Source organism: Bos indicus, chromosome 7 (assembly GCF_029378745.1).
Source record: "Bos indicus isolate NIAB-ARS_2022 breed Sahiwal x Tharparkar chromosome 7, NIAB-ARS_B.indTharparkar_mat_pri_1.0, whole genome shotgun sequence".
NCBI classification, from domain to species: domain Eukaryota; kingdom Metazoa; phylum Chordata; class Mammalia; order Artiodactyla; family Bovidae; genus Bos; species Bos indicus.
In genome coordinates, this window is record NC_091766.1 from 68,296,749 (window position 1) to 68,440,927 (window position 144,179).

General features: G+C 40.0%; 2 protein-coding genes and 1 long non-coding RNA gene across 6 annotated transcripts; all 3 read right to left on the reverse strand.

Moving 5' to 3' along the window:
• Positions 1 to 1,330: 1,330 nt before the first annotated feature.
• On the reverse strand, positions 1,331 to 4,952 carry LOC139183918 (uncharacterized). The gene is made up of 3 exons (XR_011567417.1): positions 4,866 to 4,952; positions 3,959 to 3,995; positions 1,331 to 1,396 (listed from the first exon to the last, which is right to left on the reverse strand). It is a non-coding gene; the product is annotated as an uncharacterized lncRNA (long non-coding RNA).
• Positions 4,953 to 26,040: 21,088 nt separating this feature from the next.
• On the reverse strand, positions 26,041 to 45,190 carry LOC109561109 (hepatitis A virus cellular receptor 1-like). 3 transcript variants are annotated; one of them, XM_070793911.1, is made up of 9 exons: positions 45,045 to 45,185; positions 44,382 to 44,436; positions 42,033 to 42,365; positions 38,145 to 38,699; positions 37,005 to 37,100; positions 33,842 to 33,897; positions 30,710 to 30,824; positions 29,830 to 29,866; positions 26,041 to 27,173 (listed from the first exon to the last, which is right to left on the reverse strand). In XM_070793911.1, exons 2-9 carry the CDS (start codon positions 44,422 to 44,424, stop codon positions 27,071 to 27,073), a joined length of 1,338 nt encoding a protein of 445 aa, XP_070650012.1. In that variant the 5' UTR covers positions 44,425 to 44,436; positions 45,045 to 45,185; the 3' UTR covers positions 26,041 to 27,070. The 3 variants fall into 3 exon arrangements, with proteins under 3 accessions (XP_070650012.1, XP_070650013.1, XP_070650014.1); XM_070793912.1 differs by lacking the exon at positions 45,045 to 45,185 and adding an exon at positions 44,876 to 45,026; XM_070793913.1 differs by lacking the exons at positions 26,041 to 27,173; positions 29,830 to 29,866; positions 30,710 to 30,824; positions 33,842 to 33,897 and adding an exon at positions 35,358 to 35,524 and having other exon boundaries at positions 45,045 to 45,190.
• A 29,078-nt stretch (positions 45,191 to 74,268) lies between these two features.
• Positions 74,269 to 95,803, reverse strand: LOC139176055 (hepatitis A virus cellular receptor 2-like). Of its 2 annotated transcripts, none has more exons than XM_070793907.1 (7): positions 95,182 to 95,803; positions 93,851 to 94,189; positions 92,918 to 93,001; positions 86,886 to 86,926; positions 85,357 to 85,483; positions 77,029 to 77,065; positions 74,269 to 74,783 (listed from the first exon to the last, which is right to left on the reverse strand). In XM_070793907.1, the coding sequence occupies exons 1-7, from the start codon at positions 95,231 to 95,233 to the stop codon at positions 74,726 to 74,728; spliced, it is 738 nt and encodes a 245-aa protein (XP_070650008.1). In that variant the 5' UTR covers positions 95,234 to 95,803; the 3' UTR covers positions 74,269 to 74,725. The 2 variants fall into 2 exon arrangements, with proteins under 2 accessions (XP_070650008.1, XP_070650007.1); XM_070793906.1 differs by having other exon boundaries at positions 74,269 to 74,815; positions 95,182 to 95,793.
• Positions 95,804 to 144,179: the final 48,376 nt, after the last annotated feature.

A 144,179-nucleotide genomic window follows, 5' to 3' on the forward strand; every position in this document is an offset into this window, starting at 1 on the left:
AAATTTATATTTAAAAAAAAACATCCAGCCCTCATGGACCACTTTGGTGTGAGTAGCTCTGAATGTCCCCCAAATTACTCAAGCATGAGTTATTTCAGGGTTTACTCAAAGTGAAATTAATCTCCAGTCTTTTAACTGTTCATGTAGAAATGCTTCTAAATGATTAAAATTATCCTTACATTTAGCCTTTGTCTAATTCTTCTGGGAAAACCAAAATTTAATTAAGTTGTGAAAAAGAAATATAACACAGGTATTGATTCAATATGAAAAAGAATTTTTATCCTTCCAAAACAATTCTAAAATTTTTATCCTTCCAAAATAATTCTAAAAATCAAAGTGGTTTGAGGACAATTTAGCATTTTGTAGAAACTGGTAACACTCTCAAACAATACTATTATATTTGCAAACTCTAATTTCTAAAAAAAAAAAGCCTCTTTTGCTACTCCCTCCTTCTCTTTTTTCCTTGTATTTATTTCTGCCCTGACTCATTCTAAAATTCAGAGCCTTCCAGTTGTCAATATAAGTACCTAGAACTGTGGCACTGAGGTAGCAAAAATATCATAAATTATATGGCTATTAATTTTCTTCTGGTGCCTTCATAGTCTACTCAATACCATTGCTTCTTCTAACTGCTAAAATACCATCCTGCTCCCAAAGAAGGCATTTAATGCCCTGTATTTCCAGAACCCTGAGAAACCAAATTTGTCTATAATGGAAAAATCACATTCACCTCCATTTTTCTATTGGACAAATAGAAACCTGTACACACCATGATTTGAAACCTTGAGGACCCTACGCAATATCACGTTTGGAGTCACTTTATTTAAAAAAAAAAAAAGGCGGGGGGACAATCATGAAATGCTTCCATGTTAAGTCCTCTAAGTCCCAGATTAGATGTCCTAATTCTAAGTTGTTTTCAGGTATTCTTGACAGCCTTGGTAACTGAGGTAGAAGTGTTTTTTCTATCTTGCCAATGAGAATTCTTGATGGAAAACAGGATTCATGAGGTCTAAAGAGAATGTACAATTCTAAGAAGTATGTTTCATGTTTTGAAGAGACCTCTACAATGATCAGAAAGTTTGAACCAATTTAGTATAAAAAATTAGGACTCTGTGACAGAGGTTGACTTTACACAGTTGACCTAGTGTCACTCTACCCAGTGTCCCTGACTCAGAGGAATGCCTGGGAAACTGACTGAAAAATTCTGCAGCTGATTGACAGGACTCTTACATGGTATCTGGTCACTGTCTGCTATAGTCAAGGGCATAACACTTTAGAATCCGGATCCAGGACTCAGTGATAGTCATCAATAATGTAGACATAGTCTTCTGCTTGGATAGGCTTCAGAGCTGCATTTTTCAAAGCTCCAATACAAGTATCTTTCAATGGAATCACACTGTAGAAACAATAACATGAGTAAGAGAAAAGATCAATTCTCAGGTATGAGCAGCATATTTGTTTATATTCATTCAAGCCTGGGTATTTGCATTTCTCAGAGCCCCATTCAAACATCCTATGAAATGAATAGAAGCTTCCAGAATTGTGAATATGAAGTTACAGGAAATTATTTTTAATAAGGAGGTAGAAAGTCACACCTTTTGGTTTCAAAAATCTCACACTGGTCTCTTTCAAGACACTCGTGCAATAGAACACAAAAATTTATAATCTAAGAAGACAAATACCACACATCAAATTGAAGTATTAAACCAGGATACACAGTCTCAAAGATGGCCAGGAAATGGTTTGGCTGGTGTTTTTCTACCTGAGGACTATGACCCTTTAGTGAATGTTATTTAGTGGTATGTATCCTGTATTTAAGATAAATATATATATATAACAATACAAAATATCAGAGCATATCAGATGTAGTAAAATAGTATTGCTTCACCTAAGCATGTTCTAGATCCCAGAGTCAAAAATCACACCCTGCCTTAACAGTCAAAATTAGAAGGCCATGGGTTAGATGAGTTTTACAACATGAGTGCTCACACATCAAGTGTACACAAAGGTCATCTGTGGAGTTTTGATATCAAGGCTTTTTTAGAGGTTGTCTGTAGGCACTATTTTTATTGCCTAAGCCTGCTCAGAAAAGAAATGCACTGAATCAGAGCTGAGTGAGGAAATAACATCATGAGGAAATACACCTTTTTGTTTTGTTTTGTTTGCTTTTCTATATTATACAGCATCTTCTACAATAAATATTTTCTTTTCTATTTAGTTGATTAAAAACTGAAACTTTAAAAACGTAACATTGAAAAAACAAAAATAAAATAAAAGGATGTTATCATTCATGGTTTTCTGTCTGTAGGGAGTACTTTTTTTTTCCCCTCTTGGAAGACAGTCAAAAACACCTAAAAGTCTGGTTTTGGACTCTAAGAGACCTCTGTGTGATATGACCTTGGATGTCACTTAACATCTCTAAACCTGTTTTCTAATTAGTAAACTGAGAATAATACTACTGCCTGTCTCACAGGTTTATTGCTGTGAAGGGCATGTTTGCAATAATAAAATCCAGCATCTATGGAACACTTGCAATATGCTGGAGATTATTCAAGGCGTATTTTGTGGACTGGCTCATGTGATTAACTCAGATGTAGGAAAGACTGGCTACAAACATCCAATGAAAGAGAACTAAGAACAATGGATGGCAGTTAAAGAGGGACGAATTCGGAATCAAAGAAAGACTTGGCTTAAAGCCCAAGCTGGACCAGATGAAGCAGTTTATTTTGCTGGAAGTAGGTAGTGGTTTCCTACCTTTACAGAGGCTTTGGGAAATGACTGCAGGGATGCATACAAAGAAGACTTAATTTTTGACTGGGTGAAGGGGTAAACTTGCAAAACTGTAAATTGAAATGCCTGTGAGGCCAGACAACTAATGTAAATGAACAGAGCACTCTGGGTATGGAATAATAGGGGATGGTGGGAACTGTGGGGAGCTGGAGGCATGTCCCTACCCCCTGCCTTTGCGGGTCTTCAGCCTGGAGGTATCTTCCTGCAGATTTTTGCAGAGCTGCCTTCTGCTTCTTTGAGGCTCACTCACATAGCCTACTGCCCTGCTCCAGTATTCCCCATGGTATTTCTCTGGAAGTTCTATGCTGCTGCTGCTGCTAAGTCACTTCAGTAGTGTCCGACTGCATGCGACCCCATAGACAGCAGCCCACTAGACTCCTCTGTCCCTGGGATTCTCCAGGCAAGAATACTGGAGTGGGTTGCCATTTCCTTCTCCAATGCATGAAAGTGAAAAGTAAGGGAAGTCGCCCAGTCGTGCCCGACTCTTAGCGACCCCATGGACTGCAGCCCACCAGGGTTCTCTGTCCATGGGACTTTCCGGCAAGAGTACCAGAGTGGGGTGCCATTGCCTTCTCCAGGAAATTCTATAAGGCCCTGCTTATTCATTTATATGTTTTCTGTCTGTTCTGCTCATCTTTTCGGAAAATAATATTCAATACACATGCAATAAACAAAGCACTGAATGAAAATCAAATAAAAAACTAAACAACCCATTCAAATGACCCCTGAAACAATATCTGCAATTTAGTTCTCTTGCTCTAAGAGATAAGGTTTGAGGTGTTATTTCTGTAGCAGTTATGACACAATTCCAGGGAAATATAGAGGTGCTTGGAGAAGGAAATGGCAACCCACTCCAGTATTCTTGCCTGGAGAATCCCAGGGAAGGAGGAGCCTGGTGGGATGCCTTCTATGGGATCGCACAGAGTCGGACACAACGAAGCGACTTAGCAGCAGCAGCAGCAGCAGCAGCAGCAGCATAGAGATGCTAAAATCATCACTGGAAAGTTTAACAGCAATGGAGGTGCTCTATATACTAGATTTTTCAGGATCCAGAGTATAAAATGGAGAACTTGGAAGGAAAAGAGGAGAGGGACAGAGAAATTTTCCTTATGTTTACTAGATTAAGAACATCAAAAAGCATTATTAACACAAACCATTTCAAACTTACCGTAGTAGCTCCGCCTTGCTCCCCAGGCAAAAATATCCTAAATTGAGGGGGAAATGAAGAGAAAATTAAACATGCAAGCCAAAGAGTTCATGAGATTTTTTTTCTAAACCAGTATATTATTACGATTATTACTTTAATATGAGCAAAATCAGTACAGCTCTCAGAGTCTAAAAAAAAAATAATTTAGAAGAAAGAATATTTTTAAAAAGGAGAAAACAAAATTAATCTGACCCTAACCTGATAATTCCAGGTAACTTCTCTTGAATCTCTAAGGAGCCAAGTAAGCCCCTTGGTATAGAGTATTTTGTGATTCGTAGGTTTAGTGTATTGACCTACATGCCCTAGCTTACTTTAATGCCATTATATTTCACTGAAAAAAAACCCCTGAATATTGCACTTCTCCCATAGAAGACAGGTTTTACACACACAACTGGTGGAAGGAGACCACGAGGTGCTGGATGACTGTCATTGAAACCCTTTGTTCTTCTCCTAGCTCTGAAATCATGTACCCTCCTAATGTCTCTTGTGCTTCTTCTATTAAGTGGGTGTTAAACCATCAACAGTTTTACCCCTGATAGGGATAAAATATTGTTATTGAGGGAATGGGAAAAGAACAAAATGGGAGGGAACAAATGTTGTACATTACAATGGCTTTTGGCTTCCAAATCTCAACTTTACACAACCAGTGCTTATTTCTCCATATTTAATTTCTCCTATGGAGAATTTAAATATCATGTTTATGGAATGATAAATTTAAGATAAATAAAAAATTTAAAAAAGATCAAGGCAAGAACCAAGAAGTTAGGTGAAAATAATATATTGAATATACAGCCACATGTATTTGCCACAAGAATACTCCTGTGGGCTCAAGAATATTTCTGAATATTTCAGTCCTGAGGTGACTTACTTCTCCTAATCCAGAATACCACAAACATGACCAACAATGCCAAAATAGTAACCAAGATTCCAATGTAGACTCCCATGTTGGTGCTTATCCATGTTTCCTGTGCCAGCACCACAACCTACGGAAACATCAGCAGATCAAACACAAAACAGAAAAATAAAACAATCTTTTTAGAGTTATAGGCAGAAAACATTTCAGAAAATAATATACCCAGATAAATTATTGTTTATTGGCCCCTGGCTACTTCTGGATCATGAGGGGTAAGACAAAATGATGTACAGTTATAGCCTTATGATGAAATTCTAAGACAACTCAAAATTCAAAATGTATTTGGGGGTGGTGGAAATGTTTACATCTTACATGTGGTGGTATTTAGAGAAGGGTACAGATTTGTTAATACTCAAATGGTATGCTTCAAATGAGTGTGCTTTATTATTATAAATTATACATACTGTAAAAAAAAAATAAGCTCTTTTCATAAATAATTCTCTTCAGTTCAGTTCAGTCCCTCAGTCCTGTCTGACCCTTTGCGACCCCATGAATCACAGCACGCCAGGTCTCCCTGTCCATCACCAACTCCCGGAGTTCACTCAGATTCAAATCCATCGAGTCAGTGATGCCATCCAGCCATCTCATTCTCTGTCGTTCCCTTCTCCTCCTACCCCAATCCCTCCCAGCATCAGAGTCTTTTCCAATGACTCAACTCTTCGCATGAAGTGGCCAGAGTACTGGAGTTTCAGCTTTAGCATCATTCCTTCCAAAGAAATCCCAGGGCTGATCTCCTTCAGAATGGACTGATTGGATCTCCTTGCAGTCCAAGGGACTCTCAAGAGTCTTCTCCAACACCACAGCTCAGAAGCATCAATTCTTCGGTGCTCAGCTTTCTTCACAATCCAACTCTCACATCCTTACATGACCACAGGAAAAACCATAGCCTTGACTAGACGGACCTTTGTTGGCAAAGTAATGTCTCTGCTTTTGAATATGCTATCTAGGTTGGTCATAGCTTTCCTTCCAAGGAGTAAGCACCTTTTAATTTCATGGCTGCAATCATCATCTACAGTGATTTTAGAGCCCAGAAAAATAAAGTCTGACACTGTTTCCACTGTTTCCCCATCTATTTCCCATGAAGAGATGGGACCAGATGCCATGATCTTCGTATTCTGAATGTTGAGCTTTAAGCCAACTTTTTCATTCTACTCCTTCACTTTCATCAAGAGGCTTTTGAGTTCCTCTTCACTATCTGCCATAAGGGTGGTATCATCTGCATATCTGAGGTTAATTATATTTCTCCCTGCAAGCTTGATTCCAGCTTGTGCTTCTTCCAGCCCAGCATTTCTCATAATGTACTCTGCATAGAAGTTCAGTAAGTAGGGTGACAATATACAGCCTTGATGTACTCCTTTTCCTATTTGGAACCAGTCTGTTGTTCCATGTCCAGTTCTAACTATTGCTTCCTGATCTGCATATAGGTTTCACAAGAGGCAGGTCAGGTGATCTGGTATTCCCATCTCTTTCAAAATTTTCCACAGTTTATTGTGATCCACACAGTCAAAGGCTTTGGCATAGTCAATAAAGCAGAAATAGATGTTTTTCTGGAACTCTCTTCCTTTTTCCATGATCCAGCAGATGTTGGCAATTTGATCTCTGGTTCCTCTGCCTTTCGAAAATCAGCTTGAACATCTGGAAGTTCACGGTTCATGTACTGCTAAAGCCTGGCTTGCAGAATTTTCAGCATTACTTTAATAGTGTGTGAGATGCATGCCATTGTGCGGTAGTTTGAGCATTCAATGGCATTACCTTTCTTTGGGATTGGAATGAAAACAGAATTTTCCAGTCCTGTGGCCACTGCTGAGTTTTCCAAATTTGCTGGCATATTGAGTGAAGCACTTTCACAGCATCATCTTCCAAGATTTGAAATAGCTCAAATGGAATTCCATCACCTCCACTAGCTTTGTTCCTAATGATGCTTCCTATGGTCCGCTTGACTTCACATTCCAGGATGTCTGGCTCTAGATGAGTGATCATACCAAAATGATTATCTTGGTCATGAAGATCTTTTTTGTACAGTTCTTCTGTGTATTCTTGCCACCTCTTCTTAATATCTTCTGCTTCTGTTAGGTCCATACCATTTCTGTTCTTTATCGAGCCCATTTTGCTTGAAATATTCCCTTGGTATCTCTAATTTTCTTGAAGAGATCTCTAGTCTTTCCCATTCTGTTGTTTTCCTCTATTTCTTTGCATTGATTGCTGAGGAAGGCTTTCATATCTCTCCTTGCTATTCTTTGGAACTCTGAATTCAGATGTTTATATCTTTCCTTTTCTCCTTTGCTCTTCACTTCTCTTCTTTTCACAGCTATTTGTAAGACCTCCCCAGACAGCCATTTTGCTTTTTTGCATTTCTTTTCCCTGCGATGGTCTTGATCCCTGTCTCCTGTACAATGTCACAAACCTCATTCCATAGTTCATCAGGCACTCTATCTATCAGATCTAGGCCCTTAAATCTATTTCTCACTTCCACTGTATAATCATAAGGGATTTGATTTAGGTCATACCTGAATGGTCTAGTGGTTTTCCCTTTCTTCAATTTAAGTCTGAATTTGGCAATAAGGAGTTCATGATCTGAGCCACAGTCAGCTCCCAGTCTTGTTTTTGCTTACTGTATACAGCCTCTCCATCTTGGCTGCAAAGAATATAATCAATCTGATTTCATTGTTGACTATCTGGTGATGTTCACGTGTAGAGTCTTCTCTTGTGTTGCCTCCTTTACATAGCTTAATTTTAAATCTAAAGATGTCCCACCAGGTAGGTATTTTAATAGAAAGGAAGTGAAAATCAGAGAAAAAGATTAAGTCTCAAGTCTCCTCCTACATAAGATTTTAATCTCTGGAGTCAGAATCCCAGATTAACTTTTATTTAGTTGCTCTGTGACCCTAGCAAGTTATTTAGCCTCTCCAAACCTCTTTTTCTGTCAAATGAAGATTAAATAGGGTTCTTGGGAAAGGTACTTCAGGTACCTCCTGATAAACACTCTGAGGAATACAGAGGAGGGTGACCTAGCCTCTGACCTGTCCTTGCCTAAACGGAAAGCAGTCAGTACCTTGGGAGGGAAAAGCTGTGTTATCACCTTACTTGTGGGAGGGAAAGCAGTTAGAAGGAACACAGGGTTACAGGAAGCAGTCTTTGCTTGCTTTTTAAAAAATATTATGTTACATAAAAACTGGAAGTTCATTTTAGAGTGTGCAGCTCAGGATAAAGAAAGGAAAACAAAAATCAACCATAATTTCAACATCCAGAAATAGTTACTATTACCATTTTTCATTACATACTCTTTTAGAATTTTATCTTTCTAGTAGTTTTCTTAACAGACACAGTTACTGTATCCAATGTGTACTACAGTATATACATCATTTTACCTTGTATCTATAATCTATATATAATAAATATATATATTTTTTCATTTTTGGCAATGCTACATGGCTTGTGGGATCTTAGTTCCCTAATCAGCCATCAAACCTATACTTACTTCATTGGAGGCATGAAGTCTTAATCATTGGACTGTCAGGGAGGTCCCAATGCTATCTGAAAAGTTAGTTTTTTCATTTAACAATTGACACTGTCTTCTCATGGCAGTAAGTACACTGCAGTGACAACATTTTTAGTGGCAATAAATGGGCATGCTTAATTGATAAGTTATTAATCTCTTATTATTGAACATTTAGGTTGTTTATAACATTTTCATGATTATAAACAGCAGCAATGTATATCTTGTTTTATACATCTTTATATATATGTTCATTCTCCTCTTAAGATACAGCTCAAGAAGTTGACCTACTGGGTGGAAATATATGCTGCTTGGTTTCAAGATACCTGGGAGACACCTTGATATCTTCACGGTCAAGACACAAAAAGCCCACGATTGTGCTACCACCTATTGTGAACTTGCTTCTGTATTGCTTACATTATATAGGAGAGATTAATTGCTACTGAATATACCTGTCCTGCAGGTAACTGAGGTCAAAAACAATCTTCTCATTCAGAGTGTTTGTTTCTTTTTTTTAAACTATCACAAGTCTGACTGACATAACATTTACATGGTGGCAGTTCTGCTATTTAACAAACACAACAAATTCAGCTCATATCCATCAGATCAATCAGTACCCATATCATCAGAGTGATTAAAATCTTTCATATCATTCCTATGTGGTAGTGTTCTCATTGTCACTAAGTTATGCAACAGAAGGCCATTTGACGTCACATTAACCCCACTTTGCTTGAACTTGAATATCTCTTACAATGTCTATGCTGCAATTTCTCACTACTTGCAATCAAGATTACTCTCATACCTGAATCTGTTCATGTTTTTTTGCTTTTAAGAGTTATTTGCACATAGTGAAAGGAAAGTTGTTTCACCCAAAGGAGCCAAAAGTGAAAAATCTCACTGATAAATTCTTCTAACTTACACACAAAGATGAGGCTTTGATGTACATCATAAGACTATAATCCCTTGGATTTTTCCCAAGCTAACTGTGGGAAAAGTGCAAGAACAAATTAGATTACAAAGTTGTTAAAGACCTTAGGACCTTAATATGTCATCATATGGGGAGGATCATATATAGAAAGACTCAGCAGTGGCCTCAAAATTTCTCTATAAGAGGAAAATTGGATTGGAAAAGGATATTAGGGGGCCTATGTTTAAGGAACCACACTTTCACTGACATAATATTTTTGGTGGGGATGGCTCCCATTCCACTACATCAATTCAAGGCTTGTTATTTCTCTAACAATGATCTAAGTCTTTTTTGGTATGTAATGTTAAGTCACTATGCCTGAATAATTCACTCTTTTTTTCTTATTTTCTGGTCAGGGGAAATTCTGTCTTGGGTGTATATGTGTGTCTAGAGAAAAATATCACTTTTCAGGTATTTCTAACAAAGTAGTACATCTATATAGACTTTTTAAATTAATTAAAATATCCATGATATTAAAAGATGCTTACTCCTTGGACAAAAATTTATGACCAACCTAGATAGAATATTCAAAAGCAGAGACATTACTTTGCCAACAAAGTTCCGTCTAGTCAAGGCTATGGTTTTTCCAGTGGTCATGTATGGATTCGAGAGTTGGACTGTGAAGAAAGCTGAGCACCAAAGAATTGATGCTTTTGAACCTGTGGTGTTGGAGAAGACTCTTGAGAGTCCCTTGGACTGCAAAGAGATCCAATCAGTCCATTCTAAAGGAGATCAGCCCTGGGTGTTCTTTGGAAGGAATGATGCTTAAGCTGAAACTCCAGTACTTTGGCCACCTCATGCAAAAAGTTGACTCATTGGTAAAGACCCTGATGCTGGGAGGGATTGGGGGCAGGAAGAGAAGGGGACAGCAGGGGATGAGATGGCTGGATGGCATCATCGATTTGATGGACGTGAGTTTGAGTGAACTCCGGGAGTTGGTGATGGACAGGGAGGCCTGGCGTGCTGCGATTCATGGAGTCGCAAAGAGTCAGACACGACTGAGCGACTAATCTGATCTGATCTGACCCCTATTTAAGAGTCAAATTCTTTTCTTCCTTTATTTCTTAAATTAGAAAGAATCAATCTGTGGACTAGTCTGACAATAATAATCTCTAAATATAACTTGATTCCAGAAGAGACATATAAGTGAATCAGGCTAATAAAATAGGAAGGAATATGCTTAGCTTGATTGTTATGCCAGTGGGGATCTTGAGACGGTGTCACAGTGCCATTTCCATCTGCTCAACAAGAAAGAAAATTAATAAGAATTACAAAAAGATATTGAATTTTCCTGCAAGCACCAAATATATTCACACTGCCTTCTGGTAATGAAGGGAACATTGAATAATCATATGGCCTAATGCTGTAGGCATCCCAGGAATAATACCAAGTTAATAAAATTTATTACTTTAAGTAGTAAGGTTGTGTTTCTTAACCATTTTGTCATGGACCCTTTGAAAAGGAACCCTTTTTCTTTTCTCCCTATTGGGGAGAGGGAAATGCATGCTCACAGAAAATTTACTGACAATTTTAGACAAGTCAGAGTGACCCATTCTCAGAACTAGGTTAAAAATTACCACTTACAGATAAATAATCAATATTTTCATGGCAACTGAGAAACTTGCAATGAGTGCTCAGAGGTCATTACACATCCAAAGAGCAGAACCACTCTGTTCAAAATGAACATTACATTGATTTTACATTCAAAATGTGAATGAAATGCACTAAGATACCTCAAACAGGTGGCATCCAACTCCTACATTATATGCCAGTGTGCCCAGACACTGATCCAAACGTGCTTTAGAAAATATGTTACATCACTCCCAAGGCCAGTATACCTTATACTACCTAAACTCCCAATATAAAAGGATACTATGCCTTAAAGTTTTCAATGTCCAAATTTTAATAGTGTTTTGATATATCTCTTTTGTCCCACTGAACATATACTTTTGGCCCTTCTAAGCAACCATAGGTCAAATACAGGATTCTCTCTTTACTGAGTATCTATTACACACAAGCACTTTACATCCTTATACCCATTTTCTTAATCCGAAATTTTAGATGAGGTGCTGAAATGGTTGAAGTTTCCAACTCTACTGAAGGACAAGAGCCTCAGCTCATAACCACCGCACACACTATGTTCCCATCCAATGTAAATTCTGCAGGTCTCAGAGATTCCCGTCGTACTGACAGAGCTATAAAACCATCATTTTCTAATGGTAGTGAAAATGAAGTAACCATATTCCCCCCAAGTTTTCACACTTTACACTACTGTATCTACAATTTAAACATTCCAACACTACTTCTTCAAGAGACAAAGACAGTGTCTACAGTCTAGTCTCTGTGTACGATTTATGTTATAACCTTAAATCCTTAAGCTATAGAATGAGTGATGTTGTAAAAAAAAATAGCATGGACTTGAGTCTGATGAAACCTGACTTCAGTTCTGACATGTCACTTACCAATGTGACCTCGATCAATGTCCTTTACATACACATTACATATATATGCATGTAAATGTATGTATTTATATTTCTAGCTGGGGTAACCTTGAACTACAAGCTCTTGATAGCACCCGTCTCATAAAGTTATCACATTAGATGATGCATGTAAGGTGCTTAACACCATATTAAACAAATATCAGGTATCACAATTATGTTGCTATATAATAATAGGAGCAAAGGGGAAGGGACACCATGCAATGGGTTTTCCAAATAGCATGTCCATCATTCCTTACAAACATGTAGTGAGGAATGAAACAACTTGCCCATGGGCATGCAGCTTGAAACTCGGGCAGTTGAATTGGAAGCTGTTTGTCCAAAGTAGACAAATGTCCTCCTCAGTCTGGCAATGGCAAGAAATAAACCTGCCCTGAAAGAATTAAATGAGATAATGCACAACAATTTGCTGGCACATGCATCTGAAAAAGTAGGTGCAGACTCTATGAAAACCAAAATTCCTTCTGGACTAACATTCTTGGCTTTGTGAGGCTTTTACCCACTGAAATGTGACTCAGGCACTATGAGGATTTAGCTGAAGGGCCTCAGAGATGCTGCCAAGATGGCAGCAGTCACAGAAGTCGTGGGGACACAGCTGCTGCAATGTCTGTTCCATGCTGCCAAGTCTACTTGACCAGGTTTTAGTGACATATTTTAGAGAACAATTTCCCATTTTCTACTTTGATCTTCCTTTTAGCCTAAAAGTGTGGGGTGCAGTTGCCCCAACTGCTCTTACCTGTATTTTTATCTGCTTTCTCCTTGTTTCTGTGCCAAGAAACACTTCACACCAAGGATTCCACTTTCAAAACCAAATGTCACTATTAGCTAATTTCAAGTAAATTGGTCCCTCTCTGAGTCCCGCTGCATGTCCATTTTCAATTAAGAGCTTCCTTGAATGATTGACAAAGTAGGCCACTCTGGGTGTTTGCTACAGATTAGCAACTCCTGAGCATGATGAATCATAGGCACAAGTCTTAAAAAATCTGACCTTGTTTGGATGCTTTACAGGTACATGGACAAATAAGCCAGTTCTGCATTACAAAGGGGTTCACATGTGGCACTTTCCAAATTTACCACCATGGGTAACAGAGTTAGCTTGGAAAGATGACAATTCAATATCATGTTTCTCCATTATAGGAAAAACAAACTAATTTTACATCTCAAAAGAATATAGACTTTCCAAAATTAGGGAGAACTGGGAGACTTTTGGAGTGAAATAGCACAATCCTAGTCGGCCATGCCTCTTTGGCTCTGGTGTCCATGTCCTCAACCCAACTCAAAGTGTCCATGTGAAATGAAAGCTCGACAAGGCAGCAGGGGAGACTCCTGGCTGTGTGTAGTTTCTGGGGCTTAGAGGAAGCATAAACAGGCGACCAGTTCCATCTGGACCAGTTTGGATTTAATTGTTTTAAGGCTCTGTCCAGGGAAGTATGCCTAGAAATAAGTTTAAAGACAAGGCTGATTCATTTATTTAGAAAAGTGTGAATATGCATGTGGATGGCCCCAAATCATACTACCTGCCTATGTCACTCAAAATACATATTTCTGGACATTCTAAGTAACGGTCATAGTTGCCACTCTATCATTTATCTTGTAACTGTGTCACTAGATCTTTATCTCAAATAACGCTTGTAAGAATAAGTAGTATTTCCTCCATTTTCCAAAGGATAAAAACAGATTCAAAGAGGGTAATAAGACATTTGTTCAAGTTGCATAGCTGAGTGGAATAGCCATTGTTGGTATTCAAGTCATGCTTGTCTTATTTCAGAATATGTGCTCTGAACAATGTGCTAATATTTATCAAAATTTGAATGTTCCCAGATGTTCAGGAAAGAAACTGAAGTTACCTGTTGAACAAGAGTGCCATGGTGAGCTGGTTATGTTTGTTTGATACAGGGTAGTAGGCTGGCTTTCTGCTGTCTGAGTTGGAGAAGACAAAGAAGCTATAGGAATGACAAGAATGGAAAAGTGGTGTTCAATTAGTGGAGGAAAATTTACACCCGCAGCAGAAAGAACAAACAAAACTAAATCAGAAATTACCCTTTGACTCTTTCTTAGAAATGTATTAATATATGTCCTTGAGGTATTACCCTGATATGAAGGCATTTCATTATCATGAATAAATCTGGTCTAGATAATGATCTGAGAGCCTAACAACAGAATTATTTCACTTTTTATACTTCTTTTGTTGTTCAGTTGCTAAGTGGTGTCCTACTCTTTCCAGCCCCATAACTGCAGCATGCCATGCTTCCCTGTCCTTCTCTGTCTCCTGGAGTTTGCTCAAGCTCATGTCCATTGAGTCAGCAATACTGTCTACCCATCACATTCACTGCCACCCTCTTCTCCCTTTGCCTTCAATCTTTCCCGGCAGCAGGGTCTTTTCCAATGAGTCCGCTGTTTGCATAAGGTGGCCAAAGCTTTGGAGGTTCAGCTTTAGTATTAGTCCTGGGGTTGTCATAAGAATTAAGGGGCTTAATACGTATAAAGCAGTTAGCATGTTTCCTGACACAGGAAACAGAGTAAGCATTAACTTCACTGAAATCTTATCCTCAAGTTTTGGGTTAGGCTTCAAAATGGATTAAATGATCTCTGTTCAGATTTTTGTCATAATTCTATGTTAAACTGGGCCGAATGCACCATCCTTCTAAGATGTCCATGACCAGTGGTCTGGCTTTTTTTTTTTTTTTTTTTGCTATTAATGATTCCTTTGAGAATCCAATAAAAACCATAGGTCCCTCTCACTCTGAAAATTCTTACAGATACAACAGATGAATATAAGAGGGCACAAGTGGTTCACAGTTTCCAAACTGTGAAGCCAGGTTTGGAAACCTATTAAGAATCCCTACCCTAGATTGTACACCTGCCTTAACACAGTGTCCTGAATGGTGCATATCCTTACTTTACAAACTTCTGTGCTTAGAAGTACTTTTGCTTACCTGGCTGGAGGTCCTCTGTGGGTGCTGGCATTGGAAGAGCAGAAGTAGAGGACCTCACTGTCACTGGAGCAGTGGTGACTGTCATGGTTGGAGTAGTGGTATTGATTGTTGGCACAGCAGTGGTGGTGGTTGTTGGAGCAGTGGTGACCATTGTGGTTGAGTAGTGGTGGTAGTTGTCTTTCTTGTAGTGGTTCTTCTTGGAGTAGTATTAATGGTTGTCTTTCTCATAGTGGTGGTTGTTCTTGGAGTAGTGGAGGTGGTGGTGGTGGTTGTTGGAGTCGTGATGGTTGTTGCAGTCGTGGTGGTTATTGTTTTGGGAGTAGTAGTGGTGGTTGTTGGAGTAGTGGTAGTCATTCTTGGAGTAGTAGTAACAGTTGTCTTTGTTTTAGTGGTGGTTGTTCTTGGAGTAGTGCAGATGGTGGTGGTGGTTGTTGGAGTCACAGTGGTTGTTGTTTTGGGGGTAGTAGTGGTAGTTGTTAGAATAGTGGTAGTCATTCGTGGAGTAGTGGTAATGGTTGTCTTTCCTGTAGTGGTGGTTGTTCTTGGAGTAGTGGTGGTTGTAGTGGTTCTTGGAGTAGTAGTAATTGTTGTCTTTCTAGTAGTGGTGGTTGTTCTTGGAGTAGTGGAGGTGGTGGTAGTGGTTCTTGGAGTAGTGGTGGTAGTTGTCTTTTTTCTATTGGTTCTTCTTTGAGTAGTGGTGGTAGTTGTCTTTCTTCTATTGCTTCTTCTTCGAGTAGTGGTGGGAGTTGTCTTTCTTCTATTGCTTCTTCTTCGAGTAGTGATGGCAGTTGTCTTTCTTCTAGTGGTTCTTCTTGGAGTAGTGGTGGGAGTTGTCTTTCTTCTAGTGGTTCTTCTTCGAGTAGTGGTGGGAGTTGTCTTTCTTCTTTTGCTTCTTCTTCGAGTAGTGATGGCAGTTGTCTTTCTTCTAGTGGTTCTTCTGGGAGTAATGGTGGTAGTTGTCTTTCTTCTAGTGGTTCTTCTTGGAGTAGTGGTGGTAGTTGTCTTTCTTCTAGTGGTTCTTCTTGGAGTAGTGGTGGGAGTTGTCTTTCTTCTAGTGGTTCTTTTTTGAGTAGTGATGGCAGTTGTCTTTCTTCTAGTGGTTCTTCTGGGAGTAATGGTGGGAGTTGTCTTTCTTCTATTGCTTCTTTTTCGAGTAGTGGTGGGAGTTGTCTTTCTTCTAGTGGTTCTTCTTGGAGTACTGGTGGGAGTTGTCTTTCTTCTATTGCTTCTTCTTCGACTAGTGATGGCAGTTGTCTTTCTTCTAGTGGTTCTTCTGGGAGTAATGGTGGTAGTTGTCTTTCTTCTAGTGGTTCTTCTTGGAGTAGTGGTGGGAGTTGTCTTTCTTCTATTGCTTCTTCTTCGAGTACTGGTGGGAGTTGTCTTTCTTCTATTGCTTCTTCTTCGAGTAGTGATGGCAGTTGTCTGTCTTCTAGTGGTTCTTCTGGGAGTAATGGTGGTAGTTGTCTTTCTTCTAGTGGTTCTTCTTGAGTAGTGGTGGGAGTTGTCTTTCTTCTAGTGGTTCTTCTTGGAGTAGTGGTGGGAGTTGTCTTTCTTCTATTGCTTCTTCTTCGAGTAGTGGTGGCAGCTCTCTTTCTTCTATTGGTTCTTCTTGGAGTAGTGGTGGTAGTTGTCCTTCTTGTAGTGGTGGTTGTTCTTGGAGTAGTGGTGGTGGTTGTTGGAGTAGTGGTGGTAGGTGTTGTTGTAGTAGTAGTGGTGGTGGTCATTGTTGTTGTAGGTGGAGCTAGGAATCAACATGAAAGCAGGGATTCATCAAGCAGCAGGAAACAAGAGACTCATGCTGGGCCTGTGTACCAACACAACCAAGCAGACTGTCCCCAGGCAGAACTCAGGACTTATCTCCCATGAACTCCAAGTTATTGTCATGGGTCAACTAGAATATTTGACTGAGGAGGGAGTGAAGACATGGTCACAACAAGACAACAGCAGCATTTAAAGGATGATATTTCGGGAGATATTGCTATTCAAAAATGACACATGGGATTTGTGTTGAAGAACTTTGTAAAGTGCTTATTTAACTTATATGCAGAGTACATCATGAGAAATGCTGGACTGGAAGAAGCACAAGTTGGAATCAAAATTGCCGGGAGAAATAACAATAACCTCAGATATGCAGATGACACCAACCTTATGGCAGATAGTGAAGAGGAACTAAAAAGCCTCTTGATGAAGGTGAAAGAGGAGAGTGAAAAAGTTGGCTTAAAACTCAATATTCAGAAAACGAAGATCATGTCATCTGGTCCCATCACTTCATGGGAAATAGATGGGGAAACAGTGGAAACAGTGTCAGACTTTATTTTTGGGGGCTCCAAAATCACTACACATGGTGACTGCAGCCATGAAATTACTCCTTGGAAGGAAAGTTATGACCAACCTAGACAGCATATTCAAAAGCAGAGACATTACTTTGCCAACAAAGGTCCATCTAGTCAAGGATATGGTTTTTCCAGTGGTCATGTATGGATGTGAGAGTTGGTCTGTGAAGAACGCTGAGCACCGAAGAATTGATGCTTTTGAACTGTGGTGTTGAAGAAGATTCTTGAGAATCCCTTGGACTGCAAGAAGATCCAACCAGTCCATTCTGAAGGAGATCAGCCCTGGGATTTCTTTGGAAGGAATGATGCTAAAGCTGAAACTCCAGTACTTTGGCCACCTCATGTGAAGAGCTGACTCATTGGAAAAGACTCTGCTGCTGGGAGGGATTGGGGGCAGGAGGAGAAGGGGACAACAGAGGGTGAGATGGCTGGATGGCATCACTGACTGAATGGATGTGAGTCGGAGTGAACTCCAGGAGTTGGTGATGGACAGGGAGGCCTGGTGTGTTGCGATTCATGGGGTCACAAAGAGTCGGACACAACTGAGTGACTGAACTGAATTAAACTTAACTTTGTAAAGACTAGTCATACATATCAGATTTACATATCTTCATAAACATCTGTGAAGGAGGGAAAAGTGTCTAGAGCCTGAAGCTGTCTTTGTCCTCTTAGCAGTACATGACTAGAACCCAAATAGTAGTTTCCAAGAACCAGACTATTGACCAAATAATAGCATTTGCTTCTGTCAGTTCTAAGGGTACCCTCCCAACATATCTGCATCCTAAATGTGGATTAACTCACATCATTAACATACGCTGGATAACACAGATGCCATATGCCACCCGGGAAGCCCTGAAAACAGTCATAGTATATACATGAATGGATGGGGCTGTGTTCTAATAAACCTTTATTCATTTAAAAAAAAAAAAAAAAAAAACTGTTGGTGAGCTTATTTTATAATCTGATCTGGTCTTATGGCTACAGTTTGCTGACCTGGGTCTAACAGTGTAGTTAAAGATTTTGAAGAACAGTGCAGTCTCAATCCCCTCCCTTCAGTTTGAAACGAAACTTAAGAAAAAGAGGAAGCAAGTAAAACATCTGATCAAAGGAGTATAACAAGGAGGAAATTTAATCAGCTTGTTCCATTAATGTGTCTTGCTAAGGAGTAAATATTTCCTAAGAAACTAGGACACTAAGGCTAGGAAAAACTGCTGAGGAAGAGCCCTAAGAGAGGTTGAAAGTAAGCTCTTTCTGTGAAAGGTGCAAGAAAACTCAAATAAAGTATTGGGTTGGAGGCAGAGAGTCACTTTGGCTCAGTTATGAACCCGTTTCCCACTGGACAGAGCAGTGACTTTGCAAATACTCATCTATTAAAGAATTTATAAGCACTATAAATGTCCCCTATTAATTTCTTTCTTCCTCCAGACCAATCATATAATTTCACAACTCCAAAAATAATCTCTTCTCCACACACAGCCTCCTGCCACATGTGTATAGCACCAGCTTCTTTTGGCTTTCTTAAATTGTCTCCTAGATGTTTTCCCAGAGTCAGCTGTTTTCTGCATCAGAATTGACCTGATCTTACTTGCCTTCATCAAATAAGCCAAGTGTCTTTGATGAAGTTAGGAAAAGTTATGAAATTAAATATCAAGTTAATTTAAACTAAAAGAGACCTAGCTTATAAAGGCTCTGAATATTGGCTTCTGTTTTCATTCAAAAGTTTAGTGGGAGAATACTTACTATGAAAGAGCACCAGAAACCAGGAAATCCTTTAGAACCTGCTCCTTTCACCAAGTGGTAAGAAAAATTAAAATATCTACATCAAGATAGAAAAACATAACCTTCCCAGACTTTTGGATTTCACAAAATTCTTAAAAGCCAAAAGTGAACAGTTGTTGAGATGAAAATGTTCTCATATTGCAATAAGGTGATTTTAACTATTTTTTCTCTTTTTTGTTATAATTGTTCTATTTTATTGTTAGTTATTCTTAATCTCTTACTGTGCCTAATTTCTAAGTTAAAATTTATCGTTGGTATATAAGCAAAGAGTCGTACATGACTGAGCGACTGAACTGACTGACTGACTGTAGGCATATTCCATATTATAGTCATCAATTCTCTTAACAAGTTTACCTCCAACTCACTACTAATACAAAAAAGAAAAAAAAAAGTTGCAATAAAGAACCTCATACATGTCAAACATGGACTTTGAAAGTTTCTTAGGGGTAGGTATCCAGACAAGGTACTGTTAAACTATAGGCTAGTCACACACTTAACTTCAACAGGTTCTTAAGCTCTCTCCAGAACAACTGCACTGTTTTACTTCTATCTGCTGTGCTTCAGAGTTCTGTTTGCCCACAACCTTGCTAACAATATGATCCCTCTAGAATTTTTGCTATGCTGATATATGTAATGTGCTACTGTGTTCCCTTTGGATTTCTCTGACTTCTGTTGACTTTAATCATCTCTTCACTTATTGGTAACATAAGTGAACATATTAAACTTATGTTTTCCCTTCAGTGAATTGACTTATCTTTGCCCATTATTCTAATTGCTCCTTTTCTCTCTCTCAAAGTGTGTGTGTTATGTGATCTCTGAACATTAAAGTAATTCCTTTTGCTCTGTTATCTCTCTGCCAGCCTTGTCCATTGAATACTTCATTGAACTGAAATCCTTAATAATGATCTATTAAAACCTAGTGAACGTGATGGAATGCCAGTTGAGCTATTTCAAATTCTAAAAGATGATGCTGTGAAAGGACTGCACTCAATATGTCAGCAAATTTGGAGAACTCAGCAGTGGCCACAGGACTGGAAAAGGTCAGTTTTCATTCCAATCCCAAAGAAAGGCAATGCCAAAGAATGCTCAAACTACTACATAATTGCACTCATCTCACACACTAGTAAAGTAATGCTCAAAATTGTCCAAGCCAGCCTTCAGCAATATGTGAACCATGAACTTCCAGATGTTCAAGCTGGTTTTAGAAAAGGCAGAGAAACCAGAGATCAAATTGCCAGCATCTGCTGGATCATGGAAAAAGAAAGAGAGTTCCAGAAAAACATCTATTTCTGCTGTATTGACTATGCCAAAGCCTTTGACTGTGTTGATCACAATAAACTATGGAAAATTCTTAATGAGATGGAATTCCAGACCACCTGACCTGCTTCTTGAGAAACCTGTATGCAGGTCAGGAAACAACAGTTAGAACTGGACATAAAACAACAGACTGGTTCCAAATAGGAAAAGGAGTACATCAAGGCTGTATATTGTCACCCTGTTTATTTAACTTATATGCAGATAAATCATGAGAAGTGCTGGACTGGAGGAAGCACAAGCTGGAATCAAGATTGCCGGGAGAAATATCAATGACCTCAGATATGCAGACGACACCACCCTTAGGGCAGATAGTGAAGAGGAACTAAAGAGCCTCTCTTGAAAAAAGTGAAAGAGGAGAGTGAAAAAGTTGGCTTAAAGCTCAACATTCAGAAAACGAAGATCATGGCATCCGCTCCCATCACTTGATGGCAGATAGATGGGGAAACAGTGGAAACAGTGGCTGACTTTATTTTTGGAGCCTCCAAAATCACTGCAGATGGTGATTGCAGCCATGAAATTAAAAGATGCTTGCTCCGCGGAAGGAAAGTTATTACAAACCTAGATAGCATATTAAAAAGTAGAGACATTACTTGTCAACAAAGGTCCATCTAGTCAAGGCTATGGCTTTCCAGTAGTCATTTATGGATGTGAGAGTCGGAATATTGAGAAAGCTGAGCGCTGAAGAATTGATGATTTTGAACTGTGGTATTGGACAAGACTCTTGAGAGTCCCTTGGACTGCAAGGAGATCAAACCAGTCCATCCTAAAGGAGATCAGTCCTGAATATTCATTGGAAGGACTGATGCTGCAGCGGAAACTCCAGTACTTTGGCCACCTGATGCAAAGAGCTGACTCATTTGAAAAGACCTTGATGCTGGGAAAGATTGAAGGCAGGAGGGGAAGGGGACGACAGAGGATGAGATGGTTGGATGGCATCACCGACTCATTGGACATGCGTTTGTGTAAACTCCTGGCATTGGTGATGGACAGGGAGGCCTGGCATACTGTAGTCCATGGGGTTGCAAGGGGTCGGACACGACTGAGAGACTGAACTGAATTGAATTGAATGATTTTCCTATTGGTTTTTCTAGCAAAGACGCTTTGAGAAGAGTTATTCTTTGTGAGAACTCAAAAGGAGAAAGTTTAGTGCATATGACAGCACAGAGACAATTTGAAAATGGACTCTGACAGAAGAAGAGGACTAAATTTTTATCATTGTCATTGTGGATGGTTACTGAACTGGCTCTTTCCCTGTCAATAGATCTACCCCCACTCTAATATAAAAGGTCTTTTTAACAGGGTCCAAGTATTTTAAGAGATTTCTAGCTAGGAAAGAGAAAAGGAAGAGGAAGAAGTGAAACTTCTCGAGCTGCATTGCTAAAGAAGGCTTATTCTTTCAGACTCTTTGCTGTTAAATTATTACTTAAAGTTATCTTCTATAATTTAAACAAATAAGAAATAAATTCCCAGATGCCACCTTTATTACTGAATCAGAATCTCCAGGAGCAGACCCCAGGAATCTGTATTCTAATGAGTGCCCAGTTGATCTAACTCAAGAATCCCCAACCTTTGGCACCAGGGACCAGTTTCCTGGAAGACAATTTTTCTGTGGAGGAGGGGCAGGGGATGGTTTAGGCAATAATGAAAGCAATGGTTTAGGTGGCAATACAATTCATGGGGAGCAATAGGGAGCAGCAAATGAAACTTGCTGCCAATCACCTCCTGCTGGGTGGCCAGTTTCCTAACAGGACTCCTACTGGTGCCAGTGCAAGGTCCAGAGGTTGGGGATCCCAATCTAACTCATTGTCTCCTAGGCTTCAGGCATCGGCATAACCTTTGCCAAACTCACATTGTCCTTTTGCCATTATTCACTCAAGTTGTTCTAGGTTAACTAAAATCGTAGTCATCCTAAATAATATCCATTAAATCATAGTTTTAATGCATTGTTTTCTAAAAATGTAATTAAAACACATAACTATTTTAAAAATCCATCGTGAACTAGCTGAAGGCAGCACCTACTCCACTCTACTGATTCAAAGGTGTAAGTTTGGGAAGACTGGGTCAGCTGCTTCCAGGTCCATGTGATTCAAACTTTGGAGTCAAACTTTGGCCCTCTTATTCCAGGACCCACCTTCCTAGGCCTGGGCATCCTCACACAGTCCTATGGAAAGGACCACACTTCCAGGACTCTACCCTGTCTTTCCCTATGTACCCTCTCCTGTCATGCCAATCAAACTGGATTTTTACTTCTGAACTTAGGACAGTATCACCTAAAGCATGTTAATATATACTCTGCAGGTTTAACCCTTGATAGCAAAAGTGCTTTCTATTCCAAGAATGGGTTTCTCCTCAAACAGATACATTCATACAGCCCTTTGCATCAGCATCTGAAATGGTACATGATTCTCCAGCTTCATTTCTTTTCAATCTTCCTCAGTCACTCTGCCTCAGCCACACTAGAACACACCTCACTTTCTCCCTCTTAATATACAAGCTCTTCCTACCTCAGTACGTTTGCACTTGCTGGATTTCTTCCACATGTCTGCCATCTACACATTCCTTGGGTTTCAACTCAAACTCCCCACTTTCCCAGAGGCAGCTCCTAACCAATCCAGCTAAAGCTACACCAATTCTCCACATCCCCATGCCCTCCATGTATCCTCTATCACAGCAGTTTTTAACCAAGGGTGATATTTCCTCTAAGGGAGACATCGGTAATGTCTACAGACTTTTGCAGTTGTCACTACCTAGGGCTTGGTGTGGGGTAGGGGGGGAAACAAGTGCCCTGTAGCGAACAGAGGCCATGTATGCTGATAAACAATCGTATGATGCATAGTACAGTCCCTTCCTACAATGCATTATCTGGACCCAAATGCCATGTTTGAGAAGTTCAGCTCTATCAGTGTATTATGTTTTTTGCTTCTCATCATCAGCACTAGAACTGATGGTGTCGGGGTTTCTTTCCTACTGAACAGAGTTCCTAGGGAACTGGAGTTCACGGTTGTTCTCCACTTCACCTCAGCACCTAGAGGAGTGCCAGGCACCTTGACTCTCAAATCTGGTCCCATTTATCCTTGTCCTGAGAGCCCACAGCAAGTTGAGGATGACTGACCTCAAGTAAATGATGAGGATAAGAAAATATGTCACTTTAGAAAATGAAAACAAAAATGTGTTCAATTAATGAGTGTGCATACAAATGAAACTCATGATTGGGAGTTCTTCATGCTTTCATGTACTCACAAAATTATCTTCATAGCCATCAGTGAAAGATTGGTTCCTCTACTTTTAAAAATGTGCAAAATTTCTAAGTCCAAATATATGGTTTTAATTATGTTGTTGTTGCTTACTCACTAAGTTGTGTCTGACTCTTTTGTGACCCCAGGAACTGTAACCCACTAGGCTCCTGTCCATGGGATTTCTCAGGCAAGAATACTAAAGTGGGTTTGCCATTTCCTTCTCCAGAGGATCTTCCCAACTCAGGGATCGAACACACATTTCTTCCATTGGCAGATGGATTCTTTTACTACTGAGCCATCAGGATAGCCCTAGTTTTAATTATACCAGGATCCCAGTATCATAAGCAGATTGTAGAAATGTAATCTCGATGATCTCAAAAGACAAAAACGAAGGTCAATACATCCTGTATTATTGGCATATCCACAGAAAATAATTTAATATTAACTAAATACCTTGCCTTCCTTCCTTCTAACCCATTCTTCCTCTTGCGTGTGTGTGCTCAGTCAGTGAGTTGTGTTCAACTCTTTACAACTCCATGGACTGTAGCCCACCAGGCTCCTCTGTCCATGGGATTTCCCAGGCAAGAATACAGCAGGTTGCCATTTCCTACTACAGGGGATCTTAACAACCCAGGGATGAAACCTGTGTCTCTTGAGTCTCATGCATTGGCAGGCAGATTCTTCACCACTAACACCACCTGAAAAGCCCATTCTTCCCCTCAGGAATCAAAAAAATTTTCTAGACTGTGATAGCCAAATTACCCATTATCAACTTTTCTAAAACAGATACATTTTTTCATAAAAATAACAAGGGACCATATAGCAAGAGACCTCTGAATGCAGTACCAGAGAAATTATATACTGACCCTTGATGATAGATCTCCTATCACTACAAACTACACACACACAGACACAATCTGAATTTCTGTAGTGTTTTTTTTTTTTTACTTCTATTTTTCTCCCAAATAACATGTCACTAGAATTACTACTACACCAATGTATGTGTAGAAATATTTCTAATAGGTTTAAAAAAAAATCAGGACAACATTGTAAATCAACTATACTTCATTTAAAAATATATTAAAAATTAGGCATAAAGAATGACCTACTCTAATGTCCATGGGGTCGTGAAGAGTCAGATACAACTGAGTGACCTCATTTTCACTTTTCACTTTCATACACTGGAGAAGGAAATGGCAACGACTCCAGTGTTCTTGCTTGGAGAATCCCAGGGATGGGGAAGCCTGGTGAGCTGCCATCTATGGGGTCACACAGAGTCGGACACGACTGAAGCGACTTAGCAGCAGCAGCAGCAGCTCTCTAATGTCATCTAACATTCGTGGTAAGACTTAGAATTAGAGTTCAGGGGCAGTCTCTAATTCTGTGTACCACCTGCTTTCTACTAGTAAACACTGTTTAGCAATCTTCTTTGACCATATAACCTTTATTCAGAGGTCCTATTTTAATTGCCAAGAATTTAACAAAAGTGTCAAAAAACATTGCCTTCAAAAACAAGCATCCAGCCCTCGTGGACCACTTTGGTGTGAGGACCTCTGAATGCCCCCCAAATTACTCAAGCATGAGTTATTTCAGGGTTTACTCAAAGTGAAATTAATCTCCAGTCTTTTAACTGTTCATGTAGAAATGCTTCTAAATGATTAAAATTATCCTTACATTTAGTCTTTGTCTAATTCTTCTGGGAAAACCAAAATGTAATTGAGTTGTGAAAAAGAAACATAACACAGGTATTGATTCAATATGAAAAAGACCTTTTATTCTTCCAAAACAATTTTAAAAATCAAAGTGGTTTGAGGACAATTTAGCATTTTGTAGAAACTGGTAACACTATCAAACAATACTATTATATTTGCAAACTCTATTTTCTAAAACAGAAAGCCTCTTTGCTACTCCTTCCCTCTCTTTTTTCCTTGTATTTTTTTATTTCTGCCCTGCCTGGTTCTAAAAATCAGAGCCTGCCAGTTGTCAACATAAGCACCTAGAACTGTGGCACTGATGTAGCAAAAATATCATAAATTATATGGCAATTTATTTTCTTCTCCTGGTGTCTTCATGGTCTACTCGATACCATTGCTTCTGCTAACTGCTACAATACCATCCTCCTCCCAAAGAAAGCATTTAGTTCCTTGTATTTCCAGAACCCTGAGAAACCAAATTTGTCTATAATGGCAAAATTACACTCACTGCCATTTTTCTTTCTTTTTTTTTTTTTTTTTTTTTTACAATATTGTATTGGTTTTGCCATTTATCAACATGAATCCACCACAGGTATATAGTGTTCCCCATCCTGAACCCTCATCCCTCCTCCCTCCCCTTACCATCCCTCCGGGTCGTCCCAGTGCACCAGCCTCAAGCATCCAGTACCGTGCATCGAATCTGGACTGGCGACTCGTTTCATATATATTATACATGTTTCAATGCCATTCTCACAAATCATCCCACCCTCGCCCTCTCCCACAGAGTAAAAGACTGTTCTGTGCATCATTGTCTCTTTTGCTGTCTCGTATACAGGGTTACTGTTACCATCTTTCTAAATTCCATATATATGCATTAGTATACTGTATTGGTGTTTTTCTTTCTGGCTTACTTCACTCTGTATAATAGGCTCCAGTTTCATCTACCTCATTAGAACTGATTCAAATGTATTCTTTTTAATGGCTGAGTAATACTCCATTGTGTATATGTACCACTGCTTTCTTATCCATTCATCTGCTGATGGACATCTAGGTTGCTTCCATGTCCTGGCTATTATAAACAGTGCTGTGATCAACACTGGGGTACACGTGTCTCTTTCAGTTCTGATTTCCTTAGTGTGTATACCCAGCAGTGGGATTGCTGGGTCATAAGGCAGTTCTATTTCCAGTTTTTTAGGAATCTCCACACTGTTCTCCATAGTGTCTGTACTAGTTTGCATTCCCACCAACAGTGTAAGAGGGTTCCCTTTTCTCTAGACCCTCTCCAGCATTTATTGCTTGTAGACTTTTGGTCGCAGGCATTCTGACTGCTCACTGCCATTTTTCTATTGGGTAAATAAAAACCTGTACACACCATGATTTGAAACCTTGGGGACCCTAAGCAATATCACATTTGGAGTCAGTTGATTTAATAAAAAAAAAAAAAAAAAAAAGGACAATCATGAAGTGCTTGCATGTTAAGTCCTTAAAGTCCCAGACTAGATGTCCTGATTCTAAGCTGTATTCAGGTATTCTTTGACAGCCTTGGTAACTAAGGGAGAAGTGGTTTTTTTTTCTATCTTCCCAATGAGAATTCTTGATGGAAAACAGGATTCATGAGGTCTAAAGAGAATGTACAATTCTAAGAAGTATGTTTCATGTTTTGAAGAGACCTCTGCAATGATCAGAAAGTTTGAACCAATTTAATATAAAAAATTAGGACTCTGTGACAGAGGTTGACTTTACACAGTTGAGCTAGCATCACTCTATCCAGTGTCCCTTACTCAGAGGAATGCCATGGGAAACTGACTGAAAAATTCTTCAGCTGATTCAGAGGACTCTGACACGGTGTCTGGTCGCTGTCTGCTACAGTCAAGGCATAGCACTTTAGAATCTGGATCCAGGACTTAGTGATAGTCATCAATAATGCAGACATTGTCTTCTGCTTGGATAGGCTTCAGAGCTGCATTTTTCAAAGCTCCAATGCGAGAATCTTTCAATGGAATCACACTGTAGAAACAATAACATGAGTAAGAGAAAAGAAGATCACTTCTCAAGTATGAGCAGCATATTTGTTTATATTCCTTCAAGCCTGGGTATTTGCATTTCTCAGAGCCCCATTCAAACATCCTATGAAATGAATAGAAGCTTCCAGAATTGTGAATATGAAGTTGAAGGAAATTATTTTTAATAAGGAGATAGAAAGTCACACCTTTTGGTTTCAAAAACTCACACTGGTCTCTTTCAAGACACTCATGCAATAGAACACAAAAATTTATAATCTAAGAAGGCAAATACCACACATCAAATTGAAGTATTAAACCAGGATGCACAATCTCAAAGATGGCCAGAAAATGGTTTGGCTGGTGTTTTTCTACCTGAGGACTGTGACCCTTTAGCGATGTTATTTAGTGGTATGTATCCTGTATTTAAGATAAATATATATAAGTATACAAAATATCAGAGCATATCAGATGTAGTAAAATACAATTGCTTCACCTAAGCGTGTTCTAGATCACAGAGTCAAAAATCACACCCTGCCTTAACAGTCAAAATTAGAAAGCCATGGGATAGATGAGTTTTATACCATGAATGCTCACACATCAAGTGTACACAAAGTTCATTTGTGGGGTTTTGATATCAATGCTTTTGTAGAAGTTGTCCATAGACACTATTTTTGTTACCCAAGCATGCCAAGAAATGAAATGAAATGCAATGAATCATTACTCTGCTCTGATCTTTAAATAGATTAGTCATACATGTGTGGAAACAGGTTAGGTATCAGAGCTCAAAATGAGTCAATGTGATATAGCTGCCTCCAAAAACAACATCATGAGGAAATACACCTTTTGTTTTTGTTTTGTTTGCTTTCCTATATTATACAGCATCTTCTACAACAAATATTTTCTTTTCTAACTAGGTGATTGAAAACTGAAACTTTAAAGAAGTAAACATTGAAACAACAAAAATGAACTAAAAGATGTTATCATTCCTGCTTTTCTATCTGTGGGGGGTACTTTTGTTTGTTTTTTTTTTTTCCCCACTCTTGGAAGCTGACAGTCAAAAACTCCTAAAAGTCTGGTTATGGACTCTAAGAGACCTCCTGTGTGATGTGACCTTGGACATCACTTAACATTTCTAAACCTGTTTTCTAATTAATAAACTGAGAATACTACTACTGCCTGTCTCACAGGTTTATTGTTGTGAAGGGCATGTCTGCAATAATAAAATCCAGCATGTATGGAACACTTGCAATATGCTGGAGATTATTCAAGGCGTATTTTGTGGACTGGCTCATGTGATTAACTCAGATGTAGGAAAGACTGGGTACAAACATCCAATGAAAGAGAACTAAGAATAATGGATGGCAGTTAAAGAGGGATGGATTTGGAACAAAGAAAGACTTGGCTTAAAGCCCAAGCTGGACCAGATGAAGCAGTTTATTTTGCTGGAAGTAGGTACTAGTTTCTGACCTTTACAGATGTTTGGGGAAATGACTGCAGGGATGCATGCAAAGAAGATTTAATTTTTTATTGGGTGAAGGGGTAAATTTGCAAAAACTGTAAATTGAAATGCCTGTGAGGCCAGACAACTAATGTAAATGAACACAGCAGTCTGGGTATGGAATAATAGGGGATGGTGGGAACCGTGGGGAGCTGGAGGCATGTCCCTACCCACTGCCTTTGCGGGTCTTCAGCCTGGAGGTATCTTCCTGCAGATTTTTGCAGAGCTGCCTTCTACTTCTTTGGGGCTCACTCACATAGCCTACTGCCCTGCTCCAGTATTCCCCATGGTATTTCTCTGGAAGTTCTATGCTGCTGCTGCTGCTAAGTCACTTCAGTAGTGTCCGACTGCATGCGACCCCATAGACAGCAGCCCACTAGACTCCTCTGTCCCTGGGATTCTCCAGGCAAGAATACTGGAGTGGGTTGCCATTTCCTTCTCCAATGCATGAAAGTGAAAAGTAAGGGAAGTCACCCAGTCGTGCCCGACTCTTAGCGACCCCATGGACTGCAGCCCACCAGGGTTCTCTGTCCATGGGACTTTCCAGGCAAGAGTACCAGAGTGGGGTGCCATTGCCTTCTCCAGGAAATTCTATAAGGCCCTGCTTATTCATTTATATGTTTTCTGTCTGTTCTGCTCATCTTTTCGGAATATAATAGAGATTCAATAGACATGCAATAAACAAAGCACTGAATGAAATCAAATAACAAACCCATTCAAACGATCCCTGAAACAATATCTGCAATTTAGTTCTCTTACTCTAAGAGATAAGGTTTGAGGTGTCATTTCTTTAGCAGTTATGACACAATTCCAGAGAAATATAGAGATGCGTGGAGAAGGAAATAGCAAACCACTCCAGTATTCTTGCCTAGAGAATCCCAGGGAAGGAGGAGCCTGGTGGGCTGCCATCTATGGGGTCGCACAGAGTCGGACACGACTGAAGCAACTTAGAAGCAGCAGCAGCAGCAGCGTGGAGATACTAAAATCATCACTGGAAGGTTGAACAGCAATGGAGGTGCTCTATATACTAGATTTTTCAGGATCCAGAGTATAAAATGGAGAACTCGGAAGGAAAAGAGGAGAGGGACAGAGAAATTTTCCTTATGTTTACTAGAGTAAGAACATCAAAAGGCATTATTAACACAAACCATTTCAAACTTACCGTAGTAGCTCCACCTTGCTCCCCAGGCAAAAATATCCTAAATTGAGGGGGAAATGAAGAGAAAATTAAACATGCAAGCCAAAGAGTTCATGAGATTTTTTTTCCAAACCAGTATATTATTATGATTATTACTTTAATGTGAGCAAAAGCAGTACAGCTCTGAGTCCAAAAAAAAAATTAATTTGAAAGAAAGAATATTTTTAAAAAGAAGCAGAAAAAAAATCAATCTGGACCCTAACCTGATAACTCCAGGTAACTTCTCTTGAATCTCTAGGGGCCATGTAAGCCCCTTGGTATAGAGTATCTTGTGATTTGTAGGTTTAGTGTATTGACCTACATGCCCTAGCTTACTTTAATGCCATTATATTTCACTGAAAAAAACCCTGAATATTGCGCTTCTCCCATAGAAGACAGGTTTTACACACACATACACACACAACTGGTGGAAGGAGACCAGGAGGCATGGATGACTGTTATGTGAAACACTTTGTTCTTCTCCTAGCTCTGAAATCATGTACCCTCCTAATGTCTCTTGTGCTTCTTCTATTAAGTGGGTGTTATAAAACCATCAAAAGTTTTACTCCCAATAGGGATAAAAAATTGTTATTGAGGGAATGGGAAAAGAACAAAATGGGAGGGAACAAATGTTGTATATTATAGTTGCTTTTGACTTACAAATCTCAACTTTACACAACCAGTGCTTATTTCTTCATGTTTATGGAACAATAAATTTAAGATAAATAAAAAAGAACAAGGTAAGAACCAAAGAAGTTACATGAAACTGATATCTTATGGAATGTACAGCTACACGCAGTTGATTCAAGAATACTCCTGTGGGCTCAAGAATATTTCTGAATATTTCAGTCCTGAGGTGACTTACTTCTCCTAATCCAGAATACCACAAACATGACCAACAATGCCAAAATAGTAACTGAGATTCCAATGTAGACTCCCTTGTTGGTGCTCATCCATGTTTCTTGTGCCAGCGCTGCAATCTACAGAAACATCAGCAGATCAAACACAAAACAGAAAAATAAAGCAATCTTGTTAGCATTATAGGCAGAAAACATTTCAGAAAATAATATACCCAGACTAATCCTTATTTATTGGCCCCTGGCTAGTTCTGGATCATGAGGGGTAAGACCAAATGATGTAAAGTTATAGCTTTATGATGAAATTCTAAGACAACTCAAAATTCAAAATGTATTTCGGGGTGGTGGAAATGTTTACATCTTACTTGCGGTGGTATTTAGAGAAGGGTACAGATATGTTAAAGCTCAAACTGTATGCTTCAAAAGAGTGTACTTTATTATTATAATTTATATATATTTTTAAAATAATAAGCTCTTTTCATAAATAATCCTCTTATGATACTAATCAAAAACAATTTTGTTCCTATATAAGTTGCCATGGAGGTGCTATTTGAATGTGTTCAGTTACTGAAACTGGCCATTAATTAAAACACTTTTTTGAACTAGAATTCAAGATTCTATATCTTTATAAATGGGCATGTAAGTAGCTGCTCAGATTCATGGCTCTGCTTAACAATTAAAATGCTGTGCAATTGGGAAAAAAAATTCCTAGTGTGACAGATCATCACTTCCTAAAGTAAACCCAAAATATACCAGGCCATCATGCTTGCCTCCTTTACATAGCTTAATTCTAATTCTAAAGATGTCCTACCAGGTAGGTATTTTAACAGAAATGAAGTGAAAATCAGAGAAAAAGATTAAGTCTCAAGTCTCCTCCTGCATAAGAGTTTAATCTCTGGAGTCAGAATCCCAGATTAACTTTTATTTAGTTGCTCTGTGACCCTAGCAAGTTATTTAGCCTCTCCAAACCTCTTTTTCTGTCAAATGAAGATTAAATAGGGTTCTTGGGAAAGGTACTTCAGGTACCTCCTGATAAACACTCTGAGGAATACAGAGGAGGGTGACCTAGCCTCTGACCTGTCCTTGCCTAAATGGAAAACAGTCAGTGCCTTGGGAGGGAAAAGCTGTGTTATCACCTTACTTGTAGTGGGGAAAGCAGTTAGAAGGAACACAGGGTTACAGGAAGCAGTCTTTGCCTGCTTTATAAAAAATATTATGTTACATAAAAACTGAAAGTTCATTTTAGAGTGTGCAGCTCAGGATAAAGAAAGGAAAACAAAAATCAACCATAATTTCAGCATCCAGAAATAGTTACTATTACCATTTTTCAGTACATACTCTTAGAATTTTATCTTTCTAGTAGTTTTCTTAACAGACACAGTTACCGTATCCAATGTATACTACAGTATATACATCATTTTATCTTGTATCTATAACCTATATATAATAAATTTTTTTTTTTTCATTTTTGGCAATGCTACTTGGCATGTGGGATCTTAGTTCCCTAATCAGCCATCGAACCTGTACTTACTTCATTGGAGGCATGAAGTCTTAATCATTGGACTGTCAGGGAAGTCCCAATGCTATCTGAAAAGCTAGTTTTTTCATTTAACAATTGACACTGTCTTCTCATGGCAGTAAGTACACTGCAGTGACAGCATTTTTAGTGGCAATAAATGGGCATGCTTAGTTGATAAATTATTAATCTCTTATTATTGAACATTGAGGTTGTTTATAACATTTTCATGATTATAAACAGCAGCAATGTATATCTTGTTTTATACATCTTTATGTATATGTTCATTCTCCTCTTAAGATACAGCTCAAGAAGTTGACCTACTGGGTGGATATATATGCTGCTTGGTTTCAAGATACTTGGGAGACACTTCATCTCTTCACGGTCAAGACACAAAAATCCCACGATTGTGTTACCACCTCTTGTGAACTTGCTTCTGTATTGCTTACATTATATAGAAGAGATTAATTGCTACTGAATATACCTGTCCTGCAGGTAACTGAGGTCAAAAACAATCTTCTCAGAGTGTTTGTTTCTTTTTTTAAAACTAGCATAAGTCTGACTGACATGACATTTACATGGTGGCAGTTCTGCTATTTAACAAGCACAACAAATTCAGCCCATGTTCATCAGATCAATCAGTACCCATATCATTAGAGTGATTAAAATCTTTCATATCATTCCTACGTGGTAGTGTTCTCATTGTCACTAAGTTATGCAACATAAGGCTGTTTGACGTCACATTAACCCCACTTTGCTTGAACTTGAATATCTCTTACAATGTCCATGCTGCAATTTCTCACCACTTGCAATCAAGATTACTCTCATACCTGAGTCTGTTCATGTTTTTTGCTTCTAAAAGTTATTTGCACATAGTGAAAGGAAAGTTGTTTCACCCAAGGGAGCCAAAAGTAAAAATCTCACTGATAAATTCTTCTAACTTACACACAAAGATAAGGCTTTGATGAACATCATAAGACTATAGTCCCTTGGATTTTTCCAAAGCTACTTGTGGGAAATTACACAAATTACACAAATCATAGAATCACAAAGTTGTTGAAGACCTTAGGACCTTAATATGTCATCATATGGGGAGGATTATATATAGAAAGACTCAGCAGTGGCCTCAAAATTTCTCTATAGGAGGAAAATTAGATTGGAAAAGGATATCAGGGGGCCTATGTTTAAGGAACCATACTTTCATTGACATAATATTTTTGATGGGGATGGCCCCCATTCCACTACATCAATTCAAGGCATGTTATTTCTCTAACAATGATCTAAGTCTTTCTTGTTATATAATGTTAAGTTACTATGCCTGAATTAATTCACTCTTTTTTTCTTATCTTATGGTCAGGAGAAATTCTGTCTTGGCTGTATATGTGTTCCTAGAGAAAAATATCACTTTTCAGGTGTTTCTAACAAAGTAGTGCATCTATATAGACTTGTAAAATTAATTAAACTATCCCTATTTAAGAGTCAAATTGTTTCTTCCTTTATTTTTTTAAATTATAAAGAATCAATCTGTGGTCTAGTCTGACAATAATAATCTCTAAATGTAACTTGATTCCAGAAGAGACATATAAGTGAATCAGGCTAATAAAATAGGAAGGAATATGCTTACAGTTTGATTGTTATGCCAATGGGGATCTGTAAACTGGGTCACAGTGCCATTTGCATCTGCTCAACAAGAAAGAAAATTAATAAGAATTACAAAAAGATATTGAACTTTCCTGAAAGCACCAAATATATTCACACTGCCTTCTGGTAATGAAGGGAACATTGAATAATCATATGGCCTAATGCTGTAGGCATCCCAGGAATAAGACCAAGTTAGTAAAATTTATTAATTTAAGTAGTAATGTCGTGTTTCTTAACCATTTTGTCATGGACCCTTTGAAAATGAACCTTTTTTTCTCCCTATGGAGGGGGAAAAAAATTCATGCTCACAGAAAATTTACTGACAATTTTAGACAAGTCAGAGTGACCCATTCTCAGAACTAGGTTAAAAATTACCACTTACAGATAAATAATCAGTATTTTTATGGCAGCTCAGAAACTTGCAATGAGTGCTCAGAAGTCATTACACATCCAAAGAGCAGAACCACTCCGTTCAAAATGAACATTACATTGGTTTTACATTCAAAATGTGAGTGAAATGCACTAAGATACCTCAAACAGGTGGCATCCAACTCCTACATTATATGCCAGTGTGCCCAGACACTGATCCAAATGTGCTTTAGAAAATATGTTACATCACTCCCAAGGCCAGTATACCTTATACTACCTAAACTCCCAATATAAAAGGATACTATGCCTTAAAGTTTTCGATGTCCAAATTTTAATAATGTTTTGAAACATCTCTTTTGTCCCACAGAACATATACTATTGGCCCTTCTAAGCAACTATAGGTCAAATGCAGGATTCTCTCTTTACTGAGTATCTATTATATACAAGCACTTTACATCCTTATACCAATTTTCTTAATCCGAAATTTTAGATGAGGTGCTGAAATGGTTGAAGTTTCCAACTCTACTAAAGGACAACAGCCTCAGCTCATAACCACTGCACACACTATGTTTCCATTCAATGAAAATACTGCAGATCTCAGAGATTGCCGTACTACTGACAGAGCTATAAAACCATCATTTTCTAATGGTAGTGAAAATAACCATATCCCCCTAAATTTTCACAGTTTACATTACTGTATCTACAATTTAAACATTCCGACACTACTTCTTCAAGAGACAAAGACAGTGTCTACAGTCTAGTCTCTGTATAATTTATGTTATAACCTTAAATCCTTAAGCTATAGAATGAGTGATGTTACAAAAAAATAGCATGGACTTGAGTTAGATGAAACTTGACTTCAGTGCTGACATGTCACTTACCAATGTGACCTCGATCAATGTCCTTTACATACACATTACATACATATGCATGTAAATGTATGTATTTATATTTCTAGCTGGGGTAACCTTGAACTACAAGCTCTTGATAGCACCCGTCTCATAAAGTTATCACATTAGATGATGCATGTAAGGTGCTTAACACCATATTAAACAAATATCAGGTATCACAATTATGTTGCTATATAACAATAGGAGCAAAGGGGAAGGGACACCGTGCAATGGATTTTCCAAATAGCACGTCCTTCATTCCTTACAAACATGTAGTGAGGAATGAAACAACTTGCCCATGGGCGTGCAGCTTGAAACTGCCGTTGGCGGAGAGTTGAACTGAAAGCTGTTTGTCTCCAAAGTAGAACTAAATGTCCTCCTCAGTCTGGCAATGGCAAGAAATAAACCTGCCCAAAAGAATTAAATGAGATAATGCACAACAACTTGCTGGCACGTGCATCTGAAAAGGTAGGTGCAGGCCCTGTGAAAATCAAAATTCCTTCTAGACTAACATTCTTGGCTTTGTGAGGCTTTAACCCACGGAAGTGTGACTCAGGCACTGTGAGGACTTGGCTGAAGGGCCTCAGAGATGCTGCCAAGACGGCAGCAGTCACAGAAGTCGTAGGGACACAGCTGCTGCAATGTCTGTTCCATGCTGCCAAGTCTACTTGACCAGGTTTTAGTGACATATTTTAGAGAACAATTTTCCATTTTCTACTTTGATCTTCCTTTTAGCCTAAAAGTGTGGGGTGCAGTTGCCCCAACTGCTCTTACCTGTATTTTTATCTGCTTTCTCCTTGTTTCTGTGCCAAGAAACACTTCACACCAAGGATTCCACTTTCAAAACCAAATGTCACTATTAGCTAATTTCAAGTAAATTGGTCCCTCTCTGAGTCCCGCCGCATGTCCATTTTCAATTAAGAGCTTCCTTGAATGATTGGCAAAGTAGGCCACTCTGGGTGTTTGCTACAGATTAGCAACTCCTGAGCATGACGAATCATAGGCACAAGTCTTACAAAATCTGACCTTGTTTGGATGCTTCACAGGCACATGGACAAATAAGCCAGTTCTGCACTACAAAGGGGTTCACATGTGGCACTCTCCAAATATACCACCATGGGTAACAGAGTTAGCTCAGAGAGATGACAATTCAATATCATCTTTCTCCATTATAGGAAAAACAAACTAATCTTACATCTCAAAAGAATATAGACTTTCCCAAACAAGGGAAAACTTGGAGTCTTTGGGAGTGGAATAGCACAATCCTTGTGGGACCTGCCTCTTTGGCTCTGGTGTCCATGTCCTCAACCCAACTCAAAGTGTCCATGTGAAATGAAAGCTCGACAAGGCAGCAGGGAAGCCTCCTGAATCTGTGTAGTGTCTGGGGCTTAGAGGAAGCATAAACAGGTGACCAGTTCAGTCTGGACCAGTTTGGATTTAATTGTTTTAAGGCTCTGTCCAGGAAAGTATGCCTAGAAATAAGTTTAAAGACAAGGCTGATTCATTTTATTTAGAAGAATGTGGATATATATGTGGATGATGCCAAGTCATACAAGCTGCCTGTGTCACTCAAATGTACGTATTTCTGGACATTCTAAGTAACAGTCATAGTTCCAACTCCATCACTTACCTTGTAACTGTGTCCCCAGATCTTTATCTCAAATAACGCTTGTAAGAATAAGTAATATTTCCTCCATTTTCCAAAGGATAAAAACAGATTCAAAGAGGGTAATAAGACATTTGTTCAAGTTGCATAGCTAACTGGAATAGCCATTGTTGGGATTCAAGTCACGCTTGTTTTATTTCAGAATATGTGCTCTGAACAATGTGCTAATATTTATCAAAATTTGAATGCTCCCAGGTGTTCAGGAAAGAAACTGAAGTTACCTGCTGGACAAGAGTGCCATGGTGAGCTGGTTATGTTTCTTTCATACAGGGTAGTAGGCTGGCTTTCTGCTGTCTGAGTTGGAGAAGACAAAGAAGCTATAGGAATGACAAGAATGGAAAAGTAGTGTTCAATTAGTGGAGGAAAATTTACACCCGCAGCAGAAAGAACAAACAAAACTAAATCAGAAATTACCCTTTGACTCTTTCTTAGAAATATATTAATAGATGTCCTTATGGTAGTTACCTGCTATGTAAGCATTTCATTATCATGAATAAATCTGATCTAGATAATGATCTGAGAGCTAAACAATAGAATTATTTCACTTTTTATACTTCTTTTGTTGTTCAGCTGCTAAGTCGTGTCCGACTCTTTGCAACCCCATGACTGCAGCATGCCATGCTTCCCTGTCCTTCTCTGTCTCCTGGAGTTTGCTCAAGCTCATGTCCATTGAGTCAGCAATACTGTCTACTCATCTCATTCACTGCCACCCTCTTCTCCTTTTGCCTTCCATCTTTCCCAGCCGCAGGGTCTTTTCCAATGAGTCAGCTGTTTGCATAAGGTGGCCAAAGCATTGGAGCTTCAACTTTAGCATCAGTCCTGGGGTTGTCATTAGAATTAAGAGGCTTAGTATTATAAAGTCGTTAGCATGTTTCCTGACACAGGATACAGAGTAAGCATTAACTTCACCGAAATCGTATCCTCAAGTGTTGGATTACACTTCAAAATGGATTAAATGATCTCTATTCAGAGCTCCTTGTAAGATAGAATCTCATTCACTTGGCCCTGTTCTGGCACTCTTATTTTTTCCTCATAATTCTATGTTAAACAGGGCTGAATGGACCATCCTTCTTATATGTCCATGACCAGTGGTCTGGCTTTTTTTTTTTTTTTTTTTTCCTTGCTATTAACGATTCCTTTGATAATCTAGTAAAAACCATAGGTCCCTCTCACTCTGAAAATGCTTACAGATACACAAGATGAATATAAGAGGGTGCAATTGTTCACAGATTCTGTGAAGCCAGGTTTGGAAACCTATTAAGAATCCCTACCCTAGATTGTCCATATGCCTTAACACAGTGCCCTGGATGGTGCATATCCTGACTTTGAAAACTTCTGCACTTACAAGTACTTTTGCTTACCTGGCTGGAGGTCCTTTGTAGGTGCTGGCATTGGAAGAGCAGAAGTAGAGGACCTCGCTGTCACTGGAGCAGTGGTGACTGTCATGGTTGGAGTAGTGGTGTTGATTGTTGTTGGCACAGCAGTGGTGGTGGTTGTTGGAGCAGTGGTGACCATTGTGGTTGAAATAGTGGTGGTGGTGGTTGTTGGAGTTGTGGTGATGGTTGTTTTGGGGGTAGTAGTGGTGATTGTTGTAATAGTGGTAGTCGTTGTTGGAGTAGTAGTAATGGTTGTCTTTCTAGTAGTGGTGGTTGTTCTTGGAATAGTGGTGGTGGTGGTAGTGGTTCTTGGAGTAGTGGTGGTAGTAGTCCTTCTTGTAGTGGTGGCTGTTCTTGGAGTAGTGGTGGTAGTTCTCTTTCTTCTATTGGTTCTTCTTGGAGTAGTGGTAGTAGTTGTCCTTCTTGTAGTGGCTGTTCTTGGAGTAGTGGTGGTAGTTGTCCTTCTTGTAGTGGTGGTTGTTCTTGGAGTAGTGGTGGTGGTTGTTGGAGTAGTGGTGGTCGTTGTCGTTGTAGGTGGAGCTAGAAATCAACATGAAAGCAGGGATTCATCAAGCAGCAGGAAACAAGAGACTCGTGCTGGGCCTGTGCACCAACACAACCACGGAGACTGTCCCCAGGCAGAACTCCGCACTTATCTCCCATGAACTCCAAGTTCTTGTCATGGGTCAACTAGAATCTGTGACTGAGGAGGGAGTGAAGACATGGTCACAACAAGGCAACAGCGGCATTTAAAGGATGGTATTGTGGGAGGTGTTGCTATTCAAAAATGACACATGGGATTTGTGTTGAAGCAGTTTGTAAAGACTAGTCATACATATCAGATTTACATATCTTCATAAGCATCTGTGAGGGAGGGGAAAGTGTCTAGAGCCTGAAGCTGTCTTTGTCCTCTCAGCAGTACATGACTAGAGCCCAAATAGTAGTTCCCAAGAACCAGACTATTGACCAAATAAATAGCATTCACTTCTGTCAGTTCGGGTACCCTCCTAACATATCTGCATCCTAAATGTGGATTAATTCACATCATTAACATATGCTGGATAACAGAGATGCCATATGCCACCAGGGAAGCCCTCAAAACAGTCATAGATAGTATATACATGAATGGATGAGGCTGTGTTCTAATAAACCTTTATTCATTAAAAAAAAAAAAAAAAAAACTGTTGGTGAGCTTATCTTATAATCTGATCTGGTCCTATGGCTACAGTTTGCCTACCTGGGTCTAACAGTGTAGTTAAAGATTTTGAAGAACAGTGCAGTCTCAATCCCCTCCCTTCAGTTTGATGTGAAACTTAAGAAAAAGAGGAAGCAAGAAAAACAACTGATCAAAGGAGTATAACAAGGAGGAGATTTAATCAGCTTGTTCCACTAATGTGTCTTGCTCAGGAGTAAATATTTCCAAAGGAAGAAGCTAGGACACAAAGGCTAGGAAAAGCTGCTGGGGAAGAGCCCTAAGAGAGGTTGAAAGTAAGCTCATTCTGTGAAAAGTGCAAGAAAACTCAAAGTATTGGGTTGGAGGCAGAGAGTCACTTTGGCTCAGTTATGAACCCGTTTCCCACTGGACAGAGCAGTGACTTTGCAAATACTCATCTATTAAAGAATTTATAAGCACTCTACATGTCCCCTATTAATTTCTTTCTTCCTCCAGACCAATCATATAATTTCACAACTCCAAAAATAATCTCTTCTCCACACACAGCCTCCTGCCACATGTATATAGCACCAGCATCTTTTGGCTTTCTTAAATTGTCTCCTAGATGTTTTCCCAGAGTCAGCTGTTTTCTGCATCAGAATTGACCTGATTTTACTTGCCTTCATCAAATAAGCTAAGTATCTTTGATGAAGTTAGGAAAAGTTATGAAATTTAAATATCAAGTTAATTTAAACTAAAAGAGACCTAACTTATAAAGGCTCTGAATATTGGGCTCTGTTTTCATTAGAAACTTTAGTGGGAAATTACTTACTATGAAAGAGCACCAGAAACCAGGAAATCCTTTAGAACCTGCTCCTTTCACCAAGTGGTAAGAAAAATTAAAATATCTACATCAAGATAGAAAAACATAAACTTCCCAGACTTTTGGATTTCACAAAATTCTTAAAAGCCACAAGTGAACAGTTATTGAGATGAAAATGTTCTCATATTGCAATAAGGTGATTTTAATTATTTTTTCTCTTTTTTTGTTATAATTGTTCTATTTTATTATTAGTTATTCTTAATCTCTTACTGTGCCTAATTTCTAAGTTAAAATTTATTGTTGGTATATAAGTAACGAGTCATACATGACTGAGCGACTGAACTGACAAGCATAGGAAAAAACATGCACAGGGTTTGGTACTCTGTGCAGTTTCAGCTATCCACTGGAGGAGACACTCTTGGAATCAACCCCCATGGAAATAAAAGCAAAAATAAACAAATGGGACCTAATTAAAATTAAAAGCTTCTGCACTACAAAGGAAACTATAAGCAAGGTGAAAAGACAGCCTTCAGAATGGGAGAAATAATAGCAAACGAAACAACTGACAAAGAATGAATCTCAAAAATATGCAAGCAACTTCTGCAGCTCAATTCCAGGAAAATAAATGACCCAACCAAAAAATGGGCCAAAGAACTAAACAGACATTTCTCCAAAGAAGACATACAGATGGCTAACAAACACATGAAAAGATGCTCAACATCACTCATTATCAGAGAAATGCAAATCAAAACTACAATGAGGTACCATTTCACACCAGTCAGAATGGCTGCTATCCACAAGTCTACAAGCAATAAATGCTGGAGAGGGTGTGGAGAAAAGGGAACCCTCTTACACTGTTGGTGGGAATGCAAACTAGTACAGTCACTATGGAGGACAGTGTGGAGATTCCTTTAAAAACTGGAAACAGACCTGCCATATGACCCAGCAATCCCACTGCTGGGCATATACACTGAGGAAACCAGAATTGAAAGAGACACATGTATGCCAATATTCATTGCAGCTCTGTTTATAATAGCCAGGACATGGAAGCAACCCAGATGTCCACCAGCAGTCAAATGGATAAGAAAGCAATTTTAACTTTTAAACAAGCAATTTAGTGATCTGATGTGAGTGAAAGTGAAACTCACTCACTTGTGTGCAACTCTTTGAGACGCCACGGACTACAGAGTTCATGGAATTCTCCAGGCCATAATACTGGACTGGGTAGCCATTCCCTTCTCTAGGGGATCTTCCCAACTCAGGGATTGAACCCAGGTCTCCCACATTGCAGGCTGATTCTTTACCAGCTGAGCCATGATATGGTGTGAATTGTGCTTCAAAAAATCCAAGGGTAGAGGGAGGGGATGAAACTATATAGACTCTTTCAATGTATATGCTACAAAACTGAGTTGACAGTTGTCTAAACCAAATGATACATCTATTTGACAGGACCTTATATTACCTGTTTTATATGTGTGAAACTCTCTATGAGTCTTAAAATGTTAGGAAAGAACATTTGAAAATCCTCCAAAGAAATGACCTCAGAGAAAAGGTCAGATTATCAAGAAGCAGAAATTCAGCTCCAAAAAAATACTCACTATATCTCAGTGTGGAACAGTGAATGCTTTTTCATGAACCAACTAGTATTCCTGAAGCACTGCTTCAGGAGACAGTTTGCTGACTGGAAAGATGCTCTAGCCTACTGTCTTGAATCAAGGTTAGTCTTAACACTTCACTCTACACAAATACAAGATATTCAGTTGAAGAGTTATTAGAAAACAAGATCATGGGAAACTTTTCTTTCCCGACTAAAGGAAAAGAAAGTTAATATCAAACAGAAAACTCTATCTCTCGGAACCCACAGGAAGTGATCAAAGAAGTAGGAAGATAAGCTCACCTGAATTGATCCTCAACTCTAGGGTGGTTTTTATGTCATTGAACCACCCTCTCACCTCAATTCGGCAACAATACAAGCCACTGTCAGACGCGGCAGCGTTGTTTATGGTCAAAGACACATCCCTTCCACGAATATTGCCATTTAGCTGGTAACGTCCATCCCTCCGATAGGTGACTCTGTATCCATCGGTCCAGATGATGTTAGTTCCGCAATTCAGCCAAGGACATGACCCTCGGCCCCAACACATGCTTGTGACTTCTCCATTATAGTAGCAGGGTAGAGTGACACTCTGACCAACCACTCCAGTCACTCGATGGTAAGAGGTTACACCATCTGTAAATAAAGAGAAACAAGAGCATGAGGTCTCAAAATATTAACTTTAATTTTATTTTCATTTTGTTCTTTATATAGTTTATGCTGTTTGAAATTATCTAACTATATCTTGAGTTTGTAAATTTAATATATGCTTTTCTGGTAAACATATTCTTTAGCAGTATTATTATTAACCAGATATATTTGAGGATGAAACATCATACAAATGTCTTTCTGTATTCAGGATTACTTCCTAACAGGACAGGTTTATGAGAGAAAGTATCAGGACAAAGGGCAGAAATATGTTCAGTCTTTTGGTGAATATGATTCAAATTCCTCTCCAAAAGGTTTGAAACAAAGGATACTCCAGTAACGCATCAGTGTGTATGCATTTTATCCTGTGTTTGACAGGTATCTGCTTATTAAATGTTAATACATACAGGTGGCTTTTCCTCTCCCCTAGATTCAGTCACTGTCTCAGTTGAAATCTGATTTTAAAACTGTTGCATTTAAAATTTTGATTTTCAATTTTATTAACATTTTTTAAATGGCTATGCAAAAAACTTCACCTCACAAATCTTCTCTAAGTTAAAGAAAAAACAGCTAATACCCTACTTACAGCATCATTGGCAAGAAGGCAGAGGCTAATAAACTCTTTAGAAATCAGTTTTTGGAAAAAAGGGTTTATAATACTCTCAGAAGGAACTGAGACTTATAATGGGCTTTGTTGTTTTTGTTTAGTTGCTTAGTTGTATTGGACTCTTTGCCACCCCATGGACTGTAGCCCGCCAGACTCCTCTGTTCATGGAATTTCACAGGCAGGAATACTGGAATGGGTTGCCATTTCCTTCTCCAGGGAATCGTCCCGACTCTGGGATCAAACCCATGTCTCCTGCATTGGTAGGTGGATTCTTTACCACTGAGCCACCTGGGAAGCCCATCCTGGAATTTAGGATCGATTAAAAAAATTCAAGCAGGGATCCCTTCTTGTGAGTTGATGACTGTCCTGCAATGGAGCACTGTCCAGATGGCCAGGTGAAACCAAAAAATTGGACAATATTCAATCAAATGTTAAACTTTACCTCTTAAAAACAAACAGGCAGGAAAACTGTCTCCTGCAGCAGTGGTTTAAAAAACTGTATTGCCAAATGAAGTCTGAAGGTCCTTAAAAAAATCTGAGATTCAACAACCAGTCATAATTAGAACTGGGCTGTAAATCTGGGAAATGCTATGGGAATAAAACACTCATTGTTATATAAAATAAGTCTAGTTTTTATTACCAAAATTCTGATTATCTTCAATTTTGCTTAATATCATTTTTGAATTATAAAGGTAATTCATGCTGATTATAGAAATTTGTTACAGAATATAATTTAAAAATATACTTTTCCTCATATTCCTACCTCTAGAGATTTTTTTAATTTAGGATTATGTCTGTTCCTAAAAATTTCCCCTATCTCATATAATGTTAAAATATGAGATAAATTATTTTGTTTATTAAAAATTAAATGTTTTGATTATTGATTAAAAAAAATTCTGGCCACTTGGCACCACATGTGGGATCTTAGTTCCCCAACCAGAGATAGAACTCATGCTTCCTGCAGTGGAAACACAAAGTTTTAACCACTGGAAAACCAGGGAAGTTAAAATACTTTCTTTTTAAAAGAAACAGTTACACATGGTTAAAAAAAATCAAAAAGTACAAAATAGTACAATAAAGGACTGGTCTCCTTCCCACCCATCACCATTGCTTCTTCCCACCCTCATCCAGGGTTACTCTTTCTTACATACACTTGAGTAGTTCATGTATACACAACCATCTACCTACTATTTTTTTTTTAATTTAAACACCAAAGGCAGCATAAGCTGTACTGTACTGCAGCATGCCTTATTCACCTACCCATAGATTTTTTCATTCTTAGAACTTAAGCTTGATCCCATTACCTTCAACAAAGCCCCCCTCCACCATGCCCACACACCCCCTACACACCCGCTACGTCCTTGGGGTTCCAAAGCACAATCCACCTATTCACTTACCTAGCAGGAATAGGAGGCCCAGGATGGCTACCCAAGGATGCATGATGCTATTGACCTGAAGGAAAGAGAAAGCAGACTGCTTGATGTGGCCCTCAATCAGATGGTATCAGAACAAGTCTTAATCTCAGATTGCAACTTCTCCCTTTCACCCTTACAGGGTGAATCACATAAGCCTGCCTGCAGGAAGCAGGAAGTGAAGTGAAGTCACTCAGTCGTGTCGGACCCTTTGCGACCCCATGGACAATAGCCTACCAGACTCCGCCGTCCATGCGATTTTCCAGGCAAGAATATTGGAGTGGGCTGCCATTTCCTTCTCCAGGAGATTTTCCCAACCCAGGGATCGAACCTGGTCTCCTGCATTGCAGGCAGACTCTTTCCCAGGAAGCAGGAGCACATTTGCAAATGCTTCAGCTGTCTGTCTGCTCCAGGTGACTGAGAGCTCTGCCCCTTCCAACAGACAGGCAAAGCTGTCCTCTGAAACAGTGCCTACTTACCCAGCTCCTTTCCTACACCTAGAGTCCAAACTGACTCTAGGTGCTGACAGAGGACATGAGGGAGCAAACACGAAGGAAATGAGAGGAAGGCTTAGCAGGGAAAGCCAGAGCAAAGGCTAGACTTCCCATGGCAAAAGTACACTTATCCTTAGCCTTGAAGAGGAGTCACCTGGCTTTCTGGTGAGAGGAGGGTACTTCTTCCTTTGTGGTCAGAATGGCTAGTCCCCAGCCTTAGTCAAATTATCAAATGTCCCCTGAGCTAAGAACTGAGAGTTGTGAGTTTCACTTATGGCTCAGGAGACTGCCTCTCAGATAGCTCTGAGGAACCACGCCCAAGAGGGGTGGAGAGATAAGCTTATATGTGATTTTGGAGAAGTATAATCAAACATCTCAGTAGAAGGTCCCCACTAGGTACAAGAAACAAATACCTCAATTAATGCCTTTAGCATTTTTCTAAGTACAGATGATGAAACTTGCAGTCATAAAATTTTCTCCTGTAAACATCTAACTATCTAAAGGTTGTTTTACTAGTTTCCCCAGAGCACAGAGTACTTCATTTTGGATCACTGCACTGAATTCCTTTCAGGGTATATTGAGTATCAGTGACTACAATGGCTAGTGACTTAATTCTTACAGAACCAGATGGCTAGGGACACTCCTTAGCTGGCAGTGCCCCCTCATGGTTATAAATTCAATCATGATTTAGGAGGCAGTTCATGACCACTTTATCTCATAGTGCAGTTCAGTTCAGTTCAGTCACTCAGTCGTGTCTGACTCTTTGCGACCCCATGAATTGCAGCCCGCCAGGCCTCCCTGTCCATCACCAACTCCTGGAGTTCACTCAAACTCACATACATCGAGTCAGTGATGCCATTCAGCCATCTCATCCTCTGTCGTCCCCTTCTCCTCCTGCCCCCAATCCCTCCCAGTATCAGAGTCTTTTCTAATGAGTCAACTCTTCGTATGAGGTGGCCAAAGTACTGGAGTTTCAGCTTTAGCATCATTCCTTCCAAACAACCCCCCGGGCTGATTTCCTTCAGAATGGACTGGTTGGATCTCCTTGCAGTCCAAGGGACTCTCAAGAGTCTTTTCCAACACCACAGTTCAAAAGCATCAATTCTTTGGTGCTCAGCTTTCTTCACAGTCCAACATTCACATCCATACATGACCACTGGAAAAACCATAATCTTGACTAGACAGACCTTTGTTGGCAAAGTAATGTCTCTGCTTTTGAATATGCTATCTAGCTTGGTCATAACTTATACCTTTTTCTCAGTCAGGCCTGTATTTTGATGATCTTCAGTGTGCTCTTACTGGACTAGGCACTGCTAATAGTAGCCAAAAGTCTTTGGACCACATGTCTTTCAAATCTGTTTTGGTCCAAGCAAAATACCCTGTGTTGCTTCTTCCCATATTTAGAGCTACACTATTACAGTCATGAGTTCATAAATAAATATATACATGTATAGCTCTTAAATAAATATATATGTTCAAGTTGCCTAGTCATCATTTTCATCAGAGGCTTAGTCACACATTTAGTAATGCAAGAAATCACTATCTTGTAAAATAGGCCAAATACAAGAAACTGCTGCTGCTGCTAAGTTGCTTCAGTTGTGTCCAACTCTGTGTGACCCCATAGATGTCAGCCCACTAGGCTCTCCTGCCCCTGGGATTCTCCAGGCAAGAACACTGGAGTGGGTTGCCATTTCCTTCTGCAATGCATGAAAGTGAAAAAGTGAAAGTGAAGTCGCTCAGTTGTGTCCGACTCTTAGTGACCCAATGGACTGAAGCCCACCAGGCTCCTCTATCCATGGGATTTTCCAGGCAAGAGTACTGGATTGGGGTGCCATTGCCTTCTTTGAGTAATATAGCTAGTAGCATTAATAGGGTCATAAGTAAACATTTAGGCCAAGAGTTTCAGTTAGGTGTGATCCAGTATACCAGCTCATCTGACTCAATCTGTCCTGTACAAATCACTGTCTTAAAGGTAATGAAATACTTGTATTGTTCACAAGGCATCCAGCTTAATTCCCTAGTGTTATTAGGCTGATAATCATTAATTTAACTCTTCCCAATGTAAGGGAGCTTTTAAACTTAAATGATTTAAATAATCTGGTGGGAGTCATATAAATCCACCCTGTAACTGAAGGAGGATCCCTCCTAATAATCAGGAAGTTATATTTGCTGACTGAAATTTTGTTTGTTATTACTGAGCTTGAGTAACTTTAAAAGAATGTTCATATTATAGAGAAAGCACTATTGACTGGCCAAGTGAGGGAGTCTAATCTAATAATATCAACATCTGCTCAAACAGAATTATAGCTTTCTTCTGGAATAAATTTCCTAAGAGTCATCCAATTAGACCAGTGGAGAGGAGAAATCCACCATGGTAACCCAGAAGTACTAGATGTAGGTAACTGATCATAAGCCTAACAATTAGATTAATTTTTAAACTCTGTGTAAGACTTACACCATGATAAAAAAAAAATATGGACTTATGAAACAGTCCAAGAAATTATCAAAAATAATTATAATATATAATTACATCCATACTTTTATAATTATATAATATGATATTATTATCTAATGTAACTATTATGCTGAAAGTACTGTAACTAATCATACAGATCAGATTGGGATTCGGATGTGGTCTTCTCTTTGTCTTGATGGGAGTGTAGTTTCTCCTCTGTTTGAACTTTGTTTTAAGGTGAGTTTAAGTGATTGCCACCATGAAATTAAAAGATGCTTACTCCTTGGAAGGAAAATTATGACCAGCCTATACAGCATATACAAAAGCAAAGACATTACTTAGCCAACAAGGTCCATCTAGTCAAGGCTATGGCTTTTCCAGTAGTCGTGTATGGATGTGAGAGTTGGACTGTGAATAAGGCTGAGCACTGAAGAATTTATGCTTTTGAACTGTTGTGTTGGAGAAGATTCTTGAGAGTCCCTTGGACTGCAAAGAGATCCAACCAATCCATTCTAAAGGAGATCAGTCCTGGGTGTTCTTTGGAAAGAATGATGCTAAAGCTGAAACTCCAGTACTTTGGCCACCTCATGCGAAGAGTTGACTCATTGGAAAAGACTCTGATGCTGGGAGGAATAGAGGGCAAGAGGAGAAGGGGACGACAGAGGATGAGATGGCTGGATGGCATCACTGACTCGATGGATGTGAGTTTGAGTGAACTCTGGGAGTTGGTGATGGACAGTGAGGCCTGGCGTGCTGCAATTTATGGGGTCGCAAAGAGTCAGACACGACTGAGCAGCTGAACTGAATTGAACTGAAGAGCTCCATTGCAAGAACTCTTTCTAAGTGGAAAATACAAAACCAAAAGTCAATTTCTTTCGTTTGTTCTGTGCATGAGCTAATCAAGCAAGTCTGACAAGTGTCCTTTCATGTAGGTTGGAGACAGTCCTTAAATGATGCCTTTCCAAATGCATAATCTTCTGGTTATAGGCCATGAGGCATCTGATATTCATCCAAAGATAGATTACAGTGATAGGCTTCAGAGACAAACTTAGAGTGTCCTTTTAATAATTCAATTAAACTTTACAATAATGTAACCTAACAACAGGGGTCTATCTCAGAAGTGAGTCTTGGGCAGTAAATACAGACCTAAATGAACAATACTAGAATTTAATATCTGTATATGTAATTTTTCTCTCTAAAATTATGTGACTTCTATCAAATATAATCAAATAAAGAGTAATTTGTTTACAAAAATAAGTCTGCTTTCAGTAAACTTGGCCTGATTACTTATATAAGTGTAACTGAACATACAATCCTTTTAAAAATTGGTTCAGGTGGAACTTTTTATAAAGAATCTCAGATTGAATTTTTAAAAGGCTTCTTTCTCAAGGTGAGAAAAGTCATCCGAAGGGCATGTCATCAGATCCCACGTGTGATACCTAAAGATCTGAATTAATTTCTCTCTTCTCAGAGTTCCAAAGTGTCTTCAGATTCCTGCAGCTGTCAGCAGGTGGACTTTCTTATTTACTTGATAAGTCTGCTAGCAGCCTCAGATCAGATCAGATCAGATCAGTCTCTCAGTCGTGTCCAACTCTTTGCGACTCCATGAATCGCAGCACTCCAGGCCTCCCTGTCCATCACCAACTCCTGGAGTTCACTCAGACTCACGTCCACCGAGTCAGTGATGCCATCCAGCCATCTCATCCTCTGTCGTCCCCTTCTCCTCTTGCACCCAATCCCTCCCAACATCAGAGTCTTTTCCAATGAGTCAACTCTTTGCATGAGGGGGCCAAAGTACTGGAGTTTCAGCTTTAGCATCATTCCTTCCAAAGAAATCCCAGGGCTGATCTCCTTCAGAATGGACTGGTTGGATCTCCTTGCAGTCCAAGGGACTCTCAAGAGTCTTCTCCAACACCACAGTTCAAAAGCGTCAATTCTTCAGCGCTCAGCCTTCTTCACAGTCCAACTCTCACATCCGTACGTGACTACAGGAAAAACCATAGCCTTGACTAGACGAACCTTTGTAGACAAAGTAATGTCTCTGCTTTTGAATATGCAGAGACATATTCAAAAGGTTGGTCATAACTTTCCTTCCAAGGAGTAAGTGTTTACAATTTTGGAGGGATCAGGTAGAAAGAAAAGAGACATGTTTCAGTTTTGCTTACAAAGTATCACAACCAAATTGCTGTAAGTTATAATTAGTTTAAGGGGAAAGGTTTCCTTATATCTGGAAAACAGATTAAAAAGCAGTAATATTTCAGACCAGAAAAACCATAAAATCTATAACCATGTTCATCAGTTCACTCAGTCCTACATAACTAATTCTTGATCTTTTGTTAACAGTTTTATAAAGCTTTTAAAAGCCTGCTGCTGCTGCTGCTGCTAAGTCACTTCAGTTGTGTCCGACTCTGTGACCCCATATACGGCAGCCCACCAGGCTCCCCTGTCCCTGGGATTCTCCAGGCAAGAACACTGGAGTGGGTTGCCATTTCCTTCTCCAGTGCAGAAGAGTGAAAAGTGAAAGTGAAGTCGCTCACTCGTGTCCGACTCCAGTCCCACTTGTCAAAAATTCTTTCTGTGAATTTTCTTGAAAATGAAGCATTTTTGCAAAGGCATCAGGATCAAACAATAACTGTCTATGAACAACAAAGCTTTTTAAAGACATGGTTAAAGATCCGATTGAGATGCAATTGACAAAGAAACTACTGCTATGACAGAACATTTTAATAATCAGAATAAAGTCTGATAACATTTTACTATGACATATCAGAGTCTTAGGAATTCCAATAATTTCTAGAGTATCTAAAACATTTCCCCTAATAATATAGCGTAAGGATGTTTATCACCATCCCTTGAAATGCTTCCCATGCAGTTTAACATAGGATATAAGCCTAGTTAGTTTAAAATTTTTATCTTTGATAAAGAGAGAAAACAATTCCCTTAGGTGTTTCAGGACCTTTTGGAAAATCTCAAAGTAAGCTAAAGGTCAAATGAACTTCAAGAAGAATTTGATCTCTGGCAAGTTTGCCAAAAATATCAAAAGGCTTTAAAAAAAACACTTGGTCAGGTGGCATTACAGGTCACTATGAAACGATACTTATACTTAACCAAGAAACAATAAAATATTTCAAAGGCAAATACAGAAAGTTATAAAAATTACTTAAAATACAAGGAAAATTCACAATCTGTTACAAAAATCAGATCAATATTCTTAAGAAAACTCTCCCCTCTTAATAGAGAGAAACCAAAGTCAGGTTTTGTACTATTTTATCTTTAATATTGAAATTCATTTGCCCAATTAAATTAATTCTAACCTTAGTTCTGCCCAAACATAGAATCCTTTCTAAAGTTTCTTTTTTCCTCTCAAACCTGCAGTTTTCTATACTTACAACAATCTGTCTCTTCTTTCCTATTTAGAAATAATTAGCATCAGAACAAAATTATTTTCTTTTTCCTTAATAAAATGCATTTTTATTTCTTATATCTTCTTCTTGTGAAGTTGCTCAGTCGTGTCCGACTCTTTGCAACCCCATGGACTGTAGCCTACCAGGCTCCTCCGTCCATGGAATTTTCCAGGCAAGAGTACTGGAGTGCATTGCCATTTCCTTCTCCAGGGGATCTTCCCCACCCAGGGATTGAACCCAGGTCTCCTGTATTACAGGCAGATGCTTTACTATCTGAGCCACCAGGGAAGCCCCTCTTCTTCCTACGTGCATACAAAGATGTTTTTCATATTAACTTTATAGGCTAATTACTTAGAATTATCAATTTTTAAAAAGTATTTATTTGACAGCATTGTGTCTTCATTGGGGCATGCAGGATCTTTAGTTGCAGCATACAAACTCTTAGTTGGGGCACATGGGGTCTAGTTCCCTGACCAGGGATCAAACCCAGGCCCCCACATTGAAACCACAGAGTCTTAATCACTGAACCACCAGAGAAGTCCTGAATTATCAAATTTCAAAAAACTTAATTTCTTGTGAAAACTGAGAAGCAAGCAATTACATACTGTGTTTTACATTAGCATCCCATAGATTGGCAAACTTGAAATGCTATTTATAAAAACTCAACATGAAAAAACTAAGATCGTTGAAAATTGGGAAAGGAGTACATCAAGGCTGTATATTGTCACCCTGCTTATTTAACTTACATGCAGAGTACATCATGTGAAATACTGGTCTGGATGAAGCACAAGCTGGAATCAAGATTGTGGGGAAAAATATCAATAACCTCAGAAATGCAGGCGACACTACCCTTATGGCAAAAAGTGAAGAGAAACTAATGAGTCTCTTGATGAAGGTGAAAGAGGAGAGTGAAAAAGCTGGCTTAAAACTCAGTGTTCAAAAAATGAAGATCATGGCATCCAGTCCAATCACTTCATGGCAAATAGTTGGGGAAACAATGGAAACAGTGACAGACTTTATTTCCTTAGGCTCCAAAATCACTGCAGATGGTGACTGCAGCCATGAAATTATAAGACACTTGGTCCTTGGAGGAAAAGCTATAACCCACCTAGACAGCATATTAAAAAACAGAGATATTACTTTGCCAACAAAGGTCCATCTAGTCAAAGCTATGGATGGTTTTCCCAGTAGTCATGTATGGATGTGAGAGTTGGACTGTGAAGAAGGCTGAGCGCCGAAGAATTGATGCTTTTGAACTGTAGTGTTGGACAAGACACTTGAGAGTCCCTTGAACTTCAAGGAGATCCAACCAGTCCATCCTAAAGGAATGAATATTCAGTCCTGAATATTCAATCAAAGGACTCTTGCTGAAGCTGAAGCTCCAATACTTTGACCACCTGATGTAAAGAACTGACTCAATAGAAAAGACTGATGATGGGAAAGATTGAGGACTGGAGGAAAAGGGGACAACAGAGGATGAGATGTTTGGATGGCATCATAGACTAAATGGACATGCATTTGAGCAAGCTTTGGGAATTGGTGATGGGCAGGGAAGCCTGATGTGTGCAGTCTGTGGGGTTACAAAGAGTCAGACACAACTGAGAGACTGAACCAAAGATCGTGGCATCCAGTCCCGTCACTTCATGGCAAATAGAAGGGGGCAAAGTGGAAGCAGTGGTAGATTTTCTTGAGTATCAAAATCATTGTGGACGGTGACTGCAGCCATGAAATTAAAAGACACTTGCTCTTTGGAAGAAAAGCTATGACCTAACTAGACAGTGTATTAAAAAGCAGAGACATCCCTTTGTTGCCAAAGGTCCATATAGTCAAAGCTGTGGTTTTCCCAGTAGTCCTATGAGAGTTGGACCATAAAGAAGGATGAACACTGAAGAACTGATGCTTTCAAATTGCGGTGCTGGAGAAGACTCTGGAGAGGCCCCTGGACTGCAGGAAGATCAAGCCAGTCAAACCTAAAGGAAATCGACCCTGAATATTCATTGAAGGACTGATGCCGAAGCTGAATCTCCAATACTTTGGCCACCTGGTGCAAAGAGCTGACTCATTGCAAAGATCCTGATGCTTGGAAAGATTAAAGACAAAAGAAGAAGAAGGCAGCAGAGGATGAGATGGTTAGATAGCATCACCAAGTCAATGGACATGAATTTTAGCAAACTCCGGGAGATAGTGAAGGACAGGGAAGCATGATGTCCTGAAGTCATGGGGTGGCAAAGAGTTGGACTAGACTTAGTGATTAAACAACATAATTTCTAAAATGCATGTGCTTTCATAGAGAAAATGTCACAATGTGGCACCAAATGTATTTATTAACAGTCCTGAATCTTTAGGTTCTCTGCAAAATGATATCTACATTCAGTAATTAATGTTTCAGCTACCTTGTTTTGTTTGGAAGGGAGCTTGATGTTTAATAAACTTTCATCATTCAACTTAATGTAGGAAAATCCTAAAGTTTCAAGTAACCAATTATTTAGAGAGACTAGTTATAAGTAGACATTGCTAAAACATAATTATATCTAAACAGTTTACCTAAAACCTCTTATCTCTTTTACATTTAACAGCTTCATATTTTATAAAAAAATTTCATCATACCAAGTAATCTTTCTTGCTGACAAGATCTTATTGTAGTAAATCTAGGTATAATAAAAGTATTACATTTAATGTTGATGGCCCTAAAAACATGTCTATATTAATTAAACCAACAAATTTTTACTTTTACTTCAAATATTAATTTAATACTGAATATTCCTTAGTTCACATGAATCTAAAATTCATTTGGGTTAATTTCTTTTATATTTTTGAGAATCTATGTAAGTATTTAATTTTCTGTAAGTCAAGTAAATAGAGTTCATTTACAAGTTAATTTTGGTAATGCTCTCCAGAGGTAGACATATCATATCTATAAGGCTCACACAGACATATAGACAGATACAACCAGAGATTTCATAGCTTCATTTTTAAAACTTAGTCATGAATCTGGTATTACAATACCCTAGTATTTTAAATAACAGTTGGAATAAGTTGTTTACTTGCTTGAATTTAAAACAGGTTTCTCCTTTTTTTTTCTTAGTCTCTAGACCGTCTAGTTCCTGAGAGCACTGGTAAAGTCTTCACGTCTCAAGGCACCAGGAGAGAAATGCAAACTTCTCCTAGGAGGAACGAGTCCAACTTCCCACCTAATCACCCAATCCAGATTTCTCCAGCCTCTTTCAACCAACCTCCCAGTGTCTTCCAACTTCAGGGATGTGGGGGAGAGGGGAGCAGTTATCAATTATATACTGCCAAATAAAACTCAGGATCATCAGTCAATAATCAGGAGACGTGAGAACCAAGAAAGGTCTACTCAAATTCATCTGGACTCATCGAGAATGAAGACAGACACAAGAGACCCTGCTGGTCTTTGAAGTACCAAGGGCTCTTGATCCTCATAAAGTTCAAGCAAGGAAAGTCTGGTCTGTGTCTCTTTATGGTCCCCAAAACAGTCAACTGAAATAATAATGCACAATGTACCTGTGAGTTTCTGTTTTATTTGGAGACTGACTGAGTACAAGGAGATGGCCTCTCAGAGAACTCTGAGGAACTGCTCCAAAGAGGTGGGGTGGAGCGAGGGGATGTCGGCATGTCTGTGATATTGAAACTGTGCAGTCAGGGCACACAGTAGAAGGTTGCTAGTCACAAGGAACAGACATCTCAGTTAACTGACTTTAGTGCTTTTCTAAGGATGGGAAGATGAAAGAAATTTGGATTCATAAAATTTTCTCTCAAAAATATCATCTGAAGGCCTATTCTGCCAGTTTTCCCAGAGCACAGAATGCCTCATTCCTGATCTCTGCCCTGAACTCCTTTCAGGGTGTGTTGAAAGTCAGCTACTGCCATGTCTACAGATTCAATCTTGGTAGAGCCAAGTGGGGAGCAACATTCTTTAGAAGCCACAAGAATTCAGCAAAAATGCAAATAATTATGCCTACCCATTCATTCTACAGGATGTCTCAGGCCACATCTTATTGAGTGATATCAGGAGAATGTTTCAGGAAGCAGAGTCTGGACTAGACAGGTTCAGATCACAGCTCTGTTACTTGATTTCCTCATTTGGAGAATAGCACTGAAAATACTTGCTCTATCTCTATTTTATAAAAGTTCATAAGAACTTTTATTATGAGAAACAAGGCTGTGGGAGCCCTGTCTGGGAGTGCTTCAGTCTGAAGAAGGCCTTGGAATGAGGAGGCCCAAGTCTTAGAGCTTCCTTGACCTACTTGAACCAAGCTCCCTCCTGTTGCTGGGCCTTCACACATGCTGTGCCCTGAACTACTTGCTAAAAATCAACTCTTCCATAAAACCAAGAGGTGATTATATGTCTTTAATAGTCCTCCTAGGGGTTGCAAAAAGTTGGACACAACTGAGCAACTAAGCACAGCACAGCTTTATGATGCTATGCACGTGAATTTAAGTAGACAACAAGAGGTGTTCTACCAAGGAATAGCATATTTCTGGATACCTGCTTTCCTCTTTTCCACTGCCTCTATACTCTTGGAGGGGACACTATTGACCCCATTTCAATCAGCACCAAAGGTTAGGGGGGGAAATCTGAAATGCCTCATACAAAAGTAGGCCATGCCTTATTTATTTGAGAGACACGGCCAAAACCCAGTATATCAGTGATAAAAATGTTCTAATTTAATTCAATTCTAACACTGTTATTAATAATATATTGACAGTAACAGGGCATGATTTAGTGCATCAAGGATGAAAAATATCCAGAATTGTGCAATCAGGTAGAGACAGAGATAAGTAAGCAACCAATAAAATTGGGCAGAATGATAAAAATGATAAACTTATAATTGGACTACGTCACTACTAGACTTACAACCCTTCTATGGTTCTTTTAGGGGAAAAAAAAAATCTAACTCCTTACTCAGATTTACAAAGCCCTAGAAAGTGTTCTAGTTTCATTCTTTTACAAGTGGTTGACCAGTTTTACCAGCACCACTTGTTAAAGAGATTGTCTTTAATCCATTGTATATTCTTGCCTCCTTTGTCAAAGATAAGGTGTCCATAGGTGCATGGATTTATCTCTGGGCTTTCTATTTTGTTACATTGATCTATATTTCTGTCTTTGTGCCAGTACCATACTGTCTTGATGACTGTGGCTTTGTAATAGAGCCTGAAGTCAGGCAGGTTGATTCCTCCAGTTCCATTCTTCTTTCTCAAAATTGCTTTGGCTATTCAAGGTTTTTTGTATTTCCATACAAATTGTGAAATTATTTGTTCTAGCTCTGTGAAAAATTCATGGTTAGCTTGATAGGTATTGCATTGAATCTATAGATTGCTTTGGGTAGTATACTCATTTTGACTATATTGATTTTTCCGATCCATGAACATGGAATATTTCTCCATCTATTAGTGTCCTCTTTGATTTCTTTCACCAGTGTTTTATAGTTTTCTATATATAGATCTTTAGTTTCTTTAGGTAGATATATTCTTAAGTATTTTATTCTTTCCGTTGCGATGGTGAATGGAATTGTTTCCTTAATTTCTCTTCTATTTTCTCATTATTAGTGTATAGGAATACAAGAGATTTCTGTGTGTTGATTTTATATCCTGCAACTTTACTAGATTCATTGATTAGTTCTAGTAATTTTCAGGTGGAGTCTTTAGGGTTTTCTATGTAGAGGATCATGTCATCTGCAAACAGTGAGAGTTTTACTTCTTCTTTTCCAATTTGGATTCCTTTTATTTCTTTTTCTGCTCTGATTGCTGTGGCCAAAACTTCCAAAACTATGTGGAATAGTAATGGTGAAAGTGAGCACCCTTGTCTTGTTCCTGACTTTAGGGGAAATGCTTTCAATTTTTCACCATTGAGGATATGTTTGCTGTGGGTTTGTCATATATAGCTTTTATTATGTTGAGGTATGTTCCTTCTATTCCTGCTTTCTGAAGAGTTTTTATCATAAATGGGTGTTGAATTTTGTCAAAGGCTTTCTCTGCATTTATTGAGATAATCATATGGTTTTATTTTTCAATTTGTTAATGTGGTGTATTATGTTGATTGATTTGTGGATATTGTAGAATCCTTGCATCCCTGGGGTAAAGCCCACTTGGTCATGATGTATGATCTTTTTAATATGTTGTTGGATTCTGTTTGCTAGAATTTTGTTAAGGATTTTTGCATCTATGTTCAACAGTGATATTGGCCTGTAGTTTTCTTTTTTTGTGGCATCTTTGTCAGGTTTTGGTATTAGGATGATGGTGGCCTCATAGAATGAGTTTGGAAGTTTACCTTCCTCTGCAATTTTCTAGAAGAGTTTGAGTAGGATAGGTGTTAGCTCTTCTCTAAATTTTTGGTAGAATTCAGCTGAATGGCTGCAATCCAAAAGTCTACAAGCAATAAATGCTGGAGAAGGTGTGGAGAAAAGGGAACCCTCTTACACTGTTGGTGGGAATGCAAACTAGTACAGCCACTATGGAGAACATTGTGGAGATTCCTTAAAAAACTGGAAATAGAACTGCCTTATGACCCAGCAGTCCCACTCCTGGGCATACACACTGAGGAAACCAGAATTGAAAGAGACACGTGTACCCCAATGTTCATCGCAGCACTGTTTATAATAGCCATGACATGGAAGCAACCTAGATGTCCATTGGCAGATGAACAGATAAGAAAGCTGTGGTACATATACACAATGGAGTATTACTCAGCCATTAAAAAGAATACATTTGAATCAGTTCTAATGAGGTGGATGAAACTGGAGCCTATTATACAGAGTGAAGTAAGCCAGAAAGAAAAATACCAATACAGTATACTAACGCATATATATGGAATTTAGAAAGATGGTAACAGTAACCCTGTATACAAGACAGCAAAAGAGACACTGATGTATAGAACAGTCTTTTGGACTCTGTGGGAGAGGGAGAGGGTGGGATGATTTGCGAGAATGGCATTTAAACATGTATAATATCATATATGAAATGAGTCGCTAGTCCAGGTTCAATGCACGATACTGGATGCTTGGGGCTGGTGCACTGGGACGACCCAGAGGGATGGTATGGGGAGGGAGGAAGGAGGAGGGTTCAAGATGGGGAACACGTGTATACCTGTGGTGGATTCATAATGATTATGGCCAAACCAATGCAATATTGTAAAGTTAAAAAATAAAAAAAATTTTAAAAAAGCCCTAGCCCCCACCAATCTCTCAGATTTCTTTTACCACTCTCTCCTTGCCCACAGGGCTCCAACAAATGAAGTTCCTTCAAATGTATCCCTACTTTAGGACCTTTTCCCTACTGGTGCTTCAGCGTAGATCCTTATTCTTTCACCCCATCATTTTCAAATTTCTTCTATTCATTCTGATCCCTGCTCAAATCTCACCTTTTCAGACACTCTCTTGGTCCCTCTATCTAAAGTAGCCAACCAGTCACTGCCTTTTTTTCAGTTCTCTGCATTTATTTACCTTGTTTCCTATGATGTATTTGTGTGTGTGAGACAGAGAGAGAAAGAGAAATCCACCTCTCCTCCCTCTTGTACAGTAATATCCAACAGAACTTTCTGTGATGCTGGAGCTCTATGGGTGTTGTGCAAGCATTTGTAATGTGCCATTACAATCAAAGAATTATTTTTTTTCCATTTAACTTGATTTATATATAAGTTTAAATAGCCAAACATGGATACTGTGTTGGATGGTGCTCGACATAGACTATAAATAAAACCCTTCAAGGTAGGCCTCCCCCTTTCATTCTCTATCCCTGAAAACTTGTTAGGGATTCGATGGGTATTGACTGAATAAAGTATGAAAGCACAAAGGCACAGAGAGAGACTGTTCATTGACTGAGGAACTGGGATTTTGGATGGGGGGAAGTCTCTTCAAAATGTGACATATGAGCTTCACAACTGGAGAATGGGAAATAGGCAAAGGGTGTTTTAAGTGGGAGAAAAGATGAGTAAGAGCCAAGACAGGGACATAGAATTAAGGCTCTGTGATGTGCAGTAAGTGTACGATTCCATAGGACTGAATTTTCGGACAAGCTGTCTCCCACGGGAGCCCTCACTATGTCCTCAAGGCTCCCAGACAGCAAAATAGATTTTTTCAATTTGAGCTATTCGACAGTTGCTACTCTAGAATCAACTTTGTGACCCCTTGAAGATACATCCCAGTTGAGGGATAATGCTCAGGAAGCAAACATGACTTTCCAGCTGCTTACTCCACAGGAAATGAAGCCCCAGTGCAGGCACAGAGAATGAGAGGATCAGACTCACCTTTGAGAAGGAATGCAGGGGCCACTATGGTGAGAAGCGTGAGGACCTGTCAGGAAGTTACTGCAATATTTCTATCTGGGGGTGCTTCAGTCTGAAGAAGGCCTTGGTTGGAAGAGGCCCAAGTCTTAGAGCTTCCTCGACCTACTTGAACACAAGCTCCCACCTGTTGCTGGGCCTTCACATATGCTGTGCCCTAAAATACTTGCTGAAAATCAACCCGTCCATAAAACCAAGAGGTATGATTATATGTCTTTAACAGAAGAGAGGAGGGAGAGCAGCTCAGGCCCTGGTTGTTTCAACACAGGACCAGCAGGACTTCTTGTAGAGTGTGGAGTAACAGCCTAAAGATGACTCCAAGCGATGTGACCTGAGCAACTGGAAAGACTGGAGGTGCCACCAACTGAGACAGGGGTAGCTGTGTGTAACAGTTTGGGAGGAAATATTGTGGACTTCAGACATGTTGAGTTTCAGATTTCTCAGACACCCAAGTGAAAACTCTTCAGGAGAGGGGATCTGGAATGAAAATACTTATTTCAGAGACATCAGCCTAGAAATAGGATTTTAAAGCCATGAACCAGAGTTGATGCTCAGGGGATATCCTTGGTTTATAGACTAGGCCCTGGGGCCTTGTGCAAAAGTAGGAGGTGGAAGAGGCATATCACACACATAGAAACAAGCCAATGAAGCAGGAGGAAAGGTAAAAAGTAAATGGGATCCTACTGCAGCCAAGTAAAGCAAATGCATTAACAAAGAGGCAATGATCATGAATCAAATGCCACAAAGGCAAGGAATGAGATTTGCCTGTAGGACAGAGCAACCTGGAGATCATTAATGACCTTAATAAAACAGTTTCAGTAAAGAATAGTTGAATGACTGTTCATTTTCCCAATCTATGTTACATCTCAAGAAAAAGGATTTACAAGGAATGGGAAAATCAAAAGAGAATTAAAAATTGAGGTCAGGGAACTCTTTCAAGGAATTTTGTGACAAAAAATAAAAGGAAGGGGGAGTTTGGAAGTAGGTTTAAGAGACAGATGATGAAAATATCAGCATGCTTGTACTATCTGGAGATGACTGAGTGAAGAATTGATTTGGGCAAGGAAAAAAGGCATGGAGCAATAGAGGGACAGAATTCACTGTCCAATTAGGGGATTCTACTGAGACATGACTAGGGATAGCACATCTTCGAGAGCAAATGGACGAGGGACTCAAACATGACCATTTGGAAATGCTGAGGTGCCACTGGAAACCAAGGGGTCATGAAAGCAAGACCAACCCAGGAGGTGCCTCTAGAAATCAAGGGGTCATGAAAGCAAAGCCCAGGAGGCCAATGCTCTCCAGCTATCTGCAGTTGCCAACTATGAGGAAGAACACACATCAGAGGATAGCTATTTTTGATATCTTCTCCAGTATTTAAATAATCCCATCAATTATCTTCCCCATCTTAAAGCATTCAGGCATTTCCTAAGACCATAGTTGAAACTCTAAAATCTGCCCAGAAGAGACTTCCCAAGCTAGCCACACCCTTCCTTCTGTCCCAAGCCTAACAAAACTCCAAGCCAAAACTTGTACTTGCTAATCTTTGCAGATCAATTTCTAACACATACACGAATACTATCAAACCTGTAAAAGTCAGAAGCAAATATCAGGCTCCTCCTTTACATTTTACCAATATTTTAACTTTACAAACCACAGACATTGATGAACAAAATTGTTCACAGAGATACACATACTCCTATTCCCATTTTCTTGATACTTTATAACACCCGTCTGACAGATAAGGAGAGACTCGCCAAAGGCATGTATTGACTCTAAGTCACACAGCTTTTGTTTGTTTGTTCCCCTTGCATGCCTTGTGGGATTTTCATTTCCCAATCACAGATAGGATCCACACCCCCTGCAGTGGAAGCTCTGAGTCCTACCACTGACCTATCATGGAATTTCGCACACAGCTTTGAAGTGAGCCTCAATGAGTATTCCTTCCTCAAAAGGTACCACACAATTGTGCTCAGGTTTCTTTTCCCCTCTCTTTCCCTCACTGATGTTGCCCAGGAAAAGCTTAAACAATTCCAATGTGTAAGTCCATGATTCTATTTAGATGAGGATTCCTCTCTCAAGACATACAAATCCATTTTATATGAGTGACACAATTTCTATTGGTCCATTCATCATTGTATTAAGATTCCATATTTTACTGAGAAAGTTCAAGCAGCAATGTTCCAGTTTTCTCTTCAGCATAAGAAAGGATTGTATTTACAGGTGGATGTAAGTACATCCATTGATGTACTTGGATTCAATCAGTGATTGGGAAATCCCACAAGCCATGCAGGGGGGACCAAAAAAACAAACAAAAGCTGTGTAACTTAGAGACAATACATCTCTTTGCTGAGCTGAAGAGAAGTACAGTGCTTTCCAGAGGATTGTACTTACAGCTGAGTCAGGAGGTGGTTTTCCAGCTTCTCTGGTGGTCTGTCACTGATTCTGTCTAGCCCTTATCTCTGCCACACGTTTCCAGAGAATGTTGGGAGGTATCTTTAGAAGTTAAACTTCTCTAGTCTGCCAGTCTTTTTGCTGGATTTGATCCAGTCACTAAATAGATTACCAGGAGATTTTAGTGAGCTGGAATAGAATTTGTTCTCTCCTAGACTGTTTTTACTTTTTAATTGAAGTAGAGTGGACATACAATAATATAGAAGTTACAGGTCGGACACAACTGAAGCGACTTAGCAGCAGCACAGGTGTATAATGTAGTGATTCACAATTTTCAAAGGTTATGCTCCATTTTCATCTATTATAAAGTATTGTCTGTTGTACAATATGTGTTGTACAGTATATCCTTGTAGCTTATTTTATACCTAGTGGTTAATACCACTTGACCCCCTACTGTCGTTTCCTCTCCCTATTCCCTCTCCCACTGGTAATCACTAGCTTGTTCTCTATATTTGTGAGTCTGCTTCCTCTTCAGTTAAATTGACTAGTCTGTTTTATTTTTTAGATTCCACATATAAGTGATTTCAGTAATACAGTATGGGTCTTTCTCTGACTTATTTCACTAAGCATGCTGCTGTTGCTGCTGCTAAGTCGCTTCAGTCGTGTCCGACTCTGTGCGACCCCATAGATGGCAGCCCACCAGGCTCTCCCATCCCTTGGATTCTCCAGGCAAGAACACTGGAGGGGGTTGCCATTTCCTTCTCCAATGCATGAAAGTGAAAAGTGAAAGTGAAGTCTCTCAGTTATGTCCGACTCTTGGCGACCCCATGGACTGCAGCCTACCAGGCTCCTCCGTCCATGGGATTTTCTAGGCAAAAGTACTGGAGTGGGGTGCCATTGCCTTCATAATACCCTCCAAATACACCCAAGCTGTTACAAATGGCAACACTGCACGTGTATATATATACACTGTAACTTGTTTATCCATTCATGTTTATGGACAATTAGGTTACTTTCCTATCTTGGCAACTGTAAATAAGGCTGCTATGAATATTGGAGTGCATATATCTTTTTGAATTATTGCTTTTTTGGTGGGGATATATAACCAGGAGTGGAATTGCTGAGTCATACCATAGTCCCATTCTTAGTTTTCTTATAAACCTCTGCCTGCACTAAATCAAATTCCCACCAACAGTGTACAAGGGTTCTCTTTTCCCCATATCCTTGCCAACATTTGGTTTTGTGTTCTTTTTTATGAAAGCCATTCTGACAGCTGTGAGGTGATACCTCATTGTGGTTTTGACGTTTTCGTTTGCATTTCCCTGAAGAGAAGCAATGTCAAACATGTGCCTGTTGGCCATCTGCATGACCCCTTTAGAAAAATGTCTACTCATGTCTTCTGTCCATCTTGTAACACGGTTGTTTTTTTGACGTTGAGTTATATGAACTGTTTATGTATTTTGGATATCAGCCCTTTATTAGTCATATCATTTACAAATAATTTCTACCTCTCATTATGTTGTCTTTTTGTTTTGTGATGGTTTCCTTTGTTGTGCAAAAGCTTTTAAGTTTAATTAGTTCCCATTTATTTTTGTTTTTATTTCTCTTGCTTTAAAAGGAGCAGATGTGAGAAAACATAGCTACTTTTTTTTTTAATGCACAGGTTTTCTAATTCAACATGTATTCTCTTGCTTGCTGACTACAGCATGGGAAGACCCAACCTCCAGACCCTCTGGTCACTGCATCCTGCTGCCAACGAGGCCATTGGGTGTGACCAGAGACCTCAACAATCCCAGCTGCCTGAGCAAAGTCAGCAGGAGTCCATTGTTCCCCTAGAAAATGAGCAATGGCCCCCAGATATCCCGTTGCTGCAAGAGGCCAGCATGCTGTTGGGGAGCCAGACTGAAGCCTCTGAAAGGTTGGTGGCGGGTCAGGGAGTGGGGAGGAAGGTGATCATGACTGCCCCTGGGACCTCTACAGCTGAGAGCTCAGCCTGAGGCAGGGTGTGGGGGATGGTGGGCATGGTGAGGGAGAATATGACCAGGAGCTCCAGACCCCAATATCTCTCAGAGGCACAGCCCAGAGGATAGAACAGGAAGTCACTTGGGCCCTGGGTGGAGCCATCCTGCAACCCCTCCATAGGATGGACCCAGGGCCTCTCTCTGGATGAGGTCGATGTGTCACTCCAACCTCAGCCATGGACAGCATGTGGTGAATCAAGAGGATGGTGGTTGTGGGTGTATAGTGGTGAGCATAGGGGTGCTGAAACATACCAGGTGGGGGGTGATGGCCCAGACAGACTTTAGCTCATCATGACTGAGCCCTGGACATTCACTCTTCCCACCTGGGCCACCAGCCAGGCCCCGTCCTCAGACTCTGCCCAGGAAGCCAGGCACAGCTGAACACTCCCAGCCCCTGGGACTAGTCCTGGCCTTGGAAACCTGGTCTCTATCTTCCAGAGGGTCTGGCCTCACTTCCACGGCCTTAGCAGTCACCTTATTGTCCCAAGAAGAACCCTGGTCACACCTGGGTTCCCCAACCCCATAGCAAGCAATTCTGGGCATGGAGGGCTCAGGCATCATCTCATTCACACCAATTAAGAACTGGGACCCTGGCAGGCTCCAAGGGGGTTAGGGCCAAGGGGACCAGAACTGGACACATGGCCCCCAGCACAGGGCACCTGGCACAGTTGGGACCAGGCCTCTTCTACAGATCTCCCAGCTCTGGCTGCTAAATAAGGCCAGCCCCAAATTCACTCAAGTCCCCATGGTCAGAAGGTCATAGGCCCATGACTCAGTTACTCAGGGGTACGGTGTGTACTACTCGCTCCAGCTTGCTCCAAAGCAGCTGCCACCAGGTCTGCTTATCCTTCTCCAGGGCTGTGTTGGCGTCTCTCCCTTGGTGATGTAAGAGTAGATCTCATGCAGTACACTCATGCTATTGAATTGACTCGGGTCCAACGTGAGATATGCACTTGTGTCCTGATAGCTGATGGCAGGCCATCTTGGTGATGTAGGCATAGTAAATCTCCACCTAGCTCTTATAGCTGAGGATGTCCTTGGTGTAGAGCAGCTTCTGGGAGGAAAAGTCCTTGCCCAGCTTGTGCTCAGATGTGGAGCAGGAGTCCATGAAGGCCTAGGCCACCACTGACAGGCAGGCGTGAGCACTGCTGCCCTTGTAGATGTTGAATAGGACCTGTCGGTTCTTGATCATACTCAACCAGGAGCACAGGAGCAGGCAGTTTTTCTTCCAGGTGTGATGCATATCTGCATCATGTACCTGGTACCGATCAGCCTGCTCATCCAGGAAATCAAACATGTACTCTATGGCCAGGAGCAGGGCTGAGCCCCAGTGATGCTGAAGATGGTTTGGAAAAGGGCGTCCATGAACTTCTGTAGCATGCCCTTGATGGCCAGAAGCTGCATCAGGAACTTCTCGTAGACTGTCTTGCTGCCTCAGTCACCACTCAGCTGTTCTAGATGATCATGGTTCTTGAACAGGAACTCTGCTACTTTTTATATCAAAGAGTGCTCTGCCCATGTTTTCCTCTGGCAGTTCTATGGTTTCTGGTCTATTTATATCTTTAACTTTATTTTTGTATGTGATATTGAGTGCCTGAATGAAAGTCGCTCAGTCGTGTCTGACTCTTTGTGATCCCGTAGACTATACAGCCCATGGAATTCTCCAAGCCAGAATACTGGAGTGGGTAGAATCTCCCTTCTCTAGGGGATCTTCCCAACCCAGGGATCGAACCCAGGTCTCCCACATTGCAGGTGGATTCTTTACCTGCTGAGCTATCATTCTTCTACTTGTAGCTTTCCAGTTTTCCCAGCACCACTTTTTGAAGACTGTCTTTTCTCCATTGTCTATTCTTGCCTCTTTTGTCATTGATTAATTGACCAAAAGTATATGATTCTGAATTCTCCATCCTCTTCCATTGATCTGTGTGTCTGTTGAGCCAGTACCATAATGTTTTGATTACCATAGCATTGTAATATAGTCTAGAGTTGGGGAGTGTGAATTCCTCACCTTTATTATCTTTCTCAATATTGTTTTGGCCTTTTGGGTCTTTTGTATTTCCACATAAATTTTAAAGTTGTTCCTAGTTCTTTGAAAGATACTATTGGTATTTTGGTAGGGATTGTATTGAATCAGTAAATTGCCTTGGGTAATTTTAACAATATAATTTTAACAATATTAATTATTGTTAAATATTAATAAAGTGTTTTCAGTAATAATAATTTATTAATATAAAATTTGATATATAATACATACATTATATGTAATTATATAATATATAAAATATATGAATATTTATATATTTATATACATTTTAAAATGTAAATTTATAGAAATATTAGTAAATATTAAATTTAATATTTCAAAATATTAATTATTTTAACAATCATTTTAACAATATTAATTCTTCCAATCCAAGAACATGGTATAATTTTTCATCCGTATTATCTTCAGTAGTTTTCCAAGTACAGGTCTCTCACCTCCTTAGGCAGTTTTATTCTGGTGCCAGGGTCCAGCCCCGGTGGATCCAGGGAATTCGAAGAGGGGATGGCGTCGGCAAGGATCAGGAAACAGTTGTTTAATTAAACGTTAATTAAGGATATAAAAAGTGGTTAAATAAGGATAGCTCAGTGAGAAAATTTAGTGGAGAAAAGAGGCTGAATAATTCAGCCAGAAGGTGCGAGAAAAAATGACATGGGGAGACCAAGCTTTGGTGAACAAGGCCCGCACTTTATTTTCCAAAGTAGTTTTTATACCTTAAGTTATGCATAGAGGATAATGGGGGAAGGGGTAGAGTTATGCAGTAAGCCAGGCTTTCTTCCTGCAAACTTATCATATGCAAAAGTTTAGGTGATTTGCATCATCTTCTGGCCCAGAGGCCTGTTAACATTTTAAGACCCTTTCTTCAGAAAACTTATTTTTCTGTAAAGGTGATTACTCAGGTCCCACCCTCCAAAAGCATTAAAGTTGCATTCCTATAGGGCAAAGGTGTGGTGGGCTATAACAAGAAAAAGAACTAACTCAAGGGTCCAAGGTTACAAACATTACAGCTACTACTTACACCAATTATATTAATCAATACACTGCCAGGGACACAGCAGGTAAGGGATATGGAGACTTAGCAGCAAACATTGGCCCAACAAGTGAAAAACCCTTCACCAATACAATTTCTAATCAATCTTTTAACTGCTCAAAGGAATCTGTATTTAGACAGTTTAGAACATCTCATGCCTCTCACAGTTGGGAGGCTCTGAGCAATCACATGTGGCTGGAAAAACCCATTCAGGCAGGCTAGAGGACTTCCAAAGGAGTTTGTAGGTTGAAACACTATCACACCCAGGAACTTTATTAACTGGAGCTGTAAGTTAACTCTTTTTTTCAGAGAGAGGTAGTGGGGGACAGCCCCCCATAAAGTCAGAGGTGTAGGTGAGAGCAAAAAGCAGAAAGTAGGGAGACTCTGGTTTTGGGGGTAGATGCTCAAGAATTTCCAGGGGGACTCCTGAGGCTCGATCCAGCCTTTGCTTATGCCAAGCCTCCTTCCTTATGACCTTTGCCACAGGTGGAGCTCCTCAGGCCAGCTCTCGGCATTCTGGGAAATTTATTCTTTTTGAGGTAGGCTGTTTTTAAAAGATTCAGTACAGGTCTTGATTTAGGGTCAGACTTTAGGCCTGAAAAGTCATATGAATTTTGATACTGATTATACAAGAAGGGACTTTAACTACCTGGGGCCAAACCTCCTGATTTCTATGTGAATAAACTGAGGACCAGAGAGAAATAGATGAGAGGACCCACAGAAGTCACTTGGGACCAATGCAGAAGTGAAAGCCAGGTTCACCTACCCCTATTCCACTGTTCCACTTCCTCAAGAAAGAGTATTTCACCAACGTTTTTTGTTATTGTTCTTAGCAACACTCAGCTTGTGGGATCTTAGTTCCCCAACCAGGGATATAAACACACAGCCTCTGCAATCAAAGCTCAGAGTCCTAACCAGTGGACTGCCAGGGAATTCCCATTTATTTCACCAAATATTCATCAAGCATCCCATACTAAGCAATGGAACATTTTAGTAGATAAAGCAAACCCACAATCTCCACCCTTGAAAGTTTAGGAAAACAAGCCACCACTTTCAGTATGAAGGAAGTCATCATAGGAAACAAGCTTATGGTTACCAAAGGGGAAGGTGGGAGAAAAAGAAGGAGTATACAGAAAACTAAGATCATGGCATCTGGTCCCATCACTTCATGGCAAATAGATGGGGAAACAGTGGAAACAGTGTCAGACTTTATTTTGGGGGGCTCCAAAATCACTGCAGATGGGTGATTGCAGCCATGAAATTAAAAGACGCTTATTCCTTGGAAGGAAAGTTATGACCAACCTAGATAACATATTCAAAAGCAGAGACATTACTTTGCCAACAAGTTCTGTCTAGTCAAAGCTATGGTTTTTCCTGTGGTCATGTATGGATGTGAGAGTTGGACTGTGAAGAAAGCTGAGTGCTGAAGAATTGATGCTTTTGAACTGTGGTGTTGGAGAAGACTCTTGAGAGTCCCTTGGACTGCAAGGAGATCCAACCAGTCCATTCTAAAGGAGATCGGTCCTGGGTGTTCTTTGGAAGGAATGATCCTAAAGCTGAAACTCCAGTACTTTGGCCACCTCATGTGAAGAGTTGACTCATTGGAAAAGACTCTGATGCTGGGAGGAATTGGGGTCAGGAGGAGAAGGGGATGACAGAGGATGAGATGGCTGGATGGCATGACCGACTCGATGGACATGAGTCTGAGTGAACTTTGGGAGTTGGTGATGGACAGGGAGGCCTGGCGTGCTGCAATTTATGGGGTCGAAAAGAGTCAGACACGAATGAGCGACTGAACTGATACAGTTCAACTGATACATGAACTAGATCAGCAACAAAGATTTACTGTATAGCATAGGAAACTGGTGACTCAGATGGTAAAGAATTTGCCTGCAAGGAAGAGAGCCAGGGCAGATCCCTGTGTTGGGAAGATTCCTTGGAAAAGGGAATGGCTACCCACTCTCAGTATTCTTCCCATGAACAGAAGAACCTGTCAGCCTACAGTCCATGGAGCTTCAAAGAGGCAGACAAGACTCAGTGACTTACATTTCACACTATAGGGAACTATATTCATTATCTTGCAATAAACTATAATGGAAAAATAATCAGAAATACATCCACATACACACATATGTGAATCACTTTGTTATAAACCTAAAACTAACATAATACTGTAAATCAACTGTACTTCAGTTTAAAATAAAGGAGTCTAGTTACACTGTGCCCCTATATAATTTATATACCTCTCTCACATATAATACCACATCCATTAATGTTCCAGGTTTTGAAGCTGTGAGTGAGAGGATGTCAGAAAATGGAATGTGAGCTAAGTGAGCTCCTGTTCACACAGCTAGAGGGCACTGCCTAGTGTAAAACAGAACATCTCCCCAAATTATGAGATGATGGGTCCTTTTTCTTCCTCCCCAAAACCAAAACAATGTTTTCTACTTAAAAACACTGACATCAGAGATTTATTTGGGGATGAAAACTTTCACTTTTAGCTATGTGCCTTGCTGCATTGTCACATGATTATAAGTCATTTCCTCTGAATCCATTTTAGGGAAGATGATTGGATCGGAAAAAAAAAAACCATGATAGCACTTGGCTTTCATCAGATAAGGTTAAGGGAATCTTCTGAAGGACTCAGTACTTTTCCAAACCAAGCCCACTGCAAGACTTGGGCACCAGTTGAACTCCTGTGCTAGTAGAAGTTATTCAAAATGTATGCTGAGCTTTGTCAAAAGTTTTGTCAAGGCACTGCATTTGTAGTGAGCATTGGGACTTAGCACACTGACAACAGAACCCTCTGTTAACTAGCTATGTTGCTAAAGAATGTTGACATTTTAAAATGTTAAAACTTCAAACATCAAAAATCAAAAATGAATTATATCGAGTGAAAGGAATACTATTGAAATAAATTGCTTTCTAAAATGACTGCCTTGAGAAAAAATATACATTTAGTAATACACTGAATGGTATATTTCTTTAAAAATATACTACTGTTCTATTGTCATGAGAGTTCAAATACAATCACATCCTTTGACACAACAATTCCATGTCCACAATCATAGATGTTGGAAGTATACAAATGCACATAGGTTTTTGTATATTTGAAATGGGAAAAAAAAAACTAAACATCTATGTGTGGGGAAATGATTTAATAGATTAAGCACATTTGTTATATGTAATACTATATAGCTGTCTAAGTAAATGTTGTTGCCCCATTCTCACAGGGAATGATGAGCTTCTGTAAGTAGTGGAAAAAATTAGGTTACTGTGTGTGTGTGTGTGTGTGTGAAAAAGAGAGAGAGAAAACAAGAGAATAGCCCAGAACTTTGCTAAATCTAGAGCCACTAGCCACATGTGGCTATTGAGCACTTAAAAAGTGACTAGTCAGAATGGAGATGTCCTCTAAATGGAAAATACTCACTGAACTGTAAAGACATATAATGAAGGAAAAAAACAAAATAACAACAATAAGAAGAAAAAAAAAAAAAAAAAAAACACTGCATTTCTACTGGACAGTACTGACCTAGAACTGTTCCTGGGGAGTGGGACTGGGGAAAATTTTTGATGAAGAGGACAGGGAATAGGGATTTCCACTTTTACTTACTTTTCAGAAAGCACTTAATTTAAAATTTTAAAAATCAGAGTAAGAATCCAGGCAAAATTTATCGTTTAGTTAATATTATGTGTCAGTCTTAATTTCTTAGTTTTCACAAATGGTACCATGGTTATGTAAGCTGTTAACCAAAACAAAACCAAAAAAAATCTGCTGAATACAGGAACTCTGTACTATCACTGCAATTTTTCTGAAAATCTCAAATTATTTCAAAATAAAAACCTGAAAAAAACAACAATGAGGGAAACAAGCACTCTAAGAAGATGTATCTTCTGCTTAGAGATTCTTACTTGGAGTCTCAAAGTACTTACTGTAAAGTAACTCACCTACCCACAGTTCCTTGTAAACACGTTTGCTTGAAACAAGGCAGCTAGGATTACTAAATATCATATTCCTTAGCTCCCACCTGAAATTCCATCAATTCAGAAAACTCCCTTCTCCCTTGGTGATTAGAAGCTGCCTGGCTGCTGCTTAGGTACCAGGGATTTTTGCTGGAATAGGAGGCTTGCTCAGAGAAGAGGAAAGCTTCCACCTCTCCAAGGACTTCACTGAGGCCTGGGCAGCTAGAAGTTTTCAAAGCCCCTTCACTTGCTCCTTGCTCCCTCATTGGCTCCTTGCTTCAGCCCTCAGACTAAACCAACACTAAGGTCAAGAGGTTTTTGCTAAGATCTCATCGTGAACTTTGAGATTAAAAAAATGAATCAAAAATCAATATTATAACAACCTTCACCTATATTTGTGCAGGTATTACTACTTACTTAAAGGTTTCCAGAACAAGAACTAAACTCAGCATGCAAATGAGTAGGAATGGCAGGTAAAACTGGATAACAAAATTTAAAACAGATTTGATATAGATATATAGATACATGGCTATTTCAGAACTGGCCAAATGAAGATAATTTTAAACACTGCATTGGAGTGTAAAATACTTTCATTTTACATGAAGTAGGTTTAAAAGGCATGAAATATAGAAATTACAAAGGACAACGTGTCAGATTGTCATAAGGCATGTTGTTAAGTATAGACTATAAAGCTGCAACAAAATATTTTCCAAAGGTGACCCACCGACAAAACAAGTATATTAAAAATAATGTGGGTATTTAAACAGACATTCTACCACCACAACCACACCTGCAGAGTTTAAATAATTTTTTAAACATCACTACTTTCTCTGGAAAAAGAGTCACACCATAAGCAGAAGGAGCTTGACTAAGAATTACGAAAGAAAATTGCTACTATGTAAATGAGTGACCTTTATAATTACAGGCAATACAACTGAAAAAAAGATGTAGAGGATCTAGAATCTTGAAAGTCACATTTCTGATGCATTCTCTACTGCACAGCTTTTCCACTGAAAACTGGTTAAAATCTGAGCTCCCCTTAAGCTTGAGAACTCTACAAACAAGTGTCCCAGCTGTCCCTCTCCTTTTCCCCTTGCCTGCTGAGTTCCAGAAAAGAATAATGAAAATCTTTAAAATTACAGATCTAGGGCATCTCTACTTACCTCTGGAAAGACTTTCTCAGTAGAAATCTGGAGATAAAATTAATTTGTATTCAATTCAAAAAAACTTATGTGAAAATTAAATTTAAATGGAAATAAGCGTAAGGGGATGTTCCCAAATAAATGAATGACTAGTCAAACTGCTTGGAATTTCTGCCTTGGGAATTCTAACACTAAAAGTGATAGGCAGATAAAACATGGCAAGATTTTAAATTTTCAGTCTGAAATGATCAGGGAGCCTCTACGGGCCCTGTGGGTGTCTATGGCAGAGATCTAGAAGAAAAATTTCTAAAGCACTTGTAAGAGAAAAATCACACATTCACTCTTCCTATGTTGTTTTTAATTAAGTAACCACTTGTCATCACCCAGACCCTTTGGGGGTTCCTTGATAGTTTGTTATCTTTCTGCCATCTTCCTCATTACAAATCACTGATACAGAGTTGATCCTACCCTGAAAACCAGGGTCCGAATTCCTGCTGGAACCACTCTTGACACGTCCAGAGTGATGCTGCACACTATGCTGGCTGTGACCTGAGCTTATCCAAAGTCTTCATTTCTTTCTGTGAGGAGGAGGGTGGACAGGAAAGCGTTGTGATCATACTTAAATCAATTTCTTTATTACAAAAAAATGGAGAAAATTATTCAAACAGTTATGCTGCTAAGTCGCTTCAGTCGTGTCCGACTCTGTGCCACCCCATAGAGAGCAGCCCACTAGGCTCCTCTGTCCCTGGGATTCTCCAGGCAAGAATACTGGAGTGGGTTGCCATTTCCTTCTCCAATGCATGAAAGTGAAAAGTGAAAGTGAAGTTGCTCAGTCATCTCCGACTCTTAGCGACCCCATGGACTAGAGCCTACCAGGCTCCTCCATCCATGGGATTTTCCAGGCAAGAGTACTGGAATGGGGTGCTATTGCCTTCTCCTCAAACAGTTATAGAAGCACATAAAAGGAAAAAGTGAAACTGACTATTTGCCCCTGTGAAATAACCATATTAACTTTGGAATATGCTTCTGGAATATTTTACAGTAAAAGAAAAAAATAGAATTCACTCTACTATTTTAGAACCTTTTTCTTTTTATTAGCAATATAGATTTCTCCTTTGACAAGTAACACAGCTCTGTGAAACTAGGGATTTTGTCTGTTTCCTTCACTGCTATATTTCTAGGAACTAAATCACTGTCTGGCACAAACTAGGTGCTAAAAAATGTTCACTGGATGAATGAATGAGATCCTCCTTCCTGTCAGATCAGTCAGAAGTTCCATGGGGTCAGGGATGTGTCTATTTGGTCTCTGTGATCCCAGCACCAGAGTCCCTGGCACAAGGTAAGCACTTAGTATCTGTTGAACTAGCGAAACAACTCAATGATGAAACCAACTGTTTCAGTGTGTTGGCAATACCACCTAATTAGCTATTCCCCAATTCATGGAAAAAGTCTCTCACAAACACTGTTGCAAGAGTTGTTCTTATATATACATCCGTGTTTAAAGATTTTTTTAGAATAAGAATCCTTTTTGTGGGGCAATCATTGACCTGGTTTAAATGTGTTCTGAAACTTCTTCCCTCTAGAATTTCATAAACTAAAAACACTTAAGATTAATTATTCAGCTTGTTTAAAAGCCCCTGCCTGGAACTCTGCAAAATGATCTCCAGTAGAAAAGGAATGCTTTCCAATCCTATCTGGATGCAGCCTGAACACTGTAACAAACAGGCTGCCTGCATCCTTGGTGACCAACATCTCCTGCACGCAACACAGTAGCACTTTAGTCATCACCCGGAGAAGGCCGTTTTCAGGCAGGTCTCTACTGTTGATTCATCCAGCAGAAAAGAGAAAGAAGACAGGAGAGTAATAGACTTCCAGGGCCTGAGCTGGAAGAAGATGCTTAGAAACTAAGAGCTGGACAAGACCAGAAACAGAGGATTAAGAGTATTTTTTAGTTCCCCACAAGTGAAGGTACAGAGTTCTATCTGAATTCTCCATTGGAAAAGTTTTTCCAGAAATTTGCCTTTCTGCTTTTTAATTTTTTCACTCCAAAGATATTAAGCAAATCTGTATTATGTGTCAGAGTTGCGCCATAACTGGGGAGGAAAAAACAGGCAAGATGGACCTACTGTCCACCATCTTGGCACTGCAGCTTAAGGACCATTGTCGAAGCACGAAGGGATCTGACTCTGACAAATAAAGACGGCTAGAGACCCTCACTTTCCACCAGGGAACAGAATTTGTGTCCCAGTCCTGCTTCTTCTTTTATGAAAAACATTGCTCCATTTCTCTCCATGAATGACAAGTCAGTTAGAGATCTTTCCCTTTGAGTACACCCCAAGCAAAACTAGTCAACGCACACTGAGCGTACTTCCTTTTTCTCCAGGAGCATCTGCCACACCACAGGCCTTGCTGGCCCATCCTCTTAACTGAGGCCAAGGAAAGCTGTGCATTGGCACTTACTGTTGCAGAGTCAACATTCAAAGAAGTATAAACCTTGAGGCTTTGAGGGAATCAAGACCATCTAGTCCTACTCCAGTAGTTTCCTAACCCCTTCTATGGATCACAGAGCTCTTTGAGAATCAGTGACCCTTTAGACTTCCTGTATTGAAAAAGACACACATATATCTCAGCACATAATTTCCCCTGTATTTTCAAGAGTTTCATGGACACACCATGTAATCGAATATCTAGAATTCCAGAGATCCCATATTAAGAATACTTACTCTCTATAAAACCCAATGGAGCTCTAATGTCCCAATTAGCAGTCTCTGAGTTGGGTGGATGGAACTCAGAGGCAATATAGTGCCTGTGTATTACCACACAGGTTCCAGCTCAATCCTCGAGTGAGCTAGTTATCTTTAAAATATGGAAAAACTCAGCTCGGTGGCCAAGGGCAGAATTTCTCAAATCAGTCAGCTGAGCCATCTCATGTCTTCAAAGAAGACAACACCAAGCCCCTAGATGAAGTGGTTGAATCTGGTGGCGTTGAAAGGTGACAGCAGCCCAGAGGTTGTTAGGATTGCTGCCCACTGTTGACGGAGCAGTAACACTCATATGGATCCTCCTCTTCATATACATTTTCCTCAATGATATAGATGTTTTCCACTGGGTGCATCCCCTCTGCTGCTATATTTGCCAACCCTGAAGGAGAAAGGTTGGCCAAAGTGATGAGGCTGTGGAAATAAAGTATTGTAGTTGAGTTAAGCACTTTCTGGACAACATGTAATAGAATTGAGAGAACGGGCTTTGCTGAAGAGTTAGCAACCAAGGCAGTATACGATCCTTGATCAGGTCCTGACTAGGAAGGGAAAACATAAAATAGCAATGAAATAATTTGGGGAATACTCTGTACAAATTCAAATTAATCTGAAATTTCTTAGGTATAAAAGTGGAATTGTGTTATCTAAGAGAATATACTTATTCTGAGGAAGTGCAGACTGAAGTGTTTATGTGAAGTGTCAAGATGTCTGAAACACCTGTACAAATGGTTCAGACAAAAACAAAATTGTATACGTAAAGAGAGAAACAAAGTAAATGTGACAAAATATCAAATAACATGCTCAAATTGCACTGTTATTTCAATTATTATGTGGGTTTAAACAATTCCAAAAAGTAAAAGGAATGTGTTATGGATCCAGTGAGACTTGAGTTTGAATTCTACGTCTGTTTCTTACCATCCATATAATCTAGGCTGCGTCAGATTTGCCTTTTCCATTTATTCATTAAAGAACTATTTAGTGTGTTACACACTGAGCCCATGCATCAAGAGATACAACAGTGAACAAAACACAAAAAGCTCCTGGAGGCTGTATATTAGTAAACTCAGGGTGTTAGGGTCTTCACCCATACAATGGGAATAAGTACTCTTCTCTCACAGGGCTGCTGTAAGGAACATTTGTCCATGCAATCCTCAAATATTTATGAAGTGTGTACTAAGAATCAGGTGTGCACTAGGGGATACAGTTGTTAATGTGGCTGATAAGTTCCTAATTTTCTATGGAGTTTACATTTATAGGTAGAGATAAAACATTAACCCAATAATTTCATAAAGAATGCCAGGGATGGCGGAGCATGGTGGGCTGCCGTCTATGGGGTCACACAGAGTCGGACACGACTGAAGTGACTTAGCAGCAGCAGCAGCAGCAGTAGTACTCATAAATGTAAATATTACCTATTGATATCACAACATTTCAGGTTTCAGCTCTAATAAATGCTGGTTATAGATCATATAGAACCATGATGATTAAGTGTTCTATTTGGTCTTATTTGACTTTTTACTGCAGACTATTTTGTCTTCATAACTATATCATCTAGTGTGTGTGAATGCTAAGTCACTTCAGTCGTGTCCAACTCTTTATGATCCTAGGGACTGTAGTCTTCCAGGCTCCTCTGTCCATGGGATTCTCCAGGCAAGAGCGGGTTGCAAAGCCCTCTTCCAGGGGATCTTCCCGACCCACGGAGTGAATCTGCATCTCTTATGTCTCCTGCACTGGCAGGCAGGTTCTTCACCACTAGCACCACCTACTGCTGCTAAGTCGCTTCAGTCGTGTCCGACTCTGTGCGACCCCGTAGACAGCAGCCCACCAGGCTCCCCCGTCCCTGGGATTCTCCAGGCAAGAACACTGGAGTGGGTTGCCATTCCCTTCTCCAATAGCACCACCTAGACTTAGTCTAAAATTATTAGTGGTTCAGATAGTATTCAGTGGACAGAATCATTTTTTTCTTAAAATACATTTCATTCTGCCCATGTCCCAAATGTCACAGAAACCCAGTAAAATTATATAATCTTTGTGCGTGTGTAGTGTAGTGTAATTAGGAATGGAGACTAATTCTTCAATATGACAGACAAGCAGTTTTCAACTCTGTTTGAACATTACAATTACCTAGAAAGTTTTTAGAACAATAGGGGCTTCCCTGGTGGCTCAGATAGTGAAGAATCCACCTTCAATGCAAGAGACCCGAGTTTGATCCCTGAGTTGGGAAGATCCTCTGGAGAAGGGAATGGCCACCCACTCCAGTATTCCTTCCTGGAGAATTCCATGCACAGAGGAGCCTGGCAGGCTACAGTTCATGGGGTCACAAAGAGTCAGACACAACTGAGCAACTAACTCTTTCACTTTTTCACTATGCTGAGACCTCATCCCCAAAGATTCTAACGTATTTGCTCTGGGATAGACAAATATGTTTAAGTGCCCTAGGTGATTCTAACAGGTAATCAGAGTTCAGAAGAACCAGGCTGAGTTATGAAAAGCTCTGAGAGTAGACCTGAGCTTCTCATTCACTTCTGTAACCAGCGGCCACCTAGAGCCTGGGTGGAGTAGGTGTTCAATCAGCTGAAGGCTCACCCAAGATCCCCACCTTCTCCTACCCTACTCATGATTCTTACCTTGAATTTTGTATCTTCTCTTTTCTATCAGAATACCCTAAGTAGAAAGGAAAATGAAAGTCCATTTAAAATGCTTTAATAAAATAAATGAGATAAAAAACAAAAAGGGCTAATGGGAAGAAAAGATTGTTTAGGGAAATCTGGTCTACTGGTTAAGATTTAATTACATCAAACCACTGATGTGTGTCTTGGTATATTACATAAACTGTGGTAGAAAGTAATAAAGATGTATTTTCATATTTAACAAATATAGGGAGTGCCTACTACATATCTGCTAGTATGCTAAAGCACCAGGGACACAAAAAAAATGAATTATGAGCCCTGACATCATTAAGCTTGTCTTCCAGTGGGGAGGCATTTAAGAAAAAAAAAAAATAAGAAATAGAAAAAATAAAATAATTTCAAACTTGATGTGATAGAAAGAAAAGTACTGCAGCAAAATAGATTAACCTAGAGATTATCATACCGAGTGAAATAAGACAGAGAAAGACAAACATCATATCATTTACATATGAAAGCTAAAAACATTACAAATAGCTTTATTTACAAAACAGAAACAGACTCACAGACATAGAAAACAAACTTATGGTTGCCAAAGGGGAGAGGGGAGCAGAGATGAATTAGGAGTATGGAATGAACAGATACATACCACTAAGATGATCTTTGGAAGGAAAGTTATGACCAACCTAGATAGCATATTCAAAAGCAGAGACATTACTTTGCCACAAAGATTCCTCTAGTCAAGGCTATGGTTTCCCTGTGGTTGTGTATGGATGTGAGAGTTGGACTGTGAAGAAGACTGAGCACCAAAGAATTGATGCTTTTGAACTGTGGTGTTGGAGAAGACTCTTGAGAGTCCCTTGGATTGCAAGGAGATCCAACCAGTCCATTCTGAAGGAGATCAGTCCTGGGATTTCTTTGGAAGGAATGATGCTAAAGCTGAAACTCCAGTACTTTGGTCACCTCATGCGAAGAGTTGACTCACTGGAAAAGAGTCTGATGCTGGGAGGCATTGAGGGCAGGAGGAGAAGGGGACGCCAGAGGATGAGATGGCTGGATGGCATCACTGACTCGATGGACGTGAGTCTGGTTGAACTCCGGGAGTTGGTGATGGACAGGGAGGCCTGGTGTGCTGCGATTCATGGGGTCACAAAGAGTCAGGCATGACTGAGCAACTGAACTCAACTGAGATAGCATATTCAAAAGCAGAGACATTCCTTTGCCAACAAAGTTCTGTCTAGTCAAGGCAATAGTTATCCAGTGTTCATGTATGGATGTGAGGGTTGGACTGTGAAGAAAGCTGAGTGCGGAGGAATTGATGCTTTTGAACTGTGGTCTTGGAGAAGACTCTTGAGAGTCCCTTGGACTGCAAGGAGATCCAACCAGTCCATTCTAAAGGAGATTGGTCCTATGTGTTCTTTGGAAGGACTGATACTAAAGCTGAAACTCCAATACTTTGGCCACCTCATGCAAGGTGTTGACTCACTGGAAAAGACTCTGATGCTGGGAGGGATTGAGGGCAGGAGGAGAAGAGGACGACGGAGGATGAGATGGCTGGATGGCATAGCGACTCAATGGCTATGAGTTGGTGATGGACAGGGAGGCCTGACATGCTGCAATTCATGGGGTCACAAAGAGTCGGACAAGACTGAGTGACTGAACTGAACTGAAGATGATCTTTAAGCTCAGTTCTGAAAGAAGAGAATGAGTCAGCCAAATGAAGAACCAGGGTGAGCATCTGGATCAAGTAAAGCCCTGGTAAAGATGGTGATAAGTGGCTGAAACTGAAAGCATGACTGGAATAAAAGAGTGGCACAAGGTAAGATCTGAAATGGAGGCTGGGCTAGATACCATAGGACCCTTGAAGTCATAATCAGGAGCTTGGGTTTTATCCTAAGACATAAGAAATAATTGAAGGCCAGAAATATGATATAACTGGGTTTCAAGAAAATCACTTTGGTTGCTATGTGGAGAATGAACTAAAAGGAGGTATGAAAAAAGAGAAGGTAAGGCATGAACTGCCTCAGAGTAAGGTGATGACAGAGAGGCACAGAATCATGAATGGATTTTAGATATGTTTTGGGGAAAGTGCAGGAAGTGAAGCTGGATTGTGTGTAGTTGGGATTGTGTGTTAGGAGTGAAGAAGGAGAGAATTCAAGGAGGGCTTCTAGCTCAGGCAACCAGTTGGATGGTAGGGAAACACTATGATGAAGACCTGGGGCGGCAGCAGGGGCCGGGGGGGGAGCGGGTAGGATTTTAAAAAGGTGGGATATAGACTCCAGAGCTCCTTTTTGGATGCAGTAAGGTGGGAGACAAATAAGTGGAGATAACACCTGAACAGCTGGACAGTCAGTACCAACACCCTTGAGTGCTAAAGACAGAAACTAAGGATGACATTTAAGTCTACGGAAATACAGGTTATCATCATCCAGAGGGTATGGAGAGAAGAAAAACACCAGCTCTGGGGAATCTCAACACCTAAAGATCATGCTGAAAAAGAGAAAATTATAAAAATGACTGAAAAGGAGTGGCCAAAGTGAGAGTGGTGTTTCAGAAGTCCAGAGAAGGAAGACTTTTGGAATGAGTGAGGGTCAACTTCAGTTCAGTTCAGTTCAGTCGCTCAGTTGTGTCTGACTCTTTGCGACCCCATTAATCTCAGCACACCAGGCCTCCCTGTCCATCACCAACTCCTGGAGTTCACTCAGACTCACATCCATCCAGTCAGTGATGCCATCCAGCCATCTCATCCTCTGGCGTCCCCTTCTCCTCTTGCCCCCAATCCCTCCCAGCATCAGAATCTTTTCCAATGAGTCAATTCATCGTATGAGGTGGCCAAAGTACTGGAGTTTCAGCTTTAGCATCATTCCTTCCAAAGAAATCCCAGGACTGATCTCCTTCAGAATGGACTGGTTGGATCTCCTTGCAGTCCAAGGGACTCTCAAGAGTCTTCTCCAACACCACAGTTCAAAAGCATCAATTCTTTGGTGCTCAGCCTTCTTCACAGTCCAACTCTCACATCCATACAGGACCACAGGAAAAAACATAGCCTTGACTAGACGGACCTTTGTTGGAAAAGTAATGTCTCTGTTTTTCAATATGCTATCTAGGTTGGTTATAATTTTCCTTCCAAGGAGTAAGCGTCTTTTAATTTCATGGCTGCAGTCACCATCTGCAGTGATTTTGGAGCCCAGAAAGATAAAGTCTGACACTGTTTCCACTGTTTCCCCATCTATTTCCCATGAAGTGGTGGGACCAGATGCCATGACCTTCGTTTTCTGAATGTTGAGCTTTAAGCCAACTTTTTCACTCTCTACTTTCATTTTCATCAAGAGACTTTTGAGTTCCTCTTCACTTTCTGCCATAAGGGTGGTGTCATCTGCAAATCTGAGGTTATTGATATTTCTCCTGGCAATCTTGATTCCAGCTTGTGCTTCTTCCAGTCCAGCGTTTCTCATAATGTACTCTGCATATAAGGTAAATAAGCAGGGTGACAATATACAGCCTAGACATACTTCATTTCCTATTTGGAAACTCTCTTGTTCCATGTCCAGTTCTAACTGTTGCTTCTTGATCTGCATACAGATTTCTCAAGAGGCAGGTCAGGTGGTCTGGTATTCCCATCTCTTTCAGAATTTTCCAGTTTATTGTGATCCACACAAAGGCTTTGGCATAGTCAATAAAGCAGAAATCGATGTTTTTCTGGAACTCTCTTGCTTTTTCCATGATCCAGCAGATATTGGCAATTTGATCTCTGGTTCCTCTGCCTTTTCTAAAACCAGCTTGAACATCAGGAAGTTCACGGTTCACATATTGCTGAAGCCTGGCTTGGAGAATTTTGCTGCTGCTGCTGCTAAGTCGCGTCAGTCGTGTCTGACTCTGTGCGACCCCATAGACGGCAGCCCACCAGGCTTCCCTGTCCCTGGGATTCTCCAAGCAAGAACACTGGAGTGGGTTGCCATTTCCTTCTCCAATGCAAGAAAGTGAAAAATGAAAGTGAAGTTGCTCAGTAGTGTCGGACTATAGCGACCCCATGGAGTACAGCCTACCAGGCTCCTCTGTCCATGGGATTTTCCAGGCAAAAGTACTGGAGTGGGGTGCCATTGCCTTCTCCGGAGAATTTTGAGCATTACTTTACTAGCATGTGAGATGAGTGCAATTGTGCGGTAGTTTGAGCATTCTTTGGCATTGCCTTTGTTTGGGATTGGAATGAAAACTGACCTTTTCCAGTCCTGTGGCCACTGCTGAGTTTTCCAAATTTGCTGGCATACTGAGTGCAGCACTTTCACAGCATCATCTTTCAGGGTTTGAAACAGCTCAACTGGAATTCCATCACCTCCACTAGCTTTGTTCGTAGTGATGCTTTCTAAGGCCCACTTGACTTCACATTCCAGGATGTCTGCCTCCAGGTCAGTGATCACACCATCGTGATTATGTGGGTCATGAAGATCTTTTTTGTACAGTTTTTCTGTGTATTCTTGCCATCTCTTCTTAATATCTTCTGCTGCTGTTAGGTCCATACCATTTCTGTCCTATATCGAGCCCATCTTTGCTTGAAATGTTCCCTTGGTATCTCTCATTATCTTGAAGAGATCTATAGTCTTTCCCATTCTGTTGTTTTCCTCTATTTCTTTGCATTGATCACTGAAGAAGGCTTTCTTCTCTCTCCTTGCTATTTGTTGGAACTCTGCATTCAGTTGCTTATATCTTTCCTTTTCTCCTTTGCTTTTTGCTTCTCTTCTTTTCACAGCTATTTGTAAGGCCTCCTCAGACAGCCATTTTGCTTTTCTGCATTTCTTTTCCCTGGGGATGGTCTTGATCCCTGTCTCCTGTACAATGCCACGAACCTCAGTCCATAGTTCATCAGGCACTCTATCTATCAGATCTAGGCCCTTAAATCTATTTCTCACTTCCACTGTATAATCATAAGGGATTTGATTTAGGTCATACCTGAATGGTCTAGTGGTTTTCCCTACTTTCTTCAATTTAAGTCTGAATTGGGCAATAAGGAGTTCATGATCTGAGCCACAGTCAGCTCCTGGTCTTGTTTTTGTTGACTGTATAGAGCTTCTCCATCTTTGGCTGCAAAGAATATAATCAGTCAGATTTCAGGGTTGACCATCTGGTGATGCCCATGTGTAGAGTCTTCTCTTGTGTTGTTGGAAGAGGGTGTTTGCTATGACCAGTGCATTTTCTTGGGAAAACTCTATTAGTCTTTTCCCTCCTTCATTCCGTATTCCAAGGCCAAATTTGCCTGTTACTCCAGGTGTTTCTTGACTTCCTACTTTTGCATTCCAGTCCCCTATAATGAAAAGGACATCTTTTTTGGGTGTTAGTTCTAAAAGGTCTTGTAGGTCTTCATAGAACCGTTCAGCTTCAGCTTCTTCAGTGTTACTGCTTGGGATATAGACTTGGATTACCATGATATTGAATGGTTTGCCTTGGAAATGAACAGAGATCATTCTGTCATTTTTGAGATTGCATCCAAGTACTGCATTTCGGACTCTTTTGTTGACCATGATGGCTACTCCATTTCTTCTGAGGGATTCCTGACCACAGTAGTAGATATAATGGTCATCTGAGTTAAATTCACCCATTCCAGGGTCAACTTAGTTGAATATTACTGAAAGATGGATGTACTGCAATGAAAACAGAGGTATCTACAGGGTTTATCAAAATGGAGATCACTGAGCTTGAACTAAAACTACTTCCATGGCAATTCAGGTGTAGAAGCTAAATGGGGCTGGGGGTGTTTGAAGAGTACAGAGGAATGAAATGTAGGAATAACTCATCTGAAATATGCCTGTGAAGGAGAGGAGAGAAATGGGAGTGGCTGGAGAGAAATGTGTGAACTAGATCTTATTTTTACACTAATAAAAAAAGCATAAATAGGAATGGCGAAAGAGATGATTTTGGAGAAAGCAATCAAAGGAAGTCATGGCTATGCCAAAGTAGTTGAAACAGGCTTTTAATACTTCATTAGTGCAGTGAGAAGGGAGGGAGGTTTGAGAAGCAGTGAAATATGTGATGCTCATCTCAGACACTGCACTAGGAAGAAACAAGATTGCTGCACATTTCTGAGTGCCAATTTATGGCTTTGATGTCATGATTAAAAACCTGTTACCCTCGTTGTGTGATTTTCTCTAGCAGCTTCTAAGGAAAAGACTGCAAATTGTACACAACTTTCCCATCTATCCTTCTACTTAGTCATGTTTTTTTTATATATATATAAATTTATTTATTTTAATTGGAGGCTAATTACTCTACAATATTGTATTGGTTTTGCCATACATCAACATGAATCCGCCACGGGTGTACACGTGTTCCCCATCCTGAACCCCCCCCTCCCTACTCCCTCCCCATACCATTTTGGCAGTAATCATATGTGTGTACAAAACATGACTTCTCCTACTCCTCATCAACCTCTTTCCACACTCTTTTACCCAAACCATAATAGTCCCCAATATCCAGGCCTTGGCAGAACACAAAAAGTGGGTGTTATCATTACTCCTTATCAGCCTGTAGATTCCATATTCATGTGGTCAATTCCCAAACTCCACTGCTACCTCTCCATAAACTCGGGTAAGTGGGAGTGAGTAGCTTCTTCCTCTGAACAATTCATTTACCATTAATGGCAGAATAACAAAAAGGTAAGCAGGATAGCCCTGGTTTCAAATCCTCTATCAATCAACAGTGTCACGTTGGAGTAAAAGTTACTTAACTTTTCAACACAATGGCTCTCCAACTGGTAAATGAGAACAATATAGTACCTTTTTCTACAGGGTAATTATGAGCATTTAATGCACATAAAGCACTTGGAAGCTTTAAGCCACACAGGATGAGCAGCTCATCCCAGTTTTCCCTGGACTGTCCCAGTTTTAGCACTGAAAACCCACATATTCGGACCCCCCACCCCGCTTCAGTCCTGGGAAATTTCGGAATGGTTTGTAATGCTACACACAGTCTATGTTTACAGATGAGTAAGAAAGGCTACTAAAACAATAGAGGTATAAGGCCTTGGCCTCTGCCCCAAAGAGAAGAGAATATATCACAATTATTAAAGTATGTGAGGCTTTCAGAGTGATGGAAGTGTTTGGTCATTGATTGTGGTGATGGTTTCCTGAGTGAAATCATCTACAAAAATTCATTAAGTTGGACACATTTTACATAGACAGTGTATCACATATAAATTATACTTATTTTTTTTAAATAAACATAAGCAACTTAGAAGTAAAAAGTTTGCTGAGTGCCACAATGGAGGAAAATTACAAATGCTGCAACCTTGACCATGACTCAGTGTTAAAGGAACCTGCTGCCCCTCTTTAAAGAACCACCCGTAAGAGATACATAACATAGAAAATGCATAGAAGGAAGTGATTGCAAATTCATGAATTTAAAATATTTATGCTCTTTAAAAATAAGAAAATAGATACTAGAATCAACCTGCTTGAATCTGAATTCCAGCTTTGCCACTTACCGATTCTGAAACCTTGAGAAAACCTTGAAAGTTTACCGTCTCTAAGTGTTACTCTCCTCTGCTGTAAAAAAATGGGGATAATAGTCTACCTACCTTATAAGATGGTGACGATAATAAATATAAAAACATGCTTGTTACACGGTAAGCACTGAATAAAAACAAGCTATTATTAATCCTGTGATTTGAAAGGACTAAGGAGTATTCCTTGGAAGGAAAGTTATGTCCAATCTAGATAGCATATTGAAAAGCAGAGACATTACTTTGCCAACAAAGGTCCGTCTAGTCAAGGCTATGGTTTTTCCAGTGGTCATGTATAGATGTGAGAATTGAACTGTGAAGAAAGCTGAGTGCCGAAGAATTGATGCTTTTGAACTGTGGTGTTGGAGAAGACTCTTGACAGTCCCTTGGACTGCAAGGAGATCCAACCAGTCCATTCTGAAGGAGATCAGCCCTGGGATTTCTTTGGAAGGAATGATGCTAAAGCTGAAACTCCAGTACTTTGGCCACCTCATGCGAAGAGTTGACTCATTGGAAAAGACTCTGATGCTGGGAAGGATTGGGGAAGGAGAAGGGGACGACAGAGGATGAGATGGCTGGATGGCATCACTGACTTGATGGACGTGAATCTAAGTGAACACCGGGAGTTGGTGATGGACAGGGAGGCCCGGTGTGCTGCGATTCATGGGGTCGCAAAGAGTTGGACACGACTGAGCGACTGAACTGAACTGAACTGAACTGAAAGAGTATTGATTCTAATAAATATAACCTAATAATTATAATGTCTAGGTTTGGGTTGGTTCCTATATTAACAGTTCCTTATCAGAGGGAGAGAGAAGCACCATCAGATGACTTACATTTGAGAATTAGACCACCAGAGATGAGAATCAGAGCCAGCCCAGCAAAGACTCCTGCTCCTATGTAGAGGCCTGTTCTGGTGGTGGCACCCATGTCTTGTAACTCAATAGCCAGTGTGGATATTTCCTATGGAAACGCAAACAGAATTACAGCAAATGGCCAGAAACCCATTGTCTGCCCAGGTAATCTCACGACTTATGCATGAGAACAACCCTTTCACAGTGTCCCAGGAATGCAGGGACCTTGAAATGACTCACAATCTGTTCCCTTCTAGACAAACTTCAAACCACCCAAAGAAAAAGATTGGCTCAAGTTTTGGACTTAGCAAGAGAATAAGATATGCTTGTCTGTGCTATGGGTGGAGAAGTAGCCTTAGTAAATGGACTCCCAATTTCCCCAACAAAAATGAACATTAAAGTGGAACCCTATTTATATAAGATTCCCTCATGTTTCCAGGGAGTTTCAGAGAGGTCTAAATTTGGTGTTGTACCATGAAACCCCAATTTCCACAGAAAGATAGTGATTTAAAAGCTAGGAATTTGCAGCCTGACAGTCTTGGGTTCAAATCCCAGTTCTGTCACCAAAGAGCAGAGTCATTTGTAAAGTTATCAGGAAAATTAAGTGACAAAAACCAGAAAATGCTTGGCACAGAGCCTGGTACAGGTAAATGTTCAATCAGTGGTAGCTTTTATTGCTATTGCTCTGCATCCTGTTTCTAAACTTTCAGTTCATGTTCCCCCTTTAAAAAGAGCAACAGTGAACACTTTCAAAACAACATTAAGCAATTAAGTCCTCCATTTATTCAACCCACATTTACTGCAAGTGCACTGTGCAAATGCGCCCTGAGCAGTGTGGCACAAAGAGGTATTTAAAAGGCAGTCCTGGATTGCAAAGACCGCAGGACAAACACAAAATACTTGAGAGTGAGTCAGACTGTGTCAAATGAATGCAGACTCCCGGGTATGTCCTCAAACAATTTCCCAGTCACTGCTATCAGATTGTTTTCTAGTGGTTTTCCCTTGCATTCTGAGAAGGTGGGAGACATTAAAATGGTGGTTGATTGAAATACGGCTTTGTTTTTGGTTAGAAATGTAAGTTCTTACCTTAGAATATTCCTGACTGGTGTCTTGTCATAAATAAATAAATTTAAACAAACAAACAATCTTTCTCACTAGGGTAGAAATGTTAACAAGGAAAAACACTACTCTCAGGAGATGCAGGGTGTCTGAACCCTCCACAGTGGTATGCAGTTGTGAAATTTCAGGATAAGAACAAAATGCTAGTGAGTCTTCCTTTTGGCACACCTACTATGTGCCAGGCACTTTTATATGCATCATCTCACTCCATCCTTACAACAGGCCTCTGCAATTACAATTGTCATCAGCAACATGTTATAGTCAAGGAACCCAAAGACAAGGGAGATTAGGTATTTTTCCCCAAGGAAAGAGTGGACAGGAAGGAAGTCTAAAGCCATACTTTTTTTTCTTTGAGTTGAGCACGAGCTGAGTTCACACACACAGTTACTTACTGTCTGATTTTTATCATGGAGGGTCTTCAGTGTCCGTGTCTCTACCACAAAGAAGAAAAATAGCCAAAACAGTTAGGAATGCTCTTTTATATGAGGTTTGTTGTGTTTTTTTTTTAAGCTGCCTATAATTCTACTTGAAATTAATTCTACTTCATACTCTTTACAATAATTAACTGAGAAACCAACAGAATTTATTGAACACTTACAAATCAACTCTAGGATGACGTTTTTTCACCCAGATAACAAACCGAACTACCTATGTTCTATGAAATGGAGACTTCTTCTGGGAAGACATATTTGAATATGTAGTTTGTTGTGTCCATAGGACCTAAAACGGTCTGCAAAATTCTAACAGCATTGACGATACACAAGCAGGCATTATAATTAGACTTTTTTAGATCACATGACTGCTCTTCAATATTTATTTTGTTCATTTTTTAATTGACGTATAGTTGATTTACAATGTTGTGTTAGTTTCAGGTATACAGTAAAGTGATTCAGAATATATATAGTCTTTTTCAGATTCTTTTCCCTTACAGGTTATTACAACTTACTGAGTATAGTTCCCTGTGCTATACAGTAGATCTTTGTTGGTTATCTATTGTATATATCTGTGTGCTCAGTCGCTCAGTCACGTTCAACTCTTTGAGACCCCATGGACTGTAGCCTGCCAGGCTTCTCTGTTCATGGAACTTTTCCAGGCAAGAATACCAGAGTGGGTTGTCATTTCTTACTCCAGGGTATCTTCCTGATCCAGGGGTTGGACCCCATCTCTTGCATCTCATGCATTAGCAGGTAGATTCTTTACCACCAGGGCCAACTGGGATGCCTCTTCTATGTTAATCCTGAACTGCTAATTTATCCCTCCTTCACCCTTTTCCCTTTTGGTAGCCATCAGTTTGTTTCCTATGTCTATGAGTCTATTTCTGTTTTGTAAGTAAATTCATATGTATATATGCAATATGATACGACATTTGCCTTTCTCTGTCTGGCTCACTTCACTTAGTATGATAATCTCAAAGTCCACCCATGTTGCTGCAAATGGCATTATTTGATTTTTATAACTAAGTAATATTCCATTGTATAGATGTCCATCAACAAATGAATGGATAAAGATGTGGCATGATTAGACTCTGAAAGGTAACGAAAGTTGATTTTCTCAAAACCATTTAACATTAAGAGAGGGTATTTTGTTCCCTAAAAAATGAAAATAATAATAACTGTAACTATAATTTACTATGAATAGGCATTGTGTTAAATTCTTCAAGGAAGTATATCTCATTTAACACTCAAAACAACTATCTTACAGTAGGGAGTATCTGTCCCATTGCACAGACGAAGAAGCTGAGAATTAGGAAGCTAAATGACTTACCCAAGGTCATACAGCTTAGCGAATAACAGAAATGGCCTTCCAATTTAGGTCTGCGTGGCCTTAAGTACACACTTAACTATGCTGCCTCCAACAATGCTCACCTCAGCACTGTGATTACTAAGCTCATCATGCTGCCCAGATCCCAGATCACTTTCTTTCCTTTTTAGGCATTTATTTATTTATCTGCCTATCCATTCAATGAACATATATTACATCCCCACTCTATGCCAGGCACAGAGGACAGAACAGTGAACAAGATGGGCCAGGCCCTTATCTCATAAACAATGCATTTTACAAACCAATAAATCGTCAGCCTTGGGAAGAGTAAGGATGCAAACTCATTTTTCTGGTTGAGTCAGAGGCTCTGAAACTTCCTAAATGCCATGATCACTTTCTGGAAGCTTCAAAGTCTAAGCCTTTTAATGCTAAACTCCTGGCATACAGACTCTGATTTTAACATTATAAAAGCATATTCTCAGCCTGAAGTTGGAGAAGGCAATGGCACCCCACTCCAGTACTCTTGCCTGGAAAATCCCATGGATGGAGGAGCCTGGAAGGCTGCAGTCCATGGGGTTGCTGAGGGTCAGACACGACTGAGCGACTTCACTTTCACTTTTCACTTTCATGCATTGGAGAAGGAAATGGCAACCCACTCCAGTGTTCTTGCCTGGAGAATCCTAGGTACAGGGGAGTCTGGTGGGCTGCCGTCTATGGGGTCGCACAGAGTCAGACACGACTGAAGTGACTTAGCAGCAGCCTAAAGTCTTGTTTGTTTATATTTTAAGAAAAGGAAAGACGTTATCTCCCATTTACCTTTGCTCCTTTACGAAAAGGAATTTTAAAACCACACTGGTGGAACTACTAAGTAAACTACACATACAGTATTTTCTAGTGTAAATCTAGTTTCTGCTTCCATACAATTACTTTTCTTGGCTTAAATGATAAGACTGTCTGACTTCTAACTTTTTTTTTTAACTTCATCTTACAGTGAAAATGATCAATCAACTAAAGCCCTATTGGGTTATCACAGCTTATTTTCACATAGATTGACATCAACCAAGATGGGTGGGACAGATGGAGGATGTTACAGTGTGTTTCCTAGAGGACCCAAGACTGGCGGAGCAGGTTGATGGTCTTAAAAGTATACAAACTTAATATTTACCATCTAGCATGTTTTATGTGCCTGACAGAGTGCTTAGCACTCTACATGCACAATATCTTTTCATCTTCACCACCATTGTTCTTGTTCAGTCACTAAGTCATGTCTGACTCTGCAACCCCATGAACTACAGCATGTCAGGCTCCCCGTCCTTTACTATCTCTGTGAGATTGCTCAAACTCATGTCCATTGAGTAAGTGATGCTATCCAACCATCTCATCCTCTGTAACCCCTTCTCTTGTCCTCGATATTTTCTAACATCAGGGTCTTTCCAGTGAGTCAGCTCTTCACTTCAGGTGGCAAAAATATTAGAACTTCAGCTTCAGCACCAGTCTTTCCAATGAATATGCAGGGTTGATTTCCTTTAGGATTGACTGGTTTGATTTCCTTGCTGTCCAAAGGATTCTCGAGTCTTCTCCAACACTACAGTTTGAAAGCATCAGTTCTTCAGTGTTCAGCCTTCTGCCTGGTCCAACTCTCACATCCATACATGACTACTGGAAAAACCATTTTGACTACACGGACCTTTGTCAGCAAAGTGATGTCTCTGCTTTATAATACACTGTCTAGAGCTGTCATTGCTTTTCTTTGAAGAACCAAGCATCTTTTAATTCCATGGCTGCAGTCACTGTGTGCAAAGTACTATTATTTTCCCATTTTTCAAATGAAGAAGTCTCAGAGAGGTATTTTGTCCAAGATCACATAGCTATTAACTGGAGACCCCGAGATTCAAATCAAGTCTACTTCCAGAGCTAAGGATTCATCCGTGATCCAGTCCTGCTTTCTTCAGGTGGAGGAGAGATTTCATTTGTCCGATGGTCAAAGTTGGTTTAGGAACCTCAAAGACCCTTGGAACTCTTACTTGTAAAGGCTCCTCTCCACTTCATAGCAAGCATATTATATGTACCCACATTCCACATTAAAGAAACGGTGTGTACAACTACACACAAGCTGAATTGCAGGTAATTAACTGGTATAATGTTACATATTATAGTCATACCATTAAATACTAATTAATTAACTAACTAAATACTAATTAATTTCAACTTTTCATTTTATTTCCATAGTTTGGAGCCATTGCCTTTTATCATTTAAGTATTTTCTCAGGCCTTTGAAAAGCTCAGAGATTGTAGGCACTTTCCCTATATTCCCAGGTACAAAAGATGGCCCCATTCTGTTGCCCTAAAGGGAAGGAACAAACAAGTAAAACCTGAAGTGAAGGCCACTTCTGGTTATGGCACAGACACCTCAAAAAACGTGCACTGCCTTGTGAGGAAGCTATTTCTCTATCTGGGAAGGTGTGTGGTCACATAGCAAATGTCCACTGGGGCGTGACATTGTAAAGAGCACTGAAACCCATGATGGGTAAGTGGGACTCCCACCATCCCCTTCAAGGTCTACAGTCGTGGAATTCTTTAAAATATAACAATGACATATGATAAACACTTGGTATGATTCGATTAGCTCACTATGTGGGTGATCATCTGTTTCCACCATATTTAACTTCCTTACAAATTGCATGAGAGATCTTGGTACCCAGTGACTAAAGAACCAATAAAAAGATTCAACCTCTAGAGAACTGACATTAGTATTTAAAATAACTAATATTTGAGTGCTTTGTCTGGGCAGGGCATTACGCATTATGCTTAGTGCTTTACATATGTCATCACATCAATCTTCACAATAGTCTTATGACACAGGCACTGGAAATTAGCCTCATTATAGAGGTAAGGAAATTGAGCCTCACAGAGTTTGAGCAACAAAACTGAGTTTATAAAACTAACACAAAAAGCTGACATTAGAACCCATTCTGCCTATCACTGAAGCGCTGTGCTGTGCTCACTTGTTTCAGTCACGTCCAACTCTTTGGAACTGTACGGACCATAGCCTGGCAGGCTCCTATGTCCATGGGATTCTCCAGGCAAGAATACTGAAGCTGGTTGCCATGTCCTTTTCCAGGGGATCTTCCTGACTCAGGGATTGAACCTTCATCTCTTGTGTCTCCTGCATTTCAGTCAGGTTCTTTACCCACAGAGTCACCTTGGGAAGCCCATCACTGAACTAATACTTAACTGCAACCTCATTCTGCCTTTAGATCTTACTGAAAATGACAATAGCTAACATGTACTGAGTATGTACCATGATCAGACTCTGGGCTAAGCACTTTAGACACACTTCCTTATTTAAATCTGAGAGATTTAATAGATTAGGATTGGAATTTACCTATTATTAAATTTTAGGGCTTTCCTGGTTGCTCAGTGGTAAAGAATCCACCTACCAATTCAGAATATACGAGTTCAATTTCTGGGTCTGGAAGATCCCCTGGAGAAGGAAACAGCAGCCCACTCTAGTATTCTTGCTTGGGAAATCTCATGGATAGGAGCTTGATGGGCTACAGTCCATGTGGTCACAAAAGAGGCAAACATGACTTAGCAACTAAACAACAATAACCACCTCATTTTACTGAATCAAAGACTATGCTTTGGAGAGTTTAGAGAGACCAGAACTCCTCCTTGATCAATGTGACTTGAGGTCTGCTCTGTCAACCTTATCTTCTTTCTAGAGCACTGTGGAAAATACTTGTTGAACTACTTGAAGGTTTTAGCTGCTCCTTCTGAGGTCAGAATCTGAGGAAGATGATGGACTTTATTCCAGTTAGAAGGAACTCTTGAAATAGCCTAATCCAAATTATCCCAAACATGGACTGGGGCCAATACATGACAAAACATCATCAGTACAGGAGTAAATCAGAAAATAATAAGGAAACATAATGAGTTTTTCATTAAACTTATGTAAGAGTATCCTCTTTTTTTTTTTTTTAACATGGGGATGTCAATAGTAGAAATCTTTTTTTCCCTTCTTTGGCAAAATATGAAGCTCATCAAAAATCTTTTTCAGGAGTTGGGAATTATTGGGTGGTGAAATCCAAGTCTCTGAACTCATTCCTCAGACAGAAGAGGAAGCTGCTATCAGGAGAAGTGAAAGGCTTTTGCTCAGGTAGAGGGTATGCTATGCTATGCTAAGTGGCTTCAGTCGTGTCTGACTCTGTGTGAACCCATAGACAGCAGCCCACCAGGCTCCCCCGTCCCTGGGATTCTCCAGGCAAGAACACCGGAGTTGGTTGCCATTTCCTTCTCCAATGCATGAAAGTGAAAAGAGAAAGTGAAGTCGCTCAGTCATGTCCGACCCTCAGCAACCCCATGGACTGCATTCCAGGCTCCTCTGTCCATGGGATTTTCCAGGCAAGAGTACTGGAGTGGGGTGCCATTGCCTTCTCCTCAGGTAGAGGGATACTCATGACTAATTCAGAATCCTAGCCTGGGGCTCTTTTTTTCCAGCATAAATTTACCTTCACCCCTTCCTTACACCTGTCACTGTCTTGGGTGCACAGAAATATTCGTGCCTCCACTCAAACTATTTTCTCATATTTTCCCCATATTCTAAATCTTCTGAACTCTGAAACCAACTAAAGGTTTCCTCCTATACACCATGTGTAATTACCTGAGACCGGTCCCTTTGTGGTGAGCATCCTTGGAAAGGCTGTAGTGATGTCCCTCCATGGAGTCCAAGCTGGGGTGACCTTGGCTAAAGTCAGAAACCAATGTAAGGATGAGGCTTCTCTGACAGCAGAAAAGTGGCAACAGAAAAAAAATTGTAAACACAACAATAGAAGAGAAACACATGCTAAACTTCCAAACCTACCTGAACACCTTCGTTGAGAGTATATGACACTCAGAATGTCTGACAGAGGTGTGTTACATCATTATTATCACAGTCTAATTGTTAACAATAAAACTTACAGCCATAGTAAATGCATTCCACAAAACATCTCATAAAATCCTCCCAGTGGCCTCTAGGGTAGGTAATATTATATTTTATAGAGGAAGAGGTCACAGAGTTTAAATAACTTGTCAAGATTACATAGCTGGTAAGAAGCAGTGTCAAATTTGAACTTAGCTCCATCAACCACTAAGTACACACTCTATAAGCATTAAAACATGAAAGCATACGTGCCCCCTCTTCCCCACACATGCAGATCCAGTGGTTCTCAGTCTTGGCTGCACATGGGGGAGAATCATTGGGTGTAGACTTTGTAAAACTCCCATGCTCAGGCTCCATCCACCTCCAGAAATGCTGATTTCCCTGGTTCAGGGCTGGAGCCCAAGCATCTGTGGGAGTCAAAAGGCTCCCCAGGTGATTCCAGTGACCAGTCAGGTACTCAGACCACTGATCTAGCACTTTCCTTCATTCTATGGCCATGAGGTTCAAAATAGATGGAGGGAATTAAACACGGTTGGACCTGTTAAACTTTAGGTCTTAGGGTCCCAACTGGAGGGCTGTAATTGGGAAGACCAAAGGTGAGATCAGTCAGTGTATTTAATATGATCCACAGGCAAATCTCATTCAGAAAGGAGGTATCAAAAGTCTACTCACCTGGTTTGATGATCAACTCCAGGTTTGATTTTCGATCATTCATTAGACCTGGGAATTGGATCCGGCAGCAATAGGTCCCACTGTCAGCTAAAGTCACATTCTTGATGGTTAAGGTCACGTCTCCTTTGTGCAAATCCCTCTTTAGTAGGTATCTGCTGGATGTCTGATAGGTCACGTTCCTTCCATCAGTCCTGAGCACCAAACTATAACATTCAGACACAGGGCAGGGTCCCTTGCCCCAGCACACAGGCACGAGATTCTCAGTGGTAGCTGGAGAGTAGGTGCAGGGCAGATCGGCATTCTGACCCACCTGAGACACATATGCCCCTTTCAAAGAACCTGCATAAAGAGGGAAAGAAAGCAGTTGAGAGAGGTTGTTCCACTTCAAGAAAACTGCAAGCAGTGCTTTGCAGAATAAAGAGGAAACCACTGCTGCTGTCCTGCTTGGAGAACAGTTCACTATAGCAATGATTCTCAGACTCAAGGGGCACCAGAATCACCAGAAAGCCTTGTTCAAACAGAGAGAGCTGAGCTCAACTGCTAGAGTTCCCCATTCAATAGTTCTTGGGCGGGGCCCAAGAATTATATTTCTAACAAGTTCCCAGGACACGCTCAGAATATGGCTCATCTTAGAACCTCACTTTGAGAACCATTGCCCAAGGAGAGAATCATGGCCTGGTCCTGTAAACATTGAAGGGCACTGCTGATGGAAACAGATAATCAGCAGTGAGTCACTGTCAGCCAGGAAAAGAGCTCACCCATTTAGGCTAGTTGTCTATTCACAAACTCAGGGCAGTTATCCTGACACAAAACTCTCTCTCCTTTTTTTTTAATGAAGGACCAGTCACATAATGAATAAAAACCCTTGGCTGAATAAGAAGTTAATGTATGGCTGTTCTGAGGTTTAAAATTTATATAAACTACACACTAATATACACGCATATTAAAAAGCAGTATAAAAATATACACACATATTATAAAAGCAGTATAAAAAGCATATGACAACTCTCCCATACCCTGCTCTTTTCCATTTCCCAGCTCCCTTTCCCAGAGAAGCATTCATGTATTCCCACTGCCCTGTGATACACACAAAAACAAGTCCAATATATCCATTTTTCTGCTCCTTGCTTTCTTCAATTAACATTATGATTTAAAGACATCTCATATCATTACGTTTCATCAGCTTTGCTATTTGTATCATGGATATATCACAATTTCTTTACCCACCTTCTGCTGGTGGATATTTAGGTTTCTTCCAAGCTTTTGCTTATTACAATGACCATCCTTGCATCTTTATCTTGTACTGTCCAACTGCAAAAATCCAGACTTACTTGTAAGCAGTAGCAGCATGAGCAGGACACCATCAAAAAGATGTGAAAACATGGATTCTGAAGAAGAAAGTCAAACAATGGCTCTGTTTAGGTGCCGTTTCAATTCTCCAATCGAACTGAGTATTTCCTGGAACTGTCTCTCCTCCCAAGTCACAGGAGCAGTGGCCACTCTCCAGACTGCTGGCCCAGCACAGCAGGCGTTTGACTACCAATCACTGCTCTCTTAACACTGTCATCTATGATGACAGCAAAGGAAATGCCAGTTCTCTCTCATGCTAGACCACACACATCCTGTGAAGACTGACATTTACCCTGTCCTCATCAACGAAGAGGAAGCAATACTCAGAGGAAGAAAACTGTTACTCTGTCAAGTGTCTCTTGGCAAGTAGAGTAAACCCTCTACTATCTCCAGTGAAATAGTAGTCCTCAGTCTGAAATGGACAGTGTTCCCTGGGAACACAGGTAGAAATATATCACTCATACATTCATTCAGTCAAGTCAGTCAGCTGGTGAGTTCTGTGACCAATGTTTATGAAGCATCTGCTACTTGTCAGGAACTGGACTAGGAGCTGGGAGATATCACCATGAATGAATGGCCTGATTCTTTTTTTTTTTTCTTTTGGCCATGCCATGTGACTTGTAGGATCTTAGTTCCCTGACCAGGGATTAAACCCATGCCCCCTGCTTTGAAGTGTGCATTCTTAACCACTGAACTGCCAGGGAAATCCCAGGCCTGTTCCTTATCCTCACATTTAGCTGCCCTTTCTACTCCAATCATGAAACTAGTTCTTAGCCTTGCTCTAATACAAACTGAGCTATGTCATATAAGCTTACTAGGTTGGCCTCCCCATTTATAAAACTTATAACATGAGGAAATTGTGTTAGGTGATATATGAAGAGCTGCTCTAATATTCTGACTTTGACCTGAACTTCCAAACTCTTCCACCAAGGAAAAATGCATTCCTTCCTGTAATGATTCTTTCCCCCTCCTGTTGGGGGAACTGAAGGCACCTCGATATTCTATTTCCTCCCATATACACTAGATGTCCCCTCTCTTCCAGCCCAGGGGCTTTGGGCATCAATTGCCAGAAAGTGTTGAACCACACTCTCCATTATTGAGATTAACATCTCAGACTCAAACAGTCTCAACTCTGGGAGAGTGACTTTTGTCTGGAAATCTTTAAAGCAAACATCTATTTATAAAAGGGAAGTGAGCTCTCAGATGGAATAGTTTCTGAAAACCCTGTGGTCTTCCTCTGTCTTCTCTGCCTGAATTTCCTTGTCACTCACTTTAAACGTTACTAAATGCATTTATTATAAATATCCAGCTTGTTCTGTGTGTGTACCTTTATAGTGCCACAAAGTTAGTGGTGACTCAGGAGATCATGTTCAATTTCTTTATGGTATATACCCACTCCAGTGTTCTTGCCTGGAGCATCCCAGGGACAGGGGAGCCTGGTGGGCTGCCGTTTCTGGGGTTGCACAGAGTCGGACACGACTGAAGTGACTTAACAGCAGCAGCATAGACAAGGAAACTGAGACCTGAAAAGACCAATTTGCCCAAAGGTATATGACTCTTCATTTCAGGCAAGAACACGAGTTTCCCTAAGAACCAGATTGTTTTCCCACTGCAAACTATGTTTCATAAATTTCATATTTGTCCTTACTATGTCTGCCCACATACCTAATAACAACAAGCAAATGTACATATTCAAGTGTAAGGTAGATTTGATTAAACATGGGGTCAGAGGTTAGATTTACTAAAAGCATGGGTGAGTCCAAGCAAAACTGTTAAAAGTTTCAGGCTTCACATTTTGTGTTCTGATTTTGGTTTATTGTGTTTCTTATTATTACTCTGTCCTTTATACATCTCTGGAATTATTACTGGATCCAGCTTAATAAAAGTTTAACAATGGGAACTTCCCTGGGAAGCCACCTGCCAATGAAGGGAACACAGGTTCAATCCCCATAGCCCAGGAAGATCCCACATGCCATGGAACAACTAAGCCCACATGTAGCAGCAAAGACCCAGGACAGCCTAAATAAATAAATAAAATTATTTTTAAAATGAAATTACTTACTAGTCAGGCTTTAAAAAAATTAACAATGTATTAATTCATTGTAGTCTAGACATGAAGGTGCCTAGAAATCTACTCTAACCCCTTTCTTTTTCTGTGTATACAGGACTTTTTCTGAATATTATCATTTTCACTTAACTTTTATTTCTTGGTGTTTTTTTTTTAACTGTTTAGGCAACACATCCAAATGGCTAAAGTTTAAAGCAATATAAAAAACTTATACTGAGAAGCTTCATTCTCACCCCTTCAAGTCCACCAGTTTCCCCCACCCAACCTATAGGTTTCTATTTTCATGAATCTTTTGTGTACCCTTCCCAATGCAAACACAAGAAAATAAAGTATATATTCTTATTTCTCCCTTTTTCTGACAAAAAAGCATATCATAACACATTTTACAATTTGCATTTTCCATTTACTATTTTATATGAATTTCCTGACATATCAAAAGCAGAGAGAATAGTACACATTTGTACACATTCTCAAAACACAAATTCAAATTTATCAAATTTTTCTTTTAAAACAAATCCCAGATGTCATGTTATTTCACCCTTACAGACATCAATGTGCATCTTGTTTTTTAAAAATTGACACTCTGCTAATTACAATGATCACATAAGACAAAATTAATAATGATGTCTTAGCAGCACCTGATTCTTCAGTCCATAATCAAATTCCCCTGATTATCTCAAAAGTGTCCTTTAATAATAGGTTTAAACCCAGATCTAAACTGCATTTGTTTGTAATAACCCTTGTGCTTTTGGTTGTTGTAACCCTACACTGCATTTGGTTGTTATAACCCTTGTGCTCTGTGTGCTCAGTCACTTAGTTGTGTCCGACTCTTTGCAACCCTTTCAACTACAGTAGGCCAGGCTTCTCAATCCATGGGATTTTTCAGGAAAGAATATTGGAGTGCCCTGGGACAACCCAGAGGGATGGGATGGGGAGGGACGTGGGAGGGGGGTTTGGGATAGGGGACACATGTACACCAGTGGCTGATTCATGTCAATGTAAGGCAAAAACCACCACAATATTGTAAAGTAATTAGCCTCCAATTAAAATAAATACATTAATTTTTTTTTAATCACTTCAGCTGCTGCATTATAAAACCAGTTAAGAAGTGTTCACAGATTTCCCTGTGAGAGATAATAGTAACTTGAATAAGAGTGGCAGTTCAGTTCAGTTCAGTCACTCAGTCCTGTCTCACTCTTTGCTACCCCATAGATTGCAGCACGCCAGGTCTCCCTGTCCATCACCAACTCCTGGAGTTTACTCAGATTCATGTCCATTGAATCCATGATGCCACCCAACCATCTTGTCCTGTCAGCCCCTTCTCCTCCTGCCTTCAATCTTTCCCAGCATCTGGGTCTTTTCAAATGAGTCAGTTTTTTGCATCAGGTGGCCAATGTATTGGAATTGCAGCTTCAGCGTCAGTCCTTCCAATGAATATTCAGGACTGATTTCCTTTGGGATGGACTGGTTGGATCTCCTTGCTGTCCAAAGGACTCTCAAGACTCTTCTCCAACACCACAGTTCAAAAGCATCAATTATTCGGCACTCAGCTTTCTTCATAGTCCAACTCTCACATCCATACATGACTACTGGAAAAACCACAGCTTTGACTAGACAGATCTTTGTTGGAAAAGTAATGTCTCTGAATTTTAATATGCTTTCTAGGTTGGTCATATCTTTTCCTCCAAGGAGAAAGCATCTTTTAATTTCATGGCTGCAGTCACCATCTGCAGTGATTTTGGAGCCCCCAGAAATAAAGTCCGTCACTGTTTCCACTGTTTCCCATCTATTTGCCATGAAATAATGGGACCAGATCGCCATGATCTTAGTTTTCTGAATGTTGAGTTTTAAGCCAACATTTTTACTCTCTTCTTTCACTTTTATCAAGAGGCTCTTTAGTTCTTCTTCACTTTCTGCCTTAAGGGTGGTGTCATCTGGATATCTGAGGTTATTGATATTTCTCCCAGCAATCTTGATTCCAGTTTGAGGTTCATAAAGCCTGGCATTTCTCATGATGTAATCTGCATAGAAGTTAAATAAGCAGGGTGACAATACACAGCCTTGACGTACTCCTTTCTCTATTTGGAACCAGTCTGTTGTTCTGTGTCGAGTTCTAACTGTTGCTTCCTGACCTGCATACAGATTTCTCAAGAGGCAGGTCAGGTGGTCTGGTATTTCCACCTCTTTAGGAATTTTCCAGAGTTTGTTGTGGTCCACTCAGTCGTGAAGATGAATAAAATTGCTTCCAAGCTCTATTTGAGATGTAGAACAAGCAAGACCAGATGGGACCAGAGGGGTGAGTGAAAGGGAGGAGTGGATAATAACATTCAAGTTTCAGGCTTCAGTGACAAGATGAATGAGGGTGTCATTCACCAAGATAAAAATAAGTCAGCAATGGTACGTACTGGCCCCAAAATATGCTTAAATAAATCCTGAAAACCTTCAAAAAAAAAAGAATACTGGAGTGGGTTGCCATTTCCTCCTCCACAGGTTATAACCCTTTAGTTTCTTTTCATCAAGGCCAGTCTTCCCGCCTTTCCCCCTGCCACTGACAAGTTGTACAAAACAATGTGCTGTTCCACATTCTGGGTTTGTTTCCCTGTGTCTTCTTTTAAAATATTCCTCTTTCCTTTGTATTTCCTATAAATGTAACTTAGCTCTAGAGATTTGATTAGATTCAGGCTTAATTCTTCGGCAAGAACACACAGCTGGTGCTACTCCATCACAATTGAATGGTTGTGCCACATCTAGAGATGCTAAGATCAATCAGCTTGCATCTTTCTTTTTCAACTTCATATTCTATTCTGAGCATTTCTCCATTTCAGCTCATACAGAATGTTCTTGTTCTTTGTTATGGCAACATAGATCTTATTGGGTGAAAACACTGGGTGGAAATAATAATTATTATTCTTTTGAAAGGAATACAGCGTGTCTCAATTTATTTATAAAGATGACCATAAAAGACCCATGAAGGTCTATGATTCTTTAATTATGTACAAGAGAAGTTTGCTTTTTGAAAGGAGACATTGAATGTATTTTTGGTAAAGAAGTCTTCCATAATGTAATATTTTCTATATTCTGTTTATTAATAGAAACTCATATCATGAATTTTCTCAAGGCCTTGTTGAGGGTTGGCTATAATTATGTGGAGGGATAACTACACAATAAAACGACTACATATGATACTACTGTAGAAGTTAAGTGTTCTGTTTTCTCCCTCTGTCAGCAGGAAATGTGGCAGAAAATCTCAGACTCCTTAAAGATATCCTCCAAACACTAAATGGAAACACTGGAATTATGTGTAATTACAATTACACATTTATAGATAACTAAGGGGCCACCTGATGGGCTTCCCAGATGGCTCAGTGGTAAAGAATCCACCTGTCAAAGCAGAAGACATGGATTTGATCCCTGAGTCAGGAAGATCCCTTAGAGAAGGAAATGGCAACCCACTCCAGTATTCTTGCCTGGGAAATCCCATGAACAGAGGAGCCTGGTGGGCTACAATTCATGGAGTTACAAGAGTCAGACATATGACAAGAGACAAGGGACCACTTGACAAAATGTATAAAATGGAAGTGAGAGAATTTTACTCAGGTCAGAAGATAGGAAAACGTGGGTGAGACAGATAAGATCACCTGGAAAACTCAGTTCACTTAGAATCTACCCTATACAACGGGAGAACTGCAGTTGACTAGGTAATGGAGAGATAGTAATGCCCACTAGAGCTGGAATTCTAGACATACTTAGTTTGAACCAAAATCCTCTCATTTAAATCACAGCATCTCAGTTAGGTTCCATGTACCATTAGTGCCAAAATTTTGCAAAGGCAGACACTGAGGTTGGATATAAAGGGTAAGAAGTTAAGCAACTCTGAACTTGATCTTGACCTATAGATTACAGCTAGCCATGTGACTTCCCTTTAAAGGGACTATAACCTTATGTGTCTGTACAATACTTGAAAAACTTTTATTATATACATCATAGTCACTGTAGAAAACTGTGAAAAACAGGAATAAATAAATAAAATAAAGGCCAGACCCCGGTACCTTGAAATATCCACTGTCACCAAAACAGTAATGTTTTTCTCCTTTCAGATATTTTTAATAAATTTCTCTCTATATATACAATGTGTTAACACCATACTTTTGGTAGGTCTATCACCACTCAGAAGGTCTTACTCATGGACAATTGTGAATATCCTGAATTCACTGGGACCCAGGAAAAGGTACAAAACTCCCCATTAAATCACCTATCAGTGTGTAGACTGCGTCTCAGATGATCTCAGATGATGCAGTCTACAAACTGCATCGATGAAAGTCTTTTTATTTTACTTTTGTTTGTGTGGTCTTAGTGCTTTCATTCGCATCAAAGTGCTTTCAATATTGCCTTCTGCACCTGGTCCCAGCACGGACAGAGCTACTTCGTCCCTCTCATCCAGTATCTTAGGGTTAGCTGCAAGACAGATTTCTTCCTTGCTACTGCCCACCTCTCAAAACATGATCTTGGTGTTCTTTTGCCAACAAAGACTTCTCTCACCAAAGACCCTATACTTTACTTATGTTGCAGATGACTGAAAATGCAACTCAAATTAGCTTAAACTATGGATTTATTGGCTGATGTTACTGAAAAGTCTAGCTTCAGGCAAAGCTTGGCTCAATGGCCCCAGTGAAAACATCAGGGACCTGATTTCTAGCTGTCCTGGCATTGGTGCCTTCTGCAGATCCTACATTGTCCCTCTCCCTCCTTCAGAGCACATATCCGCACACCAAGAACATCTCTTGGCCACTCTCCCACAAGCCCACAGATGCTCATTCCCTCAAACACCCAAATTGGGTTACAGACTCATTCTTGAACAATCTGTGTCCATAGGGTCAAAAAGGACTAATTGGGTAAGGCCTGGGTCACCAAATCTCATGCTCTGAAAGTGAGAGAAGGGTGGTTACCCTAAAGAAAAAAGTGTGGTGCATTTTAACAGGAGAAATGGATGCTGGGCAGCAGAAGCAAATATCCACTACAGCAGAAGCAAATGCCTCCCAGAAAGGGATGGGGTGGTGGGGAGATGGGGAAAGAAACCTTGATGCTCCAAATGTGGATGGCTCTTTTTCTTACAAAAAGGGTATTTTACTAACATAGTGCTTTTTAAGGACTTCCCTGGTGGCTCAGGTGGCAAAGCATCTGCCTACAATGCAGGAGACCTGGGTTTGATCCCTGGGTCGGGAAGATCCCCTGGAGAAGGAAATGGCAACCCACTCCAGTAATCTTGCCTGGAGAATCTCATGGACAGAGGAGCTGATGGGATACAGTTCATGGGGTCGCAAAGAGTGAAACATGACTGAGTGATTAAGCATAGCACAGGTATATAATCAACATTTTCATGACAGCTAAGAAACTGCCAGTGACTGCTCAGAGGCCGTTACACATCCAAAGTGCAGAACCACTGTTTTCAAAATGGATGTTACACTGGTTTTACATTCAAAACATGAATGAAATGTACCAAGATACCTCAAACAGGAGCCATCTAAGTCCTACATTATATGCCAGCTTGCCCATTGATCCAAACTTGCTTTAGAAAATATGTTACATCAGCCCCAAGGCCGGTGTATCTTAAATGACATAATACCCCAGTATAAAAGGACATTATAGCATGAAGTTTTAATGTGCAAATTTTAATAATGTTTTGAAACATCTATTTTTGTCATACAGAACATATACTGTTGGACATCATAAGCAACTATAGGTCAAATACAGGATTTTCTTTGCTGATTATCTAGCATATACAAAGTGCTTTGTACATGCTTATACCAATTGCTTTAATCGCATTTTAGAGATGAGGACACTGAACCGAAATGGTTAAACAAGGTGTTCAGGAAAGAAACAGAAGTTACCTGTTGAGCAAGAGTCATGCATTATGGTAGGCTGGTTTTCTGCTGTCTGCATTGGAGAAGATAAAGAAAGCACTGGAATGATAAGAATGGAAGAATCGTGTACAATTATGGAGGAAAATTTCTACCTCCAGGACACTGAACCGAAATGGTTAAACAAGGTGTTCAGGAAAGAAACAGAAGTTACCTGTTGAGCAAGAGTCATGCATTATGGTAGGCTGGTTTTCTGCTGTCTGCATTGGAGAAGATAAAGAAAGCACTGGAATGATAAGAATGGAAGAATCGTGTACAATTATGGAGGAAAATTTCTACCTCCAACAAAAATAAAACACAAAGCTAAAATCAGGAATTACCCTTCAAACCTTTCTTAGAGAAGTATCAAAGGATAACCTTGAGGCATTACATTGACATATAGGTATTTCATCATCATGAATAAATTTGATCTAGACAATGGTCTGGAGAGCCTACCAATAGACAGAATTATTTTGCTTTTTATACTCCTAGGATCCCCCTAAGGTCTACAGCAGTGCATTGTAAGCAGGACACCCAATTAAACTTTTATTCATACCAATGACATTTCACTTTTCTGGAGAATGGCCTGGCACTAATCCATACTCCTCCATTCATAAGAAACCCAATCTGGATTTCCTGACCTTATTCAAGTTCCTAACTATCCATCCACATGTTTTTCCAGGGAGATGCACACATTGACCAGCACAGAAAACATACTAAAAATATTCAATTCCTTGAGGTCCCTTCCAGGTAATAGTACTGTCCAATGTCTGAGTCTTGGTAATGAGCCATGAAGCAATGTCCCTGGTACCCTGGCTCTTTCTGCAATTGTGTTCTGGTCACTCCTTTCATAAGAATGATTTCCTGTATTATCTGACTAATCTTCCATTTCTCAACAAAAAGCTTCAGTAAGAATTCTCAGAGCTATATTTCCTTTTCCCTTCTTGAAATCTCTTCTTTATTTTCCATAAGACCTCTCACCTTACCTTAAGAGTTGACCCCTTGCCTCTTAATAAGATCTTTATATCTCTTCCTCTGAGAGTGCCACAGAATTTTAGAGCAAATTAGTGGTATTGCTTAGACATGAGTTTACAAACCTGGGCTTTTCTTATTGCTTCTCATTGGTCTTCCTCTTTCCACTTCCTCACCATGGACTTCACATTTCAGCATCACCTCTTCTTTTATTCTGAGCTATTGTGTGTGTGTGTGTGTTTCTTGGTCATTTTTTGGTTTGTTTTTAATTTTTACAATGTTGAGTTGGCTTCCTCCAGACAGCAACACAAATCAGCCACAACTTCACACATATCCCCTCCCTCTTGAGCCTCATCCCTCACCCATCCCACCCCTCTAGGTCATCACACAGTGGAAGCCTGGGCTCCCTGTGTTATACAGCAACTTCTCACCAGGTCTCCATTCTCCACATGGTAGTGTACATATGTTAACACTACTTTATCCATTTGTCCCACTCTCTTCCTCCCCAACTTGTGCCACAAGTCCATTCTCTACTTCTGCATCTCCTTTCCTTCCCTGCAAATAGGTTCATCAGTACTATATTTCTAGATACCATGTCTATGTGTAAATATTCAATATTTGTTTTTCTTTTTCTGACTTACTTCACTCTGTATAACAGGTTCCAGGTTCATCCACCTCACTAGAACTGACTCAAATTCATTCTTTTTATGACTGAGTAATATTCCATTGTATATATGTATAACATCTTCTTTATCTATTCATCTGTCGATGGACATCTAGGTTGCTCCCATGTCCTGGCTATCATAAATAGTGCTGCAATGAACAATGGGGTACATGTTTCTTTTAGAACTGTGGTTTTCTCAAAGTATATTCTCAGTACTGGGGTTGCTGGGTCATATGGTAGATTTATTCCTAGTTTTTAAAGGAATCTCCAAGGTAATGGCTTTTTAACTTCCCCCTAATCTCAAATTTATAACAGGATATGACTCTCTTTAGGAACTAAGAACAGGACAATAAAAGAAAATCAGATGATCAGAGTCTTCATTCCTCTTAAATCTGTGCAAAAGAACTCTTGAGCTTAACTTCTTTCCCTCGTCTGGGTCTTTGTGGGCATTTTTTCCCTTCCCTGTTCCTATGACTTTACTTCCAACTATTATAGAAATATTTTAGGTAATTAGTATGGACAGATGCACAGAGAGGAAATGCATGTAAACATAAATGACTCTGCACTGGATCTGCTAAAATTCAAATCTAATTTCAAACTCTTTAGGAAACCATCATTTCGGTTCAATTCAGTCACTCAGTCATGTCCAACTCTTTGCGACCCCATGAAGCGCAGCACCCCAGGCCTCCCTGTCCATCACCAACTCCCAGAGTTTAGCTAAACTCATGTCCATTGAGTCAGTGATGCCATCCAGCCATCTCCATCAGGATACATATAATATTCAATGGATTATATCCCCCAGGAGGTCACATGGACAAATACACTAACACTTTCCTTCTGAAACTCTCCTTTAAACAAAGGCCATAGCTTACACATGCTCCCCAAACCAGGAGCACTAATCCATCCACTTCTGTCAGCACAAACTATTAAGAAGCTAAATCAATATTGAGAAAGTCAACAGATGCTGTAGTATGTTTGTTGCCTGGAACTAAGCTTTTGCTTTTTTTTTTTTTTACAAACTTTTATGACTCTAAAATCCCAGTTTTAACCTAAAGATCTTTCTTCCAAACTCTGTTCAAAATCTAATCCTTCAGATTTCTCAAGTTGAACACACACATGTTGAATGGGAGGGAGAGGAAATCAATATGTTCCATCAGACTTTTTTAGCTAAGAGGTTGTGACATTTCTGTTATTCCTCAGGATCTAGAGCCATGTCAAAGAGAGAGAATGTTCACTAAAACATTATCTTTTTAATACTAAAAATATAATGATTGAATGTAAACATGTCCTCAGAATGAGACACTATTTTCCAACCCATAAAGGAAATTAATCTCCATTTCTATTAAATCAAAACTTTTATCTAACTAAAATTTGAAGTATGAATCATGTAGCCTGAATTGAAAAAACAAACACATGGATTCTAAATTTCTAAAGTCCTTAAAACTGATGTTTACATTCTCATCAGTATAAATAACATTTCTATGCCACATAAATAAATTAAAGGATGCTAGCAGCAAAACTATGTAAGTCAATGACACCCTGGAAAGACAGGGCTTTTCAGTGATGATGTAAAACTATGTAAGTTACTGACAACCTGAAAAGACAGGGCTTTTCAATATGAAGGCTTTTCCAGTGATGATGTCAGATCAATAGTTCACTCAAATACAAGCTCTATGTTCATAATAGAAGGCAGAAAAGGCCCAACATTCAAACTAATGGGGACATCTAGACTCAACCATTTTCTAGTCATATGACTGTCAACAATGCGCTTACATTTCATTCCTCAGGACTCAGGAATACACAATAGGATTGAATCACACCTACAATTCATAGAGTTGTCCTAAGAATTAAGTGGCTTAATACTTGTAAAGCAGTTAGCATGGTTCCTGATACAGGAAACAAAGTAAAATTAACTTCATTGAAATTTTATCCTTAAGTGTTGGCTTCGGTTTCAAAATAAATTACCTGATCTCTATTCAGAACTCCTTGTAAGGACAGAGTCTCATTTACCTGAGCCTGTTCTGGGATTCCATATATTTTCCTCTGAAATCTATATTCAACTGGGCTAAATTCACTATCATAATAGATATCCAAATCAGTGGTCTGGCTTTCTTTAACTATTGACTAATTCCTTTGAGAATCAGATAATAGCCATGAGTCCCCTTCATTCTGAAAGTGCTTAGACATAAAAAACTGTGAATGTAAGAAGGGGCAGGGAGTTTTGGATTTTTGTGAAACCAGGTTTGGAAATGTGTTGAGCATCCTACCCAAGATTGTATTTCTGCCTTAACACAGTGCCCTTGCATGGTCTATATCCTCGCCTGTAAATCCTTCTGGGCTGAGAAGCATAGCTGCTTACCTGGTTGGAAGTCCTTTGTGGGTGATGGCATTAAAAAAGCAGAGGTAGAGGGCCTCATTTTCTCTGGAGCAGTGGTGACCATCGTGGTTGTTACAGCAGTGGTGTTCCTTGTTGGAGTTGTGATGGTTGTCATTTTTGGAGTAGTTGTGGTAGTTGTTGAAGTACTCCAGGTTGCAGTTGGAGTAATAGTGGTGGTCGTTGTTGGAATGATTGTGGTTGTTATTGGAGTAGTAGCGGTCATTGTTGTTGAAATAGTGGTGGTTCTTCTTGGAGTAGAGGTAGACATTGTTATCAGGATACTGCTGGTCATTGTTGGAGTAGTCATGGTTGCTTGAGTAGTAGGGGTCATTGCTGTTGAGATCTTCATGGTAGCTACTGTCGCTGGAGTAGTAGTAGTAGTACTTGTTGCTGGAGTAGTGGTGCTGGTCATTGTTGGAGTAGTGGTGGTGGTTGTTGTTGGAGTAGTGGTTGTTGTATTAGTGGTGGTATCTGTTGTTGGAGTAGTGATAGTGCTTATTTTTGGAGTAGTGGTGGTGATTGTTGGAGTGGTGGTAATGATGGTGGTTGAAGTAGGCATGGTTGTTGTCAGAGTTGTGGTAGTGGTTGTGCAACTAGTGGTGGTTGTTTTAGGGTTGTTTTAGTGGTGTTTGCTACTGGAGTAGTGGTGGTTGTTGTTGGAGTGATGGTGGTTGCTGTTGGAGTTGTAGTAGTAGTTGTTGGAATAGTGGTGGTGGTTGTTGAAGTAGTGGTGGTTGTTGTTGGAGTGGTGGTGGTGGTTGGAGTGGTGGTGGTTACTGTTGGAGTAGTAGTAGAGGTTGCTTTTGGAGAAGTGGTGGTGTTCATTGTTGGAGTAGTGGTAGTGGTGGTTGGAAGAGTGGTGGTTGTTGTTGGAGTAGTATTGGTGGTTATTGGAATAGTGGTGGTTGTTGTGAGAGTAGTGGTTGTTGTGAGAGTAGTGGTTGTGGTTGTTGGAGTAGTAGTAGTTGTTGTTGTGGGAGTAGTGGTGGTGGTTGTCAGAGTAGTGGTGGTAGTAGTGGTGGTTGTTGAAGTCATGGTGGTTGTCGGAGTAGTAGTCATTGTTCTTGGAATAGTAGTAGTTGTTGTGGGAGTAGTGGTGGTGGTTGTTGGAGTAGTAGTAGTTGTTGTTGTGGGAGTAGTGGTGGTGGCTGTTGGAGTAGTGGTGGTAGTAGTGGTGGCTGTTGAAGCAGTGGTGGTTGTTGTTGGAGTAGTAGTAGTAGTTGTGGGAGTAGTAGTAGTCATTGCTGTTGGAGTAGTAGTTGTTGTTGTGGGAGTAGTGGTGGTGGTTGTTGGAGCAGTGGTGGTAGTAGTGGTGGCTGTTGAAGCAGTGGTGGTTGTTGTTGGAGTAGTAGTAGTAGTTGTGGGAGTAGTAGTAGTCATTGCTGTTGGAGTAGTAGTTGTTGTTGTGGGAGTAGTGGTGGTGGTTGTTGGAGCAGTGGTGGTAGTAGTGGTGGCTGTTGAAGCAGTGGTGGTTGTTGTTGGAGTAGTAGTAGTTGTTGTGGGAGTAGTGGTGGTGGTTGTTGGAGTAGTAGTAGTTGTTGTTGTGGGAGTAGTGGTGGTGGCTGTTGGAGTAGTGGTGGTAGTAGTGGTGGCTGTTGAAGCAGTGGTGGTTGTTGTTGGAGTAGTAGTAGTTGTGGGAGTAGTGGTGGTGGTTGTTGGAGTAGTAGTAGTCGTTGCTGTTGGAGTAGTAGTAGTTGTTGTGGGAGTAGTGGTGGTGGTTGTTGGAGTAGTAGTAGTAGTTGTGGGAGTAGTAGTAGTCGTTGCTGTTGGAGTAGTAGTTGTTGTTGTGGGAGTAGTGGTGGTGGTTGTTGGAGCAGTGGTGGTAGTAGTGGTGGCTGTTGAAGCAGTGGTGGTTGTTGTTGGAGTAGTAGTAGTTGTTGTGGGAGTAGTGGTGGTGGTTGTTGGAGTAGTAGTAGTCGTTGCTGTTGGAGTAGTAGTAGTTGTTGTGGGAGTAGTGGTGGTGGTTGTTGGAGTAGTAGTAGTAGTTGTGGGAGTAGTAGTAGTCGTTGCTGTTGGAGTAGTAGTTGTTGTTGTGGGAGTAGTGGTGGTGGTTGTTGGAGCAGTGGTGGTAGTAGTGGTGGCTGTTGAAGCAGTGGTGGTTGTTGTTGGAGTAGTAGTAGTTGTGGGAGTAGTGGTGGTGGTTGTTGGAGTAGTAGTAGTCATTGCTGTTGGAGTAGTAGTAGTTGTTGTGGGAGTAGTGGTGGTGGTTGTTGGAGTAGTAGTAGTTGTTGTGGGAGTAGTATTAGTCGTTGCTGTTGGAGTAGTAGTTGTTGTTGTGGGAGTAGTGGTGGTGGTTGTTGGAGTAGTAGTAGTTGTTGTGGGAGTAGTATTAGTCGTTGCTGTTGGAGTAGTAGTTGTTGTTGTGGGAGTAGTGGTGGTGGTTGTTGGAGCAGTGGTGGTAGTAGTGGTGGCTGTTGAAGCAGTGGTGGTTGTTATTGTTGTAGTAGTAGTGTTGGTCGTTGTTGTTGTAGGTGGAGCTAGAAATCAACATGAAAGCTGGGATTGATTAAGCTGCAGGAAACAAGAGACTTGTGCTGGCCCAGTAAACCAACACAACCAAGGAGACTGTCCCCAGGCAGAACTCAGACTCATCTCCCATGAACTCTGAGTTCTTGTCATTGGTGAGCTAGAATCTGTGACCAAGGAGGGAATGAAGACATGGTCATAACAAGGAAACACCTGCATTGAAAGGATTATATTTGGGGGAGGTGTCAATATAAAAAATGACATTTGGGATTTGTATTGAAGCACTTCATAAAGACTAGTCATGCATATCAGATTTATGTATCTTCATAAACATCTGTGAGATAGGAAAAAATGTCTAGAGCCTGAAACTGTCTTTGTCCTTTTAGTGGTGTATGACTAGGATTTTTTTTTTTTTTTTTTCATTCAACCGTTTATTGAGTGCCTTATGACTAGGATTTAAATAGTAGTCCCCAAGAACTGGAATATTTACCAAATAAATAGCATTTACTTCAGTCAGTCCTAGGAGTGCCCTTTCAACAGACCTGCATCCTAAATGCAGATTAATTCACACCATTGCCATTTGTAGAAAGGTGGATGGATCTAGAGGCTGTCAGATGGAGTAAAGTAAGTCAGAAAAACAAATATTAATATAATATATTAAAACATATACGGAATCTAGAAAAATGGTCCAGATGAACTTATTTGCAGGACAGGATTAGAGATGCAGACATAGAGAGTGGACAAGTGGACAGAGGGAGGGATGGAGGTTGGTGGAATGGATTGGGAGATTAAGGTCGACATATACACACTACCTTGTGGATAATAGATAGCTAGTGGGAACCTGCTATGTAGCACAGGGAGCTCAGCTTGGTGCTCTGTGGTGACATAGAGGGTAAGATGGAAGGGTGGATGGGAGGGAGGACCAGGAAGGATGGGTTATATGTATGCATAGAGCTGACTCACTTCTTTGTACAGTAGAAAGTAATACAACATTGTAAATCAACTATACTACAATTTAAAAGAAAAACAACACACACACACCATATGCTAGATAATAGATGCCTTAGGCTTTTGGATAGAAAGTGAGCCAGACATTTTAAGGTTCTTTTCTACTGGAGAGATAAAAACAATAGGCAATAATTTAGACTCTTTTCAGAGTTAGAAATGGTATAGGATTCCAAACCACTTACTGCAGTCCTCAGAGCTGCTCAGGGAAAATTGAATCTGGGATTAAGCCGAAACACTGTGCCCGCTGCCATAAAGGCAAAATTGCAGGACTGAATCAAGAACATGTAGCTTTTACTCACCAGACATCTTTTGTTGCCTACAAGAAGTATTCTTGAATTTCAACCCTATAAACTATAAATTAGAGTCCCAAGTTTATTGAATAGGGGATGATGGGTATGAACAGCTTTTGAGGGATCAAGTCAAATTAATTTGGAAACTAGTTAATTTTTGCCTTAAAGAAGAAAAACTTTTTTTCGACAATTATTTGTGCCTGTCTGTTGTGTACAAGGCATTAGTAAATGCTTTAGGCTTCGGGGGTCCTGTGATCTCAGTGGTAATTGCTCAAATCTGTCAGTGTGAAAACAGCCATAGACAGAATATAAACAAATGAGTGTGGCTGTCTTCCAATTTATAAAACTGTGGGTGGAAGTGTTTTGTAATATGATCTGGTCCTGGGGCTACAGTTTGCTGAGCCTGTTCTAATAGCGTAATCAGAAGTTTTTTAAAAAGTGTGAAATCCAACCCCCTCAGTTTGAAATAAAATACAGAGAAAAAAGGAACCAAGCAAAAAATCTTATTAAAGTACTATAACAATGAAAAAACCTAATCACCTTCTTTAATTTGTCTTCCTTGGCGGTATTTCCTGAGAAAGAAGCTAGAAAGCTAAGGGTAGAAAAAACTGCTGAGGAAGAGCCCTAACATAAGGTTGAAAAGTAAGCTCATTCTGTGAAAAGTGCAAGAAAACTTTAGCAAAGAATTGGGTTGGAGGTAGAGTCACTTTGACTCAGCTATGTACCTGTTTCCCGAACAGAGCAGTGGCTTTATAAATATTCATCTACTAAAGAATTTCTGAGCACTAAAACTCTCCTCTTAATTTCTTTCTATATTATTTTTTAAATATTCAGCCAGAACAATCATATAATTTCACAGTTTCAAAAATATTCTCTTCTTCACATGTGGCCTCCTCCCACCAGCCTTTTTTGGCTTCCTTAAAACGCCCCCTAGATGTAGTTTCCCCAGAGTCAGTTATTTCCTGCATCAGAATTGACATTTTACTTGCCTTCATCAAGGGCACAAGCCAAGTACAAAAGTTGGGAGATCACAATATCAAGTTCATTAAATTAAAATTGAAACAGATTATGAAGGCCAAAAATATCATGTTCTGTTGTTAATAGAAGATTTTAGGGAGAGAATGTTTATTAGGAAAGAGCACCATAAACCAGGAAATCCTGAAGAACCTGCACCTTTCATCAAGTGATAAGGAAAATTAGGATGTCTACATCAAGATGGAAAAATGTAAACTTCCCCGATTTTTTTTATTTCACAAAATTATTAAAAGCTACAAGTGAACAATTATTGAGATGCAAATGCTTTCATACTGCAATAAAGCTATTTTGATTTTTAAACAAGCAATTTAGTGACATGGTGTGACATCTGCTTCAAAAAATCGAAGACAGAGCAAAGGAAAGGTTGAAACTATATAGGCTCATACAAAGTATACGCAACAAGATGGAATTGACAGTTGTTAAGCCAAATGATGCATCTACTTGCTGTTGCTCTTTAATTGCTAAATTGTGTCCCACTCTTTGCCACCCCATGGACTCTAGCCTGTGGGATTTCCCAGGCAAGAATACTGGAGTGGGTTGCCATTCCTGAACCAGGGATCCAACCCTCGTCTCCTGCGTCTCCTACATTAGCAGGTGGATTCTTTACTTGACAGGGCTTTATATTATCTATCTAAGTTGTAAAATGTTAAGAAATGACATTTTAAAATTCTCCTAAGACATAATCTCAGAGAAAAGGACAGTTCTTCAAGTGGAATATATTCAGTTCCATAAAAATATTCACTATATTTCAGTGTGGAACAATGAATGCTTTTTCATGAACCAGCCAGCACTCCTGAAGCACTGCTTTAGAAGATAGTTTGCTGACTGGAAATATTCTCTTGACTTTGGTTTTGAATCAAGGTTCGTCTTAACACTTCATTCTACACAAATACAAGTTATTCTATTGAACAGTTATTAGAAAACAAGATTATAGGAACCTCCTATTTCCCTATTTAAAAAAGAAAAAGTTAATATCAAGCAGAAAACTCTTATCTCTGGAAACTCATAGGAAGTAATCAAAGGAAGTAAGAAGACAAACTCACCTGGTGTTATACGCAGCTCTAGGGTGACTCTTCTGTCATTGTCCCACCCTCTCTGCTCAACACGGCAGCAATACAAGCCACCGTCAGATTGGACAGCATTGTCTATGGTCAAAGAGGCATCCCTTTCACGGTTATTTCCCTTTAGACGAAAATGTCTGTCTCTCCGATCGACAGCTCTGTATCCATCAGTCCAGATGTGTCCACACGGAGTCCAATTACATGACCCTCAGCCCCAACACGTGGGCATGACATCTCCAGTGTAGGTGCAGGGTAGAGTGAGACTGACCCACCACTCCACTCACTTGTTCGTAAGACGTTACGTCATCTATAGATAAAAAGAAACCAGAGCATGAGGTCTCAATATTTTACCTTTATTTTCATTTTGTTCTTATGTAGCTTATGTGGTTTGAAATCATCTGATTATCTTGAACTTTTAAAATTTAGTATAAGCATTTTTCTAAGCTAATATATTATTTGGTGGCATTACCATTTACTTGATATATATTTATAGATGAAACTTCTTATAAATGTTTTTCTGTATTCATGATTACTTTCTAATATGATAGATTTCCAACTGAGAAACTATCAGCATAAATGGCAGAAATATGCTCAGTCTCTTGGTATATATGACCAGATTTCTCTCCAAAAGATTCGAAACAAATGACACTGCAGCAATGCATGAGTGTGTTTATATTTCATCCTGTATTTGACAGGTATCTACTTATTAAATATGTAATACTTATACGTGGCTTTTCCTTTTCCCTTGATTCAATGACTGTCTCAGTTGAAATCTGCTTATAAACTATTGAATTTAAAGTTTTGATTTTCAATTTTTATTGCAATTTTAAAAATAGCTATTGCAAATAATGTCACCTCACAACCCCTCTCTTATTTAAAAAAAAAAAAAAAAAAGCTGAGCTAATGTTTTACTTGGATGCTTCCCTGATAGCTCAGTTGGTAAAGAATCGCCTGCCAAGCAGGGGATGTAGGTTTGTTCCCTGGGTCGGGAAGATACTCTGGAGGAAATGACAACCCACTCCAGTTTTCTTCCATGGGAAATTCCACGGACAGAGAGAAGCCTGGAGGGCTACTGTGCTTAGTCGCTCAGTAGTGTCTGACTCTTTGCGACCCCATGGACGAATCCCCATGGGGGATTCTCCAGGCAAGAATACTGGAGTGGGTTGCCATGCCTTCCTCCAGGGCATCTTCCCAACCCAGTGATCAAACCCATGTCTCCCACATTGCAGGTTTCTTTACAGTCTGAGTCACCAGGGAAGCCCAAGAATACTGAAGTGGGTAGCCTATCCTGTCTCAAAAGGCTCTTCCCAACCCAGGATTCGAACCAGGGTCTCCTGCATTGCAGGTGGATTCTTTACCGGCTGAGCTACTAGGGAAGCTAAAAAAAAAACAACAGTGCTTTACTTTAAGCATCATTGGCTAGAAGGCAGAAGCAAGGAACCCTTTTAGAAATCAATTCTAAAAAAAAAATGAGTCTATAATACTTTCAGGAGAAACTGAGGCTTATAATAAGTTTTAGGATCAATCCAAGAAATTCAAACAGGGATCCCTGCTCGTGAGTTGATGACAGCCCCGGAATGGGCACAGTCTGCTTACCCAGGTAAAACCAAAAATTAGAGAATATTCAGTCAAATACTAAACTTCGCCTCTTAAAAACAAACAGGCAGGAAAACTCTCCCCTGTGGTAGTGGCTTATAAAACATTGCATTGCCAAATGTAGTCTGAGTGGTTCTTAAAAGAAATCTGAGATTCAACAACTAATCATACTTATAATTGGGCTGTGCATCTGGGAAATGCTCTGGGAATAAAATGTTCATATTACATAAAGTAAGAGTCTATTTTTTCCCTGTAATTCTGATAATATTTAATTTAACCACATATCATTTTTGGACTACAAAGGTAAAACATACTATTTATAAAACTTTAAGTAACAGAAGTATAATTCTAAAATGTACTTTTCTTAATTCCCACTTCTAGAGATTGTTTTGGAAATTTACGGGATGTCTATCCCTAAAATTTCCCTTATTACATCAAATGCTTTTAATTAATTTTTTTCTTTCGATTTACTTATTTTTTTTAATAAACAATTTTGACCATACTGCAGACATGTGGGATCTTAATTCCCTAATGAGGGATTGAACCCACATTCCCTATATTGGAAGCACGGAGTCTTAACCACTAGAAAACCCAGGGAAGTTTTCTTATGCCAAGAAAACCCAAGAACATCTACTCTCCACCATCACATCTACATATCCCCTACACCCTCCCAAGCTCAAGGCTTCCAAATCATAGACCACATGCTCACGTACCTGGCAGAAGGAGTAGGAGGCCCAGGATGGCTAACCAAGGATACGTGATGCTATTGAACTGAAGGAAAGAGAAAGCAGACTGGTTAGTGTGCCTTCCAAACGTATGGTATCAGAACCAATACAGCTAGGTGGTATTATGGGGGCTCCGAGGAGCTCAGATCACTTATATCTCAGTACAGAGAGAATTCAGCAGGAGGTTGAAAATGGATAGGTAAGAAGATTTATTAGAATAGGATGTGTGTGAGACCTACAGCTGGTAGGTGAGTGTTGTGCTGCCCGAGGTACTTAGTAGGTTACATTTTTATAATCAAAGGAAGAGAGAGAGGGCAGAAGACCACCTTCTTTGTCTGAGTTTTCCATCACTAGTTCCTCCTACAAGTCAGATGGAGAAGTTTTTGATCCTATATGATGCATTTGGGACCATCATGGCACTATGGAGAAATTATTTCAGGTTTCACACATACAGGGTCGTTTATTTTGAAATGTCACATTTCCAACTCTGGCAATTGTCTTAACCTCTTATTGATACTTCTCCCGGCAATCTTGATTCCAGCTTGTGCTTCCTCTAGCCCAGCATTTCTCATGATGTACTTTGCATATAAGTTAAATAAGCAGGGTGACAATATACAGCCTTGATGTACTCCTTTCCCAATTTGGAACCAGTCTGTTGTCCCATGTCCAGTTCTAACTGTTGCTTCCTGACCTGCATAAAGGTTTCTCAATAAGCAGGTCTGGTGGTCTGGTATTCCCATCTCGTTAAGAATTTTCCGCAGTTTGTTGCGATCCACATAATCAAAGGTTTTGGCATAGTCAATAAAGCAGAAATAGATGTTTTTCTGGAACTCTCTTGCTTTTTTGATGATCCAGATGTTGGCAATTTGAACTCTGGTTCCTCTGTCTTTTCTAAAACCAGCTTGAACATCTGGAAGTTCATTGTTCATGTATTGCTGAAGCCTGGCTTGGAGAATTTTGAGCATTACTTAACTAGTGTGTGAGATGAGTACAATTGTGCGGTAGTTTGAGCATTCTTTGGCATTGCCTTTCTTTAGGATTGGAATGAAAACGGACCTTTTCCAGTCCTGTGGCCACTGCTGAGTTTTCCAAATTTGCTGACATATTGAGTGCAGCAGTTTCACAGCATCATCTTTTAGGATTTGAAATAGCTCAACTGGAATTCCATCACCTCCACTAGCTTTGTTTGTACTGATGCTTCCTAAGACCCACTTGACTTCACATTCCAGGATGTCTGGCTCTAGGTGAGTGTGAATGATCACACTATCATGATTATCCGTGTCAGGAAGATCTTCTTTGTACAGTTCTTCTGTGTATTATTGCCACCTCTTCTTAATATCTTCTGCTTCTGTTAAGTCCATACCATTTCTGTCCTTTATCAAGCCCATCTTTGCATGAAATGTTCCCTTGGTAGCTCTAATTTTCTTGAAGAGATCTCTAGTCTTTCCCATTCTATGAGAGTAGAAGAAAATAAGCAAACAAGCAAATAAATAAACAAACAAAAACCCAAATGAGTATCACCCAAGAAATAAAGGAGGAAACAGAAAAACTATTAAAAAGAAAAGTCAGAGAAAAATAAGAGCTGTTAATAATTAAGATTATACTTACTCCAAAATTTTATGACAGGCTTTGAAAAATGACATTGAGGAAACTTTCTAGAAAATACAACCTATCTACAAAGTCAAATGGCTGGGTGTGTTTCAGAATATTAAAACAGAAAATAGAGAGGAAGAAACTATTAATTCTTATACTAAAAAAAAAAAAAAAAATGAGTCTCTAGACTGGGAGGGCCAACCAAATGCTAAACTTCAGGAATAAAAAGATCCCCACAGAAATAGTACATTATCATGAAATAGAAGAATATTAGACATAAGGAAAGATATTAAAAGTCTCCAGAGTGAAAACAAACAAAAAGATACTCACTGAAAGGACATAGAGTCAGAACGGCATTGGTCTTCTAAATAGACAAGCTAGAAAATAATGCAGGATTGCTTTCAGAATTCGTGGGGAAATGATGGTCATGAAAATAAAAACTCTGACTACAGGTTTAATACAAAATTGTAATTTGATGACATTGGGGAAATGGGCAGACAGAAAGTAGGGTGGTGGTGGCAGAGAGTCAAATACTATTTGCCCTTATAGGATGCCACTAGCTAATGTCCAAATTGACTAAAGAATACCAACATAAGCACATTATTACTAAAATCGAGGTAAAAAACAGAGAGAGAAAACTAAGGATTTAAAATTTTATGAAAAGACTTAGGAAAACAATTTATTATATTTTTTTATTAGTAAGCCTTAAAAAATTTAGAATAAGTTATTTATATTATTTTTAACACATTTTTTAAATAGAAATATTGAGCATATTTAGCACCTAGATCTTAGTTTCCAACACTGCTCTCCAACAACAGTAAATAGAGCACCTTGGAAAAATGGCTGATTCTGGGCCTGAGGCAAATACTTGAGATGAGTTTGGAACATCTTGCAATGCTAGGAAGTATGGAATGTTGGGGAAAATCCATAATTTAACAGTAGGATTATTAAAGGGACAGAGGAGACAACAGAAAGAGCTCCCAATGACCAGAGCTGGAACAATCTGAACAATAAAAAATAATGTAGTACTGGATTATAATGCAAAGTAGACAATAAATCCTATGATTCCATACTGACACAATAAATAATTGAATCAATACATACGTTGGGGAGAAGAGACAAATCTTCCCAGAATTCCAAATAATTGATGTAGATACTCCCTCCCCAAGGAGGTGAAGCAAAACTCCCTTCCTAATGTGTGGGCAGGACACAGTAATTTTCTTCCCTAAAAATACAGAATGGAGAGGGAGAGAAAAAGACTAACTTTGCAGTGGAGAAACCTGGCAAACACTGTTTGAAGCAGGCAGTCAAGATCAATGTCAACAGAGATAAGTCATGGTGATAGCTTGAGAGATGGGAGGTAAATGGAGCTTTTACTCTGCAGCCTCCTCCCAGAACCCACAACCTAAGTCTAGATACAAGGAAACTATCAGACACAACCAAATTGAGGGGTTTTCTACAAAAGTTCTGTCAAGGTCATCAAAAATACGGAAGGTTCAAAGAACTTACAGCTAAGAGGAACCTATGAAAATATGATGACTGAATGCAATGTGGTATTCTGAATGGAATCCTGGAAGAGGAAATGGCCATTAAGTAAAAACTAAGGAAATCTTTGGACTTTGGGTAATAATAATTATCAATGTTCGTTCAATAATTGTCACAAATAACCACACTTGTGGAAGATATTAACAATTGGGGAAAGTAGGTATTGGGTATATGGGAACTCCCTGCACACTCTTCAGGAGTTTTCTGTGAACCTCAAGCTGTTGTAAAATACATTGTTTATTTATAAAGAAGTACATATACCTTTGTTTTAGACATGAAAATGTTAACAGTAATGTGGTATCTGGAAGGGGTCACACACTGGAAACATGGACTAAACTTGGTTGTCTTCTCTTCCAAAGATAAGGTCAGTGGACAGACTTCAGGGAATTCACAAATATCCTAATACTGGATGGTTAATTCATATCATTGTACAAAAGTCTACTATTCTGGGGAGGGGCCATAGTAGTCCTAGACACTTCGTGTGTTTGCCACCTTCTCTCTGTGCATGCAGTTTGCTTCTAGAGAACCAATTCTCCCTCCTTCTCAGTCAACAAAGTTCAGCTGGCATTGATTTCATTTGTGGTGATTGGCTCAAGGATGGAGAGGTAACCCAAACAAAGGCAAGGATACACAGTCTTCTCACATTTACAGGCGCAGTTGAGAAACAGGGACTTTCCCTGTTTTTCACTGGGCTTTGAACGGCATGGACATAAGCCTGAAACCAATGTTGCTCATTGTGCCGCCAGTGGGTGAAGTATGCCTACAAGAGAGCCATTCAGGCAGAAGGCAAGTGGAGACATAGAGAAATCCCGGTTCTCTGACATGGTTTGAGCCCCTGCAACAAGGTCTACTAATTATGCCAATACAATCGCTTCCAGGTTCAGCATTGTTTTGAGTTTTCCATCATTAGGAATCAAAAGACCCCAAGTCTAAACCTAGAAGGGCATCCACATGTGGTGATGTGGCTGGATGACTAAACTTTTCCCAGTCTTAAGAATTTAACTATTATCTGGTCCAATAACCTGCTTCACTAAATGCCTTGCTTGTTGGTTTAGTCACTAAGTAGTGAGGGACTCTTTTGTAACCCTATGGACTGTAGCCCACCAGGTTCCTCTGTCCATGGGATCTCCCAGGAAAGAATACTGGAGGAGGTTGCCATTTCCTTCTCCAGGGTATCTTCCTGATCCAAGCATCGAACCCAGGTCTCCTTCACTGGCAGGCAGATTCTTTACCATTGAGCCACCTGGGAATCCCCTCACTCAACACCTGACTTGCACCAACTATTGTCACCTATTTCACTTTAGGCATGTGGGAATTCTTCTAGGTTCTGGGCACTGGGAGTAAAGACAGATTTTTTACACTTAAGGACCTGAAAGTTTCAAAACTTTAAGCAGAGGCAGCATTATCAGGTCCCATTTTAATGACAAGATCCTGAAGGACATAGACATACAAGACTTTTAAGTAATAGGAGAAAATAGAATCCAAGTTTTTGGATAAATGGCTCTTTCTGGTAGCCAGTAATTTCTCTCTGGTTAAATGTAATCCCACTCATTCACTTTTATTTGTTTGTTTCTTCATCAGGTATAGCGAGGGTTGGCAAACTGTGGACCATGGACCACATCCAGCTTTATAAATAAAGTTGCAACACAGCTTTACTGCAACACAACCATGCCCGTGTGTTTATCTATTGTCTGTGACTGCTTTCAAACTGCAATGGCAGAGTTGAATAAATGTGACAGATGTGATCTGTATGTATCTGTATACAGATATATCATCTGTATACAGTATGATCCACACAGCCAAAAATGGTTACTATCCAGTCTTAACAGTAAAGAATTGTCAACCTCTGAACTATATATTGCTGTGTGCCAGGCTGCAGAGTTACCCAAATGTTCTTGTCTTCAATAAGCTCACAGGCTAGTGCTTCCTAGTGGGAGACAAGCAAGTTAACAGACAACAGAACACATTGTGATAAGATGTGACAGGGAAAGGACAGAACACTGGGGGTGGTAGGAAAGAATCCTAGCTCCATCTTAAAGGCAGAAGGAGAGAGTCAAGGTCACTCTCTAAGTCTACAACTAAGGAACATCGGAGAGGATTGGGGTGGGATAGAAGGAATTTCAGGCAGAGGAGATTATCAGTGGTGATAGCTGCAAGACACTTTGGATTAACAAGAATTTCAGGTTTGCATGTGTTTTTTTGTATTATTTAAACTCTTTAAATATGTATATCATCATATCAAAACATAAAAATATTCTCTCTAAAAATAACTTTAAAAAACAGGGCTAACAATGAGACAATGCAGCAACCCAAGGATTTTGAGTGATATGTGTGTGTGTGTGTGTGTGTATTTCACTATGGCTAGACTTGAAATCCCGTGGACAGAGGAGCCTGGTGGGCTGCTGTCTATGGGGTCGCGCAGAGTTGGACATGACTGAAGCAACTTAGCAGCAGCAGCAGCAGACTTGAAATAGAACTGGACATGGAACAACAGACTGGTTCCAAATAGGGAAAGGAATTCATCAAGGTTGTATATTGTCACCCTACTTATTTAACTTATATGCAGAGTACATCATGAGAAATGCTGGGCTGGAAGAAGCACAAGCTGGAATCAAGGTTGCGGGGAGAAATATCAATAACCTCAGATATGCAGATGACACCACCCTTATGGCAGAAAGTGAAGAGAAACTAAAAAGCCTCTTGATGAAAGTGAAAGTGAAGAGTGAAAAAGTTGGCTTAAAGCTCAACATTCAGAAAACGAAGATCATGGCATCTGGTCCGATCACTTCATGGGAACCAGATGGGGAAACAGTGGAAACAGTGTCAGACTTTATTTTGGGGGGGGCTCCAAAATCACTGCAAATGGTGACTGCAGCCATGGAATTAAAAGACGCTTACTCCTTGGAAGGAAAGTTATGACCAACCTAGATAGCATATTCAAAAGCAGAGACATCACTTTGCCGACAAAGGTCCATCGACCTTTGTCAAGGCTATGGTTTTTCCAGTGTTCATGTATGGATGTGAATGTTGGACTGTGAAGAAGGCTGAACACCGAAGAATTGATGCTTTTGAACTGTGGTGTTGGAGAAGACTCTTGAGAGTCCCTTGGACTACAAGGAGATCCAACCAGTCCATTCTAAAGGAGATCAGTCCTGGGTGTTCTTTGGAAGGAATGATGCTAAAGCTGAAACTCCAGTACTTTGGCCACCTCATGCGAAGAGTTGACTCATTGGAAAAGACTCTGATGTGGGGAGGGATTGGGGGCAGGAAGAAAAGGGGATGACAGAGGATGAGATGGCTGGATGGCATCACTGACTCGATGGACGTGAGTTTGAGTGAACTCCGGGAGTTGGTGATGGACAGGGAGGCCTGGCATGCTGCAATTCAATGGGTCACAAAGAGTCAGACATGACTGAGCAACTTAAATGAACTGAAACTTCTGTTGTTTAAGCTGCCCAGTCTGTGCTATTTGTTATACAACCCTGCAAACTCATACACACACACACACATATATACCTTAGAACAAGTCACTAGGGTCAAGGGATCAAAAGTACATCTCAGCAGCAGAAGAGGAAGACTGGCCAATTGAATCAGGTACCTACAGTGAGGATGGGCCCTTTGGTGGAAGGCTCAAGGGTAAGTAGTATGGTGTCTTCCTCAGGAAGGGAGCTCAGGGTTGTTAGAGAGCGCATAAAGGGCATGGTCCTGAGTTCAACAGGGGATCTCATCTGAAGTGGTGGTGTGGATGTGAGGTCAGATGTAGTCACGACTGTTGATGGAAGCACAGCTGTGGGTCGGGTGTCCTCATGCCAGAGGTGGTGGTGGTGGTGGTGGTGGTGGTGATTGGGTGGTAAGTGATTGTTGAGCATGTCGATGTGGGGGCTGTAACCGATTGAAGATATGTCTGGTACTAAGTGGAGACAGAGGAAGAAGGAAATACCACAGATATAGCTGGCATCTGTCCATTTCTTTGTGTTTCTGTTGCCTCATATGGTCCACAAGTCTGGATCATTAAAATGCCCACAATGATTGGGATTATTAACTCTAGTCTTGGCCTTTACAACCTGTACTTCATACACTGGCTAGAATAATCTTTGAAAATAAGAAATCATTATGTAATGACTACTTCTGCTAGCATACTGTTGGCTCCATGAGGGAAAAGCTGGTAATTATTTTGTTCTCTGCTATAAAACTAATATCTACTACAGCATCTGGTTCATGGTAGGTATTCTCAAAACATGGTATGAATGAATAAATGAACAAGGCCATCAAAAGGGAGTGCAAGATGGATTTTGCTGCACACACTGTATTCATAATTAACAATAGTACATCGTACAATTCAAAATCCTTGAACAGGGTAGAAACATGCTAGATATTTTTGCCACAATCAAAATCAAAAAAGCAGCTCCAAAAAGTGTGACATAGGGTGAAAATTCACCTCCTAAGCATCTGAATTTGGGCTCATTAGTAACAGTTATTCAACACATACCACCCTCTCTCAAATAGGCCAAAATTTCATAAACTTTAATGGATGAGAAAGACATCATTTTCAAGTGAATTTAGAAATGACCTCATATAATACTGAGGTGAACCAGTACTTTACAAAATAATATGAACAGCTGGTTATATCAGGCTTGAAAAGCAAAGACTTGGATTGGCATTGTTTATCTTCAACAAATAGGAATAACACTTTCTACCTCACAAAGTTGCTTTGAAAGAAAAATATACTAATGCTTATGAAAGTTCTCTAATTAAAAGCATCCACATCTGTTCTCCTCAAAGTTTAGAGCACATGAGAGTCACTTGAAGAGATTATTACACATAGTGAGACCCCACCTTCCAAGATGCCATCCAGTTAGGAAAAGAGCTGGAGAATCCTCAGTCCCTGGTACAGATTGATTTGGCATCTTTGAAGAGCACATTCAGCTCTGATCCTTGATGGTCTGAGTGGTCACTGTCTTCTAAAATGGTCATTTTAAAAAAGTAACTTGCCTTCTTCAAGTAGGATTGGAGAAGCTCACTCAATCAGTGTTCAGCCTGTAGCCAGAAAGGTGGCATTAGCAACAATCAGCATCACCAAACCCTCCACACTTCCAGTCCAAGATAGGACCTGGAAAAAACAATGATAAAGGAAGTGACAGGAATTGCTTTCATTCCATTAACTCGCACAGGGTATCTGGGGAGAGAGGCGGTTAAAAGAGCAATTATTACAGGGTGACAAGTTCTCTAATTGGCATACTCCAAGGAGGAGAGCAACTCTTGGTGGAAATAATTCAACCAATTAGGAGGCTACAGGTGGTCAGGAAAAGGCTGACTTACATGAAGCCCTGAGGATGCATGGAATTACAGATGAAAGAAAGGAACAAAGAACAATATAACAAAGGCTTGTTTTTCTTGGAATGTAGGTGTTTTCTCATGCAGCACATTTGAAAGATTCATGTGCAGAAACTATGAACTGTTTAAACTGCAAAGAACATTAGGTATTCTTTTCTCCTAGAGTCGTGGATTGTTAAAACCGGTCTTATCCAGGTCCTGCCTTTCTTACCTGGAAGGGCCATAGTTGCCAGTGTGAAAGGATAATAACCAAGATGACTTAAGCTCAGCACAGAGCATCTCACCCTATAAAATCAGGATGTGAAGGTCTATACTGGTCCACACTGAGTGTATACTTTTGCATCATCCAAAACCTGAAAATGATGTGTGGAAAAGGCAAACCTCACCTTGATGCCTGACCCCCAGCAAAATAAAACAAATCAAAAGCAAACAAAAGTCCTAAAAATAAAGAGAATAATAAAAAATGTATTCAGAGCTCTTAGCAGAACAAATTCCCCTGGCTCTAACTGAATAACACCTACAAAGGATGTTTCTTTTCCACATGTTATCTGACCTCTCATCTCTATGTCTTTTCTTATCTTACCATCTCTGGTATTAACATAAATACCCCCACCCTAAAACATCCAAACCAATCTCAGGATAAACCCTGTGTCACAAATAGGGGGAGAGACCTTCCAGGAAGAGAAATTGAGTGGATGAAGGAATGAAAAGGGCTTCTGCTTTACAGATCAGCTGTGGAAATCCATCACAGGGACTCCTGGATGGAAGGACTGAGAACACTTACTCAGAAAAAGCCGCCCAAGTTCAATCACCAGCCAGAGAATCAGAGGCCTTTGGACATTTCGGCTGTTGGTAGGCCACAGGAGTCAGTCTGTCCAAATTCCATTTCTTACACTCTAATTAATGCTGACAGAGCAGGACTTGAGGTTTCATTTCTCTTTTGCATCATAATTTTCTTTTTCCTTCTCCTGAATGGCCTCCCTCAATCTGGGATGTACGATCACATGTGCGGAGCACTTTTCTCCTGGCCATTAGTGTGTATGCAGACATGTGGAATGGTGGTGTGGGTGTGCTTGTACTCCCTTGTCCACTCATGTAGAGGGTTTTCCAGCATGTACATGAACACCTACGCTGTGTGTATGCATGCTCATAAACTATGCATCAGCCATGGTCCTTCTGGCTACTGTGCAGCTCACACTCGAATACAAATAACTCTCCTCCTACTGGCAGTGTTTCACACACAGACTCCTCATGGAGCCAAAGGGAAATTAGATGGGAATTTTGCCCTGCTCCCATTCTGGGTTCTCCCTCATCCAACTCCTTGGCCCCCTTGCCCTGATAAAAGAAATAAAAGCAGGGCTGCCATCAACCATCCCATAAGCCAAAATCCCCATTAGAGTTTATTGGGCAAGGAAAGAAGAGGTTCAACAGAGGAAATGTATGGTGATTGTTACCAGACAGGCTCAGGTATAAAAAAGCCAATGTCTGGGCCCAATTCCAACACTTGTTAGAGAAACAACTTGATATTGAAGAGCACACAAACCATATTTCAGGGCTTAAATCTCCTGATATTTATGACCCTTCTGGACTCTGGATTCAATGATATATTCTGAACCACAGAATCAGTTAGAAGAGAAATCAAATCAATGTTCAACAACCAAATATGTTTTATAAAACAGATTTATCTCATCATTAGTTATTGAATGCTTAATTATATGCCAGGCACTCTGCTATATATTATATGCTAGGCACTCTGCTATAGATAGATTGATAGATGTATTATTTAATTTTCACAGCCCTAATAAATAGATACTACCATTTCCTATGTAGCAGATTAGGAAACTGAGACTTAAGTGAAAGTGAAAGTAGCTCAGTCGTTTCCAACTCTTTGCAACCTCATGGACTCCTCTGTCCATGGAATTCTCCAAGCAAGAATATTGGAGTGGGCAGCCATGCCTTTCTCTAGGGGATCTTCCCAAGCCAGGATCAAACCCAGGTCTCCTGCATTCTTTACCGTCTGAGCACCAGGGAAGCTCAGAAATACTGAAGTGGGTAGCCTATCCCTTCTCTAGGGGATCTCCTCAACCCAGGAATCAAACCATGGTCTCCTGCATTGCAGACGGATTCTTTACCAGCTAAGCTACCAGAGAAGCTTAAGGGAGCTAAGTGATTGACACTCACAGCAAAAAATATTGTAGAAACAGAACTGAAGCCAAGACTTTCTGACCTCAAAGCCCAGATCTTAATCACTACACACTCCTTTGATCTGTGACCCTTAGGGCAATACACCAGGAGACCAAGCATATCAGTGGCTAGCGCCTATCTAGCCCCAGAGAGGAAATTTAAGGATGCACAAATATTCTAGAATTTTTTTAAAAAATCTTATTTGATTGTAACCAGCCAAATGAGCCTTAAATCTTCAAATTTCTCACACTGAGATATTATTGAAAGTACAAATCTTGGGTGAGGCACTGGACTCAAACTAAAACAGAGAGAAAAGGATGGAAATAGAGGGATTCAGAGAAAATCTTTCCACTCAGTGTTCACTAAACTGTGGAATTCTTTTCCGACCCCATTCCTAGGAACCTGGAAGACGTAATCTCTGAATAAATGGAATGGTCCAAATAAAACACTCAATAATACTGAGATTTGCGTGCTTCCAACAATGTCACCCAATCTCCCTTCAATAAAGTCATCAGAGAGTGAGTCTTGGTCATGCATGCACCTCTCCTAATTACTTTTTAGAACATTAATTTAAAATATGAATAGTAAAATGAGGATCTCCAGACATCTCAGGAAAGTCCTCAATATGAAAAGGATACAAAAACAAGACAGAGACCAGAACAAAACAAGTAAGAAAACAAACAAATAACCAAAACCAGTATCACCCCCCAAAAAAGAGAAGGAACAGAGAAACTCTAAAGCCAATCTGTAAAGTCAAATGGCTAGGAGTGTTTCAGAATAATAAAACATAAAATAGAAAGGAGGAAATTATTAAAGAAATCATTTTCTTAATTCTCATATCCAAAAGACATGAGTCTCCAGACTGGGGGGCTCAAACTAATGTTACATACAATGAATAAAAAATATCCCAGAAAAATACTGTTATCATGAAATATAAGAATATGAGGAATTCCCTGGTTGTCCAGTGGTTAAGAATCCACCTGCCAATGCAGTAAAGAGGGATTTGATTATGGGAAGATTACACATGCTACCAAGGAACCAAGAAGGCAGCCATGCCTGTGTGCCACAAATACTGAGCCTGCACTCTTAAACCAGTGTTCTTGAACAAGAGACGCCACCACAATGAGAAGCCCGCACACCACAATAAGAGTAGGCCCTCTCCCTACATGGAGAAGGCAGTGGCACCCCAATCCAGTACTCCTGCCTGGAAAATCCCATGGACGGAGGAGCCTGGTAGGCTGCAGTCCATGGGGTCGCTGAGGGTCGGACAAGACTGAGCGACTTCACTTTCACTTTTCACTTTCACGCATTGGAGAAGGAAATGGCAACCCACTCCAGTGTTCTTGCTGGGAGAATACCAGGGACAGGGGAGCCTGGTGGGCTGCCATCTATGGGGTCGCACAGAGTCGGACACGACTAAAGTGACTTAGCAGCAGCAGCAGCCTTTCCCTACAAGGAGAGAAAGCCCACTGTGCATAGCAATGAAGACCCAGTGCATCAAAAAACAAATAAATTAATAAATAAATAAATCTTTAAGAAAAGAATATTAGACATAGTAGAAGATATTAAAAGACTCCAGAGGGAAAACAAATAAAAAGGAGGGATTCAGAATTGGAATCTCATTGGTCTTCTAAATAGCCAAGCTAGAAGAAATGCAGGAATGTTTTCAAAACTCATAGGGGAAAATGATGCTCATAATAAAAGAAACTGACTCTGGTTTAGTACAAAATTGCAATCTGATGACTTTGGGAAAATGGGCAGACGGAAAGCAGGATGCTGGTGCCAGAGAGTCAAACTTTATTTGCCCTTACAGGACGTCAATAGTTGATGTCCGAATTGACTAAACAATATCAGAGTAAGCATATTATGACTAATATGGAGGTAAAAAACAGAAGAAAAATCCCAAAGTTAAAATTTTATGGAAATTAATAGAAAGGAATTTATTTTATTTTTAGTGATTAGCCTTCTAAACAACTAGATTACTCTAGACCTTTAGAACAATTTATGTTATTTAGAATACATTTAGGTTTTTAAAAATGTACATACTGAGCACACCTAGCACCCAGATCTTAGTTTGCAACACTGCTCTACAACAAAAGGAACTAGAGCACCTGGGCAAAATGGCTGATTCCAGGGTTGAGGCAGGAAATATAACCAGAGCCGGAACAATCTGAACCACATAATACAGGAGTTGTTGTTCAGTCACTCAATCATATCCTACTCTTTGAGACCCCATGGACTGCAGCATGCCAGGATTCCCTGTTCTTCAGCATCTCCCAGAGCTTGCTCAAACTCATGTCCATCGAGCTGGTGATGCCCTCCAACCATCCTGTCCTCTGTCATCCCCTTCTCTCTTGCCTTCAATCTTTTCCAGCATCAGGGTCTTTTCTAAATGAGTCAGCTCTTCACATCAGGTGGCAAAAGTATTGGAGTTTCAGCTTCAGCATCACTCCTTCCAATAAATATTCAGGACTGATTTCCTTTTGACTGGTTGGATCTCCTTGTTGCCCAAGGGACTCTCAAGAGTCTTCTCTAACACCACAGTTCAAAAGCATCAATTCTGCAGGATTCAACCTTCTTTATGATCCAACTCTCACATCCATACTTGACTACTGTAAAACCATAGCTTTAACTATACGGACCTTTGTTGGCAAAGTGATGTCTCTACTTTTTAATATGCTGTCTAAGTTGGTCATAGCTTTTCTTCCAAGGAGTAAGCATCTTTTAATTTCATGGCTGCAGTCATCATCAGGAATGGTTTTAGAACCCAAGAAAATAAAGTCTCTCACCTTTCCACTCTTTCCCCATCTATTTGCCATGAAGTGATGGGACCAGATGCCATGATCTTCATTTTTTGAACGTAAAATTTTAAGCCAGCTTTTTCACTCTCCTCTTTCACCTTCATCAAGAAGCTCTTTAGTTCCTCTTTGCTGTCTTTCATAAACATGATGGCATCTGCATATCTGAAGTTATGGATATTTCTCCTGGCAATCTTGATTCCAGCTTGTGCTTCATCCAGCTTGTCATTTCGCATGATGTACTCTGCATATAAGTTAAAATAAGCAGGGTGATAATGTACAGCCTTGATGTATTCCTTTCCCAATTTGAACCAGAAGTTCAGAATTTGAATATAGCATTACTGAATTATAGCCCAAGGTAGATAAGGAATACCTATGAGTCCATCAGTTCAGTCGCTCAGTCATTTAGGACTCTTTGTGACCCCATGGACTGCAGCATGCCAGGCTTCCCTGTCCATCACCAACTCCCGGAATCCACACAAACTCATGTCCATTGAGTTGGTGATGCCATCCAACCATCTCATCCTCTGTGTCCCCTTCTGCTCCTGCCCTCAATCTTTCCCAGCATCAGGATCTTTTCCAGTGAATCAGCTCATCACATGAGGTGGCCAGGTATTGGAGTTTCAACTTCAACATCAGTCCTCCCAATAAACACCCAGGACTGAGCTCCTTTAGGATGGACTTGTTGGATCTCCTTGAAGTCCAAGGGACTCTCAAGAGTCTTCTCCAGCACCACAATTCAAAAGCATTAATTCTTCTGTGTTAAGCTTTCTTTATAGTCCAACTCTCACATCCATACACGACTACTGGAAAAACCATAGCTTAACTAGATGGACCTTTGTTGGCAAAGTAATGTCTCTGCTTTTTAATATGCTCTCTAGGTTGGTCATAGCTTTTCTTCCAAGGAGCAAGGGACTTTTAATTTCATGGCTGCAGTCACCATCTGCAGTGATTTTGGAGCCAAAAAAATAAAGTCAGCCACTGTTTCCCCATCTATTTGCTATGAAGTGATGGGACCAGATGCCTTGATCTTAGTTTTCACACTCCACCTTCACTTTCATCAAGAGGCTCTTTAGTTTCTCTTTGCTTTCTGCCATAACGGTGGTGTTTCCAGCTTGTGATTCTTCCAGCCCAGAGTTTCTCATGATGTACTCTGCATAGAAGTTAAATAAGCAGGGTGACAATATACAGCCTTAACATACTCCTTTTCCTATTTGGAACCAGTCTGTTGTTCTATGTCCAGTTCTAACTGTTGCTTCCTGACCTGCATACAGGTTTCTGAAGAGGCAGGTCAGGTGGTCTGGTATTCCCATCTCTTTCAGAATTTTCCACAGTTAATTGTGATCCAAACAGTCAAAGGCTTTGGCATAGTCAGTAAAGCAGAAGTAGATGTTTTTCTGGAACTCTCTTGCTTTATCAATGATCCAGTGGATGTTGGCAATTTGATCTCTGGTTCCTCTGCCTTTTCTAAAACCAGCTTGAATATCTGGAAGTTTACGGTTCAAGTACTATTGAAGCCTGGCTTGGAGAATTTTGAGTCCATATGGATATAATAAATAATTGAATCAATATATACGTGGTGGAGAAGAGATAAATCATCACAGAAGAATTCTGAAAAATTGATGTAGATACTCCCTCCTCAAGGGGGTGAAACAAAACTCCCCTCTTCCAGTTGTTCTAAATAAAATTTATTTTTAAAGAAATACCTATATCTTGGGAAAGACCCTGATGCTGGGAAGAATTGAAGGCAAAAGGAGAAGGGGGTAGCGGAGGATGAGATGGTTAGATAGCATCACTAACAAAATGGACATGAATTTGAGCAAACTCCAGGAGGTATTAGAGAACAGAGGAGCCAGATGTGCTGCAGGCCATGGAGTCACAAAGAGTCAGACATGACTTAGCAACTGAACAACTACAACAAACATATATCTTTATTTTAGAAATGAAAATGTTAATAGTGATTTGGTATCTGGAAGGGGTCACACACTGGAAAGATGGACTAAGCTTGGTTGTCTCCTCTTCTTAAGAGCAGTGGACAGGCTTCAGGGAATTCACAAACATCCTAATACTGCATGGTTAACGTTAGTATTCTTGGGAGGGAGGCCATAGAATTCCTAGATTCTTCATGTGCTTGCCACCTTCTCTCTGTGTATGTAGGTTGCCTCTGGAGAACCAGTTATCCCTCTTTCTCTATCAACAAAGTTCAGTTGTCCTTGATTTCATTTGTGGTGATTGGCTCAAGGATGAAGAGATGACCCAAACAAAGGTAAGGATACACAGTCTTCTCATGTTTACTGGAGTTTTTGAGAAATAGGGACTTTCCTGTTTTTTATTGGGCTTTGAGCTATGAGGACACGATTCTGAGGCCAATATTAGTCATTATGCCACCAATAGGTGAAGTCTGCCTGATAAGAGAACCAATCAGAAGGCAAATGGAGACATAGAGAAACCCTGGATCTCTGACAAGATTTGAGCCACTGAAACAAGGCACATCAATGTGCCAGTAAATTCCCTTTGGTGTTTCAGGCACTTCTGCTGAGTCTTCCATCATTTGGAATCAAAAGACCCTAAGTCTAAACCTAGAAGGAACACTAGAGTGATAATCTGGCTGGATGGCTAAAGTTTTCCCAGTCTTAAGAGTTTACACTATTATCTAGTTGAACTACCTGCATCACCAATCACATGCTTTGCCCCAGCTAGTATTTGTCACTTATACTCTAGGAATGTGGAAATTCTCTTAGGCTCTGGGCTCTGGGAGTAAAGACAAATAAGACATAGATTTTATCATTAAGGACCTGGTAGTTTCAAATCTTTAAGAAGACATGGTACTATCAACCCCCATTTTAAAGATAAGGCCCTTGCGGCCACAGAGAATAAGTTTTTTAAATACCAGAAAACAGAATCCAAGTTTTCTGATGAAGGGCTGTTTGTGGTAGCCAATAATTCCTTTCTGGTTAAATGTAATCCTACTCAATCATTTTTACTTGTTCATTTCTTCATCAGTTATAGTGGGGCTCAGCCCATGGACCACATCTAGCCCATCATCTAGCTTTGTAAATAAAGTTTTATTGCAACACAACCATGCCCATGTGTTTATGTATTGTCTATGGCTGCTTTCACACTGCAATGTCAGAGCTGAGTAAATGCACCAGATACAGTATGGTCAACACAGCCAAAAATGTTTACAATCTTGTTTTAACACTAAAGAATTGTCAATCTGCAAAACATACATATTGAGTTCTTGCTTTGTGTCAAGCTGCAATGTTTGCCCAGCCATTGTTGGCCTCAATAAGCTCATAGGCTAGTGCTTCCTAGTGTGAGACAAGCAAGTTAATAGACAACAGAGTACACTGTGATAAGATGTGACAGGAAAAGGACAGAACACTATGGGAGTGTTACAAAAGACCTAGCCCAGTCTTACAGGTGGAAGGAGAGAGTCAAGTTCAATCTCTAAGTCTCCAGGATAACTGAATTTCAGGTTTTCAGGCGTCTATATATTATTTAAATTATTTAAAGATGTATATGGTAGTATTTAAAAGTAAAAGTAGAGGTTTGACAGAAAACACATAATTTTGTAAAGCAATTATCCTTCAATTAAAAAACAAATAACTTTTAAAAAGAAATCAATTTTCAAACTAAAAAAAAAAAGTAAAAGTAGAATTTAACGCTCTCTCTCAAAAAAAAAAAAAAAAGAAAAGAAAAGAAAAGAAACCTTAAGAAATAAAACAAGGCTATGTGCAGACTAACAGTGAGGCCATGTAGTGACCCAAGGATTATGACTGATGTGTTCATGTGTGTGTGTGCATTTGTGTGTGTGTGAGTGTTTCACTATGGTTGGACTTGAAGTCAGGAGAATGAAGTGGAAGTGTAAACTGAGGTGCCTGGAACACAGTCTGGGGTCAGATCACCAAGGGCCTGAAAAGCCACATGAAGAAGTATGGGTACTTTCATGAGAGTAAAGAGGAACTCTTTTTTTGTTGTTTTTAACTTAAATATAGTTGATTTATAATTTTCATGCATGATCATTGAACTTTAAAGCAAAATTTATTTAAAAGAATAAGAATTTCACGATTGGAAGCATTTTCAAGAGCTAGCTGTAAGATCACAAACATCTCCTCTACCTTGTACTATATGACTCTTGAGATCTGGAAATAACTTTAACGTGAGAAAGAGGCTCCTTTTATGGGCTCACTTACTTTTCCTGCTTATTATCAACCATGAGGATCCACTCAGCAAGCCTCCTATCATCTACGACATAAGCATCAGCTTCCGTACTTTCTGTGATTTCCTGTGGAATGCGAATTCAGACTGCCTGGATTCTATCTTGACCACATATGAGCTGTGCGGCAATGAGCAATTTCCTTAACCTCTCTGTGCACAATTACCCCTCTGTAAATTGGAGATAATCATACCTACATCTTGGATTGCTGTAAGTACTAAATGACATGGTCCATGGAAAGCGTTTAGCCAAGTACTCAGCAGCAGCAGCAGCAGCAGCAGGCAAATAGTAAGCAACCAATAAAAGTCACTTATCATTCAAGTAGCTGCTATTCAGGTAGTGTTGGAGGAGCATAGGAGAGAGAGTGACCTGTTGCAGTGTGCATTTTGTTACTGCCTGCTCAACATCCCTTCTTTTGTGGAACCCTTTCTTCCTCAATCAGTGTGAATCCAGTCCAGCATTTGAGTCAGTGGGTGCAACTAATCATTTTAACCTATTCCTTCATAGGAACTGGTACAAGACAAAGACAATATATGGTTTACTGGGAGAGGCTAGTTTAGAGCCATGGAGAATCATGACACCTGGAAAAGAAAGAAGAAGAAAGATGGTTAAATTATCCATCTATCCAAAGCTTGATACATGGTGTCAAGCCTCTGCTTGTGTCTTTCTTTCAAGTTGTCCTTTCTAGCTCAGTACAGCCCTAATGTTAGGAAAATGGGAAGGAAGTATTAGTATCATTCACTCAGTTGCCATTATGTGCCAAGTACTATGTCGTGTACATATATTCCCTTACTGCAAACCTGTAAAGAAGAATTAATATTTCACATGATATAGGCAAAGAAAGAGGAATTGCAAGTGTCGAAATTTTAACTCCCAATATAACTTTTGTTGTCTAGTATATTAGCTAGAGTTTTTATGGGACCAAGAGTCGCTCATATTACCCCTGGAAAGAACGAATTCCCAACAAGGACACTCACGGTCAGGAATCACTACACCATCAGGAACCTCCAAGGCATCATTTGCTTTGCTCTCCTCTTAGGTGTCTCTCTCTGCTTGTCCTGAACCTCTCTCTGTGACCAGATTCCTCATGAGTTCAGCTAGTTCCTGGTCCACTTTATACAACCCAGTCCCAAGTCCTCTCTATGACCCTCAACTCATCTCTCTGAGCTCACTGACTCATCCTCTTATTTATGAGTTCATTGGCCTTGAAAGAGGACTCCAGTCCCTCCAGTTCTCATTTCCCATGGCAGACTTCAGGTTGTAGTTCACTGGCAGGTCTGCGACTGGCACCCCAGGATCATGAGGGAAAGGACCACACAGAATACATCATTCCATTTGAAACTTGAGGAATGAGGGCAATGAATGGGACATAGTCCCTCAGAAGTGGCTGGGGTAAATGAGAAATGGCAAAAAAACTCTAACACAAATAAGATTTGTTTATGTTTTCCCCAAAATAGTCAGTTGAATCCAGTCAATAGTAACAGAGAATCCATTTCACAGAAGCCTAAACACATAAAGAGCTGGTTTTCCCTCTCATAACAAGACATCTGGATGTAGGCAACCCACATATTCAAAAATGTCAAGGACCCAGGCTCTTTTCTTTCTGTTCCTCCCTATTGAGTTGTCACAACATGGTCACTGTAGGGCTGACATTATTTCTGGATGTCAAGTTCATCTTTGGGAAGGGGAAGAGAGAGTCAGAGCACTTTCACATCGTGTACTATGACTTTCACTGAGGAAGGGAAGACCTTCTACGGAGACTTCCTCTCATAATCTGGAGCATGGCTACCAGTCAATTCTCAAATCCAAACTATATGTCTATGACTGGTTTAGGATGAGCAGAGCAGGGACATCCCTGAGTGTGGGGTTGGGACTTAGGGTCTCTGACATCAAGGGATGGAACATGGTGGTCTCATGAGAAAGTACTACAGTGGTATTAGGAGAAGGAAAGGCTGTTAGCTGAGCAACAAAGAGCACCTTCTTTAATAGAGCACACCTCTAAGAAAAGAGATCCTGAAAATGCACCCTATAGCTGGTCCAGTGCTTCCAACAGCAACAACTTCTTATTGAGTGAATGAGTAGATGAATAAATGAATGAATATTCTGACTCTTGAAACACAGAAACTAATACCAAGTTGAAAGAAGACAAGAGTGACAGTTATGAGATACAAATTTTCAGAAATATATGTGATATCTTGTCTCACCTCTTTGAACCTCAATTTCTTTATAAAATAAGACTGAATAATCCATTTGCCATAATTTGGGGATTAAATGAAACTGCTGCTGCAGCTGCTAAGTCGCTTCAGTCGTGTCCGACTCTGTGCGACCCCATAGACAGCAGCCCACCAGGCTCCCTCGTCCCTGGGATTCTCCAGGCAAGAACACTGGAATGGGCTGCCGTTTCCTTCTCCAATGCGTGAAAGTGAAAAGTGAAAGTGAAGTCGCTTAGTTGTGTCTGACTCCAAGCAACTCCATGGACTGCAGCCTACCAGGCTCCTCTGTCCATGGGATTTTCCAGGCAAGAGTACTGGAGTGGGTTGCCATTGCCTTCTCCATAAATGAAACTACATACAGGTAATTCTTTGAAACCAAAAAATTAGGAAATACTGTTTCAATTTACAAGCAATGGAAGCAAACACAGGAGGGAACTGGCATGGGTCATAAGGCCTTAAAGACCATCTTTCCCAGTGATGGAGGAGCTCCACAAAATGAAAAGGAGAAATAGAGCTTGGGATACATATTCTGATTGGCTCAAGAAGTGACTGTTAAATTAATTTTACCCTCTGAAGATTTTACCCCAAAGAGTTTCCATTTGAATTATTTAGGAAGTGCTATAATATTGGAAACTCATAATCTTTTGGCAAGTCCAAGACTTGGGTTAAGAAATTGAAAATAGAAGCATTAGACATAAGAGATAAAAAAAAATGTACACCATTCAGCTCCCCTGGGGATATCCTACTTGGCCCGAATATAATATAATCACTACTTTCAGGTTATATGACACTGTGGAACCAACCGCATATGAGTATAGCTATCTGCCTGTGACAGTTGAGCTCAGTTCAGTTTCAGAGACTTAGTGACAGTTGTTTTTTAAAAATATTTAAGCTAGCACAGGGTGAAGGAGCATGCCCCACCCCCATGACATTAGATATGATAAGGCCTGTGATTGAGGCCAGAACTGTCATGAGTCACCTGCAGGCAGAAGCTTATAAGAATTCGTATGCAAGTCACTATTCTCCCTCCCCTGTTAGAACGACTGGCTCCAAACAGTGGGAGCTCCACAAGCCTAGATCCCAGGCTAAGAATGACATCAAGCCAGAACCCCTGCCTCATGGCCCTCCCATGGAAGCAAACAGAAACACAAACAAAGCTGTATTGTTCTAAACCATTAAACTGGGTCACTGCAGCATAATGTCACGTGTCCTAATGCCACTGCAGTCACATGGAAGCAGCAGCAAAAGGGGTTAGAAACATTTCTTGAAGTAAGTCAGTCCAGGAGTGGAGGCTCTGACACTTCTGAACCAGAAGTCCTTCTACTCTTCACCCTTTATCCTTGCTCTCATTCATCCATCAGCCCAGATCTGTGGCTCTCAGATCCGCATCTTCAAACCACCAGAGGAACCTCAATTACTTGCCCAGCTTCTACCTTGGACATTGTGATTTCACTGGTCTTGGGCAGGGCATAGGCATTAGTACTTTTTATGCCAGATGTGCAGTTGGCTTTGAGAGCTACTTGTCTGCAGTTGCTTAACGTTATTTAACTGGTTCACCCTTCAACACTCAGTCTGAATCTTTTCCAAAATGTCCTCCTGAATTCAAAGTTCCCCCTTGGGCTCCAATAGCAACCTGGTTACATCCGATCTCTAATTAGAACATCACATAAAAGTATCCATTTCCACATCTACTTTTCAAACAGAATGTAATCTCCCAGAACACAGGGACTGTACTAAAGTCTTCCTGTGGGCCAAGCACCTGGATCTTGGCATCATCCTATATATCAAGGTATATACACAATAAATGCTTATTTAAGCAGAGAAAATACCACCTGATTAAATTTAAGAAATCATTGGCAGTCTCATAGAAAACAACTTTCATAGAAGCTTGGAAGAAATGACAACCATTCGAAGTTGAGAAGTGAATATGAAAGTAAGTTATTTGAAGATGTCTTGAAATGAGAAATAGAAAGGGAGATGATGATGATCAAGAGAATGGGTCATTTCATGGATGGGAAAAAAGTCAGTTTTGTAGCACTGGGAATGAAATTAATCAAAAGGGGAAATGTGTTTTGCAGAAAAGTTTAATTTTTATTAGCCAAAGTTACAAAAGTAGGAGAAGGAGGTAGAGAAAAGAGTACAGGTGTACACAAAGCCAAAAATAACCACTTCTGTGTGGAAGGTTTGGGTGATATTTTTTGTCTTCAAGCAAGTGCTCAATAAGTATTTGTTGGATGAACACATTATCTCTGTGTGAGTAAATGAGTGTATTTTTTCACATGTCCATAGTTGAGTTCATCGTCAAGTTGAAGGCAGCAGTTCCCAAACTTTTTTGCAGCTGTGACTGGTTTTGTGAGACATTTTTTCCACAGATGGTAGTTTCAAGATGATTCAAATGCACTGCACTTATTATGCCACCGCTAATCTGGCAGGAGGCAGACCTCAGGTGGTAATGTAAGCGATGGAGACCAGTTGTAAATACAGATGAAGCTTTGCTCACAAGCCCGCCAATCACCTCCTGCTGTACTGTCTGGTCCCAGAAGGCTGGGGGGCCCCTGCTTTAAGGCACAATATCATCTCAAATCTGTTAAGCCTTCTCAGATTTTTCTTTATATCTCCACACCTGTCTGAATTTTTCTTTTGTGTATCATGTTAATGCCATTTGATATACAAACATCCCTAGAAAATGCAGAGTATTGCTTTGTATACTATATTTCAAACTCACAAAATATTTTTCTATTGATCTCATGCTGCCTCCTTGTTTACTCAACCCAATGTTCTTGAAATGTAACTGTGGTACCATGTGTACATTTATCTTATACCCCTAACTGCTGCATAATATTAATATATCACTGAAGTGAAAGAGGAGAGTCAAAAACGGTCTTAAAACTCAACATTCAAAACACTAAGATCATGGCATCCAGTTCCATCACTTCATAGCTAATACATGGGGAAACAATGGAAACGATGACAGACTTTATTTTCTTGGGCTCCAAAATCACTGCAGATGGTGATTGCAGCCATGAAATTAAAAGACACTTGCTCCTTGGAAGAAAAGCTATGACCAACCTAGACAGCATATTAAAAAGCAGGGACATTATTTTGTTGACAAAAGTCCATCTAGTCAGAGCTGTGGTTTTTCCAGTAGTCATGTATGGATGTGAGAGTTGGACCATAGAGAAAGCTGAGTGCTGAAGAATTGATGCTTTTGAACTGTGGTATTGGACAAGACTCTTGAGAGTCCCTTGGACTGCAAGGAGATCAAACCAGTCCATCCTAAAGGGGATCAGTCCTGAATATTCATTGGAAGGACTGATGTTGAAGCTGAAACTCCAATACTTTGTCCACCTGATGCACAGAATTGACTCATTGGAAAAGACCCTGATGATGGGAAAGACTGAGGGCAGGAAGAGAAGAGGATGACAGAGGATGAGATGGTTGGATGGCATCACCGACTCAATGGACATGAGTTTGGGTAGACTCTAGCAGTTGGTGATGGACAGGGAGGTCTGGCGTGCCTCCCTATTCATGGGGTCACAAAGAGTCAGACACGACTGAGCGACTGAACTGACTGACTGACTGTAGGCATTTTCCATATTATAGTCATCAATTCTTTTAACAATGAACACCTAGTTTACCTCCAACTCACTACTAATACAAAAAAGAAAAAAAGTTGCAATAAAGAACCTCATACATGTCCAAACATGGACTTGAGAAAGTTTCTTAGGGGTAGGTATCCAGACAAGGGACTGTTAAACAATAGGCTAGTCACACACTTAACTTCAACAGGTACTTAAGCTCTCTCCAGAACAACTGCACAGTTTTACTCCTACCTGCTGTGCTTCAGAGTTCTGTTTACCCACAACCTTGCTAACAATATGATCTCTCTAGAATTTTTGCTATGCTGACAGATATAATGTGCTACTGTGTTCCCTTTCTCTGACTACTGTTGACTTTAATCATCTCTTCACTTATTGGTAACATAAGTGAACATATTAAACTTATGTTTTCCCTTCAGTGAATTGACTTATCTTTGCCCATTATTCTAACTGTTTCTTTTCTCTCTCTCAAAGTGTGTGTGTGTGTAATGTGATCTGTGAACATTACAGTAATTCCTTTTGCTCCATTATCTCTCTGCCATCCTTTTCCATTGAATACTTCATTGAACTTAAATCCTTAATAATGACCTATTAAAACCTAGTGAACGTGATGGAATGCCAGTTGAGCTATTTCAAATCCTAAAAGATGATGCTGTAAAAGGACTGCACTCAATATGTCAGCAAATTTGGAGAACTCAGCAGTGGCCACAGGACTGGAAAAGGTCCATTTTCGTTCCAATCCCAAAGAAAGGCAATGCCAGACAATGCTCAAACTACTGCATAATTGCACTCATCTCATGCACTAGTAAAGTAATGCTCAAAATTGTCCAAGCCAGCCTTCAGCAATATGTCAACCATGAACTTCCAGATGTTCAAGCTGGTTTTAGAAAAGGCAGAGGAACCAGAGATCAAATTGCCAACATCTGCTGGATCATCAAAAAAGCAAGGGAGTTCCAGAAAAACATCTATTTCTGCTTTATTGACTATGCCAAAGCCTTTGACTGTGTGGATCACAATAAACTGTGGAAAATTCTTAATGAGATGGGAATTCCAGACCACGTGACCTGCTTCTTAAGAAACCTGTATGCAGGTCAGGAAACAACAGTTAGAACTGGACACGGAACAACAGATTGGTTCCAAATAGGAAAAGGAGTACATCAAGGCTCTATATTGTCACCCTGTTTATTTAACTTATATGCAGATAAATCATGAGAAATGCTGGGCTGGAGGAAGCACAAGCTGGAATCAAGATTGCTGGGAGAAATCTCAATAACCTCAGATATGCAGATGACACCACCCTTACGGCAGAAAGTGAAGAAGAACTAAAGAGCCTCTTGATAAAAGTGAAAGAGGAGAGTGAAAAAGTTGGCTTAAAGCTCAACATTCAGAAAACTAAGATCATGGCATCTGGTCCCATCACTTCATGGCAGATAGATGGGGAAACAGTGGAAACAGTGTCAGACTTTATTTTTGGAGCCTCCAAAATCACTGCAGATGGTGATTGCAGCCATGAAATTAAAAGATGCTTGCCCTCCTTTGAAGGAAAGTTATGACAAACTTAGATAGCATATTAAAAAGCGGAGACATCACTTTGTCAAAAAAGGTCCATCTAGTCAAGGCTATGGTTTTTCCAGTAGTCATATATGGATGTGAGAGTTGGACTACTGAGAAAGCTGAGCACTGAAGAATTGATGCTTTTGAACTGTGGTGTTGGACAAGACTCTTGAGAGTCCCTTGGACTGCAAGGAGATCAAACCAGTCCATCCTAAAGGAGATCAGTCCTGAATATTCATTGGAAGGACTGATGCTGAAGTGGAAACTCCAATCCTTTGGCCACCTGATGCGAAGAGCTGACTCATTTGAAAAGACCTTGATGCTGGGAAAGATCGAAGGCAGGAGGGGAAGAGGATGACAGAGGATGAGATGGTTGGATGGCATCACCGACTCAATGGACATGAGTTTGCATAAACTCTTGGCGTTGGTGATGGACAGGGAGGCCTGGCATACTGTAGTCCATGGGGTCGCAAAGGGTCGTACACGACTGAGAGACTGAACTGAATTGAATTGAATGATTTTCCTATTCTATTGGTTTTTCTAGCAAAGAGGCTTTGAGAAGAGTTATTCTTTGTGAGAACTCAAAAGGAGAAAGTTTAGTGCATATGACAGCACAGAGACAATTTGAGAATGGACTCTGACAGAAGAAGAGGACTAAATTTTTATCATTGTCATTGTGGATGGTTACTGAACTGGCTCTTTCCCTGTCAATAGATCTACCCCCACTCTAATATAAAAGGTCTTTTCAACAGGGTCCAAGTATTTTAAGAGATTTCTAGCTAGGAAAGAGAAAAGGAAGAGGAAGAAGTGAAACTTCTGGAGCTGCATTGCTAAAGAAAGCTTATTCTTTCAGACTCTTTGCTGTTAAATTATTACTTAAAGTTATCTTCTATAATTTAAACAAATAAGAAATAAATTCCCAGATGCCACCTTTATTACTGAATCAGAATCTCCAGGAGCAGACCCCAGGAATCTGTATTCTAATGAGTGCCCAGTTGATCTAACTCAAGAATCCCCAACCTTTGGCACCAGGGACCAGTTTCCTGGAAGACAATTTTTCTGTGGAGGAGGGGCAGGGGATGGTTTAGGCAGTAATGAAAGCAATGGTTTAGGTAGCAATACAATTCATGGGGAGCAATAGGGAGCAGCAAATGAACCTTGCTGCCAATCACCTCCTGCTGGGTGGCCAGTTTCCTAACAGGACTCCTACTGGTGCCAGTGCAAGGTCCAGAGGTTGGGGATCCCAATCTAACTCATTGTCTCCTAGGCTTCAGGCATCGGCATAACCTTTGCCAAACTCACATTGTCCTTTTGCCATTATTCACTCAAGTTGTTCTAGGTTAACTAAAATTGTAGTCATCCTAAATAATATCCATTAAATCATAGTTTTAATGCATTGTTTTCTAAAAATGTAATTAAAACACATAACTATTTTAAAAATCCATCGTGAACTAGCTGAAGGCAGCACCTACTCCACTTAATGATTCAAAGGTGTAAGTTTGGGAAGACTGGGTCAGCTGCTTCCAGGTCCATGTGATTCAAACTTTGGAGTCAAACTTTGGCCCTCTTATTCCAGGACCCACCTTCCTAGGCCTGGGCATCCTCACACAGTCCTATGGAAAGCCCCACACTTCCAGGACTCTACCCTGTCTTTCCCTATGTACCCTCTCCTGTCATGCCAATCAAACTGGATTTTTACTTCTGAACGTAGGACAGTATCACCTAAAGCATGTTAATAAATGTTAATATATACTCTGCAGGTTTAACCCTTGATAGCAAAAGTGCTTTCTATTCCAAGAATGGGTTTCTCCTCAAACAGATACATTCATACAGCCCTTTGCATCAGCATCTGAAATGGTACATGATTCTCCAGCTTCATTTCTTTTCAGTCTTCCTCAGTCACTCTGCCTCAGCCACACTAGAACACACCTCACTTTCTCCCTCTTAATATACAAGCTCTTCCTACCTCAGTACCTTTGCACTTGCTGGATTTCTTCCACATGTCTGCCATCTACACATTCCTTGGGTTTCAACTCAAACTCCCCACTTTCCCAGAGGCAGCTCCTAACCAATCCAGCTAAAGTGAAAGTGCAAGTGAAGTTGCTCAGTCGTGTCCGACTCTTAGCGACTCCATGGACTGCAGCCCACGAGGCTCCTCCGTCCATGGGATTTTCCAGGCAAGAGTACTGGAGTGGGGTGCCATTGCCTTCTCCGAAATCCAGCTAAAGCTACACCAATTCTCCACATCCCCATGCCCTCCAGGCATCCTCTATCACAGCAGTTTTTAACCAAGGGTGATATTTCCTCTAAGGGAGACATCGGTAATGTCTACAGACTTTTGCAGTTGTCACTACCTAGGGCTGGGTGTGTGGTAGGGGGGAAACAAGTGCCCTGTAGCAAACAGAGGCCATGTATGCTGATAAACAATCCTATGATGCATAGTACAGTCCCCTCCTGCAATGCATTATCTGGACCCAAATGCCATGTTTGAGAAGTTTAGCTCTATCAGTGTATTATGTTTTTTGCTTCTCATCATCAGCACCAGAACTGATGGTGTCGGGGTTTCTTTCCTACTGAATAGAGTTCCTCAGGAACTGGAGTTCAGGGTTGTTCTCTGCTTCACCTCAGCACCTAGAGGAGTGCCAGGCACCTTGACTCTCAAATCTGGTCCCATTTATCCTTGTCCTGAGAGCCCACAGCAAGTTGAGGATGACTGACCTCAAGTAAATGATGAGGATAAGAAAATATGTCACTTTAGAAAATGAAAACAAAAATGTGTTCAATTAATGAGTGTGCATACAAATGAAACTCATGATTGGGAGTTCTTCATGCTTTCATGTACTCACAAAATTATCTTTATAGCCATCAGTGAAAGATTGGTTCCTCTACTTTTAAAAATGTGCAAAATTTCTAAGTCCAAATATATGGTTTTAATTATGTTGTTGTTGTTGCTTACTCACTAAGTTGTGTCTGACTCTTTTGTGACCCCAGGAACTGTAACCCACTAGGCTCCTGTCCATGGAACTTCTCAGGCAAGAATACTAAAGAGGGTTCACCATTTCCTTCTCCAGAGGATCTTCCCAACTCAGGGACTGAACACACATTTCTTCCATTGGCAGATGGATTCTTTTACTACTGAGCCACCAGGATAGCCCTGGTTTTAATTATACCAGGATCCTAATGTCATAAGCAGATTGTAGAAATGTAATCTCAATGATCTCAAAAGACAAAAACGAAGGTCAATACATTCTATATTATTGGCATATCGACAGAAAATAATTTAATATTAACTAAATACCTTGCCTTCCTTCCTTCTAACCCATTCTTCCTCTTGCGTGTGTGTGCTCAGTCAGTGAGTTGTGTTCAACTCTTTGTAACCCCATGGACTGTAACCCAACAGGCTTCTCTGTCCATGGGATTTCCCAGGCAAGAATACTGGAGCAGGTTGCCATTTCCTACTACAGGGGATCTTCACAACCCAGGGATGGAACCTGTGTCTCTTGAGTCTCATGCATTGGCAGGCAGATTCTATACCACTAACACCACCTGAAAAGCCCATTCTTCCCCTCAGTTATCAAAAACATTTTTCTACATTACGATAGCCAAATTACCCATTATCAACTTTTCCAAAACAGATACATTTTTTCAGAAAAATAATAAGGGACCATATAGCAAGAGACCTCTGAATGCAATACCACAGAAATTATATACTGACCCCTGATGATAGATCTCCTATCACTGCAAACTACACACACACAGACACAATCTGAATTTCTGTAGT

What these genes read in the sequence shown, in the direction of transcription:
- LOC109561109 (XM_070793911.1), bottom strand. Translation starts at nt 44,424, where the DNA reads ATGCATCCTTGGGTAGCCATCCTGGGCCTCCTATTCCTGCTAG. An exon ending in TACAAAGGACCTCCAGCCAG is followed by an intron (nt 37,101 to 38,144) that starts GTAAGCAAAAGT and finishes TCATTCCTATAG; the next exon opens with CTTCTTTGTCTTCTCCAACT. An exon ending in GGTATTCTGGATTAGGAGAA is followed by an intron (nt 29,867 to 30,709) that starts GTAAGTCACCTC and finishes CCCTCAATTTAG; the next exon opens with GATATTTTTGCCTGGGGAGC.
- LOC139176055 (XM_070793906.1), bottom strand. Translation starts at nt 95,233, where the DNA reads ATGTTTTCACATCTTTTTGATGGTGTCCTGCTCATGCTGCTACTGCTT. An exon ending in GGAGTTGATCATCAAACCAG is followed by an intron (nt 93,002 to 93,850) that starts GTGAGTAGACTT and finishes TTCTGACTTTAG; the next exon opens with CCAAGGTCACCCCAGCTTGG. An exon ending in TGGTGGTCTAATTCTCAAAT is followed by an intron (nt 77,066 to 85,356) that starts GTAAGTCATCTG and finishes CTTTCTACTTAG; the next exon opens with GGTATTCTGATAGAAAAGAG.